We start from the raw sequence: 144,179 nt of genomic DNA on the forward strand, positions 1-144,179 counted from the left end.
GTAATAAAAAAGAAGTCAATTGTCACGCAATATTAATTTGTTAATTGTTAATGTATATTATTCCACGTCTTGCATTATGCCTTTATTATTGTATCAGAATCATAAGGTTTTGGCTATGAAAGTGGTGACATTCGGATCAAGAAAATATAAAATTTTCAGCCTAATGAGAAAGAATATCAATTTGTCTTGCTAAAAAGTAAAATTTATTACATTGAATCCATATAGTTTTACAAATTTTGAATTTATCACTTTAAAAAACGTTATATCATAACTTGATGGTATTAAATTATCACCTTAAAATTGTTAATTTAAACTGTATTCGATACAAAATATGAGATCAGTTATATAAAATAATAAGAAAATGCTAATATATTTTGTGAAGAAGTAAAAAAGAAAGAGGAAGATTAGTCAAGTAAGAAACAATTATAATTTTTATTTATTTTTATTAGTGGCATTTAAATGCTTTAATTGAAAAGTTATATTTAAACAAGTCAAAAAAACTTCAATTTCCACTTTGACATTGCTAGTAAGAACAAGAAAAATGAAGAAAATTATTTTTTTTAAAAATTAAATATAAAAATATAAAAAAAGTTATTTAAATTATAATAAGGCCAAGTTTGGCATATTGTAAAAAAGTTAAAAAGTCAAAAAGTTACTCAAAAAGTTAAAAAGTTAACACTATTCAACAATTACGGCTGCACAACTCCCAATCTTAATTTTTCCCTACAAATCAATTTTTATAATTTTTTATTACACATTTTTCCATAAAAAGTCAAAAAAATTAACCCAAACATCCATATTTTCTTCCTCAATTTTTTAGTCTAAAAAAATAAAAAGTGCACTTATTTAGGACACCCCAAATAACCCCTAAATCTTACATGTGACGTTTGTTGGGTATAATTACAACAAAATCAATAAATTAATCCCTTGATAAAAACAATTCTCATTTGTTTATAAATTAATCCCTTGATAAAAACAATTCTCATTTGTTTATTTATTAATTTTTAATAATAATAATAACAATTTGATATGTCGGTACGTAGCATGTTGACGATTTGGGTCCAAAGCCTATTATCCGAAGATATACGGGTGGAATCTATAATTTATCAAATAATACACTTAAACTTATAAAAATATAACCATTTAACTCCTTTATTTTAGTGGAAGTTTCACTTTCATCATAATAGTTCTACTATTAATAATTTGAATCTCGCTTTTTCGCTATTTTATAATAACAATAATCACATCCAATTCAACATTAGGATTTTGACAATTCCAACACAAGAAACAAATATAAAATAAAATACATATGTGATTCGTATATATATATTTTTTTTTGGGAAAATTGCCAGTTTTAAAAAATTATTTTAAATTCATAAGTTTTTTAATTATTAATAGTTATAAATTTTATCACTAAATTATAATTAACTTTCAAAATATACTCTGAACGGTTATTTCTTTCTTCTTTTATTTATTTATTTATTTTAATTTATCTTTGATCTGTCCAAGTTTGTATGCCATTTTATTTATTTATTATTTATTTTTTTTGTGTGTGTGTTTAAAATGCTAACAATAGTTTACTATTAGAATGCAATTATAAGTCTAAAATTAAAATTAAAGAAAATAAAATTTCAAATATTAAAAGACAAGTGCTAAAGGGGGTATCTTTGTTTAATATTGGTATTAAATTGGAAAATGCCTTGAAAATAAGTAAAATTGTTAGAAAGTATATTAATTTCTGTAAAAAGAATGAGGCTTTTTGGCTTTTTGGCTATTTTTAGTAGGCTATTTTAGTTTTTGTGTTTGGGAAGATGAGATGAATTTTTATTTGAGTTGTTGTATTGAAAAATGTGTTAAATGATGTTTGAAGTTAAAATGACAAATTTGTCCCTAAAATTATAATTTTTTAAATTGATGTAAATGGGCAAAATCGTAATTTATCAAGTGATGTAACAATTTGTCAATGTGACAGTGTAGGCTGTGCCTACACTGTCCGGCAGCTGCACCTATTTTTTTTTTTTTAATAAAAAGGGTTGAACAGTGGGGCTTTTGGGCTTATTTTTAATTTGGGGTTATATTAGCCTGAACCCTTGTTTCCCAAACAGCGCCAATATTAAGGTCTTGATTGACAACATCACTTTTTAATCTAAAAGTTAAAAATTACTAAAAAATTTAAAAAACCAACGGTCTATATCAAAAAGGCAAAGATTTTATTTTCTCTTTATTTTTTGCACATCTTTTTCGTAAAAAAAATAAAAAGTCATCCCAAACATACTAATTTTTTTACATCATATTTTAACCAAGAAGTTACTAAAAAATGTATTCCCAAATAAGGCCTAGTAAAAAGTGTGTGTTTAGGATTTTTAAACAAATCAAACTCCTCCAATTGGACTCATGGTTAAATACTCATTTGAAATCAACAAGTAATGTACATAAATAAAGTTTGGACACAATTTTAAACTCATTAAATTTTGAAACGAAACTTTAACAACTCACTGCTTGACTAAATAAGTTTATGTATTATAAAAATTAAGTTACTCGAGCTCGGTTTATGTTCAACTTGTTGAAGTTTGCTCGATATGTAGACAAATCAAGTTTTAATCTAATTTTAAATTTATTAAGGCCAAGTTTGACAAGTTGAAAAAAAGTTAAAAAGTCAAAAAATTACTTAAAAAGTTAAAAAGTTATCACTATTCACCAAAAGTCAAAAATTACGGCTGCACAACTTACAATCTTAATTTTCCTCTACACATTAATTTATACAATTTTTTAATACACATTTTTTCATAAAAAGTTAAAAAGTTAACCCAAACATCCATATTTTTTTCCTCAATTTTTTAGTTAAAAAAGACCAAAAGTGCACTTATTTAGGACACCCCAAACAACCCGTAAGACTCATTTTGGGAAGCGGGTTAAAAATTACTTCTCAATTTTTAACTCACTTTCCTCTCTCACAAAAAAGTCAAAAAAAAAAATTGAAAAATAACTTTTAACCATTTTTTCAAAATATTCCTGAATTTTCAAATTAAACTTGAAAAACTTATAATTCAACTCGACTTTACTTGTTTTCAATGATATTGATGTTCTTCAAAAAAAAAAAAAATTATTATCTAATAATATTTGTTAGCAAGATTTAGGCCTTATTTGTCGTAATATAAAAAAGTTAAAAAGTTAAAAAATTACTATAATATTTAAGTTATATTATCTTTTTACCACATCACTTCAGATCTAATCCATATCCATACTCAATTCATATTTCATAAAAAATTAAAAAATACACATTTTTCTTTTTTAGGTCTAAACCACCGGTATCCGGAAGTCCACAGAACCCTGACTAATCTGGTTCGAACCGGGTAGGACCACAAGGGCGGTAAAACTCTCCTAGCCAAGTTTTAACACAGCTGCATTCCCAAGTCTCGAATCCAAAATCTTAGTTAAGCTAGCATAGTCTCTTACCAGCTAAATTACGTACTTGTTGGTAAAAAATACACATATTTAAATCATTACAAACCCTCTCTTATAATAAAATAAATTATTTCTAAAATTGTAAGAAACAATGTGGTAATAATTCAAATATAAACAAAAGGGAAAAGAATATAAAAATGGTGGTTTTGGAAAAGTTTGAAAAAAGCTCCAGACGAAATTGACGTAAGGAGTTGCTTGGAATCATCTGAATGAAGAGCCTTTTTCTCTTTCTCTCTCTTGCCATTTAAAGAAAAGAGCTCGAAATTCGAGGTTGGTCTGTTGAATTTTTGTTTTGAGAGCGAGAGCATCTAGAGAGAGAAAAATCGTATAGTGGTTACAATGGTACAGTAACCCAAGTTTAATATACACAGCACAAAGTCAAAAAGAGTCGGTTTTCTTCAAAAGCTTCAAAATTAGGGCTTTCTGTGGATTTTAGCTCCTGGGTTTTGGTCAGTTTGTTGCAAAATCAGTACTTTTGAGAGGTCATAAGCTGAATATTCATCTAGTTTTTGGTGAGGTTTGTGGGTTTTTTACTCTAAATATAGTGCCCTTTTATGTGATTCTGATTCTGTTAATTTTACCTCTTGATTAAAAGTAGTTTGCTTTTGAAGAACTAAAGAGTTTTTTTAGGGTTTTGATGTCTTGGTATGTGCGGTTAGCTACGATCTTTAGGTGATTAATTTAATTTTGAAGGTTTGTTTTGGTTTTGGAGTTTTTTTTTTTTTTTTTTCGGTGGGTCTGTAGTTACTGTGCTTTGATTGAAAGTAGGCTGCTTTGGAAGAACTAAGTTTTTTTATTTTTAGGGTTTTTGCTATCTTGGTATGTACGGATAGCTATGTTGTTTTGGTGATTTATTTGATTTTGAAGGTTTGCTTTGCTGTTTGATTTGGTTTTGGAACTGGGTTTATAGTTTTTGTTGATTCTATAGGAAACTTTTTATTTTGTGAAATCGTACTGAATTATTGGTGCTTAAGGTTTTATAGTTTTGTTGTGTTTGTAAGATGATTTTTTTTTTTTTTTGAAATTGTACTGAATTATTGGTGCTGGAGAGAGACATCTTTGATTCTGGTTTGTTTGGTGGTCATGGTTTGTGATTTAGAAGTATCTGTGTTTTCATTTCAGTTGTTTTTGTGTTGTGTTTTGTTAAAAGGGTTTGAAGTTTTCTGTGTTTTGGTTGTGGCATTCAAGGTGGTGATGATGATGACTTATGGGCAGCACAACATTGAAGGATAGTGCAGAAGATGACACAAGGTTCTCTGCTGTGATGCCGAGCTTTGTTCCGCAGATGCCTATTTCAAATACCGTGTAAAATTTCTTGTCAGAACTATCTTGTTGATTTTTTGGCTGCTCATTGAAGTATTTTTCTTAATTTAAGTTGGGTAATAATGATTGTTTTGTTTTTTATTGTTCTGTTTCCATCTTTATTAGTTAGTTTACCGTTGAAACTTTGAAGAACGTTCTCATTTAGTCAGTATAATCATGATTAATATTAATGTCGTGTAATGGACGTGCTGAACTTGAGTGTGCCTCAAGCGGTTGTAACTCTAAAAGTCTAGAGGAAGGTTTGGGGTTCGAACTTATGGAGAAGCCTTGAACGCCGGGTTGTAGTGGCTTAACTCACTAACACGTTAACATCCCACCTAGTGCAAAAGAAAAGAAAATAAAAGGGATGGATGTGCTTATGGAGGACAGCTTCTACTTTTGAGTATTAGACAATATTTTGTTGGTGACTATATGGGTAGGCTAGAAAAAGAATAATGTTGAGATAGCCAATTGATGCGGTCCATCTATATATATATATATATATATTTCTTGTTATAGTGAAACTTTTGGAACGAATAAAGTAGTAAAGAAATATATCTTTAATACCATATTATTAGAAGGAAACAACTGCCATCCCTATTCCCAATGAATTCCATATAACATAGATGTTGAACTTTGAATGTTGTTGAAAATATACTTTATTTATTTATTTTATGGATCAATAAGTAATGTAGGGAATTGTCTACTTAAGAGAATTTGCAACAATGATTTTGAGTACTGGAAAATACACCCATATCGAAACCTATTGATTGACTGAGAATATCAGCATTAAAGACATCAAAAGTTAGCTGATTCACAAATAATACCCAAAAGTTGGAGAGAACTAGGGATCTCACAATAGTAACTGTCCTTTTGAGTTTTGAGTCGATACATCGTTGCTCATAGGCCAAGACTACTAACCAACTAAGAAAATTTACCAATAAATGGTAAAAACTAAATGAAGTAGGGAAAACAATTAATTAAAGATCCTTGAATCAAGATTGAATCTACAGAATCAGATTTTGACTTTTAATTAAGAAAAAAAATTTCAAAAAATGTAAAATTGATTAAATTGACATCCCAAGCAAAGGAAATAGCCCCAAATCTGGTAGGATCTATGGTGAAGTCATGGATCCTAATCTTCAACATGTTGCCATTCAAGCTACTAAATTTCAAGTGATTATGACCTTGGACAACTTGATTCCTTCTATTGGCTTTTTCTGGCTTGTCCCACGTGCTTGTCCACTTATTCCATGAATTGTAACGCCAAACACGCCGCATCAGTAAGTTTATAAATGGCAGAATGCTACAAAAGAGAGAGCCCAAAAAATAGGGCTATCCCCAGGATGCATACCTCTTGCCAAAACAACTAGCAGTCAAGCTTTGCTCAAAGATACAAACAACATATAAATAACAGAACCTACAAAATCAAGTTCCTCTTATAGAATACACATCAAGATTAAAGCTTCCATTTTATCAAACTATCTTCTAGCCAAGTTTTCCATCTATATGAAGAATTACAGTTTTCACAAATTTCTCATGCTAGCTGAGAATTGTTGATAATTCAACATTATGAGAATGTATCTCCAACATCACATGAAATATCAAGAATTAAGCCCCAGTTTGGTTTTTGAGTTGGGACTACATATGGACAAAAAAAAGCTACAAAATCACAAAATGACAAAACACTTGACTTTTGATGCAAAATTACCAAATTGATCAATATACAAATAAAAAGTCAAAAAAACATCATTTCCAAGTGGAGGCCAATTTTGTCATTCCAATGCAAAAAGGTCAAAAAAGTCAAACAAGAAATCCAAACGAACAGAAAAGTCTTAGGCTAAAAAAGTCAAAAAAGTCAAAAAGCCAACATTGCCAAACGAAAAGATTCTTACTTGGAAATCACTCTAAAATATTCTTTGATTGTGTTCCCCAAAATATGTTCATTTAGCTCATAAAAACTACTTTTGTAACCAAATATGGAAGCACACTAAGCAATAATTGAATCAACTTTTACCCCAATTAATGTGATTGATGCTGATTGACACCCTGTATGGGACAATGGCCATACTCTGTTCGGTAGATGTGCACATTGAGCTTTAGCCTAGTCAATTATTTACAGAATTTTAGTGATTCTATCACAAAATTGAAGTGTTTCTCTTTGTGCACACGCGTGTGCAGGTGCTCATGCTGCATGCCTGCCTGCATGGATTAAGCTGTTATGCTTGAACTTGATTTAAGACTATTTGTATTTACTCTTTTTTACGTGCCTCAAAACATGAACACACACAGTGCAGTTTGAAGTTTTGGTTTCTACATTGTTTTGGTCTTGATTAATATAAAAAGATCCAAAACACAACCCCGAATCTGGTGTATAAGTTATTCTTAAGTGTTGGAAATTGAAATATAGAATTGAAGTCTTGTCTTCAATTATCCTAGAAATGAAGTTAAAATATTTGCTGCATTAGGATACAGGCATATGTCTGTGCAAGGAGCCATTGATATATGTCAGTAGTAATTCATACGGTAGTATTCGAATTCACTCTTTCTTTTGTTGACTACGGAAGAAGGGTTAACAAAAAACTTTGATTTTCTGAGTTGTATTATTCTGTTGTGACAATCTAATGTTTCTGATAACTTCTGGATTTTTTCAGTGGCTCAGAGGGGGGCACTTCCCATTCTTCTCGAATTTCTGACTTTGGGGCCCTTGAACAATCTCTCGGATTTCGTGTAGCAGATGCTGCTAACAGTAGTAGAAGTATGTATTTATAGTTCTAATATTGCCTGGAAAAAAAAGCTTTTATGCTAGCATTTTTGCATTTGGTTCTTTGTCAACAACTAACTTTGAATTTTATTCATTTCTTGGTTGTTTGAACTCTGAATTCGGTTTACTGTATAATATGTCATTATGTTACCCATTGAATTCATGCAGAGAACTTGGCAGAAATAGTAATGTGGTTTGGGTATTAGAGTCCAAGAAACAAATTTTGTCGTTCATGTTACCTAATTTTCTCTGTGGATTTTCTTTCAGTGTCTCAATTATATCTTGTTTTTATTTATTTGTATGTATGACTGACATTGAGATCTTGTTTTGTTGCTTATTATTTGACTGACCAACTTATTGTCTTTAGATCCTGTATCCCAACCAACAAATTCAATTAATCCAATAGGAGCCTCTGATTTCCAATTTGGCTCATTCAATAAGGTGATTTAGGTTTTCTTCCCCATTTGTACATGATCTAAACTTGATTAAATTATAAGTCGTTTCACAATGTGATTGTGTCTCTTTTGGATATTCAGTCACTTGCTGCCTTCAATACAAATTTATCTGCTGTTATTGCGGGGTCTCAGACATTACAGTTGCAAAAGGGACAGCAGTTGAACTTAACTTCTGTATCGGGCAGTCATCGTGAGAACGGTGGGGAGGCAAATATGGCAGCTGCCAGTCCTCTAACTGATACCTCAACAGACGTGGATACAGATGAGAAAAATCAAAGGGTAATGTATCTTAAACATCTAATATCTTAATGTTTAGCTTTTAATCACGTAATTGTGGTATGGCACATGCGATAAGCATAAAATGTTTGGTGTAAGCCATACATGTATTTATCCATTTCTTTCTATTTTATTTATAATTCGGGAAACAAAAAATAAGGGTGGGCAGTGCAAATGATATTTTACGTATAAAATTTACTTGTTTGTAAGGGTCGAAACCAAAAGCATTTATTTTCATAAAAAATCTTTTTATCTAAAAAGTGAATGTAATTGGTATTTCAAAGAGATGGAAATTGGGGAAGAATTCAAATAATGTTTTAGTTTTCTTAGAGTATTTTGTTAAGTAGGGGTGTGTTTTAGTGGCTCAAGTCTCCTTAAAAATACAAAGCCAGGAATGGGCTGAAGTAAATTTGTTAAGACACTTTTTTGGGTTTGCCTGATACTGTCAAAGGAAGAAGATGAGAGAATTATTTGGCAATTAGAAAAGGGTCAATCATTCACCAAGTGCAGGTGTTAATTAAAACTTAAAGTTACCAAGGTATTCATAGTCTCGTTGTAGATATATATCGGATTTAGTAATTACTTACTATGTTTATTTTTCTAAATTTAGGGAGTTGGGGTACTTTTGGAGCAAAACTTTGAAACCAACCTCACTTCCTTTTTGTACTAGTGTAGTGTCTGTGCGAATTGTTTCTTTACCTTGCAGCATTCTGATTTCAAATGTAGTTTTTTTATTGGTCATGCATTATCCCAATAAATAAGTAAATGAATAAATCTTCATTGTAAGGAAGAGTTGGCTGTTGACATATTTTAGTTGTGAATTAAAATTTTGTACTTCCCTGTGCAGTTTGAAATGGGTCAATCGAATGCTCTTGTGGCCTCTGATTCAAGCGACAGATCAAAGGAGAAAACATTGGATCAGAAGGTTATACACAATTGAGACTAGTAATGTTTATAATATCTCAAATGATACAATAATTTTTGTTAATTTTTTTCTTTTTTTCAAAATGATTACTTTCAGACGTTAAGGAGGCTTGCTCAGAATCGTGAAGCTGCCAGAAAAAGCCGATTGAGAAAAAAAGTAGGTTGTGTTACTTCAATTGTCAATTATTTGTTCTGAATATTATATTTCCTGTATTTGTAAAAAACAAATGCATATTGGTTAATAATCTGTTGGAAACATTGCCTTATTAATTGATCTGTTTAAAAGTATGAATAATGTTGCAGCAGTTTGTGTTAATAAAAAGTTGAATTTAACTTGAATCTCTCTTTTTTATTTTTCATTGTTTATTCAACAGGCCTATGTACAACAGCTGGAGAGCAGCCGGCTGAAGCTGACCCAACTTGAGCAGGAGCTGCAGCGAGCCCGCCAGCAGGTTTAATACTTTTATCCATTTCTGAATATACATGTTTTGTATATTAGTATTTTATTTTTATTTTTTTCTAACAGATAAAGTACTATTATGTGTTTCACTCCCTTTAGATCACTAATTTGTTCTTGTCTTTTTCTTTTTCAGGGAATATTCATTTCAAACTCAGGAGATCAGTCCTCCCATTCATCGGGTGGAAATGGTATGCATACCTTATTGTACTGCTTCTCTTTGTTTTCAACTTGTGCTTCTAGAGACTCTTTATGAGTTCCTCTCTTTTTTTTTGTTAGCAGTTTGCTAAAAAATTGATGTGGAGTTTGTATTGTAAATTACTGATTTTTGGAATGAAATATGAAAGCTTTTGTTCTATGGTCATGATGAAAGTTACCGGTGTCTTTATAATTGGATACAAGACAATAAACATGTTGATCTGGCTTTTGTTTCTCCATGCTTTGGTAAACTAGTAGTCTCATTGTCCGGCTTTCTTTACCTCGTCTCTTTCTATATATATACTGCGGTGATGGGTTACTTGCATGTCAATGATGATCAATAACTATCATTATTCATTAGGATTATTAGGTTCTCTGCTTGTGTTTCAGAGTTTAAGGTTATCCATTAGCCAATCAACTGTTAAACCTGGTTTTGGGAGGTACTCATACAACTGCTTTGATCACGTACCTAGTCTTAGGCCTCGTTTGGGAACAAGCTAATTTAGTAACTTTTTGGCTAATTGGCTAAAAAGGTAGGTAAAAAAAACTTGTATGTTTGGGATGACTTTTTGACTAATTACGAAAAGCTGTGCAAAAAGTAGAGAGAAGCCGTAATTGTTGACTTTTTGGTATGACTAATTGGCTAATTGGCTAATTTAGTAATTTTTTGGCTAATTGGCTAAAAAGGTAGCATCCCAAACAAGGCCTTAGTTGACTGGTTATTTGATAGTGTTTCTTACTGCATCTCCATGCACTTCATTGTGAATTTTTTCTTGATTTGTGCCTGTGGATCCTGTCAGTGTTGGCATTATCTTATGATTCGGTAACTTTAGAAAGAAATCTTAAATTAAATGTATCTTACGATACATATATATAATACATGATCCGGACACCCCAGTGCCAATCCCAAAAAAAAAAAAAGGCGCAATTCATGCTACAATATATGCGATACATGAATAATTAAATTTCTTTATACTTGTTTCTAGTAAATAAATATTTTTACAAAATTCTCATAAACATATTATAAAATAATACTTTTTAGAAGAGAATGGTTATTGTCTTTTATTTTCTCTACTTTGTTGATAAATATCTACTTATTTAGTATTATGTATCTTGTGTGGTTGATTTATGCCTACTTACACTGATTAAAGTTTAAAATTTTCTACTATGGACAAGCTCTTTGAGAACTTAAAATACGCAAATTATATAGTAAATCCTAAATGGTGAATTAAGATAGTGTCTTATACATGATACGATACTATACACGATTCAGAAAAATAGAAAAACGATACATGATTCGTATCCCGATTTGACAACTTACAATGACTGATTACACAGTTTTTCCTTTGTAATTTTTCCTTCTCTGTTTTTATCTTTCTGTTTCTTTGTGCGTCTGTCCCTATAATTGAATTGAATTGAATTTGCAAAAAAATGGATTTTCTGTAGAGAAAGATAGCCTTGCTAATTCCATTTTTTTTTTTTGCAGGGGCCTTGGCATTTAATGCAGAATATGCACGATGGATGGAAGAGCACAATCAGCAGATAAATGAGCTTAGGGCAGCGGTCAATTCACATGCAATCGACACCGAACTTCGTACTATTGTGGACAGTGTCATCACACAATTTGATGATGTTTTCAGGCTGAAAGGCAATGCAGCCAAGGCTGATGTTTTCCACATATTGTCAGGGATGTGGAAAACACCTGCAGAACGGTGTTTTATGTGGATCGGTGGCTTCCGCTCCTCTGAACTTCTCAAAGTGAGATTCTTTATGGCTCCACTCTTTTATAAATATACTGCTGGTGTAGGGAAGATTTTAGTGAATGTTTTTTAGATTTGAGTTTCTCTCTTATTCTTCAAAAATTCTTTAGCAAGAGGCTGTGGTTTTAACCCCATGGCAGATGGCTTGGTTTTTAAGCTGTCTTTACTGAAGATTGCTGAAATCTATTTAAAATTAAAGGCAAACTTTACCCCCATGTTATGGTCCCAGACCACTTTATGTTATTGTCTTTTAAAAATAGCCCAATATTCCACATATGGTTTTGGACTAAAGTGTTGACATTACATTTTCTATCCAAGTTAGCAAAATTTGTAGTAAGGTTGCTTGTTTTGAGAAGGGGGAAGAAATTTGTTAGTCAAAGTCAAGTTTTAATGCGAAAAGACAAGATTGCCCTTGTCTTCATCTTCTAAGAAAACCATAACCCTAACTCCACACTCCAGCCACCTCACGTGCCACCTTCCCCAACTCCTCCCCCTCCCTCCTCCCCAGTTGCTTGCTTTGTGCTAAAATGTTTTGAAATGTCTTGAACTCCTTGGCAGAAAATGTTTTCAACAAACTTGTCACTCCAAAATCATTTGATATCTGCCATTTATGCAGTCAACACTACATGTTAAATATTTTTACATGTTCCGAACACTGTTGTAGGCTTTTTTCCCCTCTTTTTTTATTTGTTTTATCATTTTATTCAGTTTGTTTTGTGGATTGAATCAAATGTCACTGCAGCTCCTCGTGAATCAATTAGAGCCTCTGACGGAACAACAATTAATGGCCATCTACAACTTACAGCAATCATCACAGCAAGCGGAGGACGCACTCTCTCAGGGTATGGAAGCATTGCAGCAATCTCTGTCTGAGACATTGGCCAGTGGATCTTCTTCAGGGCCATCAGGATCATCAGGAAATGTGGCAAATTATATGGGTCAAATGGCAATGGCCATGGGAAAGTTAGGAACTCTTGAAGGTTTTGTCCGTCAGGTAAATTTCTCTTCTATTGATTTTTTGGGTAATCTTTTGTTAATCTTTTATATCTCCTGTGCTTTTATTTCTTACTGACAAAGCTTAATTATAGTTGTGGTAAGATTTCAAGTTTCTTTTCTTCTTTTCATTTGATGCATCATTGCTAGCTTGTATATTTTACCCGATTATGCAACCATTGTTTTATGTCTTTGTTCCGCTTGATAATAGAAGTGAATGGTGAACGTCCAAATGTCTCCCAGTGTTCCGGCGTGTAAATCTATGTTAATTTGGGCTATATGTGAAGTATCTTTTTATCTAAGAAGGTGATGTGTCTGTGTTGGACATGTCACGTCTTCTCGACATGTGGGAAGTCGTATTATTTTTTTAAAAAACTTTAGACCCAAACACACTTTGAATACCTGGGGGAGTTGTGTTTATTGCTTGAAACACATTAAAAGTTTGAATGAAATAACTTGGGATCCAATAATTTTTAAAAATAAAATGTAGATTTATACCTAATAATCCCTCCTTTTAAGTTCTGGATATCAGTGTTTGTTTTTATTAATGATCTATGAATGAAGTATTTATATATATGACTTATAATACATGAAATTTTATATTATTGAATGTGTCCCCCATATGTCACGTCATGCATATTTTGAAAATTGTCATATTGGCTTCTTGGTGTTGTGTTGTGTGTCTGTGTCCTTACTTCTTAGCTTTTCTTTTTTGCTATTGATAAATCTGGATTTCTACAGTTGATCAATTTTTGTCATTGAGTTTTCTTTTTGGCAATTACCAGGCTGATAGTTTGCGACAACAAACGCTACAACAAATGCATCGTATACTGACAACCAGACAATCAGCCCGAGCCCTCCTTGCAATAAATGACTATTTCTCCCGACTTCGAGCTCTTAGTTCTCTCTGGCACGCCAGGCCACGGGAGTGATGAACTGTGCACTCCTTTATCATACCATCTTGAAGATTGGCTCCAATCGGTGGACCAAAATTCACCGACAAGTTTTCAAATGGATCAAAACTATATATATTCCATGTCCGGTGGACTGCATGTGACGGCCGAGTGCTGTGGAACCATCCTGTTTGCGGTGCAGGGAGGGAGCTTAATTTATTGTATTTACGCCCCGATCTGCACATGTAAATTACATATGTTAGGTGTTGTATGCAAAAATTCCTTATGTATGTGCCAATAATAATATGAATATGTTGATGTATCTACCAGAACTAGGAAGGGATTGTAGAATGGTTACTTGGGATTTTAGCTATAGTTTGTAATACCAAAACCAATTGGAAAGGAATTTTATTTAGGGTTGTAATGTTTTAGAATTTTCTTGTAAGAAATGTCTGTTGATTCTCTATGTTTGCTTTTGTGAAATTATATGCATGTTTTCTGTCAATAATGATTAATGAATAGGTATTGATGCACAATGGTCTAGTTTTTGTGTTTTGCCTTGGGCAACAACAATGCTGTTGGTTTAGAATTGCCACCCTTATTTTAGTGGTGCATGTTAGTACTTATTGATATGCTTATAGATTTTTTTGGGGTGTAAATTTTAATAATTTTAAATTAATTTAAAATTTTTAGTATAATAGATGATATTTTTTAGGGAAAATTAGTCTAAAATTCCTCTCCCACTTTTAATAATGGATAAGATTTACAATATTATTTTATGATATCTAAAGTCCTTCAACTCCAAACTCATATATCACAGAGAAATTTAAGAAGAAACGAAAGGGCTTCAAAAACTGAGTTTGGTCTCTCTCTCTCTCTCCCTCTCCCTCCTACATCAACCCCAAACTCAGTAAACAAAGGAAGCACGATGCTCTAAAGAAGGTTATGCCACAAGAGAAGAACGGATTAGTCTCTCTTTCTCCTACATCAACCCCAAACTCAGTAAACAAAGGAAGCACGATGCTCTAAAGAAGGTTATGCCACAAGAGAAGAATGGATCAATTTCGATCATGTTGGAACTCTATGAGTGTAGAGAAAAAACGAAGATTGCTTGAACTCAGAATTCACGATTTGAGAGAACATTTTAGTTCATTCAATGATAATGATGGTTTAGCATCAAAGACTTTCTCAGAAGCCATGGGTTTTGCTCAGAACAAGTAGTCTTGGAAGTTCTAGTCCTGTTTTCTTTGTAATGAGAAGTTTAAAGACTTAGAATTGCAAATGCAGCATATTGAATCCGAGCACAAGAGAAACATCTTATCGAGTTTGCAAGAAGTTGCGAAACAAGAAGTTGATGCCGATTGGGCTGACACGCTTGTCAATTGTGAATGGAAGCCAGTGGATACCCGTAGAGCTCTAGAAATTATGGAAAAACAATTAGAAAGCCCATTGGCTAATCTTGATGGTAAGAATGATAAGGCTCAATCCTCACATGAAGAACCAAAGGAAGGCCAGGTTTGCAGTGACAGTGAAAGTAGAAGCCAAGATGACATTTCTAAATTTGGCTCAAGTGAATCTGGTCAAAATTTGCAGCCTTGAAGCTTCTGTCCAATATTTTGGGCTTAAACAGGAGCCCTTGCGTGGGTAGTTCCTTGAATGATCCACTTAATGTTCATGAGATTGAGGGGAATGAAGTTAGGGAGAGCATTGTTTTTAATGGTGATTCATTGTGTCCCCTTCTCGATGGGCATTTACTGCAAGGGGGACTTACGCCACATAAATACAAGGATGTTGTTGCAGATGATGGTTCAGCAATAACTGGTACCACTCATTATGATGAAGTTGTAGTGTTTACAGATAGTGATGCTTTTATACACTGGTTGTTTTCTGGTTCTTCAATTGGAGAAGATTTAGAATCATAGGCAAATACACATTTAAACTGAATTTTCTCTGGGTTGGTCCAGAGAAATTCTTTGGTTTCGAGCTGGAACCTGGAATGCTTAATTTGTATAAAACCCAATGTTTGTGAAATCAAATTTTGAAACCCTTTTGTTGAGAAGGAGAGCAATATTGGTGTTGTTTGATTTCATCTCTCATTCTCTTCAGAGAAATTCCCATAATTTGCTTGACACCAAGAGTGAAGGCAAGCAAAACAGTAAATCACAGAGTTATTTGTGAGAAAATTCAATACTAGGGAAATTTCAAAACATAGAAAATCAAAAAAATTAAACAAACCAGAGAAAAATTTCTCTAGTTTGAAATTTCTCTGAATGTAAATTTCTCTGGATTGAAATTTCTCTGGAGCAGAATTTCTCTGGATCAAATTGAGAGACCTTAGACATTATAAAAATATTGGATGTCCTTTATACTATAAAGTCTTAATACCAGAGACCCTAAAAAAAATTCTTATTTTTTATTGACTTGAACACTCAATTAAAAAAAAAAAATTATAATTTAAATTTTTTTGGAAGTGCGGTCACGCCTTCTCTTTCCTTAGATCCGTAGCATTTCCATTATATTAAATATATAAATGAATTAGTATTTTATAATTTGAATAAAATCAAAATATTAAATACACCCCTAAAAACAAATATGTAAATATATAAACAAAGTAGTATTTTATAATTTGAATAAAATCAAAACATTAAGGGTTGGTTTGGAAATAAGTTATTTTAGTAATTTTTTGATTTTCTTTTTTTGTTAAAACATGAGGTGAAAAATATTAGTATATTTAGGATATTTTTTAATTTTTTATGAAAAAAATGTGTAAAAAATAAAAAGAAAAGAATTTTTTAAATTTTTTGAATAATTTTTTATCATTTTAAACCCACCCTAAATACACCTCTAAAAACAAATCTGTTTGTAGGAAGAATACAGCTATGTTGAGACCATAAAATTTCATAAATTTTAATTTTTTAAATATATTTACATGGGGTTTGGTTAGGAAATTTAGAAAAGAAAATGAAAAAAAGTGTGTGAAACTATTTGAAAGATAAGTATATTTTATTTACGTTTTACCTATCTTTTCCATTTTTCTTTTCAAATCTCTCATCAAATCATTTAACTAAACACAGCATTAGATTAAATAAATTTAAAAAATAAAAAATATTAATTAAATATTTTTGAAAAATACCAAGTAAAAACCCAAAAACTTGTCCATAACCAAACTGAGTGCACCCTGGTTAATTTGATTCGAAGCATGATGTTGTATAACACGACTTGTGTTCGATTGCTGCAATACAACCGCCATAGTTACTGAAATACCGAATTTGAGAGAGAGAGAGAGAGAGAGAGCCTTGTCTTCCTCCTCAGGTAACCCTTCTCCTTTTTCTCGACCTCTATGCTTAAAATCACACAACTATATCTATATACAAATATATAGTTGTTGTTGTGCTTATTAATCAAAATTGTGGGTTTAGGCAGGGAGAGAATCATTTGACTGTTTGCAATTAAGTGGTCCATCAAGTGTTTGTGAAAAATTCTCAATGGGTACATCCCATCTTGTTGTGAGATCCCTTTTTACTTTTCTTTATTTGTGTCTCATGACTCTGTATTTTGATGGATGATAGATGTTTTGTATACAAAAGCTAGGATACAATAGTGAACAGGGAATTGTTACTATTTGCTTCATTGTTTTTTTTGGGATGCTTTTATACTTACTCCACAGCCATGAACCAAACACGGCCCTAGGAAATGGGTATATACTAATCCCATTAATTGGGACGCAAGGCTTGTTGAGTTGAGTTGTATTTTCATAACTGCCTTGCTAGTTTCAGCTTGATGTGATACTTGGCAGCACTATTATTATTATTATTATTATAACCATTGTCGTTCGCCATCATCATCGTTAGTGATTGTTGTGTTTCTTGCTCAGTTTTTGTAGATTTACTTCAATAAATTTCGACATTGTAGTGGGAGAGGCTTGAATTGGGCAGCCACACAGCTCAAATCACTAGATTTTATGAACTTAACTTAAGAGGGGCAAACAAACTCCCCTTAATATCCAAACACAACTCACACCAAGAGAAAAACAAAAGCAATATTAACCAGCATGCTCCTTGGGGCATATCCTAGTCAAAACAAACCAAAACCAGTGCAAAGAGAAGCGGAGAAACTGAAATCTAGTACTTAGTTACTGGGATAAAGATAGTGTCAGGAAGCCCAAACTAGAAGCATAGGATCAAGTCCTAGTAGATATTGTCAACACCTATGCAAGTACTAATTTTTATCTAGCTAGCTGAGAAAATATCCCTATAAGTGGTCTGAACCATGAGTAAGTACAGGTTTAGCTTGAAATCTAGTTCTCATTTTCGTTTGCTCTTTCCTTGCAACAGCTATTTTTAAGGGTTCTTGTTGACTGTTTTTACATCAGTTTATTTATTGTTCTCATTTTTCTTAAACATGCTTTTCTATCTAAGAGTTTGTACTATCTATTTTCTTACACTGATTAATATCTATATTTTGTGTGGTTGTAGGTGAGAAGCTTAAATTAAAGAAGGATGCCACATAGAACCCAGCCTATGAAAGCACTCTTAATGTTTACTGGTCTCAATGTTATTTTGGTATCAACCATTACTCCGGTCTATGATTTTGTTTGCTTTCTTCCATATTGGGAAAGAAGGGTAAGTTTCATATCTTCATTTTTTTCTTTTGTTTTTGGCCTGCAAAATGCATTATCCTTTAAAGTAATAGCATTGAAAGCACCAAAGCGGTGTGTAACCCCAAGCAAATTTGACATGCAGAGAGAATTATCTGCAACTACCCTGAAAAAACTGTTTAAGTATCAAATTAACTACAACATCTTAATAAGTCTAGGGCACAGCTTCATCCATCCATTTATTGTTCAAGGTAGCTTCAGTTTAATTATAAGCCCGAGGGCTAGCTAGTTGCTTTAGAAAAGTCTTTATTTAAAGCCTTAAACTTTAAAGTACCTGTTGTAACTGTAAATGTGGCCACAACACCCCATTAATCCAACAATCCCATGTGAGGGCCATTGGTCACTCAGGCACTTCAAAACTACAAGTCTACAATGCCACATGAGGTTGTGTCACCAATGGGGTTAGATTGGTCTAGGTGTCAGCTCAAGAGGCTGACACGTGGAACCAAGGGTCAAGGAGGTGGTGGTGTGGCAATATGTGGCACCAATGTGGGTGTGTGGGCTCATGTATGTACAATTTTCATAACTGACCAAACTGATATAGGCTGCAATTTTCCATGACTTTTGTGTCATGTGATGTCCTCCCGTCTTAGATTTTCTGCAGTCTGCAGCACCTGCTTTTCCTTTATTTAGGTGCAAAGGAAACTATTGGACTTGAAGTTCCTTTAGGAAGTAACAGTGCATGACCAATGTTTCTCCTAAGAGAAGTAAGAATTGAAAATAAAAATTATATTGATAGTGTGTGTGCACTTTTTCTTTTATTGTTGTTCTCCTTTTTTTCTTTTTTGGGCACAACAGGGGTGGAGATTAGGTTGGAAGTTAGAATCCTGAACCAAATGTAATAGAATGTACAGTAACTGGGAGAACTAACAGCATATATCAAAACTGGGTTAACAAGGTCTTTTTATTACTTTCAACATGGTTTCCACTTGATATATTTAATAGAAATGAAAAATTCATGTAATGATACAAGTACTGGGTGAATTTATTTCTGTTTCTTGATGCTGGTTTTTGGTAATTGATTCATTCAGAGAGAACATCGTCATCAAGAATGCGAAGCTGCTTTGGCAAAGGGATCTGAATCAACATAAATGGGTCTCCAAGTTTAGGGCCAAGAGGTAACAAGTTATTTGGTTAGGCTGCATAGCTAACTGGTGTTTATAGGTTGCTGATTCATTAATATATAATGAAAAGGCAGTCAAAAAGGCCTTGTATGTCCACCTTAGACATATCGTTGTGAATCATTGAAACAATTTTTACCTGAGGAATTGCTATACTAGTTTTTACCTCTACTTTTGATTTCTAGCAATTGGAGGGCAATATGCAATGTGTAGCTTGAGATGTTTATTTCACTTTGTTTTTTCTTTCTTTGGTCTCACGTATCTTGTAGTTTTTTTTTCTTTTTTTTATAATATTTTTTCCTTCTGTTAACAATATTTAACAAGGTTAAATTTTGTATTTGTTGAAAGATTGGGGCAAGTGTCTTAGATTTCACATGGAAATGGTAGAATGCTATTTTTGTTTGGGAGTTTCATAAACAGTTTAGAATTAGAACTATGCGCCAACTTGTCCAATTGGTTGTGTTTTAACAGCTGATGCTCCCTTTTGAGCAGCAGAGAAAGGGGATGTCATGCGCAAGCCGTGTCAGAAGACCACACATACCTCTGTTCTTGATCAGCAGTAGTCAAAGTTGTATAACCCATATTTACAGGCAGCTTCTTGATGCCTGCATTGAATCAAAATCACTCAGAGAAGCCAAGATAGTCCATCAGCATCTCCTCAAGAATGGCAACACTGCCACCAGCAACAACAGTGCCATTGTGCTGGATAAACTAACTCGTCTGTACATTACATGTAATGAACTTGAGCTTGCTGGTCGGGTCTTTGATACAATTCCAAACCCAGAAAGGAAAAATAATGTCATCTTGTGGAACCAGATGATCAGAGCTTATGCGTGGGAAGGACCGTTTTACCATGCCATCGAATTGTACTACAAAATGATTGAATCTGGGGTCACACCCACCAAATTCACATACCCATTTGTTCTTAAAGCGTGTTCTAATTTACAGGTCATAGAAGATGGTAGGAAGATTCATGATCATGTGAGGAGACTTGGGCTGGAGTCTGATGTCTACATTTGCACTGCTTTGGTTGACTTTTATACTAAATGTGGGTGTTTAATTGAAGCACAGAAGGTTTTTGATAATATGTCTAATAGAGATGTAGTAGCCTGGAATGCAATGATTGCCGGTTCGTCTCTTCACGGGCTGTATAGTGACACGATAAGAATGGTTATTCAGATGCAGGAAGCAGGATTAAGTCCCAACTCTTCTACGGTTGTGTCAGTTCTTCCTGCACTTGGCGAAGTGAACGATTTGAGGCATGGGAAATCCGTGCATGGTTACTGTGTGAGGAGGAGTTTTCACAGTGATGTGGTGGTTGCAACTGGGCTTTTGGACATGTATGGCAAATGTCGGTGCCTAGTTTATGCAAGTAGGATTTTTTATATAATGGGGGTCAAAAATGAGGTTACTTGGAGTGCTATGATTGGAGTGTATGTTTCATGTGATTTTGTGAGAGAGGCATTGGAATTATATGACCAAATGCTTCTCAGGGATTGTATATGTCCGTCACGAGTTATACTAGGGATTGTACTACAAGCTTGCTCAAAGCTGACTGATCTGAGAAGAGGGAGAAGGGTACACGGTTACATAATTAAATCAAGGTCTATTTTTAATGTAATGTTGGGTAACACGCTGCTTTCAATGTATGCAAAGTGTGGAGCTATAGAGGATGCGATGAGATTATTTGACGAAATGGATTCGAAAGATTCGGTTTCATATAATGCTATTATCTCAGGGTGTGCACAGAATGGCAAGGCAGAAGGGGCTCTGGGTATTTTCCACAAGATGCAATTGTCAGCGTTTGAGCCAGAATTGGCAACCATGGTTAGTTTCTTACCTGCTTGTTCACACTTGGCTGCTCTGCAACTCGGAGCTTGTGGCCACTCTTACTCTATTGTGCGTGGATTTACAACAGATACCTCAATTTGTAATGCTCTTATTGACATGTACTCGAAGTGTGGTAAGGTTGATATAGCCAGACTAGTTTTTGATGTGATGCGTAAGAGAGATATTGTCTCATGGAATGCTATGATTTTCGGGTACGGTATTCACGGGCTCGGTATTGAAGCTGTTTTGCTATTCCATGATATGCAGACTGTAGGCTTAAAGCCAGATGATGTGACCTTCATTTGTCTCTTATCAGCTTGCAGCCATTCAGGACTTGTTGCCGAAGGGAAAAAGTGGTTTTGTGCTATGAATCAAGAGTTCTTTGTAGTTCCAAGGATGGAACACTACATGTGCATGGTCGATCTTTTGGGGCGTGCTGGGCTCTTGTATGAGGCTCGGAGTTTCATTGAAACGATGCCATTTGATCCTGATGTTCGTGTATGGAGTGCATTGCTTGCTGCTTGTAGAAACTATAAGAATATTGAACTTAGCGAAGAAGTATCAAATAAGATCCAGAGCTTGGGACCTGAAAGTACTGGAAATTTTGTTCTGTTATCGAATATATACAGCACTGTTGGGAGATGGGACGATGCTGCAAATGTTAGAATCGTGCAGAGGAATCGAGGATTCAAGAAAAGCCCAGGATGTAGTTGGGTTGAAATAAATGGGGTTGTCCATGGATTTGTTGGTGGAGATCAATCACACCCGAATTCAGCAGAAATATACAAGAAATTGGAGGAGATGGTAATGGAGATGAAGAAGTTGGGTTATCATTCTGAATCTAGTTTTGTTCTTCAAGATGTTGAAGAGGAGGAGAAGGAAAGCATTCTCCTCTATCACAATGAGAAACTAGCTGTTACGTTTGGAATTCTTAGTCTGGGCCCTGACAAGCCCATTCTTGTAACCAAGAATTTGAGGATTTGTGGAGACTGCCATGTGGCACTGAAGTATGTCAGCGTTGTTGCAAGAAGAGAGATAACTGTGAGAGATGTGAGTCGATTTCATCATTTCAGGGATGGGATTTGCAACTGTGGGGATTTCTGGTGAGAAGAGAATGAATGAGAAATCACAGGTGGCCAAAGATTCTTGTTTTGTAGTTGTTGTGCTTTAAATTTTTGGATTGCATTTAGAGGCTCCCAGAAGTTTGGGTTTATGGAGTTGTGTTAACCTAAAGTTACTAATCTGCTAACATTTTCCGAGTGTAAAAAATAAATAAATAAATTCACATGGAAATGGTAGAAAGTCATTTTTTTTATTCCCTGACTGGGTTCTTTCAATTGAATCATCCCCTTTTTGTCTCGAAATGTTGTCTCTCTATTTTTAAGAATTACCTCATAAGTACTACAAAAACAGTTAAAGATCACACTTTAACAAGTAAAAATATCTCACTTTTATTAGAAGTGTGATAAAAAAAAATTAAATTGATATTTTAATCACACTTGACTTGAGGGAGTGTGATAATATTTATTTTTAATATCACTTTTTAAATAAGTGTGATTATATCTTCTTTTTTTTAATCACATTTTCTAAATAAGTGCGATTGTATGTATTTTTTTAATTTTAATTTTCATTTTATATAAAATAATTTCCTATTCTCTGATCCGCAAAAATTCAAACCGCCCATGACTTCTTTTTTTTTTTTTTTTTTTTTTCTCCCTCCTCTTGCACAGTAGAGCAGCCCACACACACAACACAACACAATTCAATTCATTTTTTCTGAGATTCACAAACCTATCTCTCACTCTTCTCTCCAAACCCTAACCCTACATCCTTTGATCGGCGGCGACTACAAGCAGCAGCAGTGGCCTGCAGCGACGGTGAGCGACTGAAGTATTCACCCCCCAAAAAAAAGAGCGACTGAGGTATATCCTTTCTCTTCTCTTCTCTTTTCTTCTTTTCTTCTATTCTAATATTCTAAGTTTTGTTGAAATCAGCCATTCTAAATCGATTTTTGTTCATTTCATTTCAGATCTTAATCTTCTCATTGATTTGGGTTTTATTAGGCAAAAGGGGGTTAATATTTATTCCATCATTTAATATGTATTTTGTTTGTTTGATTGGTTTTTATTGTATATTTTCTTTGTGTGTTTTGTATATGTATCTGGTTATGAATGGTGTTTCTATCTTTGTTGTTTGTTTGATCATGTTAGACGAAGAATTTTTAAAATCTATACAAGCTGTTAGCTTCTCTGATTTTGCTTCTAATGGCATTGGCTGGTAGCTTTGGCAGGTTGTATAATGATATTGGTTTCGCTCATCAAAAAAATGAGAAGAAGATGAATAGGAATTTCTAAAAAATTTGAATTTTTTTGTGTAGTTAACAAATGAAAAATATTCAACTAATTTTATTTCCCTTTCCTTTTTCTAACCCTCAGCAAAGAAACATAGCTTGAGGGAAAATGACAAGAATCATCATATCTACATTTTCTCTTATGTGAAATCTTTCTTAATTATTATTGGATTTTTGTGTTTGCTTAGTCCATATGACATATGTTCCAGTGACCAATTCTTTGGTGTTGCAGAATGACTGGCTCTGGCCCTTTCTGTATTATTTTGGTAATGACAAACATAAAAACTTTATTGATTTTGGTGAAGATACTTCTTTTGATGAGAAAGTTAGGTTTCCTTGTTCTTTTTTTCTCATGCCCTGTTTTTTCATCGTTCTATATATATGATAATTCAGCACCAAGACACACTACTTGTCATTGCCCTTTGATATTCTTTACATTTCAATGCAAAAAATTTGACTGAACTTTGCTTGTACACATTTTATATGGTGATGAGTGTTATTTGCTTGTTCAGGTTAATGGAAGGTGAATATGAGATACTACTTATTATATTTTTGATGGGAATACGATAAATACTTTTGCCTTCAATTTTTACGTTGATTCATTGTTTGAATTTCATTTTATAGCCAGAACAATTATGGCTTTTACTCAAGCAAAATACAATTGTTAATTGCTTTAAACAACTGTATTCTACTTTGGCAAAAGCCACTATTGTTCATGCAATAGGGCTGCCCTATTGCAAACGTAGTGACACTTATTTTCATTTGTTTTAGTTAGAATTCTCATGCCTATTAGTTAACGTGAACACATAACTACAAAAGATTATATAGAAGTCAACGTTGGTTGCTTTTGCATCCATCCTTACCAGTGTTCTTGTAATTTGTTATCTGAGAGACTGAGACAATCAGCTATCAGTTTATAGCCTTGGACTTATAGCTCTGCTCAAACGTTGAATGGTAGCTTGGTAGGATGGATTCTTTGGATTTCTCCTTTGGTTCACATAGTTATAACATTTTTGCATTACTTTTATTGTCTTCCAAAGACTTCATTATTTGTACATCTGGAATTAGCTTGATGGTCAAAAGCACAATTTGGTATGCTATTGATGTTTAGAAAGAACTAAATATTGATTATACGTGATTTGATTAAAATTCATATATATTGTGTAGGTTTCAATGTGGAGAAAGTGCAGTATAAGAATGTGGTATTCACAGTGTGGGATGTAGGCGGACAAGAGAAATTAAGACCACTATGGAGGCATTACTTCAATAACACTGATGGACTAGTAACAATAAGTTCTTCTAGTCAATGTTGCTGATATATCTTCTCTAGTTATTAATTGTTTTACATTATTAAATCGCTGTCCCTTCTTTATGAACTGTCTACATGCTTTAGCTGGATTTATGCCTTTTAATATTTGATTTGTGGTGGTGGCTTTTTCTCAATGGCTAGGTGGCATAGGATTAATTTAGTGCATCATATTTGTGTTATTTACATCCCCCCACCCACCCACACACCGAAAAAAGGGGGAAAAAAATGAGAGAAGCCCCTTCTTGTCTAGATACAATTTTTAAAGTTTAGGATATCCACTTGCATAGGTTGACGACTTCCGTCTTCCATATTTTCAGATTTATGATTGTGTGCTTATAAGATGGATGTATGTGCTGTTTGAGAACTTGACTAGTAGGATTGTTTGTGTTGGTAGGGATGGATGGGAAGGCTTACGCATATAGTGCAGGCTCTGGAACTATAATTGATTCTGATGTTACTATTTTAACTTGTGCTCATCTTGTGATGGGTTCTCATGGCAAAAAAGTTAAATACGAAGGCAAGGTTAGTGGTTGAACCCTTCATATTTCTATTGTTCTTCAAATTTTAACAAATAGAAGAGATTTATTTCATAAGATAGTGTGCACTTATTGTCATCAAGGCATTGTGTTATGTGGCACGTTTTGTGGCAGTATGATGTACACTCCATTCTATGATTTCTGATTAGTTATATTTCCAAAATGGTTAACCTTGCAGGTTGATGTGACTTTGCAAGATGGCCAAACATTTACCGGTACTGTGATATATGCTGATTCACATACCGATATTGCTATTGTGAAGATCAATTCTAGAACTCCTTTCCCAGCAGCAGAACTTGGATTTTCACATAAGCTATGTCCTGGGGATTGGGCGGTGGCCATGGGCTGTCCCCTTAGTTTTGTACTAAGTTTTTTCATTTTTTTAATATATATAATCACAGTTAAATCTTTTTTATTAATTTTTTTTGTATATACTTTTTAACATTCAACTTTTATTTATGAAATATATGACGTTATTTCGTTCATTGTGGATGTGATTGAAAGGATAGTATATAGTATGTATTACATTCTTTAAATGCGTACAAAAATAATATTGATTATTTTTCAAATATGTCGAACCCTTTTTTTATCACATGCATTAACTGTGATAAGAAATGCATATGATGTGTGATCTTATCTCATTATTAATCACGCTTAAAATGTGTGATCTAAGGTGGTGTTTGTTTTGAAGAATTGAGCCATGGGATTGGACTAATAGTCTCTCCGAACTAATAGTCTGTTGTTTGGTTCAAAATTTTTGCTCCGGACTATTAGTTCCAAATATGTTGAACTATTGTGTCCCACGAGGGAGGTGGGACACAAATGGGGAGATAAGAGGAATATGGGATTAGGTTGTGACATGGTCATTTTGACTCTCCACTATTTAATTATGTATTATATTTAATAAAATTTAAATGTTTCAATTTAAAAATAAAATAATTTTATTTAATTTTTATTGATGTTTTATTTATTTAATTTTTTAAAATAATGTTTTATAGATATTTTATTGATGTTTTATTTTAAGATTTTGTTTATATTTTATTTAATTTCATTAGTTAAATTTTAATAGATGTTTTATTTAATTTCATTATTTCATTATAATTATTTTTTAAAATAAATTTATTTAAAATTTTAATTAAAAAAATGACATATATTTTTATTGATATTTAATTTATTTAATTTTTAAAAAATAAATTTATTTAATTGTGAAAAAAATAAAATAAAATTTTATTTAATCTAGCTAAAAATTATTAAAATATTAAATATATGTTTAATATTGCTATTACTTAGTAAATAATTGAAAACGGTAAAATAGTCATTTCAGCATTTATCATTCTCTATAATATCCCAAACAAATATAGGATTCGATAGAATAGTTCAATTCAGACATCTAATTCCATGACTAAACAAACATAGGATACAAATCTAGTCCAACCAAATAGTCCGAGGACAATGTATCCCAGGACTAACAGTTCGATAAATTCCAATCCACCACTATCCAGTCCGTCCAAACAAACACACTCTAAAAAGTGTGATCTAAATGTTTATTATCACACGTAAAAAGTGTGATGAAATCATCTTTTAATGACACTCAAGATGTGTGATTAAAAATAATCCCAAATATCACACTTTGACAAAATTTAAAACGTGTGATTAAATAATATACATCGCACTTAAAAAGTGTGATCTATTTATAATTTTGTAGTAGTATGTTGAAAGTTGGCCAATTCTATTTCCTTAAGCACTGGTTTGGGAAATTGGGTTGGGATGAGTTCGGGCTAAAATAGTCACAAAAAGACAAAATAGGTTTTTTAGGCTTAGGTTACAAAATGTTACATACAAATTATAATTATTTTATTTTTTTCTTTCACAAAAATATATAAAAAAAAAATTAAAAAGCTTATCCCAAACGAGACTTTTTAACCCCGTGTTAAAATAGGCAAAAACTAATAAGTCAAAAATAACTCACATCCCAATCGAAGCCTAAGTGTTGTTTAATAATCTAATTTAACATTTAGAATTTAATGAATTTAGTAAAAATAAATTAGATTCATTTGATAATTATTATAATTTTGTATCATTTAAAATTTTAAATTATTTCTTACAAATAAGCTAAAATTTTAAATCACTGACTTCTTACTTGTGGCGAATTTTTAATTTCTTATAACTGTATCACTATCGATATAATCACCAATATTGTCACCAGTATTGTGCCACTGTTGCTCACACCACCACCACCACCACTCCTATCATACGATCATCGTTGTTGTTAGGTTTTTGTAATGACAATCTTGTTTGATAAAAAAATTCAGTTTATATTTGTTGGAAATGATTTGGAAAATCTGGATAAAAAATAGATTTTTTTTCTAACTTTGGTCTAATATTTAAGTGGGACCCATGAGTCGATTTTCGCGGGTCAAAGTGGTAACGCGTTCTATGCCGCGTTATGATTCATGTGGTATATTTGGTTGCTCAAAATCATTATGGAGTGAATGAGAAATTGAAGCCAAAGTGCGCTCTACGAAAATAGAGTTTTTGTAGAAATTCCTTAAAGTTTGTGTAAATGGCTTGTCCCACATTGATTTGGTGGGAAGTTTTGAATGAGTTTATATAGCTTGGACTTATAACTTGGGGAGGGCCCCAAGAGACACCCCAAGTTTGTAGAAGGGAGAGGTTATGGGCAAAATGGGCTAGACCCATTGGACCCAAAAATCACCACGGGCAGGCTGCCCTGGGCGCGAGTGCATGGTGTGAGGTTGGGTTGGGCTTGTCCGGCTCAATACTAATCTTTTTGGGCCAAAAATGTTTGAATTCAATTTATTTTTGATAGAATAAATTTTATCCAAATTTAAATTTAAATTTAAATTCTTGAATTCAAAATTTTATTTGCACCTCTTCAGAAATTCTTTACAGGTTCAGATCTGTCCAAAACCGAATCTGTTCGGTTCAAATTTAAATCCACCCGATTAGATTTGAAATTCAAACAGATTTGGTTATCTGTTCAAATGCAAACCCAACAAGTACAGTACCTGTTCAATTCAAACTTAAAGGGTGCCATTACTTCTATAAATAGACCAGTCCTCATTTGATCAGATTCGCTTCATTTTTCGTCCCTCTTTTGCTGCAATTCATCTCTTCATTTTGCTGCATTTATTCCATTATTTTTCTGTGAGAAATAGTGTATACACTAAGTGTGTTCGTTGAACAAATAAATTGTAGTGCTGCATTTATTTGTTGTTGATCATTTCATCTTGTGAGATAAACGTCCATATTCTGAAAGCACCATGGAGAGGACGAATCTGTCTTAAGGACACAGTGTTGAACACTGGACTTGATCAGATTATTATTTGAAGAAATTAATCAAGTAAGTTGTTTAATTTATTATTTTGTTTTATTTGTTTATTTAAATTAGATTTTAATTTTTTTTTTGTAACAAAATAAAATATGTTTTATTTATTTAATTTTATTTCTAGTTTGATTTTTGTAATCAAACAATTTTCTATCATTTCTTTTATTTCTTTTATGTTCTGTTTGTTGTTAAGTACACAAATAGAATTAATTAATTACAGTGAAGATTGTCCAACAATATTTTTATTTGCTTTATTGTATTTGTGAGTTATGAAAGTTTAAATTTGAATCTAATCCGAGTTGTGCCTGTATAGAAGAGTTTGTGCTAACATTCCGTATCGTGACTTGAGCATTTCTTATTTGCTGCTTCGTTGTTAGGTTTTTGTAATTGGCAATCTCGTTTGACAAAATTCTTTTCAGTTGTATTTTTATTCGCTCTATTATATTTGTAAGTTATGAGAGTTAAAATGTAAATCCAACCCGAATTGTACCTATATAGAAGAGTTTGTACTAACATTCCGTATCGTGACTTGAGCATTCCTTATTTACTGTTTCGTTGACTAAGCACGGGAATCGATCTGCTCGCTTAGCTCGCAGGAGTCCAAGGACAGTGCCTTTAAAGCCAAGAAGAAGTTAAAGTTGTTTGATCGCTTGAGCTGTCATTTATGCGCTCGAGCAGTGAAGTGGTTTATCCAGTATCTCTACTTGTGTTCTAAATTTCTAAGAAGCATGTTTTACAGCTTGAGCAGTAAATGTTGCGCTCGAGTGGTTGGCCTATGTGTAAGCACCGCTTTTTCACACGCGGCTTGAGCAATAAAGTGTGCGCTCAAGCAGTCTTCGCGACTTTATTAGTGTAAAGTGCGCCGTTTATTATTTTTATGGTTGAACTTGTCCAATATAGTATAAAGTGTTCTATATTAGATGGTGTTTATGTATTGTTTTTCTTGATGATTTGAGGGTGATTGATTAATCAACGGGTTTTATATTGACAAATATCAAGGGTTCTTTTTGTTCTTTCATTTATCAAAAGACAAAGGTGTTTATTGGTGGATTTAGGAAAACTTGGCCCTGAAACTTTAGTAGATTTCGGAGTGGCTCATCGTCGTAAATTTGACATCGACATTGTGGATTCAACATTAGACAAAGCAATTCTATGGTGAAAATGGTGGTGGAAGAGGCACATCAGGTTCGGTTCAATTCGGACGTGGATTCGCTAAGTAATTGACGGTTCTCGTATATAATTCATATTATATTCTTATTGGATTGTTTTGTTACTTTGACCTGTGATTTTTTATCACAATTTGAGGATTTCTAATTGTAATTTTTTTCACGTTAAATGGTTGTACCGATTTGTTGTTAATTTTTTTGATTAGGATTGCTATTAATTATTTAAAATTGAATCATAATCACAAATTAATATCTCAAAAATTGTTTGGTTAGTTTGGTTTAGTTTTAGAATTATGATTTGAGTGTGAAGTTGTATTTTGAGTTTTAAGTTTTTGAATCATGATTTGAAAAGAGAAAATTATTTGATTATGAGTTTTGAAAATAATTTTGGAATGATTTGCAATTTTATTTTTATTGATTGATGTATAGAATGTGAAAATAGAGATGAGAGATGAGAAAGAAAAAGTTATGGATTGATTGATTAGTAAAATAATAAAAAAAGAGAGAAGAAAGGAGTTTTGAAAGTAATTTTGAGTTGTATTTTAAAAATATATTTGGTTAACATGATTTACTCAAATCAAGATTTAAAAACAGATTTGAGTTTTGAAAAATAAACCAAACACTACCTTTACTGGTTTTTTTTTTTTTTTTTTTTCAAATTGCCACCACTGTTACCACAACATTGCCTCCATATAACCAATATTGCCACCTTTGTCCTAATATTTCTAGTATTATGTTGCCCTTATTATCACGACGACTGCACCATTATTACTCTATTATAATCACTATCGTCATTACTGTCACCATCACGTAACACTAGGACTGGGCATAGGGTTATCTGAACTGTTTAATTTGCCTAACTCGAGCCGATCCACATACAAATAGGTGATTTTACAGACATAATGCGGATGGATGCGGTTTGGAATATGGAATTATTGCGGGTTGCGGGTTTTACCTGCACCAGTAAGAATCTGCTCGCACTTAGACATTTAAAAAAAAAAAAAAAAAACCTTGAATTGTTAATTTCATTAATTCTATTCTAGATGGAGTTTGCGAGTTTGCAAATGTTTTTATTTTATTTAATGCGTTTGAATTAGATAAAATTTGACAACAATTTATTGTTATTTTATTATTGCATTTTGGATGAATGTAAAAGTTAATGAAGAACAGCTTTTAGGTAAGTTTAGGATTTTGAATGATTTTATTTTAAGTATATTGTTGCGTAGTGAATAATTTTGATGATTTAGTTTAGCATTTTGAAAGATGTGCTTGTGTTAGTTTATGATTTTATTTAAAAGTTTAAGATTTTGAATGATTTGCTTGTGTTAAGAATTGATTTTGTTGTATTTTTAATTTTATAAGTTGTAATTAATTAATTATTAATGTTGAGTATTTTAGAAAATGGGGAAAAAATGACTCAAAATAAATATTTATAAAACAGAAAAAAATGTTTAAAAATAAATTTTTAAAGAAAAAAGTCCAATCCACAAACTGACCGTATATCGGCGAGCCCTATCCACACAAACCGCAACTCGCATTGCGAGCGGTTGCGAATTCAATTTTTTCCAAACCACACATATGCAGATAGGTTCAAACCACAAATAAAACAGTTTAAAACCGAACGGCGAACACCCTTATATAACACTACCATTGCCGCAATCATTTCACTATCATAACCATTATAAATACTGAGGAGTGTTTTGGGAAAGGACAGAAAAAAAAAAGTTAAAAATCAACACTTTTTAATTTTGAGTCATATTATCTTTTATATTAAATAATAAAAAAATTAATTTTTTACCATCTTTCTAAAACATCATAGAAATATTAAGAACTATTTTAAGAAAATGATTATAATTAATTTTTTAATTAAAAACTACTTATAAATAACTTATAAATTAGCCCATCACCCGTGCTATGCACGGGATAATTGTAGATATTTATATTTGTTTTAGATTTTTTTTAATATATAAATTATGTTTTTTAAGATGTTTTATAAAAATAATTTAATAATTTTATCACTAACTATAGTATATGGGAGAAGTTGAAAAGGGTACTGCAGTAACTATACATGGATTGTATCTATAATTATTTGTATGAGAGGATTTTAAATGCTAATCAGATAATTTTGACCAAATCAATAAATGCAAGCATGTGGAAAGACATGCAGATTGAAAAAAGTTAATAAATGGTGATCAGAAGATTTTGACCAAATCAATAAATGCTGAGTTTTTTTTTTTTTTTAAATAAAAAATTTAAAAAATTCAGATTGGGATATTGAAACTCCCACAAACCTTTAGGGTTAAAAATCTCTTTTTACTAATATATAGTATAAATAATTTTTTTTTTTTTTTTTTTTTTTGTGCGTTATAATAGCCCTGTTTGGTAGAGCTGTGGGAAAGTGCTTATAGCTTATGCCTAAACAGCTTATAGCTTATAACTTTCAGTTTAAGCTGATTTCTAGCTTATTCTTAAAGCATCTTCTGCTGATTTCTAGCTTATTCTTAAAGCATCTTCTGCCCCACTCAAAGAATAAGCTGATTTCTGACTTCCACAAAGCTATAAACTATAAGCTAAACCAAACACATCAAAATAATTTAAATTAAGCTAAAAGTTTAAATAAGCTATAAATAATTTATGCCAAACAGGCATAATATGAGAAGCCACCTCCAAAAGGGGCCTAAAACGCTATGCCACCGCCGTCTTACCCCCCACGGAACCGTTGTTGATGCGACTACTACCCCTCGCACTCCTTCACCGCGGCGCTATCAACCCACCACTAATAAGAAAATTAATGTTCTGCTTTTACATATCAAACATGTAGATTATATTCAACACTTAAATTCTAATAAATATTAAATACTAAATAAATTTTCAAATCATAGAAATTCGACCTTCAATCTTTAATTTCTATATTAACACCTTATTTATTAAAATTTTTAATTCTAAAGGCTCTTACCATCAAAGGTTTATTTATTTTTAAAGAAAAAAAAGAGAGTAGGGTTGAGAGGTTGTTTGATCTTCTGTCACCCAAAGTGAAAACTCCAATTTTCTTGCCCCAGAAAACGCGAGAAACTTTTTTGGTTTCTCCCTACTTGAATGGCCCTTCTGAAGCCTCCTCTAAATTTCTCTCTTCGACTAATGGCCTCACGTTTCGTCATATACTCTTCTATTCACTCCCACACTGTTTTTCTCTCCTCATCCTTCACTCTCTCTCCTCCCTCCCTCCTCCTCAGAACCAGGTACACCCTGTTTGGTTTCTGAGAAAAAAACATTGGAAAACGATGAAGAATTCACTTTCAACTATCGTGTTTTAGTGTCTTATCAATTGCTGTGTTTAAAAAATGAAAATAGTAAAACTTCTGGTTGAATATCCCTAATATTGCCATATCTAAAATGGAAATACTTTCTAGATTATTTTCCCCTCTTTTCCTTTCTACCCAAACGAAGCTTTGACAAGATCTGTTGTTGTTACAGGACAAGTTTCGGATTGAGAAGGGTTCGAAATGCAGTGTCTTCAAGGGCTTTTATGGCTTCAAGCCTTACCACCGAAGCTTTTCAGGAAAGTACGAGCTCGAAAGCGTATGGGTCTGAACAAATTCAGGTAAATTGATGGGCTACTTCAAAGAGTTTTGAACATTACTTTAATGGCTTATTGTTGGATGAAGAAGTTGTGATGAATAAGTTAGTTTAGATAGATGTAAAGGTGGATGATAATCACAGGAGTATTTTCTCAAATTAAGGACTTAATTATTTTATCTATGTTTGAACTTGAGTGAGTAGTGGAAATTTAACACCCCCCCCCCCCCCAAAAAAAAGAAGAAAGCTATAGATAATTGGTTCTTTAGAGGCAGGTTCAGTTGGTCAGTTTGAACGTTTTCGAAGTCTTTGAATGCTTTATTAAGAAAGAATTGGCAGTGTAGTTGTCATTGAAATTGATATAGTTGTGGAGTATAATAAAGAAAATCCTTCAGAAATCGTGATTATGGTAGAATGGTTTCAGCAAACCAATGAGAAGAAAAGAAAGAAAACTGCATAAATTATAAAACGAATTAATTATTTCATATTGTATTAGTATACAACCATCATACGACCACAATTGTCTTAGTGCCAACAAAGAGTTGTGTAGCATTCACTGTTCAAATTCTAAAATCAATCTTGAACACTTGTATAAATTGTAACAAATTTGTCTGAAGGTGAGTTGTTGGATATATCATATGCAAATCTTGAGTAGTCCAAAACAATTAACCTTTGAAAGGCAGCATTGCCAGGTTGTGGCTATGATATGCATTTCTTATAAGTTCAAAATAAGTCATATATTAATCAATCCATAGAGGCAATAAGGGCATTAGAGCTTTGAGTATTATCATTGCTTTTGTTGCTGTTATTAGTGATTTGTAAATTCCCAGCAACTCATGGATGCACTTGTTTTGTCGCAGATAGCTCTTCCGAAATCACGTTTCTTCCCATGAAGAAATTAGTAACTCACATAATACCATGTACTTTTTGTTTATATATATATATATTTTGGGGTTGGAGGGTGATTTTGGTTTCTATAGATTTGTATTTTTGTGTGTATCTTGTGATTTTGTTTGTATGATCTTGTTTGTTTGCTTAGTGCTGGTTTGTGTTTTTTCATTGTGGCTTCCTCATTTAATCAGGTACTGGAAGGTTTAGACCCTGTTAGAAAAAGACCAGGAATGTACATTGGAAGCACTGGACCTCGTGGTTTGCACCATTTGGTATATTCTTTACCTCTTTGCCATTGCTTCATTAATACTTCTCAATGTGCGTAATTCTGTTTGACATAAATAGAAGTTGCCAGATCCACTGACGTTGACTTCTTTTAGGTTTATGAAATACTGGACAATGCTATTGACGAGGCCCAAGCAGGATTTGCTTCAAAGATAGATGTTGTCTTACATGCAGACAATTCAGTGAGCATTACGGACAACGGGCGTGGGGTATGAGTTATCTTCTACTTTTTTTAGCCAATTTGGAGTTCTCTTAGGTGTAAAGAGTTGATGATGGACAAATTATAGTGTTTTCTTCACAGGGGATGCATTAACGTCCTTGACATTGATGCTTTACTATATTCTCACATTATACTCTTTTTTTTTTTTTTGCAGACTGACATCAATCCTTCTGCTAGTCAAGTTTCTCAATTTTGCTCTTTGCACATTGTTGTGCTATCATTTTACTTGACTGTCTTCAATATGTTACCATTTTCCTCATGTTAGAATTTACCATAAACCTACCACCTCACCTACTCCACTAAACCTAACCCACTACACCACTACCACCTCCACTTCACCTACTCTCCTCCACTTCACCTACTCTCCACCTACTCCCAAACACACTCCTATATAATAGGAATCCTTGTAATTGTAATAAACACAACACAATAAAGATATCAATCAATAATATCAATCATCAATACATATTTCATTCTCTCTATTGTTTCCATACATCAAATTTAACATGGTATCAGAGCAGGTTTAGAACCTAATATTTTCGCTTCACCGGCGGGCGGCAACCTCACCTTAGCCGTCCGCCGGACCTCAACCTATTCCGCTTATTTTCTACACATACCTTCACTAAGTTGTAATGGCTCTCGAAGCTCTCAACTCACCCACCGCAGCAACCTCTTGGTTTTCAAAGCCCGTCTACAAGTGTCGTGTATGCGACAAGGCCTTCGGCTCCTATCAAGCCCTACGCGGTCACAGGCCAGTCACCGGAAGCAAGCCGGAGGAACCAACGACCAGAGATCTAGGCACATCGGAGCTCGATTTCGCCGACCAACGCCGATGCCGACTCCAAACAACTGCTGTTGGCCTAGGCCAATCAACCTGTGTTGGTATTGGTGGGGATCCTTTTAATGGGACAAACTTTGTTGATTGCATGCAGAAGTTTCTTGTTGATCCTCAGACAGAAGGTATCGTTCTTATTGGTGAAATAGGTGGTACAGCTGAAGAGGATGCGGCTGCACTTGTAAAGGAAAGTGGGACTCAAAAGCCTATTGTTGCTTTTATTGCTGGACTCACTGCTCCACCAGGCCGGCGTATGGGTCACGCTGGAGCTATTGTATCGGGGGGAAAGGGTACAGCTTTTCCAGAGGCACAGCTTTCAATCAATAAAGTTATTATTATTATTATCTCAAATAATCAATACATACACTCATGTTTTTTAGTCCACTTTTGAACCCATCCTCACCCCACTTTGCTTTTCTTTTTTTTATTTTATTTTTCGTACTCATTATCAGTCCACTTTTGAACCCACTCCAGCACACCCACGTATGCGAAAGTTGGGTCTGTTAAAAGTTGGGCCACGTACAAGTTCATCACCACTTCTCTCTTTTTCAGCTTTTTCTCTTCAGGAATATATTATCTATATTTTTTTATTCTAAAATATTCTCCCAGCTGGCTATTCTTTTCTTTCTTTTTTATTTATTTATTTATTTTTCTTTCCACCGCCCCACTTTTTAAACATCTTATTATTATTATTATTATTATTATTATGATTTCAAACATATTATTATTATTTCTTTCTTTTGTTTTTTTTTTTCTTTCTTTCACTTTATTTTTTAATTTTTTTTTTCTTATTTCTGCTCAAAAAAAAAAAAAAAAAAAAAAATCATAAACACAAACAAACCACACATCGTTTTATTCATGACAGGGAATTAACCCCGATCACATTTCTACCAAACAAAAAAAAAAAAAAAAAAAAACAGTAGATTTGTTTTCTTTTCTGCAGCGGCCACACATCGACCTCACTTCTTCTCTACTCTGCCGCCGGTCTTTTCTTTTTGCCTCCGTCCTGGGCGGCCCTTGACGGTGTTGCCTCCGTGCTTCCTAGACCACCAAGCAAGTTGCTTCCTCCCTGCTCCTCCACTACAGCATATGGTGGACCTCCAAATCGGAACATCACGGTGGCCTTCCGCTTCAGCTCCTTATTTTCCGCCTTTAGCACACTTACCTCTGCTCGCGCATCCTTATACATGCGTTGGAGCAGAGCCAGCTGGGAGGTTAACTGTTGCACCTCATTTGTCCTGCTCTGCAGCCGGTGCGACAAATTTGTGACCGCCGTCATGCTTTCCACACATGCCTTCAAAGTATACTGATTGGCCTCCACATCCGACTGCACTGCCATTCTTTGCTCCACCGACCGCATCGAAAAGTTCAACGGAGCAAACTCCGGGGCACTTGGTTGCGGTTCCAGTGCCACCGCACCAGTTCTCTCTCTTGTTGACTCGTTGAGGTCGGGAAAGAGGGTGAGCAGTCCACGGGAAGACGAGGACGAGGCCATTTTCTGGGCAACAGAGTGTTACAGAATATCTCAGCACAACGAAGAGTTTTTCAGAATCTCTCTCTCAGCACAACGGAGTTTTTTTTTCAGAGGTTTTTTCGCAGCTTTTCTCTGCCTCAGCCTCAACCTCCGTCTTATAGCCGAGGCAGCCACGCGCATCGCGCGCCTCTTGCCACCAGCCGACAAACGGGCACGCAAGCCAAGGCGCCCACGTGCCTCGCCATCATGTCCGGCACACCTTTTGATGAATTGGGCACGCCTTTTGATGGCACGCCTTTTGACCAAATTGGGCACACCTTTTGAGGGTGCGATTTTTTAAGGGGTCCGACAAGACTCTGTAAACTGTCCCGACATTGATTCCGGTTAGCTCCTTTATGGGTCCGACAAGACTCTGTAAACTGTCCCGACATTGATTCCGGTTAGCTCCTTTATGGGTCCGACAAGACTCTGTAAACTGTCCCGACATTGATTCCGGTTAGTTTCTACAAGGGTCCGACAAGACTCTGTAAACTGTCCCGACATTGATTCCGGTTAGCTCCTTTATGGGTCCGACAAGACTCTGTAAACTGTCCCGACATTGATTCCGGTTAGTTTCTACAAGGGTCCAGCAAGACTCTGTAAACTGTCACAACAACTGTCACAACAGTGTCTGCTACATCGGTCCGACATGACCCCGTAAACTGTCTTCTACATCGGTCCGACATGACCCCATAAACTGTCTTCTACAATGGTCCGACATGACCCCATAAACTGTCTTCAATAACGGTCTGACACGACCACACAGTGTCTGCTACAACGGTCCGACATGACCCCGTAAACTGTCTTCTACATCGGTCTGACACCACCATCCAGTGTCCTCTACACGTTATGACACCACCATACAGTGTCCTCTACAACGTTATGACACCTTCACCAACGGTCTGACACGACCATACAGTGTCTCCTATCTTCTTTTATTTTTATGTATTTTCTTGTTTTGTAACTCTCTTCAAACTCAAGTTGGTTAGTTCCTATCCTCCTTGAGTTTGCGGGGGGCTGTTAGAATTTACCATAAACCTACCACCACTACCACCTCACCTACTCCACTAAACCTAACCCACTACACCACTACCACCTCCACTTCACCTACTCTCCTCCACTTCACCTACTCTCCACCTACTCCCAAACACACTCCTATATAATAGGAATCCTTGTAATTGTAATAAACACAACACAATAAAGATATCAATCAATAATATCAATCATCAATACATATTTCATTCTCTCTATTGTTTCCATACATCAAATTTAACACCTCAATATGTCTCACAAACCCAGAAAATCTCAAGGAATGCTCACAAAGCTGACAAAACTCAACCATAAAAACAACTGAAATAGTGTCAAAACCAACTCAGATAAACCAACAACTGTAGAAAACTAGAGGAAAAAACTCATTGTATTCACAACACCCTAGCTGGACCTCCTTGGAGCCTGAAAAACAAGGTTGGGTAACGTTCCCAACAGTGTGGTCAACAACCAGAGAAGAGTCTTCACAAGCATTCATTTGATCAAAGCCAAGGTTGATTGAAGATCTTAGAAAAATAGGCCATATTTTTTCGAACATCAAAGAAATAGAAAAAATATATCAAATGAACTTAGAAAATTTTGAAAAATTTATCGGTGAACACTACTCTTCAAGTCAATCATGTTGCTGTATTTATTTATTTATTATTATTAATATATATATATATATATATATATTTTTACATATCAATCGTAAATGAAGAATACCATATCCTTTCAGTCCACAATACGAGAATATAAGAGAATGACACTATGATACCAAGTTCAATGTACACTAACAAGAAGAAAAGAGCCCATATGTGGTTAATGAGCTCTCTGCCCCCATGCATCTGATCAGCTTGTGTGGTTCATTGGTTTCATTGAATAGAGAGAGACCAAAAATTTAGGGTTCTCTCCCTTGGGATACATGTATTTGTATTAGATAGAGTTGGCCCAAGTACATAAATACCCTTCAAACAATTAAGCAAAACACAAAACTATAACAGATAATTACCATAGATGTCTTATAGGGGTGGTTGCTACCTTTTCTATATATATTTTTTGTTTTTTTACTTTTATGGTATTTTTGATTTCACCATGTTTATAGTTGATACTTATTATGATTTTGAAATGAACTGGTTATGTGATTTCTATTTACTTACTAAAATGGGTTATCTCAAAATACTACTTTGCAATTACTTTATGTTGTTAGATTGTGCTTGGAGTAATTTCTTTGAAGCTGACATTCATGTGCTATTGCAACTTTTCACTTACTTCCATGTTTCACTTGTGCATTGCAGATTCCAATCGACTTGCATCCAGTGACAAAAAAATCTTCTTTGGAGACTGTCTTGACGGTATTGTTGCATAAATTACCAATTCCATTTTAACGTTGTAAGTAGACTGCACGGTTATGGGATCAAGATGGAATTTCACCTGGAATAGTTCTCAAGGGGCCACTTTGAATCTTTTTACTATATGTTTGCATAAAATTTTGTGCATGTTATATTGTTTCCTAAAGAGCACACAATTTGTGAAGCAAAACAACCATCTAGTTGCTATTACTTTTGAGGTCATTTAGATATACAGTTGTTCTGTCCTAAGTTCCTAACCTAAAATAGTATTATTAGTTGGCACTGTAAAAACAGTGTGTTTTAATTAATAGAGCAGCTGTTCAATTCCTTACTGGCACGCGGTTGTAGGAAATCCTTAAAATAAGATGCAATGCTGTGTGGCACATCAATCTTCACGTACGTGTTATGTATAAGAAAAGATTGCAGATATATGGGCTTTTATGTATGTATGTATGTATGTTACAATATACATACATATATCTGGTAGCTGCATTTGAAATGTGACAAATTGTTTTTTGACTTGGCTGATGGTGGCAATAATGTATGACGATTAAATTGTGCAGGTTTTACATGCTGGTGGGAAATTTGGTGGTTCAAGTAGTGGTTATAGTGTCTCAGGGGGACTACATGGTGTAGGCTTATCTGTTGTTAATGCATTATCTGAGGTGCTACTTTCTTTTCTTATAACTTTATTTGGCCATTCCCTTCAAGCTGGTTGAGATATGTAGATATATTCATGGTTTTCTCTTTCGTTTTAATGTTGTTGGTTTCGGTGGGCCTTTGAGTTCCTTTTGGCAGTGGAGTAGGCTTTAGGTTACTATAATTTTGATGATATTATATATATATATATTTTGGTGTCAATTAACTTGGGGTCTCCACTTATGGATCCCTGCACTAGGGTGGAAACATTTAAAATGATGGCCTTCATTTCAAGTTTCAAGTAATGATGAAATGAGCTTTATACATCTATGCTGAGAAAGGGTTACCCTTTGTCACCCTTACTGTTTACCTTAGTGGTTGATGTTATAGGCAGATTGATGGGTAGGGCTAAAGAGGTTGTTTTAGTGGATTGTTTTGTGATTAGGAGGGATGGTGTATCTGTGTTTCATTTGCAGTTGTAGATGATTCCATTTTTCAGGCCTAGCTAATGCTTGAAATTCAACTCAGAATGACCCTTAGTCTTACTTCCCTGTTCTGTGACTTTCAGTTTGCTGGTTCCCGGGTCATAGAAATGTTGAGACTCCTTTATTCTGGTGTCATTCACATTACTTGTTTACAAAATGAATGATATCTCTTTTAGGCTTGCACAATAATCCCCAAATTCCTTGGACCACAGGTTATGCTCCAACTCACTCTTCATAATAGCGTAACTACTCTGGCCCAGGGTGGGCTGTGTTAATTGTGTCTCCCTGGCCATCACATCAACACTAAGTGCTATATTCTACATTTTGCTTGCTGGTGCGCACTCAGTTCTTTCATATTTTTTTTTCTCTTTTTTGTTGTTTATATATACATTTTACAGTTTGTGGGCACCAATCGACTTAGGATCGAATCATTTGTTTCTGACATGTATTGGTTTGCAGGCATTAGAAGTTACTGTTTGGCGTGATGGAATGGAATACCAGCAGAAATATTCCCGTGGAAAGCCTGTTTCAACTTTAATGTGTCATGAGCTTCCTGATGAGTCAAAAGACCGCCAAGGGACACACATTAAGTTTTGGCCTGACAAAACAAGTTAGTCTCGACTCTCAAAACCCGGCATGCTTTTGATGATTCTATTGATTCAATTTGTAGCAATAATTGCATTTAGGGGTTTTCACAGTCTTTGTCTAACTATGAACTTTTCTGCAGTATTCACTACTGCAATTCAGTTTGATTACAGCACTATAGCTGGACGGATTAGGGAGCTGGCTTTTTTAAACCCTAAGGTACAGTCTTTACCATCTGCTTATTGTTCTGTGACATCTTTAAACCTTCTGAGTTGTTATTCTAATTTTTTTTCTTAAACTTCTCATTTATTTTTCAAATGTAGATTTTTTTTAAATTTTTTTTTAATCTGGTAACTTGCTGCATCTTTTCCAAATATTGGTCAAATCTGATTTCTGTTTGCAGCTTCCTTTGCTGCATATTCGTTTTGTGAATGGATATTGTATTTGCAGTATACCTGTTTCCATATGATGATGCTAGAAGATTGTATGTGTCAAACTATGGAATGTTATCTAGCATGTTGTGGGATTATTAAGGCTCAATGGCTAGTCATTCAACACTGATTTCCTGTTGGTCCTTCAGTTTCCTGCTGACTGCTCTAACATTTCAGATCTTTCAGAAATGGATCCTTTGCTATCTAGTATTAATATTTTAATGGTTAATTATTAATTTCATTTTCTTGATGTGCCATCAGTCTTTGTGACTTTTGTTTCTTTTTATTTTACTATACACTGCCCTTGTCTCACTGTTTGCAGATTATTATTGCTCTTAAGAAAGAGGATACGGATCCACAGAAGAACCAGTATAGTGAATACTACTATGCTGGGGGATTGGTTGAGTATGTGAAGTGGCTAAATACCGACAAAGTGAGCTAACTTTTATGTATATGTTTTTCCAATACTACTTCTTTGCTACGCTCGTGGAGTCCTAATTTTTTAGTATTCCATTTCCCTATTCTTCCATCAAGTTTACACCATTTTGTATCCAAACTGAAGTACCAAAGGACGACTAATTATGTGGTTACTTGCACATCGTTATTGTCATAGTGTGATATTAAATCGTCAAAAATTAATTGTCTTACCATTTATGTAGGGTTATTATTCCCAACTTATTTGAAAAGAGAATGTATAACCTTCTCCCAGTTTTAGATGAACTAAATTTCTAATAGTGAAAGTCAAATAAAAACTGAAAATTAGAATAGGTGATAAATCTAATGACTATTATGACTTGAACGCATCAACTGGATAAATTTTTATTTGCAGCCTTGATAATCCACCTTTTGTGCCTGAAAGTCTTGTCATTCCCCGAACGCTGATTACACCACTGCTAATAATCATGTAACATTTTGATGCTTATTTATCTCTTGATATGTGAAAGCTGGCTGGGATTATTTGGTAAAAGGATTTTTACCATCTTTCAGTTAACTGATAATTGTCATGCGCATCAACCCTTGGTTTGACATTTGCATTATGCTTGAGTCTTGACTGTAAAGTGACTGATAGTTCTTTGATCCAGAAACCACTTCATGATATTGTGGGTTTTAGAAAAGAAGCAGATGGAATCAGAATTGATGTGGCTCTTCAGTGGTGAGCAATTATTTCTTTCTTTCTTCTTGTTGCATTTTTTCTCTTTCATGAATCTCTTGACAATTTCTTCTTTCAAATTTATTTATTTTGGTTAGTCCACGAGAAAATACAGAGACCACTTCAATAGATTCAGTCCATGTGTCACTCGTTCACTATCTTGTTACATGCTTCTTGATGCATTTGCATGAGCTAGGATTTCTTACAAGCTGGGAGAGAACAGTATATGGTTTTCTCAAATGCCAAAAGCGTTTGATTTCTTGCTTCAAACTTTGGTCTGATAAACCAGTGTTATGTGCAAAGCTGCCAATTGTGTAGCCTACAGCTAATTTAGTTCTCTTCTCAATCTTTGTTGTAGGTGCTCTGATGCATATTCAGATACAATGCTGGGATACGCTAATAGCATTCGTACAATTGATGGCGGTACTCACATAGATGGTATGAAGGCGTCATTAACAAGAACTCTCAACAACCTCGGGAAGAAATCAAAAATTTTCAAGGTGCGTTGGTTCTGGCCTATTATTTTGGCTTTTTGTTGTTGTCAACGAATATCTTTGGTTCTGGCCTATTTATTTTGAATATTAAAATCTTGTTTGATCCAATCCAGGAGAAGGATATTAGTTTAAGTGGTGAGCACGTGAGGGAGGGATTAACATGTGTAATCTCTGTCAAAGTTGCAGATCCAGAGTTTGAAGGTCAAACAAAGGTATTACCGATTTCGTCTTTACATTTGTGGTCACTGATGCTTTCAGTCATAAATAATGCTTTCAACAACATGAAGTTTATGATCATCAATGCACATTTTGAAGTTTGAGATCACCAATTTCCATTTTCGTTTGTTTGGAATATCTTATATTACTGCTTATTCTGTCTATCCTTGAAAGACAAGGTTGGGAAATCCAGAGGTGCGGAAAGTGGTTGATCAATCTGTTCAAGAGTATCTCACTGAATACTTGGAGTTGCATCCAGATGTACTCGATTCAATCCTTTCCAAGTCCCTTAATGCTCTAAAGGTACCATAATTAAAATGCGTGAATCATGACTGTCTAAAGGTACCATAATTAAAATGCGTGAATCATGACTGTCACAATTAAATTATATGATTGATTGAGCTGCTCTTCCCTAAGAATATATTATTCACAATCCTTTGGGTGCATTTCTGTCCCTTCTAGCTGATCATTGCCGTCATATCTAAAATTTGATTATTTCTCTCACTAGTCACATGCATGTTCTTCCATGTTTAGGCAGCTCTGGCAGCGAAGAGGGCAAGAGAATTGGTGAGACAAAAGAGTGTTTTAAGATCCTCATCTCTTCCTGGAAAGCTAGCCGATTGCTCAGCCACAAATCCTGAAGATTCTGGTATCCTCTGTTTATTCTTTCATTGAAGTTAAAAAAGGGTAGAGTTTTATAACAAATGTCAATTGGTTTTCTGTTGCAACGATGTTTTTAATGATATTTCTATTATCAATTGGAGTTCTGTTGCAGGGATGTTTTTAAGGATATATAACAAATGTCAATCCAAGTGGCTTTTTAATCATTTATCTAGTGTTTTTTAGGTAAATTTATTGTTAGTTTCTGGGGTTGAACTGCATAAGTTTATTATATGATACCGATTCCTCTGTATTCTTTTCAATGTTGAGAAAAGTGTAGAAATATGGTTATGAATTATTCCTTTGCTCCGAGTAGCATGACTCTTCTCAACTGTATGCTATTTAGGATTGCTAATTGCTAATAATATCTAGTTAGTATTTGGTACTCAGGTTGAAGAGAGGTAAGAGATGTCCTAGTTAGTATTACAAACATGTCCGGGGGTGTCCCCAACATGTCCAAAGAAAAATATTAAAAATTAAACATGCCATGTGGCGTGTCCACATGTGTCCCAATGTGTCATGTGTCCCTGCGTGTCCAAGGAGTGTCTATGTCCTACAAGTGTCAGACACGGATACTGCAACTTAAATGAAGTGTCCGTACTGGTACTTCATAGATGTCTTTGGATCTATTAACTTCATAACTTGTGGAAAGGTGTTGTCTTAGGTTTGGTTTGGAGAAGTTTTTTGTAATAACTTGACCAACCAATTTCAAGTTCATTTTTATTTTGCAGAAATATTTATTGTTGAAGGAGATTCAGCCGGTGGCAGTGCAAAACAAGGGCGTGATAGGCGCTTCCAGGTGAAATTTTGACTTTTTCTTTTTTGTAGCTCTTAGCGCAAGAAATGGTTGAAGCTTCTTTTGGATAATTTTGTTGTAAAGTTTGCTTTGCTAAATTGTGTATCTTGTACTCATTTATATTTGCTCTCATGGACAAAATTTTTCAGTCAACTTTCCATTAATTAATTATGGTGCGGCTTAGGCAGCACTTCTGGAAATATTTTTTTCCTCCCCAGTGCCACAAGAAATAGTAATAATAATTACGATAATGGTAATATTAATAGAATACAAAAGAATCTAAAAGAAACAGGAAAAATCAATAAAGAATTGTATGCTGTGTGTGCGCGCGCGCATGGTATTAGTGGAGTCTTGTCCCGTGCTTGGTTACCTTGCTTGAGGTGGATATTTTATTTTTGTTTGTAATTTGTGACCTATGTGTATCACTTATTGGCTTATTTATTTATTTTATATAAGATAGAATTAAAAGTTAAAACACATACAATACATGAGATATGGTTAGCCATGAAATTTTTTGCTCTCTCTCTCTCTCTCTCTCTATATATATATATATATCTCTGTCTCTCTTTTGTGTGCCATATTAATCATGTAGAATATGTGCCAATGATTGATAATGTTTTGTGTTACGGAATATGTTTCATGCTTCTTGTAAACTTGAAGTTTTGAATGAAAAAAATCATAATTTAAGTGAGGGAACTTTAGTTTAACTTGTGCAGGACATGTCCTTTGTACTTATTTCTCAATCATCATAGCTTATAAATGCATTATTCTTCAGGAAATCTATGACAGTCCTGACTACTAAAACATACCTATTTGTGGCCTGATGCAGGCTGTTCTTCCCTTGAGGGGTAAAATTTTGAACATTGAAAGAAAGGACGAAGCGGCAATGTATAAGAATGAAGAGATTCAAAATCTTATTCTTGGTCTGGGACTTGGAGTAAAGGTTATTTAATTATAATCTTCAAAATCTTAGTTCCTTTCGTTTCAGATGCTTCACCTATTTTGTTGACTGAATTTTACTGGTTTTAGGGAGAGGATTTTAAAAAGGAAGCTCTCCGCTATCATAAAATTATAATCTTGACAGATGCTGATGTGGATGGTGCTCACATCCGCACTTTACTATTGACATTTTTCTATAGATATCAGGTAGATAGTTGAGATAATCATCTATTAAATTTTGTTGGTCTGAAAAAGAGAAGAAAGAATAAATTTTTTCTTGAAATGCCTAAAAAATTCAAAAGCAGTTTGGTTTATTTAGTTTTTGTTCCTTGCAGAGAGCTTTATTTGATGAAGGTTGCATTTATGTTGGCGTGCCACCCTTATACAAGGTGTGCTTTTGAATTTGATGGGTCCAATTGAAAAAATGTTCTAGTAACTACACAAAAGTTTGTTCTCTCTTGTCAAAATGATCAGGTTGAGAGGGGAAAGCAAACATATTATTGCTATGATGATGCGGAACTAAAACAGTTACAGAGGTCCTTCCCTTCAAATGCATCTTACAACATTCAGAGGTTCAAAGGTATGACCAATAAAAAAAATATGATATTTTTGGTGCCTGAGGGCTTTGCAAATCCTTTCTATTCTGATCCCTTTCTTAGCGAATGATTTTTTTTTTTAATGAATGTGACATTCACCGCAATTGAATGGAACACAGGTTTGGGGGAGATGATGCCTTTACAATTATGGGAAACAACATTGGATCCAGAGAAAAGACTGCTAAAGCAATTAATGGTAGAGGATGCAGCAGAAGCAAATGTTGTTTTCTCCTCTCTTATGGGTTCCCGGGTATGCAAATCATGCATGTAGCTTATGTTGCGGTTCTTGCATATAATACTCGTGACAATTATATATATCCACATTTATTGAGACAGAGACACTTGGGTCTTTTGTTAGTGGGAAATTGTATGACAACTTTTCTCGCCATATAATATAGTTTTGCAGGCTAAGAAACATGGACACGGACACAACAATAGATATGCCGACACGATTTCTTTTTTTGTAAAATATAGGACACGACAGATGCAAAATATGTCATATAGGGATAAATAATTATTATATGTCATATATATATATATATACATATAACCCCGAGGGGTTGGCCTGGTGGTAAGGACTTGAGTCTTGGGGGTGTGCTCTCTCGAAGGTTCAGGGATCGAAACCTCTTAAGTGCTAACAATTCTTTGGGGCCATTGGACTGGGAAAAACCTTTGAATTAACTGTGGTGCACTTGCGAAAAATTCCTTGCCGAGGGTCTATGCATCTCTAGGGATTAGCCAGGTTTTGATCCGGAGATCCCAGTGCCAATAAAGAAAGAAAAGAGTCGTATATAAATATTTAAGTAAAATATAATAAATTTTAAAGTTTAAAGGAGCAGAATAATTATAAATTTACATTGTTTTTATTTTATTATTTAGATTTCAAGTTATTTTATTCAAATTTGTAATATGTTTTATGTGTGTCTTAGTGTTGAGAAGTGTCTGACGAGTGTTGTGTTGTATTGGTATTGGACACAAAATGTTACCTTGTCCGTGCTTCTTAGATTGTAGATGATTAGGCTTCTCAATTGCCTTGAGAAATCTATCTTGTTGCTAGCTACAATTCCCTTTGTTGTCATTCACATTACTGGTGGTGTTTCTAGTCCCACTTATATGGAAAGCTAAAAAACAATCATATAATAATCCAGAAATCGCAATAGAAAAGAAAAAAGGGTGGTTTGTGGTGGTTTTTAAATCTTTCTGACTACATAATCTAGTATCCTTGTTCATGAAGATAATCAATTCCTCTTATGCTTGCTGTTTTAGGTGGATTATAGGAAGGAACTTATACAGAGCTCTGCAAGCATGATCAACCTTGACCAGCTGGATATATGAAGGGTATCATCAAATATAGAATTGAGAACATCCTTTGTGCTATATATTGTACTAAATGGCAACTAAATGTAATTTATTTATTTTTTAAATTTGAATTTGTGAAGCAAAAGCTTCTTTTTTGCATGTTGTCTATTTTCTTCCTAGTTTGGTGTCATTTGCAAAGGCATCCAATATCTCTGATCATGGCTGTAGCTCTTGAAATCTTTGGTTGGTTGTGGAGGTTGATGGGTTCATGGGTATTTGTTTTAATATTTTTATCATCATCATCATCATCTAAGTTGTATTTGATTTCTTTCAAGTGTCGTGTAAATTAAAATTTAAGGAAGTTCAATGTATTTATGCCAAACCCTTGTAATATTTCCTCTTAATTTTAATGGAGGTTAGTGTAATTCATCATAAATTTTTAATTTGAGATTCATATTTTTCATCTTTTTAGATGCGAAATTACTAATTTAATTTTATACTTTTTTTTTTTAAAATTTTCATTTTTACTAAAAATAAATATAAGTATGTTAAATGTTTTCTATATATATATATTAAAAAAAAAAAAATTGTAAAACGAAGTCAGCGATTTAGATTTCAGCCCTAATTTTTGCGTTTTGACTTTGGGATTAGCAGCGAAGTGCTTGAAGTTGAAGTTGTTTTCTTTGGTAGAGATAGAGAGGAAGAAGAAGAAAATCACCAGAAGTCCTAAATTCCAAATCGGTTAGTTTAGTTTCGTCCCTCTGCTTCATTCAAAATCTGGGTATTCTGCATAAACTTTTAATCCAATTTGTTTTTCAATGTTTGTTTCGTTTTCTGTAGAAATTATTGAGTAATAATGTAATAGCTAAAGTAAATGTTTTGTTTTGTGTGTGTGTGGGGGGATGTTTTCTTATTATATTATCATATTTGGATGTTCAAATTAAAACCAAATATTAAATAAATAAATAAAAACTAAGAATGTTCAAATGTATTAAAATATTTAAATACAATACAAATGTTCAAACAAAACTGTAAAGTAAACATCAAACACAAAATAAATGTCCCAAATCCAGCCACATGTCAGTCCATCTATCTGTGACCAAAAAAAATAAAAATAGAAAGTCAAGAACAGTTTATCAAACATATATTTGTTATCTATTGTCTGTCCATTAGTAATTTTGTAGCTAAACAAGAGAAAAGTAAGTGATGTTTTGGTTTATTTTTTATTTGATATTATAATTTTAATTTTTTTGTACATTTTTGTTTCTGCTATTGTAAATTGGATTTTAAACTATTAACCAATAAGGCCATATTTTTATCTTTTTGAGTTCTTATAATAATTTCATCTTACCTTATCTTAATCTATAAAATAAAATTTAAAAATAATTGTAATGAATATATATGCAAAACAAACTTTGTGTGGGTGCTACTAGATTTATAAAGAAAAAAAAAAAGAAAAAGTGCATACATACCATTTTACCAATATATTTTTAATATGTATAGAGGTCTCATTTTTAGAATTCACCTAGGGTCTGGCAAAAGATAAGGTCAGACAGGCCTTTTTGTTCAGTTCTTTGTTTCTCTCCACCTACAAAACAGGATTGCATATGATGAAGGGGGTTGGATAACTTCATATACATTGTTGAACTTGTTTCCTAACAATTTAATCTTTGGGGACAATGGGTGGCTTAAGAGGCATATCTCATAAATGGTGAGCCCTACAATGTCTAGGGAACCTAAGGGACTGAAGAAATCATACCCAGCAATGTGTGCACTTTTTAGTACCCAATTTTGAAAGAGACTTGTGTGAACGTGTTAACAGAACCTAATGTGTAGATAATACAGGAATAAGTAGAAATGAAATACCATTTAGATTCGAAGCCTTGTGCGCAATCTCGCGGTATTCAAAGCTACAGCCACATAGAGCCAATCTATTATGTTCATCAAAAATTGTAAATAAGCATGTCTCCAAGTTCTGTTGAGTATTAAGCTGCCAAAGACTCCGCAGAACCCAAAAGTAAATCCAAGCCCCATGCTAACATAAAATCCTGTGGTTATGAATGTGCCCTCATCCTCTTGATTATCTAGGCCATAAGTGCCATCTGGTCCTTTTGGATTCTGAGGTGCTTCATCTCCTGGGCACACTTTTGTAAGTGGTGCCCCACAAAGTTCAGGATTTCCAACAAATGTTGAATTATCCAAGCTCTGCAGTTGAGTGCTTAATGGGATTCTTCCTGATAAGTTGTTGTCCGATAAGTCCAAGTGACTAAGAAAATTTAAGGTTGAAAGGCTTATAGGAATTCCCCCAGAAAGCTGGTTTCTGGACAAATCAAGAGATTCTAACAATTTCAAGTCGCCAATTTCTGCAGGCATTGGTCCAGTTAGCCTGTTTCTTGAGAAGTTCATGGCAACCAGACCAACAAGACGCGTAATGTTACTGGGAATTTCTCCGGTTAACTTATTGCTCGAAAGATCAATGCTCTTCACAAGTCCTAGAGTATTTTTGTACTCATATTCCCTACCTTTCCACACCAACAATGCACTGAGGACTTAATGGGGGCTGTAATAACCTTCTTCACCATCCCGGATGGTATAAGTTTGATCATAAATAACATAAATGGTTGGATCAAATCTCTGAGTTTGAGTCATTGCCAAAAAGTTGTCAAGGCACATTGGTATGGTCCCTGAAATATTATTTAGGGACAGATCCAAGATTTGAATGTTGTTTAACTGACAAAAATGAGTAGGTATGCTTCCATGGAACTCATTTGATCGCAGACTGAAAACAACCAACATAGATAGACTTTCCCCTATCCAAGTTGGTTTTGTTCCAGATATTCTGTTATCTCCCAAATCAATAATTATTAAGTTTATGCAGTTTCTCAAAGGCAAAGGCAATTCCCCAGTGAAATTATTGTTACGTAACTGCAGTACCTTAAGCTTCGATATGGAGCCCAGAGACCTAGGAATTTTCCCAGTTAAGTTGTTGTTGGCCAAGCTTAGAACATCCAAATATGTGAATTGCATCCAACAATCAGGGAGTTCTCCGCCTATTATGTTGCCAGAAAGGTCAAGACGGGTCAATTGCTCAAATTTAATTGTGCATAAGAAAGAAACTGACCCTGAAAACTTGTTTTTGGAGAGATTCAGTGATGTTGCAGTAGGGGGGAGGAACGGTATTGGACCCGCAAAGTGATTAGAACTCAAGTCTATTGCAGGAAACGCTGGAAACTTCAATGACAAATCGGGCATGATGCCATTGATCTGGTTATAAGAGATATTTAACAAACGCATTCTTGGAGACAGGTCCCAGAACCAACTGGGGATGGTAGCTGAAATTCCAGCAGCAGAGATGTCAAGCACAGAAACGTTTTTTTGAGTTTGAAGCCATTTTGGAAAATGAGGGCCCAACTTGCAAGATCTCAGCCTTATGGTATCTAGATGAAAAGGTGGAATCCACCCTGAGTTGAACTTTAAAACCAAAGAATTAAGAGACAAGTCTAAGAACTGCAATCGGGAGAGATTCGACAGATGGGCTGCAAAGACGAGACCTTCTAGATGGTTTGAATTAACATCCAAAACTTCGAGCTTGGGAAGCTGCCCGATTCTTCTAGATAGAGTCCATTTGAATTGATTTTTCCAGAGATATAACTCTCTCAATGATGAACATAAGGTAAGATCAGGCAATGACCCCGTAATCTGGTTTTGGGACAAATCTAGAACAAGAAGATTACATAATGGTTGTCCAAAAGTTTCTGGAAAAGACCCATCCAATAGATTGCGATCAAGATGTAAATCTGTCAGTCTTGGAAAACTTATGTTGTTGGGCAACGAGCCTCTAAGTTGATTCCTACTTAATTGTACAAACTCTAATAATGAGTTTTCCATGCTCCCAAACAAGACTTGAATAATGGTAGAAAGGCTATCGTTTAGTTTGTTGAAATATAGATCCAACGATTGCAATCTGCTTAAATTACTAAAAGATTTCGGAATTCCACCTTCAAGCTGACTGGAAGAGAGATCAAGGTGTGCAAGGGAAATCATGTTCCCAAAAGCATAGGGAATCACACCTTGTAAGCGGTTATTAGAGAGATCAACCTCAATGAGGGCACTGCTAAAGTTGAACAACCAATCGAAACTAGAAGAAGTGAGACCATTTCCAGAGAGATCAAGGATAGCAAGAGAGGTAGAAAAGTTGAGGTATGATGGCACAACAATCTTAGGAAGCTGACATAAATCTAAGCGTAAGCTAGTCAGCAAAGGGAGCTTATTAACTGATTGAAACCACTCCTTAGCATTGCTAAGGTCCACATTTTGCAGGTTAAGGTGTCTTAAAGATGAAAGATGAGAAAGCCACTCAAGGTTTTGGACATTCATACCACCATAAGGACTAAGATCAAGAGACTGCAACTTGGAAAGGTTCCCAAGTTGAGAGGGGACTGTTCCACCAAATCCAGCATAAGATAGATTGAGGTGACGTAAATTGCTGAGAGAACCAATAAACTCGGGTATGCGACTGCCTCCCAAATTATTGTTACTAAGTTCCAAGTAATTCAAATGCTGCAATTCAACTAGGGAAGGGCTAATGTTACCTCTCAAAGGAATGGCAATAGGCAAGCTGCCAAGACCAAGCATGGTTACGTGACCTGTTCGGTTGCTGCAATGGACTCCTCTCCATCTGCAACAATCTGCTTTTTCTTTTTCGCTCCCCCAAGAAGAGAGAGGGCCATAATCATCCACAAGGCCTTGTTTAAGGATGAGTAGTGTTTGTCTCTCCTTCTCTATGCACCAAATTTTAGCATCTTCTCTATGCAGGAGGGGAATTCACAAATAGTAAAAAGACTACAACAAAGACATCAACAAATTGTTGGGAGCTTCTTTCCTTAATTGTCATCATGGACATGTTGATCTGATCAAGATGAAGAAAATTCAAAACGAAACCAATCAGGGTTTTAAAGTGTTTTATGTTTTTGAATTCTGTGTGTACATTTTAATAATCTCTGCTTGATATGCTGTCAAAGACTTTTGTCGACCGAAGATTTCGCTCAACTTTGATTTTGTGGCTGCTTGACGTATAATTGAAACATTGATTTCAAGATCAAATCTGGCCACCGACAAAAATGTCCAAGGCCTGACCTGACCCACACACTACAGGAAGATGGATTTGATTTCCGAAAGTTCTCCCATCAACTTTAATTGGAGCACCATGAAAGGTGGGTTTGTTTTGTTAAAACAGAAAATGAAACTGTACTTTTGTCTTTGTATTCAGAAATTAATAATTGAGGTGGCTTGTCAGGACACATAAAACATAAAATAAGTTTTTTTACTTTTACAAAAGACCAAAAAAAAAAAAAAAAAAAGTTTGGTAAAAGTTTTGACAACAAAAATAAGGAAACATGCTTGGTGAGTTGATGGAGATGGTGGTAGTGGCAAAATAAAAAGTGATTTTGGTCAGTGTTATAAAAACAAAAATAAGGAAATATACTTGGTGAGTTGATAGAGGTACTGGCCAGATGTGGGCGCCAGAGATCAACCAGCGGTGGTTTTCAACCACTATTAAGTATTCTGAAAATTATCTTGAAAATGAAATGAGTGGACAAAATTTATTCTTGTTTGAATCTGCACAATAAACTTCATTTTCGGAGTACATAGCCTTTGTTCATTTTGGTGAAAAAAGTTTTTCACGATTTCTAGTATTTGGTACAATAGAAAATGAAAGTTTAATGGAAAATATTTTTCGAAGTCAAACAGAAAATGAGCCGATTTTGATAGAAAATATTTTTTACTTTTAAAAGGTAAAAATGTTTTTTGGACCTAACAAGACATTAGAGTCTTATAAATACTACCACCATTTTTACCACCACCACCACCACCACCACCACCCTCCTGTTGCCATCACCCTACCAACACCACTCACCATCTTGTCACTACCACCACACAATGACAACCTCCACACCTGTCACTACTGACACATTACCACCACCACCACCCTACTACCACCAATGCCTCCAAACAAGGATAACTATTTAAAACAGTGATAGTTGTCCTTTTTTTAAATATTGTTATCTAGTCTTCTATATCTATTAACTATTGATGGTTCTGTTCCTGAGGATTAATTTGTTCATTTATATTATGAATGAAAGGGGGATGATTTCTTTTGGACATGAAACTCACCTCAAATCTTAAAACCTGCTATATGTTTTCACTAATTAATATACTATGATGACTTGCGGCATAGAAGAGTTGTTTTTCTTTTATTAATATTTTTCAATTTCAATGCTTTATTCTTAATATAGTACTTATTTACCTGAGCCTAATTAGCTTTCTTATTTTATTTATATTGTTGCAGGAAATGAATATGATTTTGACATTTGAGAATATTATTGGTTTCTGTCTTGAATAGTTGTTCCAAAGCTTAATCGAACCATTTCCCATAGGTTTGGTGTAGTTTAATTCCACAATTTCTATAATTTGATTTTATTCCAAATTTGTAGGAACAGTTGGTAGTTTTTGGTCCTTGGTTCCCCTCTAAACCTTACAAAACCAATATGTGCTCACCCCTAGAGTCCGATGATAGATATCATGACAATCATTCAATAGATAAATGATCTTCGTAGGGTTGCACCATTTGATTTTACATTGTCATTCTTTGATTTGATCTAGAGGAAATTTATCATTTTAGAAGTTGCTGCACTTTAATTGCATCAACTCAACAAATATATGGTGAATGAACTTTATCTCATGAGAAGAATGAATATTATTGAAACTTGCATACATCTGTTTATATCAATCAATGTAAAAATTCAAGCAATCTTAGTACAAGTCATTGTGCCACAAATTTAAGATAGCTACATTTAGATATCCTTGCATATCTATACAAATAAAGCAGACATATTATACATTTCCTGACCTTTATAAGAGAGTGAACCAATCACAAAGAACATGCAATAAAAGGTCAGGTATAATGCGTCTACGTAACCTAGGGCCATCATAACACTGACATACCACATATAAGAATCCACATTAAAATATATGCGATCAAGAAAATAGGCTTGCAAAATTTCAATACATATCAACATATACGATTTTGTATTGACCGGTACTTAATGCTAACATTTTCCTACCAATTCACTCAAATAGTTGCAGATACAATTCAACTATAGCAATATATTAATTTACGGTAAATGCTAACAAGTGTGCCTTGCACATTTTTTGATGTTGGGATTTGCATATACAAGTATTTTGGAATTGGTGAAAAGGTTAAAAAAAATATTAAAATCAATGAAAAATGTATGAAATTAGTGAAAGTATCTTGAGTTCTATACTTTTTATTTTTATGGTCATTTTATTTCTAATTTTGAGAATGCATGGAAGAGTGCAAAGATGAGTGCATTTTCACTTAGCTTCCATTGTCATCATCATGTACAAGTCTTGAAAATTAAGTTTTCATTCTTATTTATTATTCATGTTTATCCCAAAAGTATAGCTCCTTTGAGAGAATTCATGATTCATAGTGCAAGCTAGTGTCCTTGAAGCAAAATCCGCATTGTGTGTTGACTGTTGGCAACAAAAGTTTACTAGGTAGGACCTTTCACCAAAAATCCCAACAAAAATTATTAGTATCTTGAAGTCGCATTGCAACTTGGCCAGGTTTGGTCGATTTAAAGATGTGTCTCGAGATTCAGTTCAAAATGTAGAGGGGATCTATCTCAACTTACTTGTCCAAATCTAAATCTGAGTATATCTCAAAGAATTCGAGCATAATTTGGTTACCCAAATTTAAACGCACACACAAAAATGTCTTCAATTGACCTAAACTAATGTATTGCACATTTTGAATATATATATATATATATATATATATTTGTAATTATAAATATGAAAAATTGTTTGAGTAATGTATACTAAGCATTTGACACTATTCAAATTTAATTCAATTTTGCAAATTTTAGCCTAGATCCTTACTAAATTTTAAAATTTTATTGCACGCTGAAACTCGTGGAAAATAAAACTTTGAATATTAATTGAAATATGTCCATAAGAATACTAAAATTTGATTATAAAAAGTTACACAACAAATTTAATCCAAACAAATCATTATTTATTTAGAGTTTAGAGTTTCACCTTTGCATGTAGATGGGATGATTTTGTCTCATCTCGTTTTGATTAACACAAAAATTAAAAATCAAAAGTTTAATTTTGATATGTTACTTAGTAAGTTTAATATAAAAAGGCTAGCTCCCCCATGTAGTTAATCAATGGTGTAAGTTTGTTGGTCAGAACCTTTGCACTCCAGTAGGAGGTCAATGGTTCCAGTTTCTCCACTTGTGTGCAAGGAATTGATTGGATTTCATTCAAATACGATGGCTAAAATTTAAGGGTCCTGCTTGTCAATAAGGAATACAAAATGAGACCATTTCCAGAGAGATCAAGGATAGCAAGAGAGGTAGAAAAGTTGAGGTATGAAGGCACAACAATCTTAGGAAACCGACAAAAACCTATGCTCAAAACCTATGCTCAAGTTAGTCAGCAAACGGAGCTTATTAACTACTTGAAACCACTCCTTAGCCTTGCTAAGGACTGCACTTCTCTCATGTTCAGGTATCTTAAGGATGGAAGATTTTTTTTTTTTTGATCGGCAAAAAGAAGACTTTATTGATGAAACACATACAAAGTATGATAAATCACATCAATAAAGAGGAGCTTGGAGCTATGTCAAGCTCCAACCTCCTAGTTGGTGAGAGACCAACAAACAGAGCAAAAGCAAAGAAAAACCAGCAAGCAGACCACTGCTGAGATCAAGAAAAACCAGCAAACAGAGCAAAAGACGGGAAAGCCACTCAAGGTGTTTGACATTCATAGAACCACCACCATAAGCACTAAGATCAAGAGACTGCAACTTGGAAAGATTTCCAAGTTGAGAGGGGACTGTTCCACCAAATTTAGCGTATGATAGATCGAGGTGTTGTATATTGCTGAGAGAGCCTATGAATTCTGGTATGCGACTCCCTCCAAAATTGTTGTTACTAAGGTCCAAGTAATTCAAATGTTGCAATTCGACCAAGGAAGAGTTAATGTCACCTCTCAAAGGAATGGCACTAGCTTCAGGAATAGGCAAGCCACCAAGATCTAGCTTGGTTACGTGACCCGTTTCGTTGCTATAATAAACTGCGCTCCATCTGCAACAATCAGCCTTTTCTTTATCCACAAGGCCTTGTTTAAGGATGAGTTGTGCTTGTCCCTCCTCCTCTATGCAACAAATTTGAGAGTCTCCAACTCCTGAACTGGATCCAGAACGGAGTTTCAAATAGTAAAAAGACCACAACAAAGCCATGCATGAGTTGATGAAAGTTTCCTCCCATAATTGTCATCAGCATGCTTGATCTGATCAAGTGAAAACCAAACCAAGAAGGGTTTGCAAGTGTTTTATGTTTTTGAATTATGTTTGTACATTTTAATAATCTCTACTCAATTGTCACAGGTCACATGAATGCCAAGACCTAACCTGATACACATTCTAACAAGTACAAGTCTTCGAAAAAAAAAACAGACACCTTGTTCGGTTTTTAATTTTCAAAAACAGTTTTATTAGTTTTTAATTCATATTTTTATAATTTTAATAATTCTTTTAATAGTTTAATCAATTTTGTTTTAATTTTTAGATTTAATATTAATATATTTAAAAAGTAAAAATTTTGTGCAAAGATCTTTAAAAAAATTCATTAAATACAACAAAATACAAAAATATATTGAATTTCATATTTTTTGGTATTTTTTGTATTTGGTGAATTTTTTAAAGTTTTTTTTTCCACAAATATTATATTTTTTAAGTGTATTTAAAAAATAACAAATTTGTGTGAAATATTAAAAAATTTACTAAAAAAAACCACGGAAAATAAAGCCTCAATTTTTTAAAAAATGGACTCAATTTTTTAGAACCAAATATTGTGAACAGTCTTCCCATAATAAAAAGTCTTCCCACCAATAACAAATTGAAGCACCAAGAAAACTAAACTCTTTTTTTTGTTAAGAAGGAAAATGAAAATTGGAATTTTGGTTTTGTATAAAAAGAAGTCAATAATTAAGGTGGCTGTCAGTTGCCCTTTTCTGTTTACATACAACTAGTATTTTACCCGTACTATGCAGGGTTATGTTTTCAACCTTGATTTTATGTAAATTCAGTTTAATCATATCATTTTCTTGTAAGTTAGTTAAAAAAAATCAAGTAAAAGACTATTAAACTGAATAAGAAAATATTGTACTATTCTGTTTTTTCTAATAACTATAACATTGCATTTTGCAAGTATTTTTTTTTTGGCACTTTCACATAACTCAAAGCAATTAAGAGATAGGTTTTACAAATTAATTTTAATATATTCTCCTGTTTGCAACACTTTAATATTTTTCTATTAAAGAATTTGTTTTAGATTCCATATTAGAATTATCAATTCCTCCCCCATCTAGCTAATCATCAATGATATAGATGACACAGGATGTTTAGCTTGAAGATCAAATTTTAGGAACAGTTGGTAGCATTCGGTCCTTGGTTCCCCTGTAAACCGCACAAAACCAATCCGTGCTCACCCCTAGAGTCCGATGATAGATATCATGACAATCATTCAACAAATAAATGATCTTCGTAGGGTTGCACAATTTGATCTCACATCGTCATTCTTTGATCTGTTCTACAAGAAATTTATCATTTTAGAAGTTACTGCACTTTAAATTTCATAAACTCAACAAATATTTGTTGAATGAACTTTATCTCATGAGAAAAGAACAAGTATTATTAAAACTTGCATACATCTGTTTATAACAATCAGTATAAAAATTCAAACAATCTTAGTACAAGTCATTGTGTCACAAATTTAAAATAGCAATGCTTGGATATTCTTGCATATGGATACAAGTTAAACAAACAAATTCTACATTTCCTGACCTTTATAGGCGAGCGAACAACAAATCACAAAGAACTTGTAATAAAAGGTCAGGTATAATGCGTCTACGTAAACAAGGACCATCATAACACTGGCAGGCCACATATAAAAATGCCGATTAAAAGAGATGCGATCAAGGATATATGCTTGGAAACATGCTGTGATAGTGAAGATTGTGGAGCAACCAAGGGTAGTCGTAGCAACAATATATTTGAATGGCAAGGCTATGTAGAAATCGTTGCTTCGAAACCATGACAACTGAATTGAAAGCATGGCGACCAAGGCAAATAGGGGAGAAAATAGAGCAATAGATATGTACTTTCAAGGTACAAAAAATGTGGAGCAGAATCGAACCATATGCGCTGTGGAAGAAAAGAATGAAGAATTAATGAACCAAATATGTGTCAGTTTGAAGTTTTAGGGCTCAAGGATGCAACTTGTATGTTATATTGTAAGAATTTATTCTTAATTAAGCTGTAATTGACTTTATTTTGTTTGATTTGTGAAAAACGGGTTGAAAATGATTCAAACAGATTGACTGGTATGAGTTCAAAATTGGTATTGTGATCCATAAAATTTTGGGTTATGGTCCATCTTAGTATGTTTATTATTTTATATGTTGATATGTGGTATGGAGGTGTAAAATCTATTTTAAGTTATTTGGGTTCCTTAGTGGGAGAGCTTAGTAATTGTTTTATTTAGGCTTAGTCTCATCTCCTATTCCATTAGGGTTTACATATATCTATATATACGTGAATCAAATAATTGCTAGTCCCATTGAAAGACAACCTAAAGATTAGGAGAAGGATGGGAAGAGTCGATAATAGGGTTTTTCATTTATGAAAACTATTATTTGATATTTTTGATATCTGATGGTATTACGAGATTAAACGGTATGTATTTAAATCTATTTTAATTGTTTAGAATAACCAAATTATTATAGTGTTTTAATTCATGATATATATAGATCCTATAAATTTTACATATACTATTAGGGGTCGGCTTTTCTCCAATAACAACACGTGAAATTGTAATGGCCCCCAACATCTCTCACAATTGAACACTGAGTTATTGGAAAGATGTTCTCATACTACTAGTATTTTTCAGTTCTTATTATTGGTCTGAGGAGACTTATTTCACATTATTTTGTCCCCTTCTAAACTTTTTTTTCTTTCTACTATACGATTTATCTCTGCCTCTATTATTGTAGTAGATAGGGCCCTTCACACAAAGAGACTAGACAAACTGTGATAGAGGATCTTGTTCCTTATTATTGGTATTGATCTTAGGTCATGTTTAATAATCCTATTAAATTAGTGTGGTATTCATTATCCAATTGGATTAATATCCATTGGATTAATAATCCCACCCCTTCCCCATTACTAATAATCCTACAAATTTGTTGGATTAATTATCCGTTGGATTAATAATCCTAAACCAAAATATTAAAACAAATATAAGATAATTGGGCCCATCGATTAATAATCTCATTCCCATGCTCTAATCCACCCAATTAAACATGCCATTAGGGTACAATATTTGGCGTGTGAGGGATACTCCCAAGGCCTTTTAGAAACAAAAAAATAATAGAGGATTTGCTATAGATGACCAGATTGATATCATCGTATTTTTTACCTTGCATAAATTCACAAAACAAACGTCATATGTATTTCATGTCCAAAAATACAATGGAACCTAACATTATTTTCTAGATATAGTGGATTCTATAAATACATATAGCATTAGTCACATGGATCTGGTGAAATTCATCTGGTAACAAATATCATTTTCCAAAACTAAATAAATTTAATCATACTTTAAACCAACATACATCCCATGTCATTTGGTTCAAGTGTCCAAGAACAACTTTAGGACTGGTTCCTGAGTTGGCCGCCAGATGCAATACAGTGTTCCCATCATTATCAACATATCCGACAACATCCCATCCTTGTGATCAACTTTTTTCTTTAAGTAGTATCATATGGAATTCTGTTTTTTTGCTCAACGGTTATGTGCAGTATGTTCTTTCCATTCTCGTCAAAGTTGTATGCATGATCAGGGAATTTTTTCAAAATCACCTTAACCAACTCAATGATGCCAGTCTGGGTCGCATGAACAATTGGGTTATTCAACTTCGTCTTGTTGTCTGAGTTTTTGAAAGTGCAGTCTAAGCATTTGTCTTTTGAGTAATGACTCCAATCGCCCTCTTCCTTTACCAGCTTTTTTGCTAGTGCGAGTGCAAATTCATGTTTTTATTTTGCATCATCGATTTCTCTAATCCAAGCACAAGCTTGGAAAAAGAAGAGAACGAATAGTAATGATAGAATGTATACGATATTGATGTTAAAAAAATTTGGTGTTTTTGAGCAAATGTCATAATAAATCCAGAAGCCACAAAAAATGGAGGTAAGAGTAAGAGCAACCTTTGAGGATCCTTCTGAACCTGTGGCATGAAATAATTAATTAGGTGAAAGAAAAAAAAAAGGTGAAAATAGAAAAATAAACTAGGGATTAAAAAACAAACTCCTCTTGAAAATGCAACATATATGTGACCATATATAAATTGCCAATGAATTAATTTTTTTTTTAACCTCTTGTTTATGTGGATCAACACGATAAATGTCATACTCAATGTGGGAGGCGAAGAAACTGGGCATATTTTTCGTAGTAAAAAACAAACAAAACAAAAATCAAACTTGGGGTTAATTTTATTGCCAAATGCCTTAAGTTGGAGATATTATTTTGATGTTGATTTTCCTCATCACCAGCATGTTTCCACCCATCAACCATCGATGGAATACCTGATTAATAATTAACAAAGACACCATCTAAATTTTCTTTTGATGGAGTACTCTCTAAGCTAAGAAGCACATGGATACATGACACGACATGATACGGACATGGACACAATACAATACGGAAAAGTTGACACGTAAATTTTAAAAAAATATAGGATACAAGAAGTTGATTGAGACATGTGTAAAATATATAATTTTATATATTTATGTTATGTCATATATAAGAAGAAATAATTATTATGTGTATCATATAGGGTTAAATTCATTTTACTCCATTGTGGTTTGAGGCCAGAACACTTTATTTCCCTATCGTTCAAATATAGCCATAAAGCACTGATATGATTGGACTAAAGTGCAGCCATTAACACCGTTTACTATAGATGTAAAATGACTATAATACCCTCAATTCCTATATTTTTTGTTATTTTCTTTCTCTCTCCTTTTTAATACACGTAACTTATAATGTCTATCATTAATTTAATTAAATCACAAATAATTATAAATTCTTATTATTTATTGTAATTCTTAATTTTTTATTCTAATTTTAATTTAATTATTTTTATATCACAATTAATTCAAAAATATTTAATTATTTATTATAATTATTAACTTTTTAATCTAATTCTAATTTAATTATATTTTAGTTCAATTCTTAATTATTATTTATTTTATATTTTATTTAATTATATTTAAATCAATTCTTAATTATATTTTATAGGGGAAAGCACCATTAAATCCCTAATTTGGGAATGTTAACCCATTTAGTCCCAATGTTCTTTTGTTGGACTAATAGGTCCTATTTTATGTGTAAAGACATTAGTACCCATTTATTTACGTGTCTGGGTCAGTAATTGAGGGGGTAATTTTGGGTTGGTGTTAGGGATGGCAATGGATAACCTACCCTGTGGATATCCATGGAGACCCAACTCAAATACATGGGTTTTCCCCTCTTTTTCTTATCCATTGGGTAGGGTAAGTTATATTATTTAAATATTCACAGGGGATGGGTTGGGGATGGGTACCCACTAATTTCCCCATATGTTTTTTTTTTTTTTTTTTTTTTTTTTAAGATTCACAACCAAAACTAAATATACATTCAATCTTTCTTTTTTTTTTTTTTTTTTTTTTTTTAAAGATCCACAACCAAAGCTAAATATACCTCCAATCTTTTTTTTTTTTTTTTATAATTTTTAAGGTTCACAACCATTTTTTTTTTAATTTTTAAGATTCACAACCAAAGCTAAATATACATTCAATCTTTTTTCTTTTGTTTTTTTTTTTTTTTTTTTTAAGATTCACAACCAAAGCTAAATATAAATTCAATCTTATTTTATTTTATTTGGCTCAACAATAAAATCAAATACACATTAATTAACATTGTCACATTATTCTTATCAAATTTTATGCATATCTAGAATTTTTTAAATTTATTTAAAAAAAATTAAGGACACTGTCTAGTGTAGATTTCGGTTTGCTTTTCTATGTTATTTTATTTTGTTATGTATTGTAATTTTCAGAATGGTTTGCTTGCTCTGAAATTTTAATTAACGAGTATGAATCTATTTGTTTTGTGTTATCACACAATTTACACAACATTTATATATATATATATATATATATATATATATGAATGTATTTGAAAACAAGAAAATTGTAGAGAATCAAAACAAGCATGAGTCGTGATTGGTTAGAAATGATGGGTACAAAGATTTATTTGCTAGAAAAACAAAAAGGGGATACAAAGTCTTACTAAATAATTTTTTTTAAATTAAAAGAATTTTTCTTAGTTATGAACAGATTTAACTGAAATCAGCTTGTTTCCCAATGTTATGCTTCATTTATTTAGATAGAAAATATTTTTTAATGAAAATTATTTTTTATAAAAAAAATTAAAAAAAAATATTTTTATATTTGGTGGTGGTGGTGATGGAACGAAAGTGAAAGTAGAGATTGTTACATAGTGGTGGGGTGATGGCGGCAGTGATGATGGTAGTGGCTATGGTGATGGTAGTGTGACAATGAAAGTGAGAATAGTGGTGATGGTGTTGTGAAATTAGTAAAAATTTAATTGAAAAAACATTTTTTGTTTTTTAAAAGTAACAAACAACAAAATTCGTGGGGGACTAAAGGAAGAAGATGGAGGATGGATTGGGTGTGGTAATGCATAGATATCTTAAAATGAGTGGTTCAGATTTGTTAAAGGTATAATTAGATTTTGGACAAATTAAAATGAATGGTTCAAATTTGCTAAGAGAAAGATGGTTTAATGTCTAAAATGTTCGTGGCTAAGAGATCAACAAACAATTCCTTGTTTATGCCCTGATGTAATTTAATATGCGTCTTATAACACTTTCTTCAAAGAGGTTCTTTCACATTTTATTTCTTCAAACATGCTCTTATAACATTGTAATCAGGTTCTTATAACATGTAGAGGAGAGAGTGAGATTGAGAGAGAGAGAGATGGTTGTAATTTTTTTTTTAATCTTCCACGTTCTTCCATATATTTTTTTTCAATTACTAAAACTTATTTGTTTGTCTCAAAATTATATATTTGATTATTATAAAACAAACTTTTTAATTAATTAATTAATGTGTATTTGATTTTGTTGTTGAACCAAATAAAATAAAATAAGATTGAATGTATATTTAGCTTTGTTGTGAACCTTAAAAAAATAAAAAAAAAATAAAAAAATAAGTTGTTAACATTAAATATATTAAAAAAGAAAAAAAAAAAGATTGAAGGTATATTTAGCTAAAACTTTTATAAAAAAAGAAAAGAAAAGAAGGTTGTTAACATTAAATATATTAAAAAAGAAAGAAAAAAGATTGAAGGTATATTTAACTTTTGTTGTAAACCTTAAAAATAAATAAATAAATAAATAAATAAATAAATTGTTAACATTAAATATATTAAAAAAGAAACAAAAAAGATTGAAGGTATATTTAGTTTTTGTTGTGAACCTTAATAATAATAAAAAAAAAAGTGGTTGTTAACATTAAATATAAAAAATAAAAATGGGGATTAAAGTGGGTTGGGGAAAATCCATACCCATTAAAAAATGGGGAGGGTGGTACCCATGGGGAATGGGGAATGGGGAAAATTTATAATAGGGGAATGGGGATGGAGAATTAATATCCACTCCATTGCCCCCCATTGCCATTCCTAGTTAGTGTTCATGTGTAATTTACCGAATTGCCCAACAAGCTTACTATAGGCCTTTTTTAGATTTATCATCAACATCAACTACATCTTCAACATCATCAAAACATCAACAAACAAATGCGTTAACGTGTGCATCAACAAACATCAGCCATGAACAACATCAATAAACACGGTGTATCAACACCAACCATAAACAACATCAACAAACATCAGCCATAAACAACATCAATAAACATCAACAAACTACATCAACAAACATCATCAAAACATCATAAACATCATCAACCATAAACAACATCAACTACATCAGCATCATTAACATCATCAACATCTCCAATCCTCTGTATCAAATCCCATCTTAGATCTGTCCAGGAATCCAATCAATGGGCAACGTGTACTGCTTGGACTGCAAGTGAGCATCATCAACATCTTCAATCCTCTACATCAAATCCCATCTTAGATATGTCCAGGAACATCAGAACTCGATCGATGAGACCTCCGAATGGAGGACCTTTGCCAATGACGGTGGTGGTGTCCGATCATTCTGCCGGAGACACAGTGTGCTCGGAGTGCGGTCTGATGTTGGAATCACACTCGATCGATGATGGAGGACCTTTGCCCCTGACGGTGGTGGTGTTCGATCATTCTGCCGGAGACACAGTGTGCTCGGAGTGCGACTTCTCACCGACGGAGGCCTCTTCACTGTCTTTTCGAAGCCTAACGGTGTCACCTCCAATAGTTCTGGGTGTGTTTCAGTGTTGAGGAAGAGGAGGAGAGAGAGAGATTAGGGTTGTGATGGCTGCCATTGTTGGCGAGATTGGGAGGGGTAAAAATGTAAACTCCGTATATAATATACCAAAAACATGGGAGCATCTATTTACACACACCAAATACCCTCTTTGCACATCCTTCTCATTACATACACCAAAAAAATTAATTCCTAATTAGTTTACTCACTACACACACGGTTTATTCCACATCTACCCTCATATACACACACACACCCCCGACCTCAAACCCACTCTCCCAACAGTGCAAATACACACACCCATTGAAGCTGAAGCTACATCTTCAACCTTGAGGATACACACACCCATTGAAGCTTACCGTGTGCAAATACACACACACCCATAGTAAAAGCTTCACACAGCTTTCATTCCCAAAGTTGCATTCCATTGAAGCATTCCAACACATTTTCAATCTTCATTAGGTGAGTTTACTTTTGAATCATCATTCCTATTTAATTTGCAATGTAGAGTTTTGTTTTTATCATTTTGAAAACGAACGAAGGCCCACGGAGTGTAAACAAACCGTTCGGAACTAGTTTTCCGAAATTAAGGAATTTGTTCGGAAGTAGGAATCCAAAATTAGTGATTTATTTCAACAGTAGGTTTTCAAAACTTTTTGATTATTTCGGCAGTCAACCTCTGAATATATTAAATTCAGACAACAATCAACTTCCGAACGGTTTTTTTTTTCCTCCATTCTTTTGTATATTCTTTTTATATTTGTGGTAATCTCTTATTGATTGATAATTAATTTGAGAAAATGCATTAAGATTTTAATTATTGTAACATAATTTATACCTATATGAATCAATCACTACATATTGTATTTGAGATCACCTTTTCAAAACTTGTTTGAGCTTCAATGGGTACTAACATGGAATTGAAAAATGGTATAGCTTTGTTTGGGGATAGAATTAGGGAATAAGAGCATTAGTAATGCACTAGGATCGATTATTTTTTTTTTAATTTTATTTTTCACAATGTGATACTTAATGTGTTTATAATTATATATATTATGAGATTATTATAGTATTATGTTTGATCAAGATGATGGTCATCAAACATATTAATGTTTGCAGATAATATGGATTTTGAATATCAACAACGTGTCTCACCTATTGCTTCAAATAGACGATGTCGTGAATTGGATGTTGACCATGAATGGGGACAACGGCGTGGGCAAGGACGAGGTCGAGGTCGTGGTCGAGGTCGTGATCCAGTTTCGGTAGAATACGATATCCCCAGTGCCAGTCAAAGTCGAAGCCGAAGCCAAAGACGAGTTCAAGGTGATGATATGCCTGACATTGCTATGGAGGATGCCTCTTTACCCGATTCTCCTACTGTCCAGGAAGAGTACCTTACTCATGCTTTTCCAGGTGGACCGACTGATCCATCAATACTGCGGAGTTTCAACAGTTATGTCGCTGCAGCTATTTGGCATGGGGAGGTAAACATTCCTGAGTAGAAGTGAAATTCATTTGTATATGAGTTTTTTTTTTTTGTGTGTGTGTGTTGTATGGTGGTTTCTAATGAGATATCATTTGTGTTATAGGAACGAGGGCCCCTAAAGTGTCATAATCACTCTTCGAAGATCCTTGCATGGCCATGGTGGTCAGTAGACAACAACACTAGATTCAAAGCCATTATTGAGCAGTCTGGGCTATCACAGTTAGCTTGTTGTACTTATCGGTTCGTCAACAAGCTTTTAATCTCCAGTTTTGTTGAGAGATGGCAACCTGAGATGAACACATTTCACATGACAGTTGGTGAGATGACTTTGACCTTGGATGATGTTGGCACTATTCTTGGCCTTCCCATTGTAGGCAAATCAGTCAGCGTACCAGATGTGACAGATCATCATGGAGTTACACTACTCGTTTATGGCTTGGGGATTACTGAACGTGCAGCACATGAAGAGGTTTCTACTATTGGTAGCAGTTCAGTTAGGCTTGAGTGGTTGCGAAGTCAGTTTGCTGGTGTCACAGATTTAGACCCCGAGGAGGCTATACAGTGTGCTGCTAGAGCTTATTTGTTGTTTCTGTTGGGATGTACACTATTCAGTGACAAGAGTGGCGGCAGGGTTCCTGTTGTTTGCCTTGGCTTATTGATGGATTTGGGATCTATTCATACTTACGCCTGGGGTGCTGCTGCATTAGCATTTTTATATAGACAGTTAGGATATGCTAGCCAGTTCGGGGTTAAGCAGATGGGTGGTTATATGACTCTTTTAGAGGTGTGGATTTATGAGCACTTCCGAGCATTCCGACCTCACCAGAACATGGGCTACAATGAAGACATGCCACACGTGTACCATTGGGCATCTAGGAGAGAGGCGGGTTCCTCCATTGATCATTTGAACTCTTTTCGAGCCGAGCTTGACAGTTTGGTAGCTACTGATGTAAGTTTACTCATCTTGAGATAATTTTAACACTTTCCATTTATCTTACCCTTTATATACTTTAATTCAAAAACACTTTACGTTTACAGGTTATTTGAGATCCATACCACAACTGCAGAGACCGGCATCCATGTAACCCGGTTACATTCTACCATGGATGCTTAAAGTGCTTAGACGTTGTCGAACCCTATCATCCAGATAGAGTTCTGAGGCAGTTTGGCAGGGTTCAAACCATCCTAGATGCACCGCTAGCTCCCAGTCGTGGTGCTTGAGGTAACATATCTACACGATATACAGTCATGTATAGATACTTGGATAGGATCTGGGAGGCTTGGGATAACCACGTGTTATCTGAGCAACAGAGAAGCACACCAGTTCATCAGCCTTGGGAATGTGTACCGGGTTACATGGATTGGTATAAGAAGATCATGCACCTATATGTTGAGCACACTGATGAACCGCGTGTCCATGACCATCAGGATTTCAGCCAACATGCCGATGTAATATATTATCCTCTTATGCATTTGTAAGTTACTTTTTATTTTCTGATATGTTCCATAAAATGTGATATTCTTTTCAAATGCAGCGTATTGCATATGCATTGCAGATTTCATATCCTATTATTGACGCTGGTTATGAGGAGGGGATTCGACATCCTTATTGACTTTACTAGGCTATCGAGAGTATGACGCATGTCCTTGAAGGTCAGCACATTGACGAAGCTGGACCTAGTTCTGCTGGACCTAGTTATATTGGAGGTCGCTTTCCATCTTCGACATTGACATACAGTTGTAGGCCTAGGCGTAGGCATACAGCTGATTGGTGACATGTTATTTGTTAGTTGATGGATTTTTTTTGGTGTTTTTTGTAAGATGATATTGTTATAATGATAACAGTGGTTAATATTTTCTTATTAAAATGGAATGACAACAATGGTATTGTAATGACATTTTATTATTAGAATGGAATGGTAACAATGGTCGTTGATTTTGTAAATGATATTTTCTTATTACAATGGAATGGTAATAATGGTCGATAACATTCAATCCAGATTGCAAAACAGAACACATCAACATCAAAAACACATCAATTAATTTCTTCCATAATTCTAACATTGTCAAATGCATACATGTGTCATGTGACATCAACAACATCAAAAGTCTCTCGAGTAGCTACATTATCATGAATAATGTCCTTGAAATGTTGAATGCGACGCACATAGGCATCATCCCAGTCGACAGCACAAGGGTGACGGTATTTTTGCCAATTAGTGGCTATAAAAGGAACTAGATGGCCTGGCTGCAGCAAAACCTGCACCAAATATCAACTGAGTTAGTGGTCATACCTTATAACTTCTTGTACATGCACAAACCCAATTTATAAGTTTCTGTTATACCTGGACGAAATGATTTTCGTTGACAAACCCAATGGCAATCTCACGTCTATCAAGTTGAGGTACTGGCACTGTTCTAAGAGGTAAAAAGGTAAGACATTGCTGTAATGACAAGTGGTATAACACAAGATTGTAGCACGATGCAACAAGATGCCCCATGTCTGGCATAGTTATCCAATGTGAGTATCTAGGACTGTCTTCAAAGTATGACAATATGCTTGTCAATTCTTCAAACCTTTCGTAGGACCCATAAAGTGTAATGTATTCCTCTTTGTGTGTGTGCAGCTCACCCAACGGATCATGCCTAACCTGAGCCCAATCATCTTCTGTATGACCAATTGAAGCAGCTACAGCCCTGAAACCATAATTCTCATCTGCAGCTACATCCTTGACAAACTTAATGTATGGTTTCAACCCAGAAGGGAAAGCATCGACATATGCACTAGGTTTCACTGTTCTAGTAATGTATACCTTCCCTTTCGGATTCACCTTCTCCTTTCCCTTAACAGGTCGCTTCTTCTTGGTTTGTAGAGTAGAAGCTAATGTAGTGATTTGAGTGTCCCTAGGTAAGAAGGAATCATGTCCAGATTGTACCAACTCAAATGCACACGGGTCACGACGGGTAGAAACATTGATCTTCTTATGATCCCGAGGACGTGTTTTGGGCTTCACCTCTGGTTCAACAAGAAAAGTGTTTCCCGGATATACAATCTCTTTCAACTTCTTCAAAAGCTCCAACCGCATGGTTCTATCACTTTATTAAACTTGTTCACAAACAACTCTACTTCTGTATGACAAGTCACATCTGTTTCCTCTTCTTTGTTGCATACGGAGATATGAAGTTGCCTCCACTGTAAGTGTATGGTAGCAAGTGGTATAGGATGATCTTGTCTGATGTAGTCAGCAATCTCATGGGCACAAGGTAAACCATGAGTGTGGTGAAGGACGCATCCACAAGCTTCAACATCAATACCAATGGAATTGGCTCTCTTACTCTCTACAAGCAAATACTCCAATGTAGAGATAGACACATTACCCCATAGCTCCGTGAACTGAGAAGGTTTAAATTGATATTGCACAACAGTTAGACTTTTCTCAAATGAAGCCTTGGTATCGGTGTGTTACAACTCAAGTAGACTGTGTATTTTCTTAAATGATGCCTGAAATGAGACTTGACATGAACCCAATTGTCTTTTAAGTTTTGCATGTGCACTCTCAGCCCTGTTCAATTCAATGTAAGTCAAATTAAAATCAAGTACATGACACTTATTAATAACATATTGAAGAAAAGTAATCTAACCGGTTCGTTGTAACATTGCCACAATGCATACACGTGTCTGTCCATGCCACCACAAATTTGTCCTTGTAAGGAACCAACCAAGTATCCATGACGTACTTGACTGCATCAGGATAACTACTGAATTCCTTAAGTAATGATTTAAGACGCTCATTGTATTGAATTTCAGAAGATGAATACACTAAAGAGTTCCACTCATGGTTGAACTTTTCCCATTTCTGCTGTGTCTCAAACATTTTATTGCATTTGGTCAATACATTCTTACTGATATGCCAACGACATAATAAATGTCTTCCACTCGGGAATATCTTCTGTATGGCATTCATCAAGGCTAGCTCTTTGTCAGTAACAATAATTGTTGGCACAACAAAACCATCCATGACATCACACAATATAGCTAACACCCACGCATAGTTATCGACCCTCTTATACTGTAAGTATGCGAAAGCTATAGAGAATGTCATTTCAGTTGATGTCACTCCCACAATTTCAAGAAGAGGAAGACGATATCTGTTGGTTTTATATGTGCAATCCATAATTAATATACGTGGGAAAGACCGAAATAAGTACAAACTGGTAGAATGTGCCCAAAACAAGTCTGTCATAGTCATCGTGGACTCTTCAGACCGATGGCGCTCAATGTAATTATACTTGGCCAATTCACCCAATAAGTGTTGCATCTGTGATCTTCCAGTTCTCTGTACCACCCTGTTTCGATGGCGTACATTGTAAATGGTTTTAAGTGTGCTTATATTGAGGGTATCTCGCTGTTTCAAGGTTACTAGGATTTCTTTTAGCCGAACCATGCTCTTTGACATATCCATTAACAATGCTTTCTCATCCTTTGATAGCCTCCCCGTATATGAATGTCCCTCAAGGTGCTCCGCAGGTGGATGATTATGCAATCCGCATACTACGGTCAATGTCCATTCATCATGTGTGGTAAACCTGTGAGCCCTCATATCAAAAGGACAACCACACTTCTTCGTACCGGTTATTCTTGATGTATTGTTGCCATCATGTTTTAACTTCTTTGTCGCTCTATATTGGCTACTCCTTTCACAAGCAAGATACATCCTGGGTCTTTTTTTCTCTCCACCATAGTCTGATGTTTTGATTATAATGACCAAACCATTTCTCTTTCCAACTTCACATACCCAGTTGAGCAATTCATCCTTACTTTTGAATACCTACAAAGTCAAATAAATATTATCAAACATTTACATTTGGTGAGCAATTCGAAACATAATCATTATAATTTCGTAGAGTGAACCTGTTCAGTTGTGAATTGAGTAGTGTAATCCAACACAAAATCTGCACAAACTTGACTTCCTTGAGTTGACACATATTCCTACATGTTTTGTATAACATTACAAATTTTTAATGGCATTATAAAGATTAATTTGCAATTCGAAACTGTAAATTTGGTATGCAGTTTGCAAATTTGGAATATAAAATAGAAATTATTTTTTTTACTTCATTCGGAAGTAGTTGTCTGAATTTATTTTCAAATTTCGGAAGTTGAATGTTGAAAAAGTTAACTTTGTTCGGACAACAACTTCCGAATTTAAATACTTTGTTCGGACAACAACTTTAGAAATTAATTACTTTGTTCGGACAACAACTTCCGAAAATAAATACTTATTTCGGTAGTAGATTTCCAAACCAAATAATACAATTCGACTCTGGTTATCCGAACGACGCTGGAAAAAAGAAAAGAAAAAAGAAACTCACATTTCCTTCGCTATGTTTCTCATAAACACTTATTTGCTGATTTTCAGAAGGCAAATCATCCATAACAATGATGTTTTCCCTACGAATGAGGAAGGTTGATGAATGAGTGCATTGAGAAGTTACGAACTTGGAAGAAGCTAGGAATGAGTGAATACTTTGCTTTCACTTCTAGCTCAATGAAGCTACAAACTTGGAGACGTTTTGAATTGGATGGATGTGTACACGATGCAGCAGATGTGAACTCTAGATGGATGTGTGCATTGAGATGTTTTGAATCAACAATGATGTCTAAAATAGTAATTTCACTTAGGGATAAAATTGTAATAAAATTGAATATCATTAAGTGTGTGTATAGAGGGGATTTGGTGTGTGTAGATAGAAGCTCCCCAAAAACATATATCATTCCAAAAAAAAAAAAAGACTAAATGGTTTAAGAAAAAACACTCCGGACTAACTAGAGCAACATTTACCAAAATGGGATTTATGAGTAATTTTTCCTATTTTGTTATATTTTAGATCAATTCCTAGTTATATTTTAATTTATTTTTTTAATTAGCACATTAATCCAATTTTAGATTTGGAGAAAATAAGAGTAAAATTATCTTTTTGTTGTATTAATTTCATTTTAATTTTTCAGAAAATCCAATTCACTCTAAAAAATGGTGTGTGTAATAGACATTCCGTTAATTTGGTTGAAAAAACTAACGGTAGCATTTTAGTCCAAAATTATATAAGAACTTCTGACTATATTTAAACTATAGGTAGCGGGATAAAGCGCACCAGACCCCAACCACAAGGGGTAAAATGAATTTAATCCTATCATATATATATTTATGAATATTTAAGTCAAAATAATAATTTTAAAATCTAAAAGAATAGAATAAGTAAAAATTTACATTATTTTTGTTTTATCATTGAATTCAAAGTTATTTTAATTAAACTTTAAATATGTTTTATGTGTCTAAGTATTGAAAAGTGTTTGACAAATGTCATATCACACTACAAGAATTTACACTTTTAGCGACCAAAAAATTGGTCGCTAAAAGTCTATTTTTGGTCTGCAAAAATTATCCGCGACCAAAATTTTTGGTCGCTAGTTTGGTCGCCAATTGAGGGTCGTCAAAAGTAATTCGCGACCAAAATTTTCGTTGGTCGGCAACAGTTGGATTTGCCGACTAAATTTTTGGTCGCTAAATATTTAATTACCGCGACTAATTTATTTTGTCGGTAAAACACTTTAGTCGCGAAAAGTGATATTTTCGCGACCAAATTTCTTAGTCGCCAATTGTCACATTTCGCGACCAAAAAGTTTGGTCGCCAATTATCACATTTCGTGACCAAATTTTTTGGTCACCAATTATCACATTTCGCAACCAAAAAATTTGGTCGCCATTTGTTACTTTTCGCGACCAAAACTTTTGGTCGGCAAAAGTGAGCAAAAGTGAGTTTCCACGACCAAGAGCTGTTTTGGTCGGCAATAGATGTATTTTTTGCGACCAAAACTTTTAGTTGGCAATTGTCATTTTTTACGAAAACAAATTATTTTGGATGTCGCAACTAATAAATTGGTCGCCAAAGCAAGAAAACAATACACCTGTAATTCCTAATAATTCATTCAATCCATAATAAACCCATACTTTTAAAGCATCATTCAAATTAATCGAATCATTAACATTCGACACAATACATAATTCATTAATATTCAACACAATACAACTATTCTAAGCTTTCATTCACAAGTCACATCCATCTAGCATAACAATTTGAAACATAACTATTTGTTATTCATGCGCAGCTATCAACAAATAAAACTACTAATATTTGTTATCCATACACATCCATCCAAAAATATTTAATCCTCCCTTGTGGAACCAAAATATTTAATCCTCCCTTGTAATAACTAAGAGCCACAAGGTCTCAATAAGATTTTCTCTCCTCTGCAGCTGCTTCAAAGGTCTCACCAGCCACAAGGTCCGGAACCTGGTCGTCGTCATCTTCTTGCACAGCAGTTGCATCGGCACCAGCACTGGCACCAGGTGCCTGCTTCTGGAACTGCTCTGCCAGCTTCCTCAAGTTGTCCAAGTTATCGGGCCCTGAAAGAAGGAAATCCAGTGAGTAAACACATCAGGAGAATCTTTTCAGTGTTAAGAATAAACAGATCCATTTAATATAAAAGAAAATGATATTATAAGAAACACAACTGCACATACCCAATTGGTTAATAATTCCAAGGAGAATGTCTTGCAACTCTGGGGAAAAGGAAAAAAATAATGGTTCAATTAGAATCTGGTTAGTCTAATAATTGAGAACTAGAAGAGATAATTGAATGGCTCAAGGACAAGCAATAATATATGCCTCTGCTAGCAAAAATAACCAGGTGGAAGGGTCAAAAGAGAGGAGAAACAAATATATTGAATTTTCAGTTCATCCCAAGGATGTCAAATTTAAAGAATTTGCAGCCCCTTCTTAAGGTGCTGGACATTTCTATCTTCTCCTGGCCCAGATACTTGATGTGGGCTCTTCAGATTGGTGGGGCTTTAAGCTTTGATTCTTCAAATGGAGGGATAACCTAAACCCTTTGTAACTCAAATATAATCTAAAGTTTCCAGTGCAGTCAAGACTCTTGCTCGGGCAATTACGTTTCAGAGTACCAACATTCGTGAGATGCTTAACAAAAATGCAGAGAATACGTATCACAGGCTGTTTTCTACATATGTGTAGGCAGGCCCACTGAACCAATCAATGTAGTTATTTATCACTTTTCCAAGCAACCCCAACCCCAATTCCCACACCGCCTTCCCTCCCTGCAGGCTAAAAAACAAGAGGAAAGAAAGGAAGGAATGCATTAACACACAGCTATATCAATTCAGTTTGCCCTCAAGTTTTGCAACCAAGGCAATGTTAGAAGTAGTTTTCACTGGATCATGTTTTCCTGCTTTATGATGCACTACTTGGGAACAAAGTACAGAAGACCTTATTTTCAAAAATGTTTTATTATACTCTATATTACATGAACCCTTCTAAATGTGTGAGGTACCCATGTCAGACACTCGACCTAAGATAAGCATCCAACACGTTTACTTGGTCATATGCACCTAAGAAGTACGCATTTACTATGTAACTATGCATAAGTCTCCTATTTTGTGCCATTGTGCATAAAACGCTCTATGTTAGTTTGTAAACACCAATTTGTTGTAAAAAAATAAAAATTAAATTAAATTAAAGTATTTAAGAAATATGAAATCTAGAAATACAATAGAAAACCACCACATTTACAGCTTGTCCTCTAAAATTCACTATTACCAAGCAGAGTACTTCCTTGGTTGGAAATCAAAGCTTTTATCCACAAACAAACAAACAAACAAACAAACCGAAGGGAAAGAGAAGAGAGATAAAAAGAGAGAAAAACTAACATTAGTGCACCAACTTTGCCAAATTCTAATTATTGGAGAAGGGAGAGCTATCATAATTATATTTATGTAGAGAATAGTATTTCATATTAACGACTAGAAAGGGAGGAAAATATACTCTTTGTTTGAGGAGAACCACTAACAACCCAAGTGTTGGCTGCAATAGAAGCTTGAACTGAAACAAACAACAAAGAAAAACAAAACCTATTAGTTACCTAGAAAAATAAGAAATGAAAAGACAAAATAAAAGGATTTACAACCATGGTTGGTGTTACCTTTGGGATTTATGAATTGGATAACTACATCATCCTTAAATATTAGTAAATTAACCAAAATCAATGAATTGGGATTTATGAAAATTTGTAATCTGCTCCACATTTGTTGGTGCGTAGGTTAAATTAGCTTTTGGTGTGGAGACTAAAGCAACAATAAAAGGTGGTATTCTATTCAACCATAACTACATGGCTCCAATAGAAAAGCAGTGAAAAATGTGTGCAATGTGTTTTGTGCAATGGATAAAATGAAATCCATTGGTGTGTTTTGTGCAATGTGTATCACACAAAAAAATTCTGGAGGGGTGTAAGAATAGAGGTATAAGTCGATCATACCACGAATATGAGAAGTACAATCATTGTGTCAAGAGGTAAAAGGAAGAAAGGGAATCTTAGTTATTCAAATTTTATACAAGGCAGTTATTGATCTGGTTCTGGTGTTAATTTAGTAATATAGAGAAATTATAGAATCATACCCACTTATAATTTCTCCAATCTGCATTTTTGTGAAACTGGAAGTAATCATACACACAAGCACTCACACAGACACAAAAGCAAGGAGTAAAAGATTTTAAAACCTGTAAAATGTTCAAAGCCTTTCTCATGTCACCATTGCTAAGTCGTACAAGTGCCTTTAAGCCACACTCAGGTACATCAAGCCTAGTTCAGCAAAATCATATAGTATTAATCAATAACACCAGTTACAGAAGTACAACCAAATCAAGATAACTATAGCTTCACATCTTATTGATTTTTCAGGGTAGCAAGGCAAAATATAACATAGCAGCCTTCCAAGTAACCTGCTATTCCTCATGTTGAGGAGCTCAAATTATTGCAATTGTCACACATAAAGAAGCAATAAAAACCCCATGCAGGCCTCTTTTAAGACAAGTAGGCTCTGTTAAGTTGGGCTATCAAATATCCCCTTGAAGAACCTAAATATAACAAAGTGCGACAAGGAAACACTGAAAATTGATGGCCATGACATTGTTAAAGTGAGTATTCTTGATAATTTTGGATTGATCACCAAAATGAGAGTCCAAACAGGGGAGACCATTCCCCAAAGACACAAAAGTCGGAACCCAAGCTTAACACAATTGGTCAGTGCAAAATGGATTCATGAATAATCCAAGAAGTGGCATTAAAGCTTTTCATGTTGCAATAAATAACACTCATCAAATGCCATATGCCACACCAGCTGCAAGTCATTATAACAAATTATAAACAACAAAAGGCAGATTTTTTTTTGATCAACAACAAAAGGCAGATCATGATATGTATTTTCCGTCATAAAAAAATAAAAGAAAAAAGGAATAACTTATTTGGCATAAAAGAAAAAATAATAATAATAAAAAGCAATGTTGCTTAAGAATGATTCCATGGCAATATACGGGGCAGTTTAAATGTTTGGTAATAAACTTGCCCCCAAAAAAGTTGTATGGAACTCACCTTTCAGCCTGAATAACATGTTTAAGTTGCTCACTGACATTAATGGCATCAAGAGGAGCAAACTGAAATCGGGTACATCTTGATTGCAGAGCTGGAATAATCTTGTTGACATGATTACAGATAAGTGCAAACCTAGTGCTTTTTGTGTACTTCTCAATCACTGCAACATGAACATGGAAAACTAGGTGTATGAAAAAAATAAACAAACATAAAATAAATATGATCGTATTTTGGAGCAGAAAAATAAACAAACATAAAATATGCTTTTACCTCGACGAAGGGCAAATTGTGCATCTTTTGTCATGGCATCAGCTTCATCCAATAAGAACAACTTCACTGATGCTTTTGCACTGAGAAAAAGAACATATTTCTTATGTAATTCATGCAAACTTGTCCAGCAACTCATTGAGTTAAATTAAACTACCTCAATCTAACAAAATAAGAGTGATATTAGCATTACTCTCATTTTGGACACAACAATATCATACAGACTATACTAATGCTTTGCTTAATTATTGAAATAGAAGATAGGGCAAATTTCACTTAAACTCCTTGTGGTGTGCAGAGACCTCCCTCCTCCGTTACCCCTCTTTCTGATAAAAAATCAAATTCTTCTTCTTCTTCTTCTTCTTCTTCTTCTTCTTCAAACATCGATTTCGGTCTCCCTCTTTCTACTTCTCTTCAACCCAAATCGCCTACCAGCGGAATTCCTATGCTCTCTGACTGTTTCAGGTTCATTTCTTTTCTTTTCTATTATCTTTTTCTTCTTATTTCTATTCTATATGAAAATTGCAATTACCATCTGTTTGTTTGTCGAGAAAACTGTGGAAAATAAATCATTATTAATTTCTAAAGTTTAGTTTGATACATAAATTCCACATTTGTTACAGACCAAAAATGAATCAATGAAAATTTTCCAAATATTAATAATTGGTACAAGACAAATTCAAAACCTTCATCCCAGGCATCTGGACCCCCAATCGACAGTAGTTCCCATAACCTTTGAAAGGAACTCTGTCAAGGTCTCCTCTGCAATTGAGAGGAGTATGCAAAAGCATAAAATTTAGATAAAAAACAGTGTCAATATTACAATACTACATATAGTGGGGAGGAGGGAGGGAATGGCATTGATGTTAGAGGGTTACCTAGCAGGGTTATTAGCATCTCTAATAGAATGTTGAGTAGTAGTTACCACAAACTCATAGCTTGCATCAGTAGTTGCCGACGCCTGCAGAACATTCATTGAACATAGGTTTCTAAGCCAAAACATGAAAATGCCATAAGGAAACTTTACTTTTGTTGTATTTCAGAGCAGTTCAATATAATTCATGGACTTTTATTATATTGTAGAGCAGTTAAATATAAGTAGAAAATTGAATAGGCTACCAATTTCACTGGCTATCGGTGCAGCAGAGCATTGAGCAAATATGTTTGGACATCCAATTTGAGACATAAAATAGATATAATAGGCATCTGAAACACCTAGAATACATATTGAATTTCTAGTAGTAGATCTACAATGAAAAAAGTGTATGTGATTATTCTAGAAAAAATAAACAAAAAATACGATGGACTTTAGACAGTTATTGTATGCGATCTACCCAATGCTAGGTGTAGACGCTTCATATTCAAATGGTAACCATAGTGTTAAATTGATGCCAATTTGGCATGCTATAGCTTCATTGGACAAATCATGATTATATTAACATGAAAAGTCATGTCGTAACCTTTAAAAAAACAGATGAATGTGAGTTACCTCACTTCAACGCAGTTCAGTTCTTGGAGCTTGTTAGAGGTAAGACTTTGGCCTTTGTTGGGGACTCAGTGGGAAGAAACCAAATGCAATCATTGACATGCCTCTTGGCTAGTGTAAGTGCTCAGTAACTCATTATAGCATTATGTATAGATAGATATACCAAGTAATATTTCAACTTCAAGTCTAACAACCACCCTTTTCAGTTTTTGATATACCAAGTAATATTTCAACTTCATTGGAACAAACATTTTGTGGTGAAAATGATACCAAATCTTTAAATAAAATTGCCGACTGAAGTCAAAGACAAAGATAAAGATAAAAAGTCATTCCAAAATAGTCCGTGAAACTTCGAATAAAGTCATACCATAAGAACCATCGGTATGACTATCTCTGATGGTTGATGAGGCATAAACTGACAATAGAACTGATTTATTCAAACCAGCTTTCAAGATGCTAAATCCAAATGGAAGGCAAGGGGCATGCTGCACTATTGCCGAGAATGAAAATAACATTTCAAAACCATGGTTATGAACTGCACATAAGCATACAAGCAAAGCTATTTCCAAGAAATCCCAAGAACTGTCACTTTCAAGGATCCTACATCATTTCAAATAGAAGTTTTGTTGATTAAGTACCACATGAAAAAAAAAATAATAATAAAAAAAAAACATAAAAACAGAAAGAAAGTGAAATGTATACAATTGTACAAAATTTAACTTTTCCAAAAGAGTGCAGGAATACCATGTATCACTAGCACTAATGTCAACAAGAACCAGAAAAAATCACAGAACCTGTTTCACACAAACTAATCAGCATTTTTATTTAAATCTAAATATTTTCCTATTTTATTTTTAACCTCAACGAGGCAAAACGTCAAAACACATAGCTTTCAGGTTTCTTTGGTCACCAAGTTTCCTAGTGTTCAAGCTAGATTCTAACATAATTGGCATTGTGTAACTGACATCTTGAATAAATTTAATGTTGAATGTCCTCAAGTATGATTTCCAAGGCACTTCCCTCTCAAGTATGAAAGTTTGCAGTTATTAGTTAAACTAAAAAATATGTGGCGTTTCTGCATTAATACGAGATTTCGCTTCTTATTACATATTACAACTATTTCCACAGCTATCCGAAAATGATACTAACCTTCACTAAAATAACCTAGCTCTTCCTTAGTTTCTGGTCTAATACTTGCACTTCTTTAATTATTCAGCTAAGCTGACTGCTTAGTTGCCCCATGCCTAATATTTTTGAGGCTTTGATGACTTTTCACTTCAAAGAGGCTCAAGACTTGATAATCAACGCTATGGGCTTTATTCTCTACAACTAGTCATGCACGTGTGTGCAATTATGATTTAAAGATGCTTCATTCAACAAGGAGGAAAGAAGAAGAAAAAGGGGAACAATAGAACTAGGGGGACAGCCTTAAAAACAAAGGGTCACTACATATGATGTATCTAGTAGTGGGTTTTTAGCTATGGAAAGTTTCTAGGCTTAGAGTTCTAAAAGGTGGAGGGCAGGTTTGACTGTTTTAGATGGGAAAAGGGTGACAAATGGCTTGATTTTCAGAAGTATTTGGTTGTTGGGTCTTAAGAAGTGGTCCCAAAATGTTCCAGGAAAACATTTATTTTATGATATTTTGGTGTGACAATAAAAGCTGAAAGGCAAGGACAATGGTTGGTGGCAATTTAGGCTTGATTAGGTAAGGTTCTTGTGCCTGAAATTTGCACTGTTTTGGGGCTGTGAATAGTAACCCAGGAATAAATGTTTTGTAAATAAAGAAGAGGAGGAATAACCCCCTAAGGTAAGGTTTCACAAAGCATCACTCAAAGTGACAAATGTTTTACATCAAATTTCAAGAGAACTCCATAGAACAGATATATACGTATTTATAGAGTGCTGGGTTCTCCTAATTCTATTAGGACCATGATTCCAAAATTAAGAAAAGTTAAGAAGCTTTGACTTGTTACAAATTTACAATATTCTATAACTAATAAAGACTCCATATGAGACTCAAATAACAATATTTGACCCACGGGTAAACTGTAAAATTTTTAAAATAACAACATACTCCAAGCAATTAACAACCAATAAAAACCAACAGCATTCTAACATACAAAATTAAGTATATGAAAAGGATGTATATAATGAAAAGGAGTACCTTTGAAATGTTGTGTGATTGACATTTATGTATCAAATTGAGTAGAAATTTTTGGACAACCACAACATAGCATGCCTCCAGAATTCGTAGTGCCAAGTGACCAAAAAGTAAACTTTTTTCATAAACTGAAGTTCAAAATATTACAGAGTGCTTAACGAGGGGTAAAATAAAAGACGGTTCAGTAAAATGAACTATAAATGTATTTTTTTGGAGGTCACTAGACTCTTCTCATTGGGAGAAGCAGTGGTGAAGTTGAAAGCAGTTTGGTCAGGATAAATCAAGGGTATTTGCTGGTTTTTGAGGAGTGATATGATTAAGGTCAAGGGACTTGTAAGGGTGAGGGGAAGCTGAGAAAGCATGTGGATTAAGGAAACAGGAAAAACACTATTGATTAATGATCAATTGGAAATTAGATAGGTGGATTGGTCGTACAAGATTTAACACCAAGTATCTGGTATTGAGCCTTATTGAGCTGACTTAAGATTAGCATTAGGTGAGTCATACCTTCACATCATTAGACACGTAACCGAAGAAAATGGACTAAGGAAGAACCTTATCATCTTGGTTATATAAGCAATTTAAGATTAGTGCTCGATCATTGGCATGTCGCACTTGCTTAAGAAAAACGTGAACAGAATCCACACTTGGCTCTCCATGAGCTGTGTCTAGCAGCAAAACTAGTTTATTTGTTAAAATAATTTGAATTATTTATTTTAACTGTAGTTATCTTATAAAAAGATTTCCAAAGACTCGAAATAGTAGAAGTAAGAATCAAAATAGAAACTAGGAATATGAATCCATGAAGAAACAGTAAGATACCTGTTAGCATCCTCGGTCTTCTTTCCAGCTATTCTTCCTTTGGATGCCCGCTGATAACTGTCAAGAGTGCAAGTTAAATTTAAAACCAATTTAATACATGAAAAATAGAATCAACTAACAAGATAAATTCATAAAAATACTCCTATGAATACTAACCTGAGAGGCAACATCAACTCTAATTTCGTCTAGGACCTGTCAAGTAAATAAATAAACTACCAAGTATATTTCTAGTTTAACAAGTATATTTCTAGTTTTCCACAAACATTAGCAGAAAAATGCAACAGAAGGCCCAATAGAAATGAAGGCATTCTAAAAAAGCTCACCTAAACGTCTAATGAAATGTGTCTTACGCGAATAATAGCATTCAGTAGAACAGACACAAAAAAAGTTCAAAACAAAAATTCATGAAATAAGAATAATAGAATCATACAAATGCAGAAAAATCAACCAATTCACAGACCTCGTGACCAGGAGGACTAATATGGAAAATGCAAAAGTTGTGGAGCAGCAAAGAAGCTGCTTCAGGACAAAAGAACAATCCTTGGAAACAGGACATATCTACTCAAAAAGTTGCAAAACCAGGTACTATTACTTCATTAAGAAAATGCAGCGCATAAAGTTTGTTACTGAAAATTCTCAGAATAAGCCATTGGAGATAATGCACTGAAATATAGAATTGTATTTCCAAGAAAAACACATAATGAGAGTGAAAACAAAAAATCAAAAGAATCAAACCCCATTATAGAATAAAACACAACCAGAAACAATCTACTATCACTAAGACCACAAGCTCTGCTTAAATTGTTGTTCTTTTGTTACCTAGAACCAACAAACTAATTAATAGGCACTAATCAAAACATTAATTGATTATATTCAAAACCCTAGAAAGTAATTTACTCTATGAGATAGATAGACATATGCCTCATTGATAGCGAGCATTTGACCATTGCTTTTCTTCACCTTCTTAAGCTTCCTCAGAAAATACCTTAGAAATTTAACCAAAACACAATTGGAATCGAAAATAATATACTCAAACCTCATACATACATATATATCTACATATACATACCAGAACTTGGACTTGGCCCGAACCTCGTTGGTGGCCCAGAGCTTCATGCGGTAGATCTTCGAATGCTGATCGGTCTCCATAGGAAGAGCTCTCCCTACAACCTGATACTGATGAATCGCGCAAATCGCTGCGAGAGATGTACACAGATACAGAGAGCGAGCAAGATCATACGAAAGAGAGATTGAGAGATCAAGAGAGGAAGAGAGATTGAGACATCGAGACAGAAACAGAGAGATTGAGAGATTGAGGGAGAGATTCATACGGGTGGAGTTCTAATGGGCATGTGAGCGAGAGCAAGAGCGAGACAGAGAGCCTACTAGGGCAAAACTAAGAAAAGGGAGCAAATAAATGAAAGAAGAAAATGGGGAGCTTTTACGACTTACTTGCTTTGTTTTTTCTCCATTATTATTTTATATTTTTTTGCCACCGCTAATCAAACGGTCACAAAAAAATAGACACAAAAAGTCAATTTTTTAGTAATGCTAAAAAAAATATTTATTGACGAAAATAAATACTATCATCTATTATTTTTATTTTTTTTATTATATGTGATAAAATTTTATAATTCGTCACAAATTATTCTTATTTAGTGATAAAATTTATTTTCTTTGCTATTTTTCGTCACCATAGGTTATTTAGAGAGCTAATTAACTTGTGTTTTGTTTTGAGAGAGAGAGAGAGAGGGGGGAGGAAAACCGATGAACAAAAAAAAGAGGGGGAAGTTAGTACTCTATTTTTTTTATTACCGCCCAATATGTCAAATTTTCCCTCTGTAATTAGTGACAAAATAATTTTCTCACTAAAAAATCTCAAAATATTAAAAATTATTAGTGACAAAAATATATTCCTCACCAAATGGTCTTAAAATATTTAAAATCAAATTTCTCAAAAATATATATATATATATATATAATTATTGGTGACGAAAATATATTCGTCACTAATAATTTTATAATTTGTGACAAATTTTTTTCTCACCAAAAGTCTCAAAATTTTGGCGTCACCCAAAAAAATTAGCGGAAAAACCTTCGATGACAAAACTTAATTTTTCCTCACCTAAAAAGAAGTATTTGTTGACGAAAATAAATTTTGTCACCTAATATTTTTATTTTTTTATTATATGTGACAAAATTTTATAATTCGTCACGAATTATTCTTATTTAGTGACAAAATTTATTTTCTTCATTACTTTTCGTCACCATAAGTTACTTTTGTTGTAGTGGTAACATACAAGCATACCTAACTAAGATATAATTTCCAGGCTCAACGACCCTGTTTGCTCCAAATAATTGGAGACAGGATTAATCTGAATAATGTACAATATTGCAAAATGAGCTTCGCAAAGAAGAATCAGGGGTTGCCGTATCTTTTTGCTGATGTTGTGGCTCAAAAGATATGTCAAAAAGAATATAACTGAAGCGCATATCAGGATTTAAAACCAATTAGTAAATTACCCTGGAATCGTCAATGAATAAATAAATAATTCATAAATAAATAATAAATTAAATTATGGCTAACTAGATAGAGGACCAGACTGGATGAAAACCTGGAGTGCAGAATGGATCGTAAGCACTCTTGAATTAGGGCACTTCTCTCTGCAACAACATCAGGAGAGACATTCCCAAAAATCTTTCTGGATACCCGTTCGACAGAGGACCAAGTAGAAGGGAGAAACCAACCTTGCCCAGTAAACAATGTCTTCAACCGACGATAGAGAGTGCAAAAATCACGGTACCGTATGCATATGCATGCTTTTGGCGAATACCCAACAACAACCACAGCAGCGAATACCCAGCAATCGCTCCATCTGTGTGAGAGAAAGACAGAGGGCGATGGTGATTTGCGACGGTGACGATGTGCGACGGATGTGAGCAACGGTGGTGAGGGACTTCGGTGAGCTAGAGAGAGAGGGGACCGATTGAGGGCACCGATTGAGAGAAAGAACACAGAGAGGGAGATGGTGGACCGAGACACAGAGCGAGATAGTCGACAATGGAGATTAGGGCTCTTTTTTTTTCTTTTTTCTTTTTTCTGCTTTCATGGTACAAAACGACGTCGTTTTGTAAATGGCGACCAAATTTTTTTGTCGCAAAAAAAATTCAATTCCTGCCCCACTAAGTTTCAAATTTTCCTCCCAAACTTTTGGCGACCAAAAGGCCACATTAGTCGCAGAAAAGGTACCTTCGCCGACAAATTTTTTTAGTCGCCAAATCTCAATCAACGGCGACTAAAATATTAGTCGCTAAAAGTACAAATTTGGCGACTAATTTTTTTTGGTTGCTGAAAATAAATTTTTGGTCGCCAAAAAATATGTGACCTTCCGCGACCAAATTTGTAGTTAGTCGGGAAAAGTATACCACTTTCTGCGACCAACTCATTTTTTGGTCGCCAAAATATAACCTTCTGCGACCAATAATATTTGATCGCCAAAAACAATGATCATTCGCGACTAATTAATATTTGGTCGGCAAATGTCATTTTTTTGCGACTAAAATTTTTTTGGTCGGCAAAAGTGGTCGCCAAATGTGTAAATTCTTGTAGTGTCAGTATTAGATACGACATGTTATCTTCTTAGAAGTGTCCATATTTTTTAGTCTCTGATGAGTATTTTCCAAATCAAATCATGGAACAAAATTTTTTATAGATAGGAGATAGTGACTTATCTATGTTGAATAGTTGAGAGACAAACAGTGTATCCCATTTAATATATACCGTGATTTTTTTATTTGCCAGAAAAGACTACTAATATATAGTAATGGAAGGACTTACAAAAATATACAAACATTGCAATAAGCTAGAGGGGAATGAAAGGCCTACTGCCGAAATTGACCAAGGAATAAGGTGAGCCACTGTTAAAGGACAAGGATTCTGTGGTCAGCAGATTCAAGGGAGTCCTTCCTTTGCCATCATACTTGTGAGCAAGTCTAGGGAATGTTTCCAATATGCTCATAGCGAGACCTAGTTCACACAAAAACACACACACACACATATATATATATATATATATATATTGAATTCAATTATTTAGTTGTCCAATTAGTAGTTTGCCTTAATACAAATAAAGGGTTAATTATGTAAATAGTCTCTTGAATATGCATTCTGTTACATTTTAATCCCTAATATTAGCAGCACTGTCCAAAATCAATAATATTTAGCATTTTAGCCAAAAAAATTAAATAAATAAGATTAATGACAAAAATGAAAAAATTGTTTGCATATTTTGGAAACTAAAATGCATATTTTAAAAATAAAAAGCATGTGTGTATTTGGTTATTTTTATTTTGTCAATGCTTCATGTAAAATTCAAAAAATAAGCGAAATTTCTATGTATTAAAAATTTATGCTCAGAATAATTCAAATCCATTCTAAGTGTAAGTCGTCTCATAAAATAAGCGAAATTTCTATGTATTAAAAATTTATGCTCAGAATAATTCAAATCCATTCTAAGTGTAAGTCGTCTCATACATACAAAGTAGAATCACATCAGACATTGTCTTTTTGAATAAATTAATGAGTGCTAATTTTGTGCGGCCAAATCTTTTACTAGTACATGAACAACATGTGGGCTGGACTTATAAATCCAATGTAGATTCAACTTTCGATTCACTTGTGATACTAGATAGAAATGATAACTAGTCTCTAATTAGAAAAGTAAATGTTTGAGTTTGTGAAGCTTCTGGTCTAACAAGTTCGTAAAACTCACTTGGATAAGTGATATATTTTTTGATAAAAGGAATGAGGGAAGCTCTAAGTGAAAAATATTTTGAATTCATTGAAACAAAACAACAATAAAAAAAAATGTGAGCTCACTGAAATGTTCTCCCACGATAGCAGCATGAAGAACAGTGGAACCATCAGTTCTCGCCATCACACTATGATCACTGTGAATTCTTCCATCTTTGATGCGAAGATCGAAAACATCCTTCTTTCCACATGAAGCCGCAATGAATAGAGGAGTCTCTCCTAAATCATTGCTCACCATAACCAAATCTCTCTCATACTCCAACAGCACCTACACAACTTCTTTCTGACCGAACTTTACTGCCTCATGCAGGGCTGTGTCGCCTTTTTTATTTCCTGTTGATCCAAAATATAAACAATAGTTTTAGTTTTTTGCTTAAATTAATGGTTAACTATTATTATAGTAGACAATAGTTTGCCTTGTGGGGCTCATTACTACCTTATTTTGAAACTATTTGGTGTAACTTATGGAATTATTTATTGGGTTTTTTTAATTATAAATTTTGAAAATATATGTTAGACTATTTAATGCAGTTTCCACTTACAGTTTATGAAAGAAATAGTTTTAAAAAGTTCCAAAAAAAAAAAATGATTATTGGAAAGTAAGGAAGAGATGTTTTTGATTTTTGATTTTTAATTTTCAATTTTCAGTTAGCTAGAAGTGCATCAAAAAGGCCTTTTGATGATTTATTTTGTTATTGTGTAGATCACCTCAAAAAAAAAAAAAAAAAAAAAAAAAAATTCAAATTGATATTTACTATCCATTTTTTTGAAACAAAGATGACAAAAATTATATGGGTATGGTTATATGATTAATCATATTTTTTTAGACAATCTAGATACTGAGATTTTAAAAGATAAGCGAAGTATATTATTGAAGCGTAATAGGTCGGACGGGTGAGTACTTGACTTCATAATTAAAATATTTATATATATTTAAATCACTTATGAAAGATTTCACTACGCATAAGAAAATATGTTGAAATTGAAGTTATTATAACGATTCAATGTCACCTTTCATGAGCTCTTCATGCGTCAGTATACCATTCTTAAGAGCTTCTGAAATGCGGATAGGTTACCATACATGGCGAGAAAATGGAGGATAGTGTTGCATCGCGCATCTATCGGTTGCACCCTTTCCTGCATGAGGAATTTGCAGACGACTTTGGATGACTCTGACGAATTGCAAATAGATGCATGCTTGAAAGCCTCTGAGCAGCTTATGGGAGGATGACCTATGAAGTTGGCTGGTGAGATTTCCATTTTTGAAAAAAAAAAAATATATATTGGAACTGTGAACCTTTTTTTTTTTTGAAAAATGAGTTGGACCCCCTTTTGTGGAGGACCCCCACAACCCCCTTATTGATCTACACCATTCATGATGTGTGGAGTCCACTCATGTATGTGTGGGGTCCACATCGTGAATGGTGTGGATCACAAAGGGGGTTGTGGGGGTCCTCCACCAAGGGGTCCCTATCATTGCTTTTTTTTTTTAAGTCTCATGGGGAGAGGAAAGGAATTAGTTGCTAATTATAGGAATCATGAGGGCAGAGTAAAGTTCAAGCAATTCTGTTTATGGAAAAAAAAGATTAAAAAAAAAAAAGGAGATAGTTAGTTCTCGTTTGAGAACATATTATTTTAGTAATTTTTTTGATTTTTTACAAAAAGATATGCAAAAAAAATAAAGAAAGTGATGTGATAACTTATAGTGACTTTTTAACTAAAATAACTATTCCCCAAACGAGGCCTTCATGTTGCAAGAAAAGAAAAGAATTTTGTAAATGAAAAAATACCAAAGTTGGGAGTACGCAAAGTGCACTTTGTGATGGATTTGGAGTAATTTGATCATTTAAACCATAATTTTGTTGAATTCTTAAGTTGTGTTTAGTTGGGAGATTTGATGAGAGATTTAGAAATGAAAAGGAAAAAAATGTGTGAAACTAGTTGAAATATAAATATATTTTATTCACATTTCACTTATCTTTTTTATTTCTCTTTTGAAATCTCTTTCTAAATCTTCCAATTAAACACAATATTAAAGTTGTCAGATTAGTACTCGAGATACCCCTTATAAGTTCAACTTCCAATAATGAACTTGATTAGGAAGGATAGAAAACCAGTGACAACCCTTCGGGATGTGTTTGGTTTATGAATTTGAGAAATGATTTGAAAAGAAAAATAAAAAAGATAAATGAAATATGAATTAAATATAATTATTTTTCACATTTTTTTCTTTTTAAATTCTTTTCTAAATCTATAAACTAAATACAACCTTAAAGAAATGAAAATCGCCAAATGAGAGTCCTCATGGTTTTTAAATGCCGGATATCGAAATACACATTAATATTGGTGATAATCAGCTTATATCAGCATTAAAAGTCCAAAATTTTAGTAGGCATATCAAATTATTCCGGCATGTTAAAAACAGATGAGCTGTGAAAGCCTTCTATTTTATTCATGTTAGGTGTATTTAAAAATTAAAAAAAATTAATAAAAACAAAAAAAAATACAAAAAATAAAATATTTTAATTTTTTGAAAAGTGAATCCTGAAAAAACCAAACCAAACAAATTGAAAAAAAAAAAAATTGAAATCCAAAAGAAAATTTAAAACCCAGATTTTTAGGATCATTTTAAACAGATATTGGTATTGAATTTTTCTTGAAACCCACCCAAAAATTGAAACACAAATTCTAAATCAGATTCTATTCTATATGTGTATATGTATAGACATTGTGCAAACTGGTTTCTCTTTTGGTTTTTCTTTGGGACAGATGGGCGTAAAGATGGGCCTACATTCGTTGCTTGCGTGTCAGTTGAACATGGGCTGACCATGAATGACATTTACAGTTCGATCGTGCATAATGGGCCAATTTCGAAAGTTTGTAAAAATTAGTTTTTAATTTTTAACTTATTGTGAGTCACATCACTTTTTATATTTTTTACATACAAAATGACAAAAAAATCAAAAAAAAAAAAAAACAAAAAACAAAAACAAAAAGTCAATTTTTAACCAAATTTCCAAATCATCCCAATGTAATCCCTTTTGAGAATGCAAGGAAGAGTGCAAAATCATTGGACTTTCATTGAGGCCTCGTTTGGGAAGTAAGTTGAGATTAATTTAGCCTATTAAAAAATAAAATAGATTAGAAAGTCAATAAGAAAAATATCATAATTTGCATATATTCTAAAATGACCCTAAATCTATGTCCATGACTTCTTTCAACGTGTTTATTCCTACAAATTTGTTTAGGCTAGTAGAGCATGGTGCTCGTTCCAATTTTTGGGCCATTAAGTGGTTATATTACATTTCACCCCTGACCAACCAATTTTTAATTTTAAAGTTTCACAACTTTGCTTCTAAAACTTCATCTATTAGGAATGGCAACGGGGCAGAGCGGGGCGGGGCCGGGGATCACCCTCTCCGTTCCCGATCCCCGATGGTAAAAATGTCCCTGTCCTTAGCCCCGATCCCCGACAGGGAACTTATTACCATCTCCGTCTTCATTTCCTAATAGGGATTGGGTTTCCCCGACCCAGAAAATTCCCCGGATCCAAAAAAAAAAAAAAAAAACAGTAGCAACAACAACGATTCAATTCTACAACAACATCCTCAACATCAACATCATCAACAACAATATCATCAAACAACAATATCATCAAACAACATCAACAACACACAAATCTGAGTAGAGAGAGAGATAAATCTGAGCTGTAATCTAATATATATATATAACACATAGAGAAAGAGAGACGGAAAGAGTCGGGCGGCGAAGGAGATCGTGGAGGAGGGCGGCGAAGGAGATCGACAGAGGAGGGAGGTGGAGGAGCGACACTGTGAGATCGGCGGAGGAGGGCGGCGAAGGAGATCTGCGGAGCAGCTCTTTTCTCGGCGGAGAAGATCAGCGATGATGAACTTTCTTCTCTCTCTTTATTTTTCTCACGCGAATGAAGCCGTGTGTGAGTGTGATTATGTGAGGGAGCATAGCAGCATACACACAAATATATATAGACAGGGATAGAATTGTTATTTTATTTCGGGGGGAAAACAGGGCGGGGGTTGGGGGTGGGGACGGGACTGGGAAATGTATCACCGTCCCCGGCCCGAACATTATCGGGGATTTATTTTTAAATACCATCCTCGACCCGTCGGGGGTATTTTTTGGGAAAAAACCGCTCTAATCGGGGTCGGGTCCACTTCAGGCTGGGTTTAAATTGCCATCCCTATCATCTATGAGTCCTTTCATTGTGTCATATGTTGTACAAGTTTATTTGTTACTGATTTTTGTCTTGAACAATTGTTCAACAATTTGATTTTATCCAAATTTCTAGGAACATTTGGTAGTGTTTGGTATATGGTTCCCCTCTAAACCGTACAAAACCAATCCATGCTCACCCCTAGCGTCCCATGATAGATATCATGACACTTGTTCAACAGATAAATGATCTTCGTAGGGTTGCACAATTTGATCTTACGTCGCCATTCTTTGATCTGTTCTAGATGAAATTTATTATTTTAGAAGTTACTGCACTTTAAATTTCCATCAATTCAACTAATATTTGGTGAATGAACTTTATCCCATGAGAAAAAGAAGTATTATTGAAACTTGCATACATCTGCTTATTACAATCAATATAAAAACTCAAACAATCTTAGTGCAAGTCATTGTATCAAATTTAAAATAGCAATGCTTTGATATTCTTGCATATACATAACTAATAAAACAAACGGATTCTACATTTTCTGACCTTTATAGGCGAGCGAACAACCAATCACAAAGAACATGTAATAAGAGGTCAGGTATAACGCATCTATGTAAACTAGGGCCATCAAAATACTAGCAGACCACATGTAAGAATCCGAATTAAAAGATATGCGATCAAGAATATAGGCTTGCAAACATGCCGTGAGAGTGAAGATTGTGGAGCAAGCAAGAGCCATCACAGCAACAATATATCTGAATGGCAAGGCTATGTAGAAATCGTTGCTACGAAATCGTGACAATTGAATTGAAAGCATGGAGACCAAGGCGAATAGGGAAGAAAATAGGGCAATAGATATGTACCACAAGAACTTCGAAGTATCATCCTCTGTATCTTCCCGGATAAGGAGAATGGGCTCGCCATAGGTTTTGCTTTGGTTGTCTTGATCGTAACCTCCGGGAAGGGTGAAGAGTGCCGCATAATTGACTGTGCCAATGAGAGCGGTAACAAGCATGAGGCCGTTGTTCATATCTTTGAAAGCTTTCTCGGCCTTGTCTCGTAGGTCTATGTGGTTTATTTCAAATAGTTCTTTTGCTGTCATTCCATTAGAGTTTTCAAGGTACAAAAAGTGTGGAGGAGAGTCATACCACACGCGCTGTGGAAGAAAAGAAGAAAGAACAAGTCAAATATATGTTAGTTTAAAGTTTTACGGCTTAAGGACGCAACTTCTTCATTATATTATTAGGGGTTAGCTTCTCTCTAGTAACAACATGTGCAATTGTGATGGCCCCCAACTTCTCTCACAATTGAACATCAAGTTACTGGAGAGTCGTTGTTCCCCTATTACAACTAGTACTTTCCTGTTCATAGTATGGGACTGAGGACCCTCTATCATACTATCTTTTGTTCCTTTGTCCCAAATATTTTCTTTACCATACAATATATCTCTTTAACTTTTGGGGACAAAGTTACAAAGGACAGTGGAATAGAGGATATGGTTCATTGTTATTGGTATTGATTTGCTTGGGTACAATGGCTGTAAACCGAATATATATTAGTTTGAAGTTTTCGTTAGGACCTAAGGATGCAATTTTTCCATTATACTACTAGGTGTTGGCTTCTCTCCAGTAATATGTCCAATTATGATGATCCTAAACTTTTCAACAGTTGAACTATTGAACAACGAGTTACTAGGAAGTGTTCTCATACAACAACTAAGATTTTCCCATTCTTAATATTCTTCTATCCCCTCCTAAATTTTTTCTCTACCATACGATTTATCTCTCTTTGACTCTAGGGTAAAAGTGGCAAAGGATTTGGTTCTTTATTATTGGTGTCGATTTGCTAGGGTACTATAGGGTGTGCATTATTAAAAAGTTATCCAGATCGTGTTGAATGAGGGACTGCATGTGCAAGGGGTACTTTTACGAGCTCGACACCTTTTAGAAACAAAAAATTATAATAGAGAGTTGCCTAAAATAATAATAATAAACGATGAAATTTATCTGGTAACAAATATTGTTTTCCTAAACTAAATACATATAATCGTACCTTAAACCAACATATATCCCACGTCATCTGGTTCAAGTGTCCAAGAACAACTTTAGGACTGGTTCCCATGTTAGCTGCCAGATGCAATACAGTGTTCCCATCATTATCAACATCCGACAACATCCCATCCTTGTGATCAACATTTTTCTTCAAGTAGTCATATAGAACTCTGTCTTTCTGCTCAACAGCTATGTGCAGTATGTTCTTTCCATTCTTGCCAAAGCTATATGCAGCATCTGGGAATATTTCTAAAATCTCCTTAACCAACTCAATGATGCCATTCTCCGTTGCGTGAACAATTGGGTTCTTTAACTTTGTCTTCTTGTCTGAGTTTTTTGAAGTGGAATCTAAGCATTTTCCTTCTGAGTAATGACTCCAATCACTCTCTTCATTTACCAACCTTTTTGCCAGTGCGAGTGCAAATTCATGTTTTTGCTTTGCATCATCAATTTCTCTAAGCCAAGCACAAACTTGGAGAAAGAAGAGAAGGAATAATAAGGAGAGAAACAAGACCTTATCTATAATCATAGTAACCAGTTTATAAGAGACCAATTATTGTTAAAATACTAATAGACTTTCTAACTCAAATAAGAAATTTGGTGTTTTTGAGCAAATGTCATAATAAATCTAGGACCCACATAAAATGAGGGCAAGAGTAAAGAGCATATAATAAATTTATCATAATTAGAGAGTAAGAGCCACCAACCTCTAAGAATCCTTCTAAATTTGAACCCTGTGGTAAGAAATAACTAATTAGGTGAAAGAAAAACAACGGTGAAAATATAAAAATAAACTAGGGATTAAAAAAACAAACTCCTCTTGAAAATGCTACATATATGCAATCATATATAAATGACTTGCAAAGCCACATTTATTGATTACTATATATATTACCAGTGAATTTCGTTCTTTTTTTTTTTTTTTTTTTACTTCTTGTTTACGTGGATCAATAGGATAAATTTCATATTCAACGTGGGAGATGAAAAAATTGGGCATAGAGTGAATTTTTTTTTTTTTTGAATTTTTCGTAGTAAAAAACGAACAAAACAAAAATCGAACCTGGGATTAATTTTGTTCCCAAATGCTCTAAGTTGGAGATATTATGTCCATTTTGATGTTGATTTTCCTCATCACCAGCATGTTTCCACCCATAAACCATCGATGGAATACCTGCTTAATAATAAACAAAGACACCATCTAAATTTCTTTTGATGGAGTATTCTCTGAGCTAGGAAAGCATAGATTTGTGACACGACATGATACGAATATGGACATAACACGACATGGACATATCGATACGTAATTTTAAAAAAATGTAAGACAAGACATGTGGAAGACACATGTAAAATATATAATTTTATATATTTATACTATGTTATAGAAATAATTATTTTATATATATATATATATATATGTGTGTGTGTGTGTGTGTGTGTGAATATTTAAATGAAAATAATAATTTTAAAGTCTAAAGGAGGAGAATAAAGTATAAATTTATATTGTTTTTATTTCATCATAGAATTTCAAGTTATTTTATTTAAACTTGTAATATATTTTGTGTCTAAGTGTTGGAAAGTGTCCAATGAGTGTCATATCGGTATCAGACACGACATGCTACATTCTTAGAAGTGTCCATGTTTCTTAGTCTCCACGTATTTTTCAAATCAAATCATGGAGTAGAAAATTTTACAAGTAGGAGATAGTGACTCATTTTTGTTGGATAGTTGAGAGATAAACAATCTATCTCGTTAAATATGTATTGCGATTTCTTTATTTACGGAAAAGACTATTAATATATAGTAATGGTAGGACTTACAAAAGTATATAAAAATTGCAATAAGCTGGAGCGGAATGAAAGGCCTACTGCCCAAATTGACCAAGGAGTAAGAAGAGCCACTGTTAAAGGACAAGGGTTTTGTGGCCAGCAGATCCAAGGGAGTCCTTCCTTTGCTATCGTCCTTGTGAGCAAGTTTAGGGAATGTTTCCAATATGCTCATAGCAAGACCTAGTTCACACACAAAATATATATATATATATATATATATATATTAAATTCAATTATTTAGTTATCTAGTTAGTAGTTTGCCTTTAGATAAATAAAGGATTAATTATACAAATAGTCCCTCAAATATGCATTTTGTTACATTTTAATCCCTAGCATTAGTAGCACTGTTCAAAATCAATAATCGGATGGGTATTTTTAGCATTTTACCAAAAAGATTAATGAAGAAAATGCAAAAAAAAAATTAAAAAATGCATATTTTAAAATTTTGAATCATGTGCGTATTTGATCATTTTGGTTTTGTCAGTGCTTCACGTAAAATTCAAAAAATAAGAGAATTGCTAGATATTCAGAATTTATGCACCAAAAGAATACAAATTCATTATAAGTGTAAGTAGTCTCATACAAAGTAAAATCACAATCCGACATTATTTTTTTGAATAAATCAATGAGTACTAGTTTTGAGTGGCCAAATCTTCCACTCATTCATGAACAACTATGTGGGCTGATGGACTTATAAATTCAATGTAAATTCAACTTTTGATTCACTCGTGATACTAGATATAAATGATAATACCAACAATCTCTAACTAGAAAAGTAAATGTTTAAGTTTGAGAAACTTCTGGTCTAGTAAGTTCGTAAAACTCATTAGGATAAATGGTATTATTCGATAAAAGTAACGAGGAAAGCTCCAATTGAAAAATATTTTGAATTCATTGAATAGAAAGAAAAGTGAGCTCACTAAAATATTCTCCCATGATAGCAGCATGAAGAATAGTGGAACCATCACTTCTCGCCATCACATAATGATCACTGTGAATTCTTCCATCTTTGATGAGAAGATCGAAAACTTCTTTCTTTCCACACGAAGCCGCAGTGAATAGAGGAGTCTCTTCTGAATTATTGCTCACCATAACCAAATCTCTCTCATACTCCAATAGCACCTCCACAATTTCTTTCTGACCGAACTTGGCAGCCTCATGCAGCGCTGTGTCGCCTCTTTTATTTCCTAGAAAAGTAAAAATAAATATAAAGTTATCCTTCGCTCTAGTAGTTAAGATTTTTCAATGAGATAATAGTTAATATGATATTAGAACAGATAATAAATTTTATAATAAGAAATTTAAACCTCATTATCTACTCAACAATTAAATAACTTAGCTTTTCTCCAATAAGTGGATTGGGCCGTTGAGTTTAGTCTGTGTGGCACCCGATAAAATTATTGGGTACAGTTTATGGAGTTTTTTTTTTTTTTAATTAAAAAAATTAGTTTAAATGAGTTGAAGAATTGAAAAAAAATAATTATTTAAAAGTTAGAGGAGAAGTATTTTTAGTTTGTCGTTTCTAAGGTGTCGTTTGGTAACACTTACGTTTTCAGTTTTCTATTTATATTTACAAAAATTTAAAAAACTCAAAAAAGAACTTGTTTGGTAAAATTTTTGATTTATAAATCAGTGGTCTCAGTTTATAAATTTGGCTAAAAAATGAAAACACAAAAAATGTGTTTCCATTTTGAGTTTTGAGTTTTTTTTTTTTTTTACCACCCAACACTAGCCACCACCTGCCATCATTTTCCACCATCGTCTTCCGCCACCACCACCTACCACCCACTCCCCACCACCACCTGCCACCACTACCTGCTACCCACCTACCACCACCAGCCACCACCCGCCGTTGCCACCACCAGCCACCACCAGCCACCTGCCATCCACTCGCCACCACCATCTACCCCTCGCCACCACTACCACCACCACCCATCACCCACCTGCCATCCACCCGCTACCACCCACCACCCGCCACTACCATCAACCGCCCGCCACTACCACCACCCGCCACCTACTTGCCGCCACCACTCACCAGCCACCTACTACCAGCCACCACCACCAGCCACCCACCCGCCACCACCACCCACCACCACCATCACCCATCACCCACCCGCCGCCACCACCACCACCCACTTGTTACCACCTACCACCCGCCACCATCACCCACCCATCCACCACTACCACCACTCACTACCTACCAGCCACCCATCCGCCACCACCACCCACCACCACCATCACCCATCACCCACCCACCGCCACCACCACCACCCACTTGTTACCACCTACCACCCGCCACCATCACCCACCCACCCACCACCACTACCACCACCACCACCACCACCCGCCACCACCCGTCACCACCGCCATTCGCCACCCACCTGCCATCACCACCCACCACCTGCCACGACCGCCACGACCACCCACTCGCCACCACCCACCACCCGCCACCCGCCATCGTCACCCACCCATCCACCATCACCACCTACCCACCCACCATCACCACCTACCACTCACTCACCACCACCCGCCATCCGCTACCCACTTGCCACCACCACCCACCACCCGCCACTACCACTCACTCGCTACCACCCACCACTCGCCACCGTCATCCACCCACCACCACCACCCGCTACCTACCCGCCACCACCACCCGCCATCCACCTGCCACCACTACCACCACCACCCACTCGCTACCACCCACCACTCGCCACTGTCACCCACCCACCCACCACCGTCACCCACCCACCCGCCACCACATACCACCACAAGCTACCCACCACCCACCGTCACCATTTTCCACCGCTGTGTTCCGCCACCACTTGCCATTTCTCACTCTTTTTTATATTTTTAAATTTTTTTAAACATTTTGTCAATTATCAAACGCGTTTGTAGTTTATGTTTTTCTAAAAATAAATAAAAAATAAACAAAAACCAGTTTATAAAATTTTTGTAAATATAAACTGAAAACGTAAACGTTACCAAACACACCGCTTGTTAAAAGTACACCAAACAGGCCATTCGATAATCAATTCTGCTTATTGTGAAGAATTTCTATTAAAAAAATTCAAAATTGATCTAATGATAATATGATATAATTTTTTTCATCCTTATAAAGACAACACAATTATATGGTTACAGTTAATAAATTAATTTGATTTTTATTTTTTATTTTGTATTTTTTAATAGATGATCTACGTACTAAAATTTAAAAGAAAATAGGCAGAATAGATGGTTCAAAGTAATACCGGTGGCAAGATTTTTGTCCATATTTGAATCACTAATAAAAGAGTTTTGCCACATGTGAGAAAACTTGTTGAAAAAAATTAAACTTAAATTTTTAGGTGAGAATAACGATTCAACATTTACCTTTTGTGAGGTCTTCATTCGTTAGTATGCCATCCCCAAGAAGCATCTTGAAGGCGGATAAATTGCCGTACATGGCCAGAAAATGGAGGAGAGTGTTGCCTCGTGCATCTATCGATTGCACGCCTTCCTGTCTGAGAAAATTGCAGAGGAGTGTGGATGACTCTGATGAATTGCAATCCGATGCAAGCTTGAAAGCTCTGGAGCGGCTGATGATGGGAGGAGAAGCTGTGAAGCTGTTGGTTGGTGAGACTGCCATTTTTGGAAACAGAACTCTGAAACTTCTTTGAGTTTCATGTGAATAGGAAAAGAATGAATTACTAATTATAGGAGTCTTGAGAGCAAAGTAAAGGTTGTCAAGCAATTCTGTTTATAAAAAGGTGGAGAATAAAGGTGATATTAAGTTTTGCAAGAAAAGAATTCTAAAAAATACAAAGTTGGGAGTACTGTCCAAGCAAAGTACACTTCGTTATGGAATGGTGATTATTAGGAAGTTTATGCAGCGATTTGGACGTTTATTAGCAAAGTGATAATTTTGTTGAATTTTTAAGATTGTCGGATTAAACTTGAGATACCCATAACAAGTTCAACTCCTAACAATGAATTGGATTAGGAAGGATAGAAAACCAATGAGAACCATGAAGAAATGAAAATGGCCAAATGAGAGTCTGCCTCATGGTTTTTAAGCAACGGGTATCGAAATATATGTATTAATATTCGAGATAATCAATTTATATCGTTGTTAGAAGTCTAAAATTTTAATATGTATCAGATTATATCTGCACGACAAGTCCAAGACTCTTTTATTCTTTTTCTAATTTTGAGAATGCGTGCAAGAGTGCAAACATGAGTGCACTTTCTATGAGCTTCCACTGTCATCTTATTTATTATTCATGTTTATCTCAAAAGTATAGCTCCTTAGAGATAATTGATGATTCATAGTGCAAGCAAGCGTCCTTGAAGCAAAATCTGTATTGTTTGTTGAGTGTTGGCGACAAAAATTTACTATAAAGGCCTTTTCACCAAAAACCCCCCAACAAAAATTATAAATACTTAGGGTTGTAATAATAAGCATTCAGACACTATACAAATATTAAATTTAAATTTTTTTATTACTTTAGTCCACCCAAATTATACCTATAACTTGAAGGTAGGAGTTAGTTTGGTTTGGTTGGTTAATTATTAGTTTGGTTGGTTCTCAATTTTGCTCTTTGCACATTGTTGTGTTATCATTTTACTTGACCGTCTTCAATATGCTACCATTTTCCTCAATATGTCTCACAAACCCAGAAAATCTCAAGGAATGCTCACAAAGCTGACAAAACTCAACCATAAGAAAACTTAAATAGTGTCAAAACCAACTCAGATAAACCAACAACTGTAGAAAACTAGAGGAAAAAACTCATTGTATTCAAAACACCCTAGCTGGACCTCCTTGGAGCCTGAAAAACCTTCTGCAACTGAAAAATAAGGTTGGGTAACGTTCCCAACGGCATGGTCAACAACCATAGAAGAGTCTTCACAAGCATTCATTTGATCAAAACTAAGGTTGATCGAAGATCTTAGAAAAATAGGCTATATTTTTTCGAACATCAAAGAAATAGAAAAAATATATCAAATGAACGTAGAAAATTTTGAAAAATTTATCGGTGAACACTACTCTTCAAGTCAATCATGCTGCTGTATTTATTTATTTATTATTGATATATATATATATATATATTTTTACATATCAATCGATTCGTAAATGAAGAATACCATAATCCTTTCAGTCCACAATACGAGAATATACGAGAATGACACTATGATACCAAGTTAAATGTACACTAAGAAGAAGAAAAGAGCCCATATGCGGTTAATGAGCTCTCTGCCTCCATGCATCTAATCAGCTTGCGTGGTTCATCGGTTTCATTGAATAGAGAGAGACCAAAAATTTAGAGTTCTCTCCCTTGGGATACATGTATTTGTATTACATAGAGTTGCCACAAGCACATAAATACCCTTCAAAGAATTAAACAAAACACAAAACTATAACAGATAATAACCATAGATGTCTTATAGGGGTGGTTGCTGCCTTTTCTATATATATATTTTGTTTTTTTACTTTTATGGTATTTTTGATTTCACCAGTTTATAGCTGATACTTCTTACGATTTTGAAATGAACTGGTTATGTGATTTCTATTTACTTTTATATCAAAATACTACTTTGCAATTACTTTATGTTGTTAGATTTTGCTTGGAGTCATTTCTTTTAAGCTAACATTCATGTGCTATTGCAACTTTTCACTTGCTTTCATGTTTCACTTGTGTATCGCAGATTCCAATCGACTTGCATCCAGTGACGAAAAAATCTTCTTTGGTGGCATTGTTGCATAATTTACCAATTCCATTTTAACGCTCTAAGTAGACTGCACGGCTATAGGATCAAGATGGAATTTCACCTGGAATATTTCTCAAGGGGCCACTTTGATTCTTTTTACTATATGTTTGCACAAAATTTTGAGCATGTAATATTGTTTCCTGAAGAGCACACAATTTGTGAAGCAAAACAACCATCTAGTTGCTATTACTTTTGAGGTCATTTAGATATACAGTTGTTCTGTCCTAAGTTCCTAACCTAAAATAGTATTATTAGTCTGCACTGTAATGGACTTCTGTTTTCTTGATGGGGAGATTTGCAAAGAACATTTAAAAACAGTGTGTTTTAATTAATAGAGCAGCTGTTCAATTCCTTACTGGCATGCGGCTCTAGGAAATCCTTAAAATAAGATGCAATACTGTGTGGACACATCAATCTTCACCTACGTGCTATGTATAAGAAAAGATTGCAGATATATATGCTTTTTATGTATGTACACATGTTGGATTTGAAATGTAACAAATATGTTTTTTGACATGGCTGATGGAGACGATCTTTCTAATTGTATAAAGATTGTGTGAATAATGTATGCCGATTAAATTGTGCAGGTTTTACATGCTGGTAGGAAATTTGGTGGCTCAAGTAGTGGTTATAGTGTCTCAGGGGGACTACATGGTGTAGGCTTATCTGTTGTTAATGCATTATCTGAGGTGCTACTTTCTTTTCTTATAACTTTATTTGGCCATTCCCTTCAAGCTGGTTGAGATATGTAAATATATTCATGGTTTTCTCTTTTGTTTTAATGTTGTTGGTTTCAGTGGGCCTTTTGAGTTCCTTTTGGCAGTGGAGTAGGCTTTAGGTTACTATAATTTTGATGATATAATATATATATATATATTTTGGTGTCAATTAACTTGGGGTCTCCATTTATGGATCCCTGCACTAGGGTGGAAACATTTAAAATGATGGCCTTCATTTCAAGTTTCAAGTAATGATGAAATGAGCTTTATACATCTATGCTGAGAAAGGGTTACCCTTTGTCACCCTTACTGTTTACCTTAGTGGTTGATGTTATAGGCAGATTGATGGGTAGGACTAAAGAGGTTGTTTTAGTGGATTGTTTTGTGATTAGGAGGGATGGTGTATCTGTGTTTCATTTGCAGTTGTAGATGATACCATTTTTCAGGCCTAGCTAATGCTTGAAATTCAACTCAGAATGACCCTTAGTCTTACTTCCCTGTTCTGTGACTTTCAGTTTGCTGGTTCCTGGGTCATAGAAGTATTGAGACTCCTTTATTCTGGTGTCATTCACTTTACTTGTTTACAAAATGAATGATATCTCTTTTAAGCTTGCACAATAATCCCCAAATTCCCTGGACCACAGGTTATGCTCCAACTCACTCTTCATAATAGTGTAACTACTCTGGCCCAGGGTGGGCTGTGTTAATTGTGTCTCCCTTGGCCATCACATCAACACTAAGTGCTATATTCTACATTTTGCTTGCTGGTGCGCACTCAGTTCTTTCATATTTTTTGTCTCTTTTTTCTTGTTTATATATACATTTTACAGTTTGTGAGCACCAATCGTCTTAGGATCGAATCATTTGTTTCTGACATGTATTGGTTTGCAGGCATTAGAAGTTACTGTTTGGCGTGATGGAAAGCCTGTTTCAACTTTAATGTGTCATGAGCTTCCTGATGAACCAAAAGACCGCCAAGGGACACACATTAAGTTTTGCCCTGACAAAACAAGTTAATCTTGACTCTCAAAACCCGGCAAGCTTTTGACTATTCTATTGATTCAATTTGTAGGAATAATTGCATTTAGGGGTTTTCATAGTCTTTGTCTAACTATGAACTTTTCTGCAGTATTCACTACTGCAATTCAGTTTGATTACAGCACTATAGCTGGACGGATTAGGGAGCTGGCTTTTTTAAAGCCTGAGGTACAGTCATTACCATCTGCTTATTGTTCTGTGACATCTTTAAACCTTCTGAGTTGTTATTCTAATTTTTTTTTCTTAAACTTCTCATTTATTTTTCAAATGTAGATTTTTTTTTAATTTTTTAATTTTTTAATCTAGTAACTTGCTGCATCTTTTCCAAATATTGGTCAAAGCTGATTTCTGTTTGCAGCTTCCTTTGCTGCTGAGAGATATTCGTTTTGTGAATGAATGTCGTACTTGCAGTATACCTGTTTCCATATGATGATGCTAGAAGATTGTACGTGTCAAACTATGGAATGTTACCTAGCATGTTGTGGGACTATCAAGGCTCAATGGCTAGTCGGTCAACAGTGATTTCTTGTTGGTCATTCAGTTTCCTGCTGACTGCCCCAACATTTCAGATATTTCAGAAATGGATCCTTTGCTATTTAGTATTAATATTTTAATGGTTAATTATTAATTTCATTTTCTTGATGTGCCATCAGTCTTTGTGACTTCTATTTCTTTTTATTTAACTATACACTGCCCTTGTCTCACTATATGCTGATTACTATTGCTCTTAAGAAAGATGATACAGATCCAGAGAAGAACCAGTGTAGTGAATACTACTATGCTGGGGGATTGGTTGAGTATGTGAAGTGGCCAAATACCGACAAAGTGAGCTAGCTTTTATGTACTTGTTTTTCCAATACTTCTCCTTTGCTATGCTCGTTGAGTCCTAATTTTTTATTCTTCCATTTCCCTATTCTTCCATCAAGTTTTACACCATTTTGTATCCAAACTGAAGTACCAAAGGACGACTAATTATGTGGTTGCTTGCAGATCGTCATTGTCATAGTGTGATATTAAATCATCAAAAATTAATTGTCTAACCATTTATGTAGGGTTATTATTCCCAACTTATTTGAAAGAGAACGTATAACCTTCTCCCAGTTTTAGATGAACTAAATTTCTAATTGTAAAAGTCAAATAAAAACTGAAAATTGGAATAGGTGATAAATTTAATGACTATTATGACTTGAGCGCATCAACCGGATATATTTTTATTTGAAGCCTTGATAATCCACCTTTTCTACCTGAAAGTCTTGTCATTCCCAAATGCTGATTACACTACTGCTAATAATCATGTGACATTTTGATGCTTATTTATCTCTTGATATGTGAAAGCTGGCTGGGATTATTTGGTAAAAGGATTTTTACCATCATTCAGTTAACTGATAATTGTCATAAGCAGCAACCCTTGGTTTGACATTTGCATTATGCTTGACTCTTGACTGTAAAGTGACTGATAGTTCTTTGATCCAGAAACCACTTCATGATATTGTGGGTTTTAGAAAAGAAGTAGATGGAATCAGAATTGATGTGGCTCTTCAGTGGTGAGCAATTATTTCTTTCTTTCTTCTTGTTGCATTTTTTTTCCTTTCATGAATCTCTTGACAATTTCTTCTCTCAAATTTATTTATTTTGGTCAGTCCACAAGAAAATACAGAGACCACTTCAATAGATTCAGTCCACGTGTCACTCATTCACTATCTTGTTAAATGCTTCTTGATGCATTTGCATAAGCTAGGATTTCTTACAAGTTGGGAGAGAACAGTATATAGTTTTCTCAAATGCCAAAAGCATTTGATTTCTTGTTTCAAACTTTAGTATGATAAACCAGTATTATGTGCAAAGCTGCCAATTGTGTAGCCTACAGCTAATTTAGTTCTCTTCTCAATCTTTATTGTAGGTGCTTTGATGCATATTCAGATACAATGCTGGGATACGCTAATAGCATTCGTACAATTGATGGCGGTACTCGCATAGATGGTATGAAGGCATCATTAACAAGAACTCTCAACAACCTCGGGAAGAAATCAAAAATTTTGAAGGTGCGTTGGTTCTGGACTATTTGTTTTGAATATTAAAATCTTGTTTGATTCAATCCAGGAGAAGGATATTAGTTTAAGTGGTGAGCACGTGAGGGAGGGATTAACATGTGTAATCTCTGTCAAAGTTGCAAATCCAGAGTTTGAAAATTGAAGGTCAAACAAAGGTATTACTGATTTCGTCTTTACATTTGTGGTCACTGATGCTTTCAGTCATAAATAATGCTTTCGACAACCTGAAGTTTTATGATAATCAATGCACATTTTGAAGTTTGAGATCATCAATTTCCATTTTCGTTCGTTTGGAATATCTTATATTACTGCTTATTCTGCCTATCCTTGAAAGACAAGGTTGGGAAATCCAGAGGTGCGGAAAGTGCTTGATCAATCTGTTCAAGAGTATCTCACTGAATACTTGGAGTTGCATCCAGACGTACTCGATTCAATCCTTTCCAAGTCCCTTAATGCTCTAAAGGTACCATAATTAAAATGCGTGAATCATGACTTTCACAATTCAATTATATGATTGATTGGGCTGCTCTTCCCTAAGAATATATTATTCAAAATCCTTTTGGTAAATTATTGTTAGTTTCTGGGGTTGAACTGCATAAGTTTATTATATGATACCGATTCCTTTGGATTCTTTTCAATGTTGAGAAAAGTGTAGAAATATGGTTATGAATTATTCCTTTGCCCCGAGTAGCATGACTCTTCTCAACTTTATGCTATTTAGGATTGCCAATTGCTAATAATAGCTAGTTACTATTTGGTACTCAGGTTGAAGAGAGGTAAGAGGTGTCCTAGTTAGTTAGTATTACAAACATGTCCGGGGGTGTCTCCGACATGTCCAAAGAAAAATATTAAAAATTAAACATGCCATGTGGCGTGTCCACACGTGTCCCAATGTGTCATGTGTCCCTGCATGTCCGAGGAGTGTCTATGAAATTTTTTGACCTCTCTCTCTCTCTCTCTCTCGTGTGCCATATTAATTGTGTGGAATATGTGCCAATGATTGATAATGTTTTGTGTTACGGAATATGCTTCATGCTTCTTGTAAACTTGAGGTTTTGAATGAAAAAGATCATAATTTAAGTGAGGGAACTTTAGTTTAACTTGTGCAGGACATGTCCTACTTTGTACTTATTCCACAATCATCATAGCTTCTAAATGCATTATTCTTCAGGAAATCTATAACAGTACTGACTACTAAAACATACCTATTTGTGGCCTGATGCAGGCTGTTCTTCCCTTGAGGGTTAAAATTTTGAACATTGAAAGAAAGGATGAAGCAGCAATGTATAGGAATGAAGAGATCCAAATCTTATTCTTGGTTTGGGACTTGGAGTAAAGGTTATTTAATTATAATCTTCAAAATCTTAGTTCCTTTCTTTTCAGATGCTTCACCTATTTTGTTGACTGAAATTTACTGGTTTTAGGGAGAGGATTTTAAAAAGGAAGCTCTCCGCTATCATAAAATTATAATCTTGACAGATGCTGATGTGGATGATGCTCACATCCAAACTTTGCTATTGACATTTTTCTTTAGATATCAGGTAGATAGTTGAGATAATCATCTATTAAATTTTGTTGGTCTGAAAAAGAGAAGAAAGAACAATTTTTTTTCTTGAAATGCCTAAAAAATTCGAAAGCAGTTTGGCTTATTTAGTTTTTGTTCCTTGCAGAGAGCTTTATTTGATGAAGGTTGCATTTATGTTGGCGTGCCGCCCTTATACAAGGTGTGCTTTCGAATTTGATGGGTCCAATTGAAAAGATATTCTAGTAACTTCACAAAAGTTTGTTCTCTATTGTCAAAATAATCAGGTTGAGAGGGAAAAGCAAGCATATTATTGCTATGATGATACAGAACTAAAACAGTTACAGAGTTCCTTCCCTTCAAATGCATCTTACAACATTAAGAGGTTCAAAGGTATGACCAAAAAAAAAAAAAAAAAAATGATATTTTTGGTGACTGAGGGCTCTGCAAATCCTTTCTATTTTGATCCCTTTCTTAGCGAATGTAATTTTTTTTTAATGAAATGTGACATTCACCGCAATTGAATGGAACACAGGTTTGGGGGAGATGATGCCTTTACAATTATGGGAAACAACGTTGGATCCAGAGAAAAGACTGCTAAGGCAATTAATGGTAGAGGATGCAGCAGAAGCGAATGTTGTTTTCTCCTCTCTTATGGGTTCCCGGGCATGCAAATCAAGCATGTAGCTTATGTTGCGGGTCTTGCATCTAATACTCGTGACAATTATATATATCCACATTTATGGAGAGGGAGACACTTGGGTCTTTTGTTAGTGGGAAATTGTATGACTACTTTTCTTGCCATATAATATAGTTTGCAGGCTAAGAAGCATGGACATGGACACAACATAGATATGCCGACACGATTTTTTTTAAAAAATATAGGACATGACAGATGCAAAATATGTCATATAGGGATAAATAATTATTATATGCCACATATATATAACCCCAAGGGGTTGGTCTGGTGGTAAGGTCTCAAGTCTTGGGAGTGTGCTCCCTCGAACGTTTAGGGATTGAAACCTTTTAGGTGCTAACAATTCTTTGGGGCCACCGGACTGGGAAAAACCCTTGAATTAACCGTGGTGCACTTGTGGAAAACTCCTTGCCAGGGCTTGTGCACCCCTAGGGATTAGTCGAGCTTTGATCTGGACACTCCGATGCCAAAAAAAGAAGAAGAAGAAGTCATATATATAAATATTTAAGTAAAATACAATAAATTTTAAAGTTTAAAGGAGCACAATAATTATAAATTTACATTGTTTTTGTTTTATTATTTAGATTTCAAGTTATTTTATTCAAATTTGTAATATGTTTTATGTGTGTATTAGTATTGAGATGTGTCTAACGAGTGTTATGTCGTATTGGTATTGGACACAACACGTTACCTTCTCCAAAGTGTCCATGCTTCTTAGATTGTAGATGATTAGGCTTCTCAATTGCCTAGAGAAATCTATCTTGTTGCTAGCTACAATTCTCTGTGTTCATTAACATTACAAGTGTCGTTTCTAGTATCACTCCTTATATGGAAAGTTAAAAAACAATCATTTAATAATCCAGAAATCGCAATAGAAAAGAAAAAAAGGGTGGTTTGTGGTGGTTTTTAAATTTTTTTGACTATATAATCTAGTATCCTTGTCCATGAAGATAATCAATTCCTCTTATTCTTTCTGTTTTAGGTGGATTATAGGAAGGAACTTATACAGAGCTCTGCAAGCACGATCAACCTTGACCAGCTGGATATATGAAGGGTATCATCAAATATAGAAATGAGAACATCCTTTGCGCTATTTATTGTACTAAATGGCAACTAAATGTAATTTATTTATTTTTTAAATTTGAATTTGTGAAGCAAAAGCTTCTTTTTTGCATGTTGTCTATTTTCTTCCTAGTTTGGTGTCATTTGCGAAGGCATCCAATATCTCTGATCATAGTTGTAGCTCTTGAAATCTTTGCTTGGTTGTGAAGGTTGATGGGTTCTTGGGTATTTGTTTTAATATTGTTATTATCATCATCATCATCATCATCATCTAAGTTGTGTTTGATTTTCTTTCAAGTGTTTTGTAAATTAAAATTTAAGGAAGTTCAATGTATTTATGCCAAACCCTTGTGATATTTTCTATTAATTTTAATAGGGGGTTAGTGTAATTTATCATAAATTTTTAATTTGAGATTCATTTTTCTCATCCTTTTAGATGCAAATTTACTAATTTAATTTTATACCTTTTTTTTTTTTTTGTATATTTTCATTTTTATTAAAAATAAAAATAAATATGTTAAATGTTTTTATATAATAAAAAAAAAATTGTAAAACGAAGTCAGTGATTCAGATTTTCAACCCATTATGTTTGATTTCCATACACTATTTACTTTGATTTGTTTCTCTCTATTAGATTCTTTAATAAATTTAACTGAATTGTTTTCCTCCCTAATTCCACTTTGATTTGTTGCTCTGTGTGTGTGGTGATGTTTAAGTGTTTTCTTCTCTAAACTTTGTGTTTGATTCCAATATAATTACTAGTTTGATTTGTTTCTGTCTTTGGCATATCATCTTTGTATTGCTTCTTGATTATTTTGTCTACTTATCTTCCCAACTGGGCGGTGTTTTTTTTGATTATTTTGTTTTTCTTCTTGATTATTTTGTTTACTATATTTCAATATAATTACTTATCTTCCAATATAATTACTAGGTATTGCTTCTTTGATTTGCTTCTTGCCATTTAGCGATGAAGCCTTTTCTTTAATTCCTATTATCTCAATGTATTCCTCTTTTTCGATTTGATTAAAGGTCAACCTAGTTAGATATGCCATCTAGCGATGAAGCTTTTTCTTTAATTCCTATTACCTCGATGTATTCCTCTTTTTCTTTAAAAGAAATTGCACTACAACCAATCAAAAGGATATCGAGCTGAGACTGGTTCCCTGGTTCCTCCGAGAGCAGATGAGGGCGATATTGTGCCTAAAACTAAATAGATTTCGATTCCCTGCCCTATGTCATTTAGCAATGAAGCTGTTTCTTTAATTCCTATTACCTCGATGTATTCCTCTTTTTTGAGTTGAGTCCACCAAGTTAGATATGCCTTTTAGTGATAAAGTTCTTATTTTAATTCTTATTACCTCGATGTGTTCCTCTTTTCTCGAGTTGATCAAAGGTCAACCTAGTTAGATGTGCCATGTAGTGATGAAGCTTTTTCCTTAAATGCTATTACCTCGATATGTTCCTCTTTTTTGAGTAAACAAAACTTTTTTTTGCTGATTAAAAAAGAAAAAAAATATATATTTAAAAAAGGTCTGACACGGCAGAGAATATTGCTTATGCCATTTTGGGGAGAAATGGAAAATATTTGGTTTATACAGTTGGGATATCTATTTTGCTTCAACAACAACATTGAGAATTTGAAAGATCAAGTGCAGAAGCTTGAAACTATGCGAGATGGGGTGCAACTACAGGTGGATGCTGCCAGGAGAAACGTAGAGATTGTCGGAAATGATGTTGAAGAGTGGTTGACTAGTGTGGATAACATCAGGGAAGTGGCAGACAGAATTATTTCAGAAAAAGCAGAAATTCAGAAGGGATGTTTGAATTTGAAGTCACATTATCCGCTGAGCAGGAAAGCAACAAAGTGGACTCAAGTTGCTGTTGAGCTAAGACGAGAAGAAAAATTCGAGAAAGTGTCATGCTCTGCACTTCCAATGGGGATAGAATCTCTATCCTCGAGGCGTTTTAAGGAATTTGAGTCCCGAGTGTCAACTATGAATGAGATCATTGAGACTCTAAAGAATGATCAGATCAGCATGATTGGGATATGCGGGATGCCGGGCGTGGGCAAGGAAGTTGCCAAAAAAGTGAAAGAAGACAATCTGTTTGATGAGATTGTGATGTCAATTGTAAGCCAAAAGGCAGAGTTGAGTAAGATTCAGAGGGATATTGCAGAAATGTTGGATCTGCAACTTGAAGAGCAAAATCCCACTGTTAGAGCTGGCCGCCTATGCAAGAGACTAGAAAACAATAAGAAAATTCTTGTGATATTGGACGATGTTTGGGCAAAATTTAATGTGGAGGCCCTAGGATTTCCTCTGGGAGGTGGCAGTAAAGGTTTCAAGATACTTTTCATATCCCGAAATCAATATCTGTGGAGCAGAGTACAAACGAAAATAGATATCTCACTTGATGTCTTACACGAGGAGAAAGCATGGAATTTGTTTAGGGACAAGGTAGGAAATTCTGCTACAACTCCTGATCCGCAACCAATATCGAAAGAAATTGAGGAATGCGGACGTTTACCTCTTGCACCGGTGACTATAGGAAGTGCACTCCTAAACAAAAGCGGGCATGTATGGAGTGATGCACTTCTTCAACTAAGAATGCCTTGTTCCAAAAGCATTTTGTCAGGAGTGCCTGAAAATGCGTACTGGTCTATGGAGTTGTTACACTTATTTATAGGATGAGGAAGCCAAGTCATTGTTTCTGCTTTGTTGCTTGTTTGAAGAGAATTATTATATTCCCATCGAAGATTTGGTTAGATATGGAATGGGGCTACGGTTGTTTGAAGGCATCAATGAACTAGGAGAAGCAAGAGATCGAGTATTTGTGTTGGTTGATCAACTAAAGAGCTGCAATTTACTGTTAGAAAGTGACAATTTCATTGATAGTGTACAAGGTGAGCATGTTAAAATGCCTGAAGTAGTTCGTGATGTTGCCATAGCCATTGGATCTAGGGATAAGCGTGTACTTGTGATAAGTGATGGCCTCAAACTGAGAGAGGGACCAAAGATGGACATGCATGAGCACTACAATTGCATTTCAGTGATATCGGAGAACACTAGGGAGCTTCCGTTAGGGTTTAGAAGCTCAAAACTCGAGTTGTTACGGTGCACAAGTCTTTCTTCAGGAATGCTGGACAGTTTCTTTGAGGGGATGAGAGAACTCAAAGTTTTAGATGTGCGGTGCATGATGTCTCGATGGACACCTTTATCACTTCGATTCTTGAGAAACCTTTGAACATTGTGTCTCGATTATCACCTGGTGGGAGACACATCTGCAATTGGAAAGTTATTGAACCAAGAAATACTCAGCTTTTGTGGTTCCCTCATCCAGGGTTTACCAGAAGAAATAGGAAAATTGATTAATCTAAGGTTGTTGGATTTGAGGAAATGTATATATCTCAGTAGAATATCACTGGATGTCATATCAGGCCTAGCCAGATTACAAGAACTGTACATGAGAGACAGCTTGTTTGGTGATTGGGATGGTGAGGAAGATATAGGAGGCAAAACAAAAATAAGAAATGCTAGCCTCAGAGAGCTTGAGTCATTGTCCAATTTGAATACTTTAGAGATCAAAATAAGAGATGCAAAAGCTCTTTTGCCAAGAAATTCCAGAGCCCTCTTTGGGAACCTGACGAAATACACAATTTTAATAGGTTACGATTGTGACTGGCCAGTGGAGGTTTCAAAGGATATGGTAGATGAGTTAGTTCAAGATGGAGTTGAAGGACTGCAATACTTGAAGTCTCTCTCAATTTGTGATTGTGATGCACTGGAATGTGTGGCTGATACAATGAATTGGATTATGCCACTAATACTGCTCCTGCTGTTTTTCCTATTCTGGAAAGTTTGGATATTCATTGTCTGCCTAACTTGAGAGAGATATGTCTTGGCCAGCTTCCAGCGGGGTCCTTCAGGAAGCTAAGAGCAGTGAAGGTATCACGTTTACCTGCTTTGACGCATTTTCTGGTGGAGGGTCCAACTCAAACTCATGTCTGCCTCAGCTACCTGAGATTCATTGACGTGCATCTTTGTTACAAATTGCGAAATCTGTTTCCACTATCAATCGCAAGAGGTCTCGCGCAACTCCAAGCTCTTAACATATCTTGTTGTGATATGATGGAAGAAGTTATTTCGAATGAAAGAGGAGATGATAGCATTGGCAATGCAACCACTGTTATACTTTGAGGAGTTCAAAGTAGATAGGTTAGGTTGTAATAGTTAAATAAGGGGATTCCCACATCCTTAGTGGAGAGATAGTTTTGTAGGTATATTAATAAGAGACCCATTTAGACTATTGTTTTAGTACAAGAACAAGAGAAAGGATCTCATGTGCTCCAAGTGCAGAGCTCTGGAGCACACTTGGACACGTGGCGCGTGCGATGTGATCAATCTACTAATACAAGCATTTGCCGAGATGCACTGAATAATAATTATTATTTTCCAGTTTTTTATTTGAATTGAACAAGTATGTTACAGTTTGTCAGTTACAGTTTGAGTTATTATTCAGTTTTTTATTTGAATTGACCAAGTATGTTACTGTTTGCATCTCCTCTGGTTCTATAAAATGCTAGGTTCCTTTACATTTTAATATATCTTCTTCTCTTCCTTATTTATTATTTATTTTGTCAGTTACAGTTTGAGTATAAATTTTACAGAAAACCTCCAGAGTTGCTATCTGTAGGTTTTGGCTTTGTTGTATCCTAGAGGCGATTTGCTAGGAACCTTTTAGCAAACTCTAAATGAGTGGGTGCAAATTTCGCCTTAAAGAAAACGATTCATCGTGCCTCAAAGCCGCTGTTTTTTCCATTCTGTTTTTCTTTTTATCGTTCTTAATTTCTAACAACCACTGCCAACAAGACTGTGTTCCCCAAGTTAGACGAAATGCAGCTTGATAAACTTCCAAAGCTCGCTGGTTTCTGTAGAGAGGTTGATGAGATCGAGTTCCCTCAGTTGAAGAAATTGCACGTTGAAGATCTACCACAAATCAAAGGCCCCTTCCCCAATAACAGCCATATGTCGTCAGATTCAGAAGGAAACCACAATGCTTTTACGCAATCTATTTTCCCCCCCAAAGGTATGTGTTTAGGTTTTTCTTTTGCTATTGTTTTGCTTTGCTTTTTTTTTTTTTTTCTTTTTTTTTTTTTGTAGTGTGAATAAAGAAAGTACTCACTCTATTCTTAGGAGAACAAGAATCTGCAATGCTGATCTAATGGAAGTGTCTTGGCTGATTCTCACATAAAATTGACTGATCTATTCTAGCATATCTGCATTGTTGTAATGTAAATTTTTTTGCTATAAAAAAGCCAAAGGACCTTTTTAAAGAAAAAAATAAAAAATAAAATCCAAATCTATTTGAGGGAAGAAATTCCAAATTTAGAAGTAAATAAACTTACTACTGTGTTGTAAATATTTTAACAAATTAGAACTACAATATCATATAAATGCCAAGAAAACTTATGCAATAGAAAAAATGTTTGAACGTGAAAAGCCCAGGAAAAAGAGAAGATGTACTCAAAACATCTGAATTTCGAAGAAAGAGAAGCAGAAATAAAGGAGAATATGTGCATAATGAAGCATGTAAAGATTTTACCAAGACAAGCAAATAGGTCATCCTTGGAATCTCATGTATGCTTTCTAATGTATGTAAGTCTTCCAACCTATTGAGTTACTACTCGTGGTTAGCTACCTATGAAGCAACTACAAAAAGACATGCAAACCAGTCGACCGGCCAATTGCAAGTATAACATCAGCTCAATATAAATTTTTGGGGAAAAAAATCTGCAGACACTTAAAAAATTTGCGAACTTTGTCTACAAAGTGGAGAATATTGTATATAACGGCATAGTGCACCAGAGTGGTGTGCATCCGTTACATATAATCTCTCATCCTACAAAGTGTCCTGCGATCTGGCCTGTAACATTACCACGCAATTTAAGAAGGCATTTAATGACAAGAGACATCATTTTGCAAATTCTTCTATTTTTTTGGGTTCGTATAGCACTACTAGGAAGGAAAAGTACTACCAGTATCCAAGTTACTGAGTGGTCAATGTTCTATTCACCCTTGTAAATTCTCAAAATCATATTGCTTATGTTTATCAAAATCTTACGATTCGCGATTTAATTTATAATTTGATTCGCAATTTTTGCAAAATCGATACAAATCTATGGGTGAATCTATTTTGAAAGTGAATCTCTAGTGAATCGCACGATTCACAATTCGATTCACTTTTTACCATTCATGCAATTTTTGAAATTATTGTGTTTGACATATTTTTGACTTTTTTTCTCCATCTTTTTAGTGAAAATGACATAATATAACTTCTAATAGCGTTTAACACCAAAATAACCAAGATATATACATGATTTGTTATTATTTTAGTGATCATAGAGTTTTTAATAGGATCCAATCAGATTCAGTCAAACTCAACATATTTTTAACATTTTTTCTCATTTTTTTCTCTTTAAAAAATCATAATATATCTTCTAAAGATGTTTAAGATTAAAGTTACACTATGAATTATCTATTGCAATTTTATTAAATTGAATATTACACGTGTGAGATCAGTTATACCTTTTAAAATATTTTAGGCTTTAAAATAAAAGATTCTAAATAATTTTTTCTTATTATTTGCTCACTATTACTCAGAAAAGTATGTATCTTATTGTCCAAATATCAATATCGTTGTTAATTATTGTTACTTTAGAAACTGATAGTTTGTCTACTTGGTTATTATCTTTATTAAGAATGGTTAATAAGAAATATCTAAAAAGGTAAGATGGTGTTCTTACATAGGAAACTTTGTTAACTTCTTACCTATTAAATTATGTGATTATCATTCAAAATAACATTTTCATAGATTTAAGTCTAAATATTTTATATTCATAAGATATATTTAATATCTAAATATGTAGCTATATGTTTTAAAGTAATTTAGAAAAAGTGACCGAATCTTTACGATTCACGATTCGGTACAAGCTCATTTTAATTCACGATGCGAATCCTGATTTGACAACTATAATGTTGTGTGCGCGCGCACGCATGGTGTTAATGGAGTCTTGTCCCGTGCTTGGTTACCTTGCTTGAGATAGATATTTTATATTTGTTTGCTATGAAGCACGGACACCTCTCTGGGGGCAATGTATGGGTGTCCGACATGTGTTGGACACGAACAGGTGTCAGACACGCGGTGGACACTCTACCTAGTGTGTCCACCCTTTTTTTTTTAATTTCTCCAGCCAGACACGCTTGGGGACACATTGAAGACAGAGAGGGAGAAACCCTAACCCATCGAAGTCACACGCAGAGAGAGAGAGAGAGAGGGTGAAGAAGGACCTGTTGAAATCCTCAGCCGTAGATCGAGGTATGTTATTCTTTTCTTCATTTTTCTTCTTCGTTCTTCTTGTTTTATTCTTCTTTCTTCGTTTTTGTTTTTTGGTTGAATCTCTTTGTCTCTCTCTAATGTTTGTTCTCTCTCTCTCTCTCTGTGTGTTTGACTATCTCTTGCTTTCTCTGTGTTTGACTCAGATCGCTCTCTCTCTCTCTTTGTTCGACAACTCCTCTCGACTCACTCTCATCTTTCTTTGTGTTTGACCCCTTTTCTCAAACTCTGTGTGCCACTCACACACATACTCTCTCTCTCTCTCTCTCTCTCTCTCTCTCTCTATTCATTTCTTTTTTTTTTAGCAAAACACTTTCTTACCCTTTTTTTTCCTTTTTTCTATTTCTTGAATATTTTTGATGAATCTGAACATAAATAGAAAAAAAAATATATTTTTATTTATAAAAAAATTTAATTTATGAATGATATTTGATGTTGAAGTAAATAAAATAAATAAATAAATAAATAAAATTATATATATTGAGCGTGTTCCTAGCATGCCGTGTCCCCTATTTTTTGAAAATTTGCGTGTCCTCGTATCCGTGTCGTGTCTCGTGTCCGTGCATCATAGTTTGTTTGTAATTTGTGACCTATGTATATCACTTATTTTGATTGGTTTCTCACCGATCTTGGGTCAAGTGCTTGCAAATGATTGTGCTTCCTTAGCGGTGCCAACCTAGTTGGGATTGTTAAGGTTAGCGTTGATACTCTCTGCACTGTCCTCTTTGTTGATGTAAGATTTTGTATGTTATACTTTCTTCATCAATAAAGTTTCTTTTTGTTGATAAAAAAAAATGTATATCACTTATTGACTTATTTATTTATTTATATAAGATAGAATTAAAATTTAAAACACATAAAATACACGTGATATGGTTCACCATGAAATTTTTTGATTTCTCTCTCTCTCTCTCTCGTGTGCCGTATTAATTGTGTGGAATATGTGCCAATGATTGATAATGTTTTGTGTTACGGAATATGCTTCATGCTTCTTGTAAACTTGAAGTTTTGAATGAAAAAAATCATAATTTAAGTGAGGGAACTTTAGTTTAACTTGTGCAGGACATGTCCTTCTTTGTACTTATTTCTCAATCATCATAGCTTCTAAATGCATTATTCTTCAGGAAATCGATAACAGTACTAACTACTAAAACATACATATTTGTGGCCTGATGCAGGCTGTTCTTCCCTTAAGGGGTAAAATTTTGAACATTGAAAAAAAGGACGAAACAGCAATGTATAAGAATGAACAGATTCAAAATCTTATTCTTGGTCTGGGACTTGGAGTAAAGGTTATTTAATTATAATCTTCAAAATCTTAGTTCATTTCTTTTCAGATGCTTCACCTATTTTGTTGACTGAATTTTACTGGTTTTAGGGAGAGGATTTTAAAAATGAAGCTATGTGAGAATCCGAATATAAAAATCAAGTAAATAATTAAATAATAATAATATTACAATCTCAAATATTTTGGTGGTGAATCATAAAGTGCAAATTAAATATTTGAAAGGTCTTTTAATTAATTTTAAAACCTAAAATAAATTTATGGTGAAGTCTTTAATTTAGAGGCAAGGTTTATTATAAATAAAAAAATAAAAAAAAAATAGAGAAGAGAGTGTGACTTGAACTCTGGACCACAAAATTAATAAATAAGACTCTTACCATTTGAGTTGCATATAACTTATACATATATTTTGTATATTTATCTATTTATTTGACCTACACATGCTTTAGGTGTACCCAACCACTAGTGTAAAATAAAAACAAAACAAAACCCTAGCTCTGTTATCAATTTCCCTAGCAGCAGCAGCAGCCGTGAGAGAGAAGAGAAACAGAAGGTTACAACTAATTATGGATGGAATTGGGTGTGTTGTGCTGTGTGTGATCATCAAAGGATAACCCTCCTAGGTTTTCTTCTCTTCTTTCTTTGTTCTTCATCCTTATTCTATAATTATTTTATTCATTCATGGAAAGGTTGTAGGTTTATGTATTTTGTATATATATATATATATATATATACACTGTTAAGAAATCTGATGAGCTAAATTTATATGTAAATGTAAACTAAAAACACAGATTATGCAGCGGATAAAATAATCAAATCATACCTTCTCGATGATAGAACCTTCTTGGATAAATCACGTGCTTCCAGAAAACTTCTTGATGAACTAACCCAGCAGTGGAGTGATATCACAGATTGAATATCACCCACACAAACCACAGTGTCAAAGACTTGATCGTTGTGTTTTTGGGAGAGAGTCAGTATATGGGTAGAAACAGACTCAATGTTGTTTCTCACTTGGATTACCCATAACCATATATCAGATATATAATATATTATAATATCTATCCATATCAGTTAAAACTGATAACATCTGTATATTGAGTGGTCATCCTAAATAGGTTTGATTTCAAATTCAAAACCTATCTGGATAAGGATTCAAATTCAAATTTAATGGTCATGCCACATGGGCGCCCATTACTAACATCTCCCACTCGCACATGAGTTGGCATGACACTGCCACATCTCTATCTCAATCTCCCCAAAAACGAACAATCTCATACTAGCCAATGCACCGTGCGACCGCTGAGAACACCTGCAAGTGGGAGCTCTATACTAGAAACTTAATATGAGTCAGCATAGAGACATCAACCCAAAAAGAACAGAAATAGTGTCTCATGTACCCAGACCCATCTAGCTACATCAGTCCAAAAAACATCTCTAATCCCTCAAAGAGCATGTTTGACTCTCCTAGGTCCCGCATTATATTCACACCCAATCAGCATCCTATAAAGAGCGATGTGAGTTGTCGACAGTGAATATAGAGCAGAGATGTAGAACTAGATGATCTTCCCTTCACCCTCATATCATTCAATTTGAAATTGACCGCTTTCCCAGTAATGTCCCTTAAAGCCGAATCATACATGACTGCAGGCAACATACCAAAGTAGCTGAACATCAACTCCTCATCTTATGACATAGTCAAAGGTCACAAAAGGCACAAAGTGAAGTCATTTAGGAAAAAATGACTTTTAGGACTCACACGGTGAAGAAGCAGGGATCCATTCTTTCACCTCGCTAACGGGTCGATAAGCACATGCAGTATGAATGCATGTTATAGTGGAGTTACTCTTCCAAAGAGTGATGTTAAACTCACACACCATACAGATCTTAGTCTAGTCGCTCTTAAGCGCACGAGTCGCTTCCTAGCATCTAACTCGAATTCTCTATTTGCTCACCTCTCAGGCATCAAATGAGATCTCGCATCTGGCTATCCATAACAGACATATCATGGAAAAGTGGGTACTCTCATATCCATGGTCGGTCTCTAACAAAACCTCATCTTGGCTCCAACCAAGGCGACATAGCTAGTGGATAATTTTAGCTTCTAGTCTCATCCTTACTCGCTACCCAGCGCTAAGGGCGATTGCTCGTGTGAGTGAGCCAATCTTGCCTGCTAACATCAATTTAATTATTTTGTGTATGCTAATTCACAAACCATTACTAAAAGTAGTAAACATAAATGTGTGATAGAAACAAGTATGAATACTAATGGCATAAATATCCCCAAAAAAATGAGTTCAACTGAATACACATAAAAAAATATCACCACCTACGTAGTCCTAAAGCCCTAACATGAGTAAGATAAACATCTCTAGCAATGGGCTTAGTTAAAGGGTCCGCAACCATGCGACTCGTAGGGATGTGCTCCAGGATCACTTCTTTCTGCGCCAAAATATCTCTGATAAAGTTGAACCTCACATCAATGTGTTTGGTTCTGCCATGGTATTTAGGATCCTTAGCGTAAGCGAGTGCAGCCATGCTGTCACAATGGATAGTCACAGGGTCTGAAGTGTGTGTGACAACATCCAAATGCTGAAGGAATCTCCTCAACCACACAGCTTCCTGAACGGCAGATGAACAAGCCACAAACTCAGCCTCCATGGTCGATAAGGCGATGCAGGATTGCTTCTTACTGCTCCAAAAAATAGCACCATCGCTAAGCATGAAAGCATATCCTGAAGTAGACTTACGCTCATCTAGGTCTCCTCCCCAGTCAGCATCACAATAGCCAACTAGATGTAGATTTGAACTCTGGTAGCAAAGTGTGTAATCTGCAGTTCCTCTAAGATATCGTAATATCCTCTTAACTGCTTTCCAATGAGCTGGCCCTGGGTTGGATTGGTAACGACTCACCAATCCGACTGCATAACAAATGTCAGGACGTGTACACATCATAGCATACATCAAGCTTCCAACAGCATTTGCATAGGGAACACGGGCCATCTTTTCATTTTCTTCTTGAGTCTTAGGACCCATATTAAGGCTTAGGCTCTCGCCTTTTGCAACAGGAGTGTCAATGGGTTTGCAGCTCTGCATCTGGAACCGCTCTAGAATAGTTTTAATGTAAGTCTCTTGAGACAAACCAAGAAGTCTCCTAGAGCGATCCCTGAGGATCTTAACACCGAGCACATAGCTCGCCTCACCCATGTCCTTCATTTCAAATGTAGAGAACAACCACATTTTAGTGGCGACAATCATCTCCTTGTCATTTCCAGCCAATAATATGTCATCTACATATAATGACAATATCAGAAAAATGTCCTTGGACCGCTTAACGTACACACAGTGATCTTCATCAATCATCGTAAACCCATTTGAAACAATGGCTCGATGAAATCTCAGATTCCACTGTCTGGATGATTGCTTTAAGCCATAAATAGATCGTTGAAGCTTGCAAACTTTGCGCTCCTAGATATTCACATATATATATATATATATATATATATATGTGATACATAATAATTATTTCTATAACATAGTTTAAATATATAAAATTATATATTTTACGTTTGTTTTCCACATGTCTTGTCCTACATTTTTTTTTAAAATTACGTATCGATATTTCCGTGTCGTGTTATGTCCATATCCGTATCATGTCGTGTTATGTATCCATGCTTTCCTAGCTCGAAGAGTACATCAAAGGAAATTTTAGATGGTGTCTTTGTATATTATTAAGCAGGTATTCCATCGATGGTTTATGGGTGGAAACATGCTGGGGATAAGGAAAATCAACATCAAAATGGACATAATATATCCAACTTAGGGCATTTGGCAACAAAATTAATCCCAGGTTCGATTTTTGTTTTGTTTGTTTTCTACTACGAAAAAAAAAAAATCATTTTATGCCCAGTTTTTTTACCTCCCACGTTGAATATGACATATATCGTGTTGATCCCACATAAACAAGAAGTAAAAAAAAATGAAATTCATTGGCGATATATATAGTAATCAATAAATGTGTCTTTACAAGTCATATATATATGATTACATATATGTTGCATTTTCAAGAGGAGTTTGTTTTTTCAATCCCTAGTTTATTTTTCTATGTTCACCTTTGTTTTCTTTCACCTAATTAGTTATTTCTTACCACAGGGTTCAGAATTAGAAGGATCTCAGAGGTTGGTTGCTCTTACACTTTAATTATGATAAAATTATTATATGCTCTTTACTCTTACCCCCATTTTATGTGGCTCTTGGATTTATTATGACATTTGCTTAAAAACATCGGATTTCTTTTTTGAGTTAGAAAGTCTATTAGTATTTTAATAATAATTGATCTCTTATAAACTTGTTACTATGATTATAGATAGGATCTTGTTTCTGTCCTCATTATTCCTTCTTTTCTTTCTCCAAGTTTGTGCTTGGCTTAGAGAAATTGATGATGCAAAGCAAAAACATGAATTTGCACTCGCACTGGCAAAAAAGCTTGTAAATGAAGAGAGTGATTGGAGTCATTACTCAGAAGGTAAATGCTTAGATTCCACTTTAAAAAACTCAGACAAGAAGACAAAGTTAAAGAACCCAATTGTTCACGCAACGGAGAATGGCATCATTGAGTTGGTTAAAGAGCTTTTAGAAATATTCCCAGATGCTGCATATAGCTTTGACAAGAATGGAAAAAACATACTACACATAGTTGTGGAGTAGAAAGACAAAGTTCTATATGACTACTTGAAAAAAAATGTTGATCACAAGGATGGGATGCTGTCGGATGTTGATAATGATGGGAACACTGTATTGCATCTGGCGGCCAACATGGGAACCAGTCCTAAAGTTGTTCTTGGACACTTGAACCAGATGACGTGGGGTATATGTTGGTTTAAGGTACAATTAAATGTATTTAGTTTAAGAAAACAATATTTGTTACCAGATAATTTCATCATTTATTATTATTATTTTTAGGCAAACTCTCTATTATAATTTTTTGTTTCTACAAGGTGTCAAGCTCTTAAGAGTACCCCTTGCACATGCAGTCCCTCATTCAACACGAACTAGGTAACTTTTTAATAATGCACACCCTATAATAAGGAACCAAATCCTTTGCCGTTTTTTGTCTTGTCTCTCTGTCCCAAAGCCCCTCTACTATATAGGATTAGAGTCAAAGAGAGATAAATGGTATGATAGAGAAAAAATTTAGGAGGGGACAGAAGAAAGGGAGATAAGAGGCTCTTCAACCCAATAATAAGAATGGGAAAATCTTAGTTGTTATATGAGAACACTTCCTAGTAACTCGTTGTTCAACAGTTCAACTGTTGAAAAGTTTAAGGCCATCATAATTGGACATGTTACTGGAGAGAAGCCAACCCCTAGTAGTATAATGGAAAAATTACATCCTTGGGCCCTAACAAAAACGTCAAACTAATAAATATTCAGTTTAAACCCAATGTACCCTAGCAAATCAACACCAATAACAAGGAACCATATCCTCTGTTCCACTGTCCTTTCTAACTCTGTCCCCAAAGCCCCTCATTGATCATGATTAAAGTTAAAAAGATATATTGTATGGTAGAGAAAACATTTGAGACAAAGGAACAAAAGAGAGTATGATAGAGGATCCTCAATCCCATGCTAAGAACGGGAAAGTATTAGTTGTAGTAAGAGAACAGAGTATTTCCAGTAACTTGATGTTCAATTGTGAGAGAAGTTAGGGCCCATCACAATTGCACGTATTATTACTGGAGAGAAGCCAACCCCTAATAATATAGTGAAGAAGTTGCATCCTTAAGCCGTAAAACTTTAAACTAACATATATTCGACTTGTTCTTTATTCTTTTCTTCCACAGCGCGTGTGGTACGACTCTCTTCCATACTTTTTGTACCATGAAAACTCTAATGGAATGACAACAAAAGAACTGTTTCAAATAAACCACATACACCTATGAGACAAGGCCGAGAAATCTTTCAAAGATATGAACAACGGCCTCATGCTTGTTACCTCTTTCACTGGCACAATCAATTATGCGGCACTCTTCACTCTTCCCGGAGGTTACGATCAAGACAACCAAAGCAAAACCTATGGCGAGCCTGTTCTCCTTATCCGAAAGGATACACAGGATGATACTGTGAAGTTCTTATGGTACATATTTATCGCCCTATTTTCTACCTTATTTTCCTTGGTCGCCATGCTTTTAATTTAGTTGTCACGATTTCGTAGTAACGATTTCTACATAGCCTTGCCATTCAGATATATTGTTGTTGTGATGGCTCTTGCTTGATCCACAATCTTCACTATCACGGCATGTTTCCAAGCCTATATTCTTGATCACATATCTTTTAAATTGGATTCTTACATGTGGCCTGTTGGTGTTTGGATGGCCCTAGTTTACATAGATACACTATACCTGACCTCACAATTGAACAGTAGTCCCAAAGCTTAATCGAACACTATGTACAAGTTTGGTGAAGTTTAGTTCCATGATTTTTACAATTTGATTTTATCCAAATTTCTAGGAACATTTGGTAGCATTTGGTTTTCCCCTCTAAACTGTACAAAACCATTCCATGCTTACCCCTAGAGTCCCATGACAGATCATGACACTCATTCAATAGATAAATGATCTTCGTAGGGTTGCACAATTTGATCTTACGTCGTCATTCTTTGATCTGTTCTAGAGGAAATTTATTATTTTAGAAGTTATTGCACTTTAAATTTCCATCAATTAACTAATATTTGGTGAATGAACTTTATCTCATGAGAAGAACAAGTATTATTGAAACTTTCATACATCTGTTTATTACAATCAATATAAAAATTCAAACAATCTTAGTACAAGCCATTGTGCCACAAATGTAAAATAGAAATGTTTTGATATTCTTGCATATACATACCAATTAAACAAACAGATTCTACATTTCCTGACTTTTATAGGCGAACGAACAACCAATCACAAAGAACATGTAATAAGAGGTTAGGTATAATGCATCTATGTAAACTAGGGCCATCAAAATACCAACAGGCCACATGTAAGAATCCAAATTAAAAGATATGCGATCAAGAATATAGGCTTGCAAACATGCTGTGATAGTGAAAGTTGTGGAGCAAGCAAGAGCCCTCACAGCAACAATATATATGGATGGCAAGGCTATGTAGAAGTCGTTGCTACAAAATTGTGACAACTGAATTGAAAGCATGGCGACCAAGGCGAATAGGAAAGAAAATAGGGCAATAGATATGTACCACAAGAACTTCACAGTATCATCCTTTGTATCCTCCCTGATAAGGAGAACGGGCTCGCCATAGGTTTTGCTTTGGTTGTCTTGATCGTAACCTCCGGGAAGGGTGAAGAGTGTAGCATAATTGACTATGCCAATGTGAGCGGTAACAAGCATGAGGTCGTTGTTCATATCTTTGAAAGCTTTCTCGGTCTTGTCTCGTAGGTCTATGTGGTTTATTTCAAATAGTTCTTTTGCTATCATTCCATTAGAGTTTTCATGGTACAAAAAGTGTGGAGGAGAGTCGTACCACACACACTGTAGAAGAAAAGAATAAAGAACAAGTCAAAAATATGTTAGTTTAAAGTTTTACGGCTTAAGGATGCAACTTCTTCATTATATTATTAGAGATTGGCTTCTCTCCAATAACAACACGTGCAATTGTGATGAGCCCCAATTTCTCTCACAATTGAACATCAAGTTACTAGAAAGACATTGTTCTCTTACTACAACTGATACTTTTCCGTTCTTAGAATGGGACTGAGGATCCTCTATCGTACTCTCTTTTGTTCCTTTGTCCCAAATATTTTATCTTCCATACAATATATCTCTTTAACTTTAATCATGATCAATGAGGGGCTGTGGGGACAAAGTTACAAAGGACAGTGGTGTTAGGATTAGACACACCCAGAAATCAATCACACACAAAAAAGAGACAAGAAATTTACATGGTTCAGCAATAGCTTACATCCACAGGAGAAATATCCACTATAGAATTTTTCCTGGAGGAAGTTTACAACACTCACACCTCACTCTCTCTCTATAGCACTCTCACTCACAGATTACACTTTGTGTTTCCTTCTTTCTCTTTCTGATGATCTAAGCTCACAACTCTTCCCATTTTATACACAAATGGGAGCACCAAAGTTCAACATTTGCTTGCCAACCATCAACCATAAACATAAATGGAAAGCTTAATACACAACCACCCTAAGTTGAAAAAAACAAAAATAAAAAATAAAAAAAAAACTTATGTAGCCTCCATTCTTGACTTCCAAAAAAACCACCTACACATGGTGTGGATCTTTAACAATTTTCCCCCTCCACGCCTATGAGGAGTAGGATCCTTACTGGAAGTCCATCCCAGCAATGTCCCTGCATACTTCGAGTTTGTCTCTCGAGACCACCTTTGTAAGCATGTCAGTTGGATTCTTATCTGTGTAGATCTTGACCAATTCCAATAACTGTTTTTCCATCACTTCGCGTATCCAATGATACCGAACATCGATGTGCTTTGTGCAAGAATGGTACATAGAATTCTTGCTTAGGTCTATGGCACTCTGGCTATCACAATGTACCGTGAACATTTCCTACTTTAGTCGCAGTTCTTGGAGAAACCGCTTTAACCATAACATTTTTTTCCCATCTTCCGTTGCGGCAATATACTCTGCCTCGGTTGTGGATAAAGCAACACACTTCTGCAGCTTGGACTGCTAAGAAACAGCCCCCCCTGCAAAAGTAAATAGAAATCCTGATGTAGATTTCCTACCATCAAGATCGTCTGCCATAGCTGAATCAGTATAGCAATCCAAGACTGGTTTAGCTCCTCCAAAGCACAAACACATTTTAGATGTACCCTTAAGGTACCTTGAAATCCACTTAACTGTAACCCAATGCTCCTTTCTTGGATTGGTGAGGAATCTGCTCACAACGCTAACTGCGTGAGCTATATCTGGTCGGGTATACACCATTGCATACATCAAACTTCCTACTGTAAAGGAATAGGGGATTGGCTCCATTTCTTTCCTTTCAGAGCTGGTCGTGGGACACGAACGCTTTGTCACCTTGAAATGGTTGGCCAGTGGTGTGCTGACTGGCTTAGCATCTTTCATGTTGAACCTTTCAATCACCCGTTCAACATATTTCTCCAGTGACAGCCATATCTTCTTGGCTTTCCTATCATGAACAATCTTCATGCCCAAAATCTACTGTACTGGGCCTACATTCTTCATGTCAAAATACTATGACAAGTCCTTTTTCAACTTGTTGATCATAGTAGTATCATGTCCGATGATCAGCATATCATCAACATACAACAGTAGGATGATGAAGTTTCCATCCGAAAACTTTTGAAAATATACACACTGGTTTGCTACTGTTCTTGTGTAGTCATGATTAACCATGCATGAATCAAACTTCTTGTACCATTGTCTCGGTGCCTGCTTCAAGCCATAAAGACTCTTTTTCAATTTGCAGACTAGATTCTATTTCCTTTTAACTTCAAATTCTTCTGGTTGCTCCATATAGATCTCTTCCTCCAAATCACCATGGAGAAAGGCAATCTTGACATCCATCTGTTCTACCTCTAGATTCAAGCGAGCTGCTAATCCCAGAGCTACTCGAATGGAAGTCATCTTCACAATTGGAGAGAAGATCTCATCAAAATCAATTCCCTTCTTCTGCCCAAAACCTTTGACCACCAAGCGAGCTTTATGCTGTAGTATTTTACCGTTGCCATCTTTCTTCAACTTATACACCCATTTTTCAATGCCTTCCAGCCCTTTGGAAGTGAAACATGCTCATAAGTGTGGTTCTTCTACAAAGAACTCATCTCCTCATTCATGGCTTGCATCCAGCAATCTTTCTCTATATGACTCTTTGCTTCTGAAAAATTCTCAGGTTCTCCCGCATCAGTAATCAGAATATACTGAGAAGTAGGATATTTGGTTGATGGTACGACAACTCTTCCAGATCTTCGCAACTGAGGCCCAGTTGCCTCTAGTTGAGGGGGTTGCTCCCCCTACTCAATACCTTCTTCATCCTGGTCTTCATCTCTTTCCTCTTGATCCTCAATTTCTCGCATAGGATCCTACAACTCTGGCATTTCTTGTTGCACATCATCATATCTAACATTTTGTGATGGCTCGGGAGATGGGAATAAGTCTGGAGTGATGGCATCTCTAGACTTTGCAGACTTCTCAAAATCTGCTACTGTCTGGTCTTCCTGGAATACAACATCTCTACTCCTGAACATCTTCTTATTCACTAGGTCCCACAACTTGTACCCAAATGCTGCATCTGAATAGCCCAAAAATATGCATGGAGTAGAATTGTCATGAAGCTTCTGTCTGTTTTCCTTGGAGATGTGTGCGAACGCCTTACACCTGAAGACTCTGAAGTGAGAATATGATACCTTTCTTCTAGACTAGACTTTCTCAGGTATCGCAAAATTCAACAGGACTGAAGGTGACCTATTGATGAGATAATAGGTTGTACGGGCAGTTTCAGCCCAAAATGACTTTGGCAACTTTGCCATTCTGAGCATACATCTGACTCTTTCAACAATAATGCGGTTCATTGTGTTGTAGGGTACCGGGAACTGTTATCTCATGTCGGATACCTCTGCTAGCTCAATATGCTTTAAAAGCATTGGAAGTGTACTCGCCACCATTGTCTGTGCAAAGACACTTCAATTTCTTCCCAGTCTCTCTTTCCACCATTGTATGGAACTCCTGAAAATGTTGGAATACCTCATCATTCGTCTTCAGGAAATACACCCACAACTTCCTTTATGCATCATCAATGAAGGTCAGAAAATATTTGCGGCCGCCAAGTGACTCCACTTCGATTAGGCCACAAACATCCGAGTATACCATACTGAGCACTTCTATTTTTCTCTTGCTCGTTGAACTAAATGATACTCGATGTTTCTTGCCATAAAGACAATGATCACATGGCTTTAGGGTACTCCTATTGAATAAGGGTATCTTGGATTGCTTTGCCAACAGATACAATCCCTCCTCGCTCATGTGAGCTAGTCTTCTGTGCCATAAGTCTGGTGACTCCTTGTCTTCTACTGCATTAAGACTTTCCAAACAGATCTTCGTTTGAGTCTTGTACAGTGTTGAAGACATCTCTCCTCTGGCGATTGTCAAAGCTCCTCTTGTTAGCTTCTAACGACCATTTTCGAATATACTTGTATAGCCCTGTCGGTCCAGGGCGCTTCCGAAGATAAGATTAAAGTGCAAATCTGGAACATGCCTCACATCTTTGAGAACCAGCTTGTATCCAACATTAGTCTAAATACTAATGTCTTCAATACCCACAATCTTTGAACAGTTAGAATTCTCCATTCGAGCAGTGCCAAAATCTCTAGCGTTGTACGAGCTAAAAAGTTCTCTGTGGGAAGTGGCGTGATAGGATGCAGCTGTGTCTATCACCCACTCTGTATAGCTTTGGTTAGCCACGTGAAGGCGATATTCCTCTTCACCAACTGTAAGAAGTATTTCATCAGTTGTTGTGGCTGTCGTGTTTTCATCTCCCTTTGACTTACTACTTTGGCCTTTATCTTTCCGGTTTGGGCAGTTCCTCTTTGTGTGAACCTCATGGCCACAGTGAAAGTAAGTGAAGCTAGAGTTACCTTGAATTTTACTGTCTCTAGATTTACCCATGTTGTTCCATTTGCCTCTGCTCTTACTTCTTCCTCTATCTCTTCATCTACCTCTGTCTCTGCCTCTATCTTCTATGACAAGAGCATGGGACTGATTACCTCCCATGTCTTTCCTCATTGTCTCTTTATTATATATGGCGTCTGTGACCATGCTCATGGTTAGCTTCCCCTTGGGTACAGAGTTGCTAAGAGAAACCACCAACGTCTCCCAACTATCTAGTAAAGAACTGAGCAATAGTACGACTTGCATTTCATCATCCAAGGGCATCTTGACGGTTGCAAGTTGATTCACCAGATTCTTGAATTCACTAGTGTGCTCGGCGATAGACACAACATTCTTTAACTTCAGATTTACAAGCCTTCTCATCACCAAGACTTTGTTTCGAACAGTCTTTAACTGGTACATTCCTCCTAACATTGTCCTAAGGACATATGCATCTGTCTCTTGGGTGACATGGTGGAACACACTGTGGTCTATCTATTATCTGATACAATCGACAGTCTTCCGGTTCATCTTTATCCAATCTTCATCATTCACTTCTTCCGGTTTAACCCCTTTTAGATCAATAGGGTCAAACAAATCTTTATAATATAGGATGTCTTCCATCCGCGACTTCTAGATTGCATAATTGGAAGGATTTAACTTGATCATGGATCTTGAAGTTGAAGTAGATTCTTCCATCGTCTTCTTACTTTTTACAGAAATTTTGAATCAAAAATTTGACCATACAGATCTCTCCGAAATACTCCAAATAGTTAGAAACCACTATTGGATCACCAAAATCGGACTTCAAATGGCTCAGATCTAGCCAAGATAAGTTCGATGGTTCAGATATGTGGATGTACCTTAACCGCGTAGCACCGGATAATCCCTTTGCTTCTGGGTCGAGTCCGGTCAACCAGACGGGTTGACTGCTAACTTAATACTGACGTGGCAAACATGAGGCAAACACGTGTCAATGATGTGGTAGACACGTGGCAGACATGTGGCGCTAGCGTGGCAGACACGTGGTGCTAACATGTCGTTGACGTCTGGCAATGACGTGCAGAACACTCTTCTTCTTCCTTCCGCCGCACGTGGGGCGCGTAAGTGCGACTGAGGTGACGCGCCAGTACTGTAATCGGCACATGAAGCGCATGTTTGAGACTGGGATTCACGCACCTTCTATAGGAAACGCATAAGAGCGCGTGGAGCTTCGTCTTGGGTAATACTTTGCAGTTCTGGACTCCTCTCGTCGAGAGATTCCTCCAGGTATGCTTAAAATTGAATTTCGAGCAACTTGATTTCTGTAGTTTCTAAAAACCACACCCTATTTTTTTGAAAATAGACCAACGAGGCTCTGATACCACTTGTTAGGATTAGACACACCCAGAAATCAATCACACACCAAAAAAAAGACAAGAAATTTATGTGGTTCGACAATAGCTTACGTCCAGGGGAGAAATATCCACTATATAATTTTTCCCGGAGGGAGTTTACAACACTCACACCTCACTCTCTCTCTATAGCACTCTCACTCACAGATTACACTTTGTGTTTCCTTCTTTCTCTTTCTAATGATCTAAGCTCACAACTCTTCACATTTTATACACAAACGGGAGCACCAAAGTTCAACATTTGCTTGCCAACCATCGACCATAAGCATAAATGGCAAGCTTAATACACAACCACCCTAAGTTGACAAAAAAAAAAAAAAAGAACTTTTGTAGCCTCCATTCTTGACTTCCAAAAAACCACCTTCACATGGTATGGATCTTTAACAAGTGGAACAAAGGATATGGTTCCTTGTTATTGGTGTTGATTTGCTAGGGTACATTGGTTGTAGACTGAATATATATTAGTTTGAAGTTTTAGTTAGGGCCCAAGGATGTAATTTTTCCATTATACTACTAGGGGTTGGCTTCTCTCTAGTAACATGTCCAATTATGATGACCCTAAACTTTTCAACAGTTGAACTATTGAACAACGAGTTACTAGGAAGTGTTCTCATATAACAACTAAGATCTTCCCATTCTTATTATTGGGTTGAGGAACCTCTTCTCACTTTCTTCTATCCCCTCCTAAATTTTTTCTCTACCATACCATTTATCTCTCTTTGACTCTAATCCTATATAGTAGAGGGGCTTTGGGACAGAGAGACAAGACAAAAAACGGCAAAGGATTTGGTTCCTTATTATTGGTGTCAATTTGCTAGGGTACTATAGGGTGTGCATTATTAAAAAGTTATCTAGTTCGTGTTGAATGAGGGACTGCATGTGAAAGAGGTACTCTTAAGAGCTCAACACCTTTTAGAAACAAAAAATTATAATAGAGAGTTTGCCTAAAAATAATAATAATAAATGATGAAATTTATCTAGTAACAAATATTGTTTTCTTAAACTAAATACATTTAATCGTACCTTAAACCAACATATATCCCACGCCATCTGGTTCAAGTGTCCAAGAACAACTTTAGGACTGGTTCCCATGTTGGCCGCCAGATGCAATACAGTGTTCCCATCATTATCAACATCCGACAACATCCCATCCTTGTGATCAACATTTTTCTTCAAGTAGTCATATAGAACTCTATCTTTCTGCTCAACAGCTATGTGCAGTATGTTCTTTCCATTCTTGTCAAAGCTATATGCAGCATCTGGGAATATTTCTAAAATCTCCTTAACCAACTCAATGATGCCATTCTTCGTTGCATGAACAATTGGGTTCTTTAACTTTGTCTTCTTGTTTGAGTTTTTTGAAATGGAATCTAAGCATTTTCCTTCTGAGTAATGACTCCAATCACTCTCTTCATTTACCGGCTTTTTTGCCAGTGCGAGTGCAAATTCATGTTTTTGCTTTGCATCGTCAATTTCTCTAAGCCAAGCACAAACTGGGAGAAAGAAGAGAAGGAATAATGAGAGAAACAAAACCCTATCTATAATCATACTAACAAGTTTATAAGAGATCAATTATTATTAAAATACTAATAGACTTTCTAACTCAAATAAGAAATTTGGTGTTTTTGAGCAAATGTCATAATAAATCCAGGAGCCACAAAATTGGGGTAAGAGTAAAGAGCATATAATAATTTTATCATAATTAAAGAGTAAGAGCAACCAACCTCTAAGAATCCTTCTGAATTTGAACCCTGTGGTAAGAAATAACTAATTAGGTGAAAGAAAAACAAAGGTGAACATAGAAAAATAAACTAGGAATTAAAAAAACAAACTCCTGTTGAAAGTGCAACATATATGTAATCATAAATATATGACTTGTAAAGCCACATTTCTTGATTACTATATATATCGCCAATGAATTTCATTTTTTTTTTACTTCTTGTTTACGTGGATCAACACAATAAATGTCATATTCAACGTGGGAGATGAAAAAACTGGGCATAAAGTGATTTTTTTTCGTAGTAGAAAACAAACAAAACAAAAATTGAACCTGGGATTAATTTTGTTGCCAAATGCCCTAAGTTGGAGATATTATGTCCATTTCGATGTTGATTTTCCTTATCACCAGCATGTCTCCACCCATAAACCATCGATGGAATACCTGCTTAATAATATACAAAGACACCATCTAAAATTTCTTTTGATGTACTTTCTGAGCTAGGAAAGCATAGATAGATACGTAACACGACATGATACGGATATGGACATAACATGACACGGACATATCGATACGTAATTTTAAAAAAATGTAGGACAAGACATGTGGAAGACAAATGTAAAATATATAATTTTATATATTTATACTATGTTATAGAAATAATTATTATATATCATATATATATATATATATATATATATATATGTGTGAATATCTAAATCAAAATAATAATTTTAAAGTCTAAAGGAGGAGAATAAGTATAAATTTATATTGTTTTTATTTTATCATATAATTTCAAGTTATTTTATTTAAACTTGTAATATGTTTTATGTGTCTGAGTGTTTGAAATTGTACAACGAGTGTCATATCAGTGTCAGACACGACATGCTACCTTCTTAGAAGTGTCCATACTTCTTAGTCTCCAAGTATTTTTCAAACCAAATCATGGAGCAGAAAATTTTACAGACAGGAGACAGTGACTCGTTTTTGTTGGATAGTTGGTGACAAACAATCTATCTTATTAAATGTGTAGTGTGATTTCTTTATTTACGGAAAAGACTATTAATATATAGTAATGGTAGGACTTACAAAAGTATACGAAAATTGCAATAAGCTGGAAGGGAATGAAAGGCCAACTACCCAAATTGGCCAAGGAAAAAGGTGAGCCACTATTAAAGGACAAAGGTTTTGTGGCCAGCAGATCCAAGGGAGTCCTTCCTTTGCCATCATACTTGTGAGCAAGTTTAGGGAATGTTTCCAATATGCTCATAGCAAGACCTAGTTCACACAAAAAATATATATATTAAATTCAATTATTTAGTTATCTGATTAGTAGTTTGCCTTTAGATAAATAAAGGGTTAATTGTACAAATAGTCTCTCAAATATGCATTTTGTAACATTTTAATCCCTAGTATTAGCATCACTATTCAAAATCAGTAATAGGAGGGGTATTTTTAGCATTTTACCAAAAAATAGATTAATGAAGAAAATGCAAAAAAAAAAATTGCGTATTTTAAAATTGTAAATCATGTGCGTATTTGATCATTTTAGTTTTGTCAGTGCTTCATGTAAAATTCAAAAACTAAGAGAATTGCTAGGTATTCAGAATTTATGCACAAAAGAATACAAATTCATTATAAGTGTAAGTGGTCTCAGACAAAGTAGAATCACATCCGACATTATTTTTTTTTGAATAAATTAATTAGTTCTAGTTTTGAGTGGCCAAATTTTCTACTCATACATGAACAACTATGTGGGCTAATGGACTTATAAATCCAATGCAAATTCAACTTTCAATTCAGTCGTGGTACTAGATAGAAATGATAATTCCAACAATCTCTAACTATAGAAAAGTAAATGTTTGCGTTTGAGAAATTTCTGGTCTAGTAAGTTCGTAAAACTCACTAGGATAAAGGATATTATTCGATAAAAGTAATGAGGGAAGCTCCAATTGAAAAATATTTTGAATTCATTGAAAAAAAAGAAAAGTGAGCTCACCAAAATATTCTCCCATGATAGCAGCATGAAGAACAATGGAACCATCAATGCTTGCCATCACACTATGATCGCTGTGAGTTCTTCCATCTTTGATGAGAAGATCGAAAACATCCTTCTTTCCACATGAAGCCACAATGAATAGAGGAGTCTCTTCTGAATTATTGCTCACCATAATCAAATCTCTCTCATACTTCAACAGCACCTCCACAACTTCTTTCTAATCGAACCTCGCAGCCTCATGCAGCGTCGTGTCGCCTTTTTTATTTCCTAATGAAGTGAAAATAAATAATAAAGTTATCTTTTGCTCAAGTAAAGATTAATTTATGAGTTACTAGTTAATATGATATTAGAACAGATAATAAATTTTATAATTAGAAATTTAAACCTCATTATCTACTCAACAATTAAATAACTTAGATTTTCTCCAATAAGTGGATTGGACCATTGAGTTTCGTCTGTGGGGGCACCCAATAAAATTATTTGGTACAGTTTATGGAGTTTTTTTTTTTAATTTTAAAAATTAGTTTAAATAAGTTGAAGAACTTTTTTTAAAAAATGATTATTTAAAAGTTGGAGGAGAGGTATTTCCAGTTTGTCATTTTTGATTATCCTCTTTTCAACTTGCTAGAAGTACACAAAACAGGCCATTTGATGATCAATTCTGCTCATTCTGTAGAATTTCTATTAAAAAAAATTCCAAATTGATCTAAAAATAATAGAATATAATTTTTGTCATCCTTATAAAGACAACACAATTATATGGTTACGGTTAATAGATTAATCTGATTTTATTTTTTTATTTTGTATTTTTTTAATAAATGATCTACATACTAAAATTTAAAAGAAAATAAGCGGAGTAGATGGTCAAAGTAATACCAGTGGCGAGATTTTCGTCCATATTTGAATCACTAATAAAAGAGAGTTTTGCCACATGTGAGAAAACATATTTGAATCACTAATAAAAGAGAGTTTTGCCACATGTGAGAAAACTTATCGAAAAAAATTAAACTTAAATTTTTAGGTAAGTTAATAATGATTCAACATTTACCTATTGCGAGGTCTTCATTCATTAGTATACCACCCCCAAGAAGCATCTAGAAGGCGGATAAATTGTCGTTCATGGCGAGAAAATGGAGGAGAGTGTTGCCTCGCGGATCTATCTATTGCACGCCTTCCTGTCTGAGAAAATTGCAGAGGCGTGTGTATGACTCTGATGAATTGCAATCCGATGCAGCATGCTTGAAAGCTTGATGGGAGGAGGAGCTGTGAAGCTATTGGTTGATGCGATTGCCATTTTTGGAAATAGAACTTGTAAGATTCCAGAAAGCTTTTCTGTATATTCGAATTGTATAAAACAAAGATTACAACAAATATTAATAGTAATCGTAAACCTAATCTATAATAGGAAATAACCCTATACAATCAATCGCATATTCACAATTAGCAACCTACTTAATTGATACATAATGCCATAATTACATAATACCATAATTAATATCCTCACACTCCCACTCAAATTCAAGGTGTTTTAGTAGAAAATACTGAGAGTTTGCCACAAAAAAAAAAACTGAAATCGAGCAATTGTGTGAGTCTTCATAAAGAAATCAGCAAGTTGCAATGTTGAAGAGACGAAAGGAAGCAAGATGGAGCCAAACTACAGATGCTGATGGACAAAATAACAATCAATCTCAATATGCTACGTCCATTCATGAAAAACAGTGTTATGGGCGATCTAAATAGCACTACGGTTATCACAATAAAGAGAAATGGAGCCAGACTTTGACAAAACTAACTATTTACGGCATCACGGCATGCATTATATGCATGTCGTAGTTAGTACATTCTACGACATTTTTTTTTTTGCAAGTCGTTGATGTTTTGTCAAAAACAACATACATGCCATGTAAGTCGTTAATTCATATATTTATGGCATGCAAAAATATGCCATAAAAAATGTATGTTTTTACGACTTACAAAAATTTGTTGTGAAATATTTGTACTTAAGACGACATACATTTCATGTTGTAAAATATTATAACTTTACACAACATGGTAATGAATGTCATGAAAACTTGTACCAAAAAAAAATGCAATCTGATTTTTTTATGGCATGCAAAAGTATGCCGTAAAAAATGTATATTTTCACGGCATACAAAAATATGTTATAAAATATTTGCATTTAAGACAACATACATTTCATGCCGTAAAATATTAAATTTTATATTTTTTTGAATTTAGTGATTTTTTAGAAAATTAAAAAATATTTGTCCTTCTAAGTATATGTAAATTATTTGAATTTAAAAAGTAAAAAAAAATATTTAAAAACTTACGCCACGTTCCCTCTCATTCTAGATCCATACCTGTTTTTGTGCCAAACTGTCTCATTCTCTGGAGAAATTATATTTTAATTATAATAAAAAAACAAATTCTAGACATTCTTAAATATTTATAAATTTCTAGTAGATATGACAAACTTTTATTTTTTTTTTCCAATAAACTAGATATAAAATTAACCATTTACGCTTTCTGTTTACAACACGCATTAAAAGAAAATGCTATAGACCCCAAATAAATTACCAATTTTTTTACCAAACCTCTCACATGGGTGTGGGATCCACACAAAACACATGTGTGTGGGTCTCACACCCACGTGAGAGATTTGGTAGAAAATTTGGTAATTTATTTGGGGTACCTAGCATAACTCGCATTAAATGCATGTCAGAGTTAGTGTATACTACGGCATTTTTTTATTTGCAAGCTATTAATGCTTTATCAATAATGACATACATACTGTGATAACCTTGCCCCGTGTTATGCTAATTGATCTTAATTTATGATCGTGATTATATGCTTGATATGATTTTGAGTGATAATTACATGATTATATGTGTTTTTGAATTTCTATCTGTTCATCGTAGGAAAATCTATTTGAATTCCTGCGTTAGAATTTAAACTGAAGGCCGTAGAGGCATCAGAAACTGAAATTGACTACGCCATTGTGATTAACGTAATTTCTAAAGTCTACGGTGAAATTTAATTAGAAATTGATTCGAACCAAAATAATTAGATCGAATTGATTAATTTAAGCTTAGTTAATTGGCCTTAATTAAGTTGATTAGTAAAGTGTGTATATAAAGGCCTAATTACACTCATATTCATCTTGCTTGGGGCTCAAAATAAATTATAGCACTCTAGAGAGAGAGAGAGAGTGGGCCGAATTTAGAGAGAAAAAGGGGCTAACATTGAAGATTTTCCAAGGAAATTGGAGAATTAAGTGGATTAACTCAAGGATTAGCTATAGTTTGAAGAATTTTAGCTCCTAGGTGAGTAAATTCATGAGTTTGAGTTTGTAATTTTTTGAATTCAAAATTAAATGGTAATCAAGAACATGAATTGAATTGATTATGATGAGATTGAAGTCTATATGCACATGCATGTTTAGAATTGCCATGAATTTGCATAATCTAGCATGAGGCATGATGAACATGATGAATTGAGTACCAAATTTCACATGCATGCATGAATTTCATGAGTTTCATGATTATAAGTATCATTTGCATCATTTGAGATAGAATTGGAGTCAAGAAGTAACATGCATGCATGATTAATGAAGATATGGAGTTTGTATGAGATTGAATGCATGGGTTTTTGAAATTTGTGAAGAGAATTCAAAATGATTTTGGAAAGGGACCATGATTTTGAACAATTGGTCTCATATTGTTTATGTTCTCATATTGGATAATGTGTTCCCATGTATTTGAACCAAAATCATGAGTTTTGGGCCATTGAACATCAAGTTTGAGCTTCAAGAACAATTCTGGAAATTCCAGAATTCATTGGGTCTGCTTGAGCAGGGAAAGCACCGCTCGAGCGAGAAATATTAGCTTCTAGAACTTTTGCATGCATTGATGTCCGCTCGAGCGGGAAGAGTTACGCTCGAGCGTCCGAGCACATGTTTTGACTCTCAGCTCGAGCTTACGAAGTCATGCTCGAGCGCGAAAATGAGGCAACCAGTACTTTTGCAGACCAAAGGTATCCGCTCGAGCGGCGAAAGCTGCGCTCGAGTGGAGAGTCCTGTTTCAGAAATTCTGAAAAATAGTTTTGTGACTTGTTTTCCGTTCTCTTTCATTTCTAAGCACTCTTAGACATACATTGAGCATTGTAAATAACCTAAAAGGTAAAGAAAGAAGCCTAAGAGAAATAAATAGATTAAAGAACGGATTGAATTGTTTGTGACCCAATATATGTTATGAATTATGTAGGGTCGAGCACAAGGACGAATCCATCGGCAAAACACTGTGAGTAATATCTTATTAAAGATATTTTGAAGTATGCTATTTGTCCAATTGCTTATTCCTATTTGAGTTTCATAAGTTTGTTAATTTGAATTGTGGACAAATATTCGCCATACCATACGATTGGGCCAAAGGCCGTTTGACATAATTGATTGGGCCAAAGGCCGTTGGATATGAATGATTGGGCCAAAGGGCATTGGATATGAATGATTGGGCCAAAGGCCGTTAGACATGAATGATTGGGCCAAAGGCCGTATGACATGAATGATTGGGCCAAAGCCCGTTTGATGTGAATGAATAGGGCCCGAGGCCGTCTATTAATGACGAATTGGGCCAGAGGCCGTTTGATGCATTTGGGTTTATAGTTGTTTAATGTACTAGATAGAACTATGAATGGGCCCAAGGTCGTCTGATATATCTGTTTCAAGTTTCATTCATGTATCTTCTTTATTTGATATTATTCACTGAGCTTTCGCTCACTCCCATTCATGTGTATGTAGGTGAGCCAAGACATGTCCAAACCCAGCCTCGGTGAAGTATGTAAGGAAAATTAAGTTTTGTGGAGTCAGCCTGAATGTCTCACGCACGAGACACTATTTTGTTTCTTTTGGTTTACTCTTTTGTTATTTTGGTGAACATGTCGCACCACCATGTACATAAACTTTTGGGTTTGGCTGACTATAACTTGAATAATCTTGTAGGTGTACAATCATATGTTATTTACTTGGTGTGAGTTATTAATGAGCATATGTAAAATGCTTGATGTGCCATCTAAGCACAACTCTAGGGACAAAAATTTTAAGTTTGCTTCCATTTTGGCCCCTTAACTCTGATGAAATATGTTTAATCAGGTTCGAGGCCATAGGTAATCTCTTGATTACTGGCCTATTATGACCTTAATCCATAGGGGCAGGTTCAGGTCATGACAAAGCGGTATCAGAGCACGAGTTAATAACTCACACACTTGTCCAAATGAGCAATAAGCATCTAGAAAAGATCTAGGATGCTTCCATGCGATAAGTATGAAATTGAAAGCAAATATGCCTAAATGTATCAAAGTGAATGATTATGTGCTATAAGTTTGTGATTTACTTACATTGGGAACTATTTCAATATATGTGCTCCTTAGTATATGCATACTTGTGAATTTTTTTGTTATAAGGAATAATGCAAATCTAATCAGATAGTGAGAACAAGAAGTGATGAAATAGAAGAGTCCTTTATTGCCAGAATGGATAGAATGGAAAGACTGATTCAAAAGATGGCAGAAACATTGAGGCAACAACAACAATGGCAACAACCACATCCTCCGCCTCCTCCTCCTGTACCACCTGTCCAAGACATTCAAAATGATGACTGAATAATCGCTCTCACCAAAGAGTTTAAGAAAATGAAACCGCCACAGTTTCATAGGGAATTGGATCCGTTAAGGGCAGAAGCATGGGTCCTTGGAATACAAAAGTTATTTGAAGTGTTTCCTTGCCTAGAAACACAGAAAGTATTGCTAGCCACTGTTACTCTTGAAGATGAGGTAAGAAGGTAGTGGATGCTAATGCGTGAAAACAATAAGGATATTGATTGGGCACGGTTCTTGGAAATTTTCTATAACAAATACTTTCCACAATGTGTTCATGACAGAAAGATGTCGAAGTTCATGGAACTTAAACAGAACAGCATGACAGTAGTAGAGTATGAGGCCAAGTTCACTGAATTGGCCAGATTTGCACCACATGTGGTCGACACCGACAACAAGAAAGTGAGACATTTTGAAAAGGGACTTCGAGATGATATCCTAGAAAAGGTGAATGTTGTCAAGCTGGAAACTTATATTGAGGTGCTGGACCGGGCCATAATATCAGAGGCTAACATAGCCAGACAGGCCAAATCAACAACTGATTGGAAATATAGTAAAAGACAAGGCTTCTTTTCGAAGAAGAAATTTTCAAAGAAGTAGAATACGAGCTCCTCAAGTACTTCGAATTCTTCCCGAGACACATCCCCAATGTGCAACCAATGTGGTAAAAGGCACTGTGGGGTTTGTTACCTATGGGCTCGCCTTTTTTCGCGCCTCCCGCCTTTCGGAAAAAGGGTTGAAAAGAAATGTCTCACAGTTCGGACTCCCACGGTTCTGAATCTAGTCTCACAAGTGCAATGTGAAACTGATAAACACCAAAGAGTCTAATCCGGAAAATCATTTTGGAAAATCGATTTTAAATCAAATAATGCCAAAATTGGACTGCTTTGCTAGATTACAGAGTCGCCACCTAAATATTTTGTTTTTGGAGAATTTAGGAAACCTTGACTCGTGCCAAAGGCCACGTGTCTGTCATCACCAAAGTTGCCTTGGCTCGGGAACTTGGGTACGAGAGGAGAAGGTCCTGAAATGAGCACCCCAGCTCGCCCAATCAAAGATCAGCCTCTACCATCATGATATGTTGTTTTATAAATCTCATGTGTTCTTATTTCGGTTATTAGCTAACTTACTATGTGACGCACACAAACAAGTATAGACTAAAATTGCAAGAATTGGAACATTTCAACTCATGTTTGTTTTCGAAAATGGTTTGAAGTTGCCACCCTCAAGTGGGCTAAAACGCGGATTTGTCATTAAACATGATGGGCTTAAAAACATGATTTGCCACTTCGCAAAGTGGGTTTAAAACTCACATTCATTGAATTGTTCCAATTCAAACAACAAAGCCGTCGTCCACAAGCATTCATGCAGTTTAGCAAATAAGCACATAGCCTCATGGCAAGTATGCAAATCATGGTAATATGGCAATCACACTCATGCAAGTATGCTAAAGCATAAAAGCTTACCGAGTACTCCAAGCCAAAATTAAAAAAAAAACTAGTTAGAAAAATGCATGATCCTAACTATACAAGATGCCTAATGCAACACATGCAATATGCAATTAATAGGCTCGGCTACTAATATGGCATACAAAGCAACTTGAACAACATGCGATTAAACACGTTTTCAAAGAAGTATTGAAATAACGATGCAGTTTGAATGATGCGCCGAGCCTCGGTGCATGCAACACAAATGAATGGATGCAAACATACGAGCATAAGGTATGCTAATCAAAACATGTACCCAATCTAACCATCGAAAGTGGTTAAATAAACGGGAGAAAGACGTGGGGTTGGAAGACATACACACATGCACGCACACTTATTACAACATTGTGCCATCGCAAAGGAGGGTCTGAATAAATAAGAGCTAAGCTAGTTAAGCTAATTAGACTAATTATTACAAATCAAACAAATAACTAGTAAACTAATTACTAATTATTACAACACTTTAACTAATTAGCAAACTAATTAATTGAAAACAAATGTACACTAAATAAACATGCAAAGGATTAAACTACACTGCCTTAGCTCTACCTCGGGAAGTGGAGGATGCTTGCACTCGGTTTTCGCCCCGAAAAGCCTTCCGTTTTGCTCCTAAGAGGCTCTGTTTGCAGGGTTGAACATACTCTAGAAAAATTCTGCTCCACCTTACCAAATCAATGCTGAGGATTACACCAGTGACCTGCCGGCCATGGGTGGTTGCTACCAGCCCCTTGCCGGCCAAGAATAAGGCACTATCGGCCATCAATGAGCCACTGCCGGCCACTGGTGCTCTGAATCACCACACTGCAGCTGAGCACAAACAGAGAAAAATAGAGGGCTTTCCAGGGGTTTGTTTGTACTGTGCCCCTCCTTATCATCTCAAAATCTCAAAGGAGTGGCTCTCTTGAATCCAAAACCACCAATCAAGCATTTTCAATGCATGATGGCCAAGGAACCAAGGAGTACAATTTCAATAGATGCAAAAACAAGACTTAAGACCATCACCTCATCATGTGGGATCAAAGGCAATGAAGACAAAGGAGATTGGCTCATTTCATCACTTTGAGTATGAAATGCTCCAATCTTCCTTGTATTCAATATAACGTCTGATTGAACACATACAATGTAACACAAAATGCTTAACTTGCTCAAGTTTTACTTAGCACTTTTATTTACTCATTTTAAGTTACCAACTCATTCTTTAATTGATTAAGTCCAAGGTGATTGTCCTCTAATGGAAGAGGTGTCAACCAAGGGAGGATTTAAGGTAAGAGAGAGATCATGCCTTTGGTTAGTAGAAACCCTCAAAAGAGGATTAAAACCATTAAGCACAAATCTCAATCTCAAGCTTAAACACAACCCAAAGGTTAACCAACCCTCAAAGCAAATGAAAAAGTGATGAAACGAGGGAGGTTGCAGATATTATATGTGCTGAAATGACATGCAAAATGACACTACAACATGCAAACAACCCAAGCAAGTCATATTTAAAAGCCTAAAACACCAAACTAGTGAAGATCACAACACTATAGACATGCAATACAAAGCTCAAAAGGTACAAACACTTCAAAACAGTCCTAAAACAGCCTAAAAGAAGTCTTAAAACATGTTTGAAGTAAGCCCAAAATAGCCAGAATAAGAGGTCAAAACATAGCATAAGCTAAACTAGTAAGCACAATTGCACTATAAGCATACAAAGCAAGCCTCAAGTGCTCCAAGTAGCCCAAAACAGAGCTGAAGCATGCCAAAATAAAACCTAAAACATGCTTGAATTAAGCTAGGTTAAGCTAGAAAATCATGCCAACATGTGAAGCAACCTAGGCATGGAAGCAAGACACAAGGAGGGGAGGCTAAACCCTCCTATTTTGGACCTCAAAACATGGTTTTTACCACTGAAAATCCCATGGAATTTAGTAGTTAAAAGGGCCAAAAAGAGTTGTTTTAAAAGCTCTAAAAGATGGCACAACAACTTAGTGATCAAGCAACAAGAAGGGTGGACTACCCCTAACTCCAAACAAACCTCAAACCACCATTTTAGACCATGAAAACAGAGATTTTCAGAGGTCAAAACCAGCCTCAAAACAGTATGTAAAGATTGCAAAACAAGTATTTAAAATAAGCTTAAAACACAAGTGTTCTACCTCTTGAAGACAAGATTCAATTTAGGCACCAAAATCAAGCCAAACCAAGCCAATATCCTTTTCTAGAGCTCTAAGAGGGCCTCAAGTAACCTCTACTCAATAGTGATCAAGTTTGATCAAGGACTTATATGCAAGAGTGTAGAGAATTTAGGCTATAAGGCACAAAATATCTAGAGAGAGAGGATTCTAGAGAGAGAAAGAGAGATTTTTTTGTCTTCAAAAATTTCTAACCCTTGCACATGCAAGAGAGGGCTTCTATGTATAGAAAATACAAAATCCCCTCAAAGAGATCAAGCCATACACGTGTAAGAAGATGGTTCAATCCGTGCAAATAGCTGGCACAAAATATCAGAAAATATCTACTGATGCACTGGTGGCCGATGGCCGACAGGGGCACATTGGTAGCTGGTAGGGCACATCAATGGCCGGCAGGCCAATAGCCATGGCCGGCAGCCCTCAATGATGGTCGGCAGGCCATCAACAACATCACTATGCAAAGACCTAGACATGGTCCAGAAATGAGACTGAATGGATGTAGGGTTTGGGAAAACTCATACCTGTGGCGTTCTGCCGCAGACTTCGAGCGCTCTACGAGCAATCAAACTCGCCATCGGATGTACCTGCAAGAACATCCAAGTCTTGAGGAAGGTAAAAAATGGGGTGTCTACAGTTACCGTATATCAAGGGCTTGCTTTAAGTGTGGTAAGACATGGCACATGGCCAGAGATTGTAATCAAAACAGCGGGAAGTTCGCTGCTAGCTCCACTGGATCGATCCCGAAGCCAGGAAATACTACGAGATCTACTACCACCGGAGATACCGTGAGGCAAGGGAGAGTTTTTGCGCTTGTTCCGGGCGATACACGGAATGCTGAAGTCGTTGTCTCAGGTACTATCTCTATATGCAATCAGGATGCTTTTGTGTTAATTGACTCCAGATCAACACACTCTTTCGTAACTTGTGCATTTGCATCTAGACTGAGTAGACCTCTAAAATCATTGCCATATTTGCTACGTGTATCTGCTCCATCCAGGGAATCTGTGTTGTGTGCATCTGTATATCGATTTTGTGACATGCGTATTGGGAATGCTATTCTATATGTGGATTTTTTGCCCTTGGACTTTAGACATTTTGATGTAATTCTGAGTATAGATTGGTTAACTAAATATTGTGCCGCCATTTATTGTGTAACAAAACGAGTTGTATTTAAACCACCGGAACAGGAAGAAATTGTGTTTGTGGGTAATGGGGTAGTGCCTCCACCTTACTTGATATATGCAATGAAAGCATATAAATTGATCAGGAAAGGGTGCTAGGGTTACTTGTGTTGTGTGCTATCTGAACAAATTGTGAATGTAGAATTGAGTAGTATCCCTATTGTTAGCGAATTTCCAGATGTATTTCCAGATGAATTGTCAGGGGAATTAGTGGACAGGGAGATAGAGTTTACCATTGAAATTGTGCCAGGCACTCAGCCTATTTCCAAAACTCCCTACAGAATGGCTACTGCTGAAATGAGAAAACTGAAAGAACAATTGCAAGACCTGCTTGACAAAGGGTTTATTCGACCTAGTACTTCA

The 144,179-nt window shown here is 34.9% G+C and overlaps 7 protein-coding genes, 3 long non-coding RNA genes and 1 pseudogene across 43 annotated transcripts; 7 read left to right on the forward strand and 4 right to left on the reverse strand.

Annotated features, from left to right (window-relative positions):
• Positions 1-3,560: 3,560 nt before the first annotated feature.
• Positions 3,561-13,953, forward strand: LOC114258939 (transcription factor HBP-1b(c38)). 9 transcript variants are annotated; one of them, XM_028198941.2, is made up of 12 exons: positions 3,561-3,735; positions 4,654-4,770; positions 7,422-7,525; positions 7,899-7,972; positions 8,068-8,265; positions 9,110-9,187; positions 9,284-9,343; positions 9,561-9,638; positions 9,780-9,834; positions 11,328-11,599; positions 12,344-12,595; positions 13,380-13,953. In XM_028198941.2, exons 2-12 carry the CDS (start codon positions 4,673-4,675, stop codon positions 13,524-13,526), a joined length of 1,416 nt encoding a protein of 471 aa, XP_028054742.1. In that variant the 5' UTR covers positions 3,561-3,735; positions 4,654-4,672; the 3' UTR covers positions 13,527-13,953. The 9 variants fall into 9 exon arrangements, with proteins under 9 accessions (XP_028054742.1, XP_082747081.1, XP_028054740.1 ...); XM_082890955.1 differs by having other exon boundaries at positions 3,586-3,735; positions 8,119-8,265; XM_028198939.2 differs by having other exon boundaries at positions 3,603-3,982.
• Positions 13,954-16,626: 2,673 nt separating this feature from the next.
• On the forward strand, positions 16,627-25,775 carry LOC114258938 (pentatricopeptide (PPR) repeat-containing protein). 11 transcript variants are annotated; one of them, XR_014341740.1, is made up of 9 exons: positions 16,644-16,799; positions 17,963-18,109; positions 19,176-19,262; positions 19,737-22,227; positions 22,826-23,017; positions 23,125-23,168; positions 24,613-24,728; positions 25,149-25,276; positions 25,469-25,775. XR_014341740.1 is itself a non-coding variant. In XM_028198938.2 (4 exons), exon 4 carries the CDS (start codon positions 19,740-19,742, stop codon positions 22,200-22,202), a length of 2,463 nt encoding a protein of 820 aa, XP_028054739.2. In that variant the 5' UTR covers positions 16,627-16,799; positions 17,963-18,109; positions 19,176-19,262; positions 19,737-19,739; the 3' UTR covers positions 22,203-22,407. The 11 variants fall into 11 exon arrangements, 3 of the variants coding, with proteins under 3 accessions (XP_028054739.2, XP_082747084.1, XP_082747083.1); XR_003628127.2 differs by having other exon boundaries at positions 24,613-25,276; XR_003628128.2 differs by having other exon boundaries at positions 22,952-23,017; positions 24,613-25,276.
• Positions 25,776-32,574: 6,799 nt separating this feature from the next.
• Positions 32,575-47,952, forward strand: LOC114258936 (DNA gyrase subunit B, chloroplastic/mitochondrial). Its single transcript, XM_082890959.1, has 21 exons — positions 32,575-33,044; positions 33,280-33,406; positions 34,464-34,544; positions 34,653-34,766; positions 39,450-39,506; positions 40,067-40,168; positions 41,087-41,237; positions 41,355-41,431; positions 41,966-42,076; positions 42,726-42,796; positions 43,152-43,293; positions 43,401-43,499; positions 43,678-43,806; positions 44,038-44,152; positions 44,895-44,962; positions 45,789-45,902; positions 45,989-46,105; positions 46,234-46,287; positions 46,373-46,478; positions 46,614-46,744; positions 47,761-47,952. Exons 1-21 carry the CDS (start codon positions 32,902-32,904, stop codon positions 47,827-47,829), a joined length of 2,178 nt encoding a protein of 725 aa, XP_082747085.1. The 5' UTR covers positions 32,575-32,901; the 3' UTR covers positions 47,830-47,952.
• A 455-nt stretch (positions 47,953-48,407) lies between these two features.
• LOC145800993 (uncharacterized) lies at positions 48,408-54,280 on the forward strand. The gene is made up of 2 exons (XR_014341743.1): positions 48,408-48,534; positions 54,143-54,280. It is a non-coding gene; the product is annotated as an uncharacterized LOC145800993 (long non-coding RNA).
• LOC145800994 (uncharacterized) lies at positions 48,727-52,937 on the reverse strand. Its single transcript, XR_014341744.1, has 2 exons — positions 52,386-52,937; positions 48,727-48,886 (listed from the first exon to the last, which is right to left on the reverse strand). It is a non-coding gene; the product is annotated as an uncharacterized LOC145800994 (long non-coding RNA).
• A 14,731-nt stretch (positions 54,281-69,011) lies between the features above and the next one.
• LOC145800199 (uncharacterized) lies at positions 69,012-70,014 on the reverse strand. The gene is made up of 2 exons (XM_082889844.1): positions 69,274-70,014; positions 69,012-69,188 (listed from the first exon to the last, which is right to left on the reverse strand). Exons 1-2 carry the CDS (start codon positions 70,012-70,014, stop codon positions 69,012-69,014), a joined length of 918 nt encoding a protein of 305 aa, XP_082745970.1.
• A 3,924-nt stretch (positions 70,015-73,938) lies between these two features.
• LOC145800995 (replication factor C subunit 5-like) lies at positions 73,939-83,604 on the reverse strand. 14 transcript variants are annotated; one of them, XM_082890973.1, is made up of 12 exons: positions 83,238-83,604; positions 83,090-83,153; positions 82,325-82,360; positions 82,169-82,225; positions 79,553-79,675; positions 78,578-78,660; positions 77,703-77,782; positions 77,433-77,592; positions 76,562-76,643; positions 75,830-75,886; positions 74,512-74,550; positions 73,939-74,394 (listed from the first exon to the last, which is right to left on the reverse strand). In XM_082890973.1, the coding sequence occupies exons 5-12, from the start codon at positions 79,595-79,597 to the stop codon at positions 74,371-74,373; spliced, it is 570 nt and encodes a 189-aa protein (XP_082747099.1). In that variant the 5' UTR covers positions 79,598-79,675; positions 82,169-82,225; positions 82,325-82,360; positions 83,090-83,153; positions 83,238-83,604; the 3' UTR covers positions 73,939-74,370. The 14 variants fall into 14 exon arrangements, 13 of the variants coding, with proteins under 13 accessions (XP_082747099.1, XP_082747098.1, XP_082747094.1 ...); XM_082890972.1 differs by having other exon boundaries at positions 79,553-79,785; positions 83,238-83,597; XM_082890968.1 differs by having other exon boundaries at positions 83,066-83,153; positions 83,238-83,583.
• A 7,945-nt stretch (positions 83,605-91,549) lies between these two features.
• On the reverse strand, positions 91,550-98,783 carry LOC145800996 (uncharacterized). Of its 2 annotated transcripts, XM_082890975.1 has the most exons (7): positions 98,426-98,783; positions 95,977-96,243; positions 95,048-95,236; positions 94,291-94,401; positions 93,938-93,964; positions 93,232-93,701; positions 91,550-92,335 (listed from the first exon to the last, which is right to left on the reverse strand). In XM_082890975.1, the coding sequence occupies exons 1-7, from the start codon at positions 98,679-98,681 to the stop codon at positions 91,712-91,714; spliced, it is 1,944 nt and encodes a 647-aa protein (XP_082747101.1). In that variant the 5' UTR covers positions 98,682-98,783; the 3' UTR covers positions 91,550-91,711. The 2 variants fall into 2 exon arrangements, with proteins under 2 accessions (XP_082747101.1, XP_082747102.1); XM_082890976.1 differs by lacking the exon at positions 95,048-95,236.
• A 3,255-nt stretch (positions 98,784-102,038) lies between these two features.
• On the forward strand, positions 102,039-103,043 carry LOC145800997 (uncharacterized). Its single transcript, XR_014341746.1, has 4 exons — positions 102,039-102,290; positions 102,415-102,535; positions 102,653-102,729; positions 102,920-103,043. It is a non-coding gene; the product is annotated as an uncharacterized LOC145800997 (long non-coding RNA).
• A 226-nt stretch (positions 103,044-103,269) lies between these two features.
• LOC114258944 (DNA gyrase subunit B, chloroplastic/mitochondrial-like) lies at positions 103,270-106,907 on the forward strand (annotated as a pseudogene). The gene is made up of 9 exons (XR_014341428.1): positions 103,270-103,324; positions 103,964-104,105; positions 104,462-104,767; positions 104,947-105,075; positions 105,838-105,950; positions 106,037-106,153; positions 106,283-106,336; positions 106,422-106,527; positions 106,670-106,907. The product of XR_014341428.1 is annotated as a DNA gyrase subunit B, chloroplastic/mitochondrial-like (transcript).
• Positions 106,908-109,467: 2,560 nt separating this feature from the next.
• Positions 109,468-112,089, forward strand: LOC145800200 (disease resistance protein At4g27190-like). Its single transcript, XM_082889845.1, has 4 exons — positions 109,468-110,469; positions 110,579-111,076; positions 111,233-111,645; positions 111,750-112,089. Exons 1-4 carry the CDS (start codon positions 109,468-109,470, stop codon positions 112,087-112,089), a joined length of 2,253 nt encoding a protein of 750 aa, XP_082745971.1.
• Positions 112,090-144,179: the final 32,090 nt, after the last annotated feature.

Source organism: Camellia sinensis, chromosome 10, assembly GCF_055761805.1.
Source record: "Camellia sinensis isolate YWXY chromosome 10, ASM5576180v1, whole genome shotgun sequence".
Classification (NCBI taxonomy): Eukaryota; Viridiplantae; Streptophyta; class Magnoliopsida; order Ericales; family Theaceae; genus Camellia; species Camellia sinensis.

Excerpts from the sequence above, each read along its gene's own strand:
- LOC145800996 (XM_082890975.1), bottom strand. The coding sequence starts at position 98,681 with ATGGCAGTCTCACCAACCAACAGCTTCACAGCTTCTCCTCCCATCATC. Across the intron at positions 94,402-95,047 it reads TGCAATTTTTATATACTTTT|GTATTCCATCGATGGTTTAT; the intron begins GTAAGTCCTACC and ends ATTATTAAGCAG. Across the intron at positions 92,336-93,231 it reads GGGATATATGTTGGTTTAAG|CGCGTGTGGTATGACTCTCC; the intron begins GTACGATTATAT and ends TTTCTTCCACAG.
- LOC145800995 (XM_082890973.1), bottom strand. The coding sequence starts at position 79,597 with ATGCCTCATCAACCATCAGAGATAGTCATACCGATGGTTCTTATG. Across the intron at positions 78,661-79,552 it reads TCATACCGATGGTTCTTATG|GCGTCGGCAACTACTGATGC; the intron begins GTATGACTTTAT and ends AATGTTCTGCAG. Across the intron at positions 77,593-77,702 it reads ACAATTTGCCCTTCGTCGAG|TGATTGAGAAGTACACAAAA; the intron begins GTAAAAGCATAT and ends TTCATGTTGCAG.
- LOC114258936 (XM_082890959.1), top strand. The coding sequence starts at position 32,902 with ATGGCCCTTCTGAAGCCTCCTCTAAATTTCTCTCTTCGACTAATGGCC. Across the intron at positions 42,077-42,725 it reads AGTGGCTAAATACCGACAAA|AAACCACTTCATGATATTGT; the intron begins GTGAGCTAACTT and ends TCTTTGATCCAG. Across the intron at positions 42,797-43,151 it reads ATTGATGTGGCTCTTCAGTG|GTGCTCTGATGCATATTCAG; the intron begins GTGAGCAATTAT and ends TCTTTGTTGTAG.
- LOC114258938 (XM_028198938.2), top strand. The coding sequence starts at position 19,740 with ATGCTCCCTTTTGAGCAGCAGAGAAAGGGGATGTCATGCGCAAGCCGT.
- LOC145800199 (XM_082889844.1), bottom strand. The coding sequence starts at position 70,014 with ATGCGGTTGGAGCTTTTGAAGAAGTTGAAAGAGATTGTATATCCGGGA. Across the intron at positions 69,189-69,273 it reads ACGAAAATCATTTCGTCCAG|GTTTTGCTGCAGCCAGGCCA; the intron begins GTATAACAGAAA and ends TATTTGGTGCAG.
- LOC145800200 (XM_082889845.1), top strand. The coding sequence starts at position 109,468 with ATGGAAAATATTTGGTTTATACAGTTGGGATATCTATTTTGCTTCAAC. Across the intron at positions 111,077-111,232 it reads GAGAACTCAAAGTTTTAGAT|GGTTTACCAGAAGAAATAGG; the intron begins GTGCGGTGCATG and ends TCCCTCATCCAG. Across the intron at positions 111,646-111,749 it reads GAAGGACTGCAATACTTGAA|TTTGGATATTCATTGTCTGC; the intron begins GTCTCTCTCAAT and ends TATTCTGGAAAG.
- LOC114258939 (XM_028198941.2), top strand. The coding sequence starts at position 4,673 with ATGGGCAGCACAACATTGAAGGATAGTGCAGAAGATGACACAAGGTTC. Across the intron at positions 9,835-11,327 it reads CCATTCATCGGGTGGAAATG|GGGCCTTGGCATTTAATGCA; the intron begins GTATGCATACCT and ends TTTTTTTTGCAG. Across the intron at positions 11,600-12,343 it reads GCTCCTCTGAACTTCTCAAA|CTCCTCGTGAATCAATTAGA; the intron begins GTGAGATTCTTT and ends ATGTCACTGCAG.